The sequence below is a fragment of the Elgaria multicarinata genome, chromosome 3 (genome assembly GCF_023053635.1).
Source record: "Elgaria multicarinata webbii isolate HBS135686 ecotype San Diego chromosome 3, rElgMul1.1.pri, whole genome shotgun sequence".
In the NCBI taxonomy this organism is placed as follows: domain Eukaryota; kingdom Metazoa; phylum Chordata; class Lepidosauria; order Squamata; family Anguidae; genus Elgaria; species Elgaria multicarinata.
The window spans coordinates 116149447-116281221 of NC_086173.1; the positions used below are offsets into that span (position 1 = coordinate 116149447).

Genomic DNA, 131775 nt, shown 5'->3' on the forward strand with positions numbered 1-131775 from the left:
AATCCTGTTCAAGATAAGCAGCGGACAGAGCTAAAAAACTGGGCTTTTCTGTATTTGGTAATGTATTAAGGGAAATGATAGCCCAAGCTCTGCTTTGTGAGTTTTGAGCGCCCTCTGCTGATCACAATTAAACAACGCCTAAGAGAAACTGACATTATGCTTGCGGTTTTGCTTTTAGCCACTGCATCTGAACTTTGCGGCACTATTGGGAACCAAGGTAAAAATGATTTTGTGCTGTGTGACATCATGAGTCAGAATGGAAAGGTAGTTGTCATATACCTATCATGGGTCAAGATCTTGTTTTGTTCTTAGTACTGTAATGCTCCATGGGACCAGACCTGGTAGCCACCTCGTGATACCCATGCAGAGACTGAAAAATACACGAAAGCACCTTCTGCTTATGGTTCATCTATCAATATTAAAAAATATTTAAGCATTTGCTTTTTTTGTATTCCTTTCTCTAAGGAGCTCAGGGTGGCATACATGAGGTTATCCCATACTGTCCTCGCAACACCTATGTGAGGTATACCACGCTTAGAGTTGTTAATTGACCCAAGGTCTATCAGTGGCTGGAGGAGACATTTGAACTCATGTTCATGTCCAACATGCTCCACTACATCATCCCAGCTCTTCTTAGCTGTGTGATTTCCCTGCTCTTTGGGTTCTTTCTACTTTCTTGCCTCAACAGTAATGCATGAAAAAGACTGTCACAGCCTAGGCTCCTTGAAATATTTCCTTTTATTCCCAGCCTTTCATTCTCAGGCTTTCATTCTCAACGTTGCGTGATTGTCACTCTGTCCTTATACTATGAGCCAGTAAGGGAGGGGAGAAGGAGAGAGAGAGATCTGTGCTCCGTACAATTCATTTCTGTTGGGATTGTCAAGCCAGTTCCAGATGTCTTACAAGATTAAGTCTCTGGTTTTAAACTGGGTCAATTGATTCATGAGTGACATTTTTAATAAATTTACATAATACAGTCCCTTAATAAAGGCACTCTTTTAAGATCCATACTGAAGGTGGCACTTTCTTTAAAGTATGAGACAGATGGACATAGGCCCTTTCTACACCATAAGGGTGCAGAGGGACACAGGGGAGATAATCCCATATTTACCTGCTTCCAGGATTGTTGCCCTGCGACCAAATGGCCACGCGATGTCCCAGGCATCGCACCTGTCGCGGCCACCATTTTTTTAAAGAAGAAGAGCTGGAGTGCACTTGCGCTTCAGCAAAAAAAAGGTAAAAAAGAAAGAAGCCCGTACCCCGCTCCTGCCACCCCTGATTCCTCCCATCTCGGCTCCTTCCCTCTACTGACCCCCGCTACTCGCGGGGAGGAGGGAAGAAGCTGGGACGGGCACCCACACGTCCCATGATCTCGGGATGATACCGAGACCTCAGGAAGAATTGGGTTTTCCCAGGGATTGTTTATCCCATGCTCATCCCCCCTTGCCCCCAGGAATCCCTGTGCATCATTTGGACACAAAGGGACTCGGCCGTGACCAGCCCGGATTTTCGGGCTGGTGTAGAAACGGCCATAGAAATAAGTAAAAGCTCTGCATTAATTATAACAGAGATGCCTGCAGCCAACATCCAGCCTGCGTTATCACTTTCTCCATTTGCCCCCCATCCCCACCCTGCCATCCCTGGCAGGAGTGGAGGGACTGGAGTATGGCTCTCTTGAGCTACTTTTGGCCTGGCTAGCATCACTCCCCAAGTGATCCTACTGGGGAAACAGTGCTAGCAAAGCCAAGTGGAGCATGTGAGGGAAGTAATTTAATAAAGCGTTTTATCTCACTTTTCAGGCAAAGGGCTCCCAGAACAGTTTACATGAATCCATAATTAGAGAGTCTCTGCCATTAGGCTTACAATCCAAAAAGACGCTGTTTTATTCCAGAGGTCTGATATATTCTGGACCCAGTCAAAGTATATTCTTTGGATTACCAAGATGGAACTGGATCACTTGCGAAAGCAATGACAGTTTATTGATAGAAAATGGATGCAGAATAAAAACACAGAGAAAGCTCACACTTCTGCCCCTGAAGATCCTCACGCAGCTGGTAACTCCCAACGAGCTGGCATTTGCTGGTGCCCCAAATCAACTTCAAATAGAGATCATTCCTTGAACTCCAAGTTCTCCAGGTTGGTGTGCACAGAGGGTGGGAGAAGCAACCCTCTTCATCTCCCTAGCAAGATGAAAAAAAGTAAAGCAAACAGAGGAAATTAGGCAGCCGCTTAACTTGAGGACTATCAGCATCAGACAGCTAGCTATCTTGAGCACGTGGATTGGTGTCAGACCACTTTCCCCGTGCAAGAAGCCTACAGAATTGCCTGATATATCTGGGGCTACTCCAAGAAGCAAGAAAACTGCCCTTTAAACAGGCCTTTATACATTTCATAAACAGCATATAGGAAAACTGTCTAAGTTCAAGAACTGACCTGACTCTTCATCAGAGCTTCGGCTATTGGAAGGTATAGAAATCCAATAAATAAATAAATTAAATTATTTTGGTGTCAAACTCACTACAGACACAATACACAAAGAAAGGGATTGGGAGGAGGAAAAAAAGCACAATGGTAATGTTGGATACAGTTGCCCAGATGGATAGGAACATAGCTATTCTGGAACTAATTGTATTCAAGATTTGCATGGTATCTGTTGCCCTTCTGGGGCAGCCTGTTCCAGTTTTCTCTCTTCTCTTCTGCAGTTTCTCTCATTGGGCCCGTTCAGAAGACACCTTAAACCATGGCTTTAACCATGGTGGTTAAGCCAGAAAGCTAGGCTGTGTTCAGAAGACACCTTAAACCATGGCTTTAACCATAGTGAATAAGCCTTTTTTGTTTTATTCACCACGGTTAAAGATGTGGTTTAAGGTGTCATCTGAACACAGCCTAACTTCCTGGTTTAACCACTAAGGTTAAAACCATGGTTTAAGGTGTCTTCTGAATGGGGCCATTGAGTTCATCTTTCCCCCATCCCCTCAGAGCATGGTTCTTCCTCAGGAGCCCTTCCCGTGGCAGCTGGGGGAAGATGGAGGGGGAAGAGACCATCACGGTGAGCAAGATGATGGCAGCTGGCCAAGTCATGTCTGCTTCTTCCTCCATCTCTTCAGGGCAAGAGTTGCATGCTACCATGGCCTCCCTCTGCTGACGCTGGTCAGCTCCCCCACTGTGAAATGAGAGATTGCCCTAATGACCCTTGCAAGGATGCAGTGGCTTCCAGGGTCCTTTGTCATTTCCCAAGAGGAGGGGCAGCCAGCAGCCAAATGAGAAGCAGCACTTTGCATGCTGCATCCAAACCAGCTGTCATCATCTCACCCCCTGGGCTGGCTGGTCCAAAAGTAGCACTTATGGCGTTGCTGCTCTCTTGGCCACTGGGTACCCCTCCTCTTGAGAAAGGGGAGATGGTCCCACAGGCCGCTGCAACATCCCACTGAGAAAATGTGGAGGGGGCATTTGGAAGCTGTAGACAGACCAGAGCATGACAAACTGCCCCCCGCCCCCCATCCCCATTTTCCTTTTGGCACCATGAGAGCCAGATTCTTCTGACAGGTCAACAGGAGCTGATCTCTCTGGCTGAGCTGCTGGGTGGCAGGTTACAGTATCGGACTAAGACTAGAGAGGCCCAGGCTCAGATCGCCACTCAGCTGTAAAGCTCACTGGGTAACTTTGGGCTGGTCACTACCTCTCCACCTAGACTACCTCACAGGGTTATTGTGAGGTTGAAATGTGTGTGTGTGGGAGCAGAAGAGTCCTCTTGAGCTTCTTGAAGGAAGAGTGGATATAAATATAATAAATAAATGGAATAAATAAATGTCATCACTGTAAGGTCTATCCCTGCCTCTCAGACTGGGATCAAAAGTCTTTGTGTAGGGTATTTGTTCATAAGCGACACTGTTAACTTTGTTCTTGACAGAGGGAGATGACAAAGCTTCGCCTGTCCCCCACATGTTATTTGTAAAGAGATATTAGCTATAGCTATATGAACTAGAACTCAGGTCAAGAATGAAGCAGAGAGGCAGAGAAAACAAATTAGCTATGTATGCAGATGATGTTGCCCCTCATGCTACTAGAACCAGAGCTTTTCTACATGAGACTGTTAATTGGTTGTTAATCAGCTGTGTCTACTTTTGGTTCATCATAGATTTGTGATCCGAGCACTACATGGAGTTTCCTTTCTTGCTTTTGTGCTACATAACCTCTAGATGGCACTGTATTATGGCAGAATAGCACAAATACTCAAGAGGAAAATGCACTTTCTTTTGCTTTCACAATTAAATGTCACATTTCTCCTGCTCTAAAAAGAAACTCACCAAAAGTGCAGGCAATTCCCACAGTGACCAACCAGATGCCTGTTGAAAGGCCACAAGCAGGACATGAATGCAATAGCACCCTCCCAATCCTGTTCCCCAGCAACTAGTACTAAGTCAATTCCTGACAGAGTACATCCTCCAATACTGGAGGTAATATACAGGCATCATGATTAGTAACCACTGATGGCTTTATCCTGCCTGAACCCGGATAAGATAGCTTGCTTCAGTGGCCCATGCCTTAGTAGCTCCTGTTTGGATTACTGCAACGCATTGTACATGGGGTGGCCATTGAAAAGAGTTTGGAAACTTCAGTTTGTGCAGAATATGGCTGCAAGGATGCTAACTGGGTGTGGGCATTTTGAACATATTCTATCAGTACTGTGTCAGCTTCATTGACTCTCAGTCTGTTTCTGGGCCCAACTCAGAGTGCTGTTTTTGACCTTTTATGGTTCTTCAGGGCTTGGGTCCTCCTGACTGGAAGGACACCTCTTTCCACATGCATGTACACCGGAGCAGAGAACCTCTTTCAGCCTGATGGCTAAATTTCAGTTTTGGACCAGCTGTCGGGGGCCACATTCCAGTGGTGGGTGGGGCCAAGGGAAAGGGGTGGGGCCAAAATACCAGCATATTGTCACTTCAGGTTCGTACTGTGAGTAACAAAACATTTGGGGAGGCATTTCAGCCTTTTAGAATGGGGACAAACATGCACAAAAGCCAGTTGGGAGAAAGGGGCATGAGCATTTGGGGAACCTCAGAGAACCATATTGTTCTTCACCCCTGATCTGCACAGATCCTGAGGTCTTCATCTAAGGCTGTTCTTCATGTGCCCTTCCCAAGTAAAGTATGGTGGGTGGCTACGAGTGAAGGGCCTTTTCAGTTATGGCACCCTAGTTATAGAATGCCCTCCTCAGAAAGAGCCGCTTGGTGCCTACATTATGTCTTTTTAACTGGCATACTCCTATGTTCATGCAGCTTTCCATGGGTATAGCAGAGGCCTCAGGGGAAGATGTACCACGCTACCCACAACACTCCCCTCGACTGGTGAAGGGTCATTTCCACCCCATCGTAGCCCCCTTCCTCTATGCAGGTTAGTTAATTGCCTTTAATAAAACTGGTACCTGATAAACTGGCAGCAGCTTTTTAATTGACCAAGAGGGTTTCAATAGATTAATCTAACTCCTTGATCAACTAGGAGTGCAACCCTACATATGTCTACTCAGAAGTCAATCCTATTGAGGTCAACTGGGCCATCTTACAGGAGGTAAATAGATATAGAATTGCAGCATAAGGGTTAGATCTTATGTACATCTAGAAAGAAAAAAGTCCTACAACTCCCTTCAGCCAGCCACACTGGCTGGGCAATGAACAGGACTGCATCCTAAAGTGAGTAGTTCAACCCTACTTTGTCATTGCCACTGTAGGGTTATTGCAGTTTCCCCCAACCTGCTGCCCTCCAGATGTTTTTGACAATAACCCCGATTAGCTGCAACCAGCATGGCCAATGGTCAGGAATGCTGGGAATAGTAATCCCAAACATCTGGAGGGCACGAGGTTGCTATGAAATGAAGAATGAGGACACTTGAGATAAGGAAGGGTCCACTGGAGGCTGGTGGCTCCGAATTTGGTGGGGCTGTGAATCCGTTCCGGGCTGCAGTCAGAACTCTAAAGGAGCTATCCAAGGTGCTGGACTTAGTTTAGGACTAGGGTTCGGCACCTCGGATAGCTCCTTTAGAGGTCTTCCTGGTACTGACTGAAACCCAGAATAGACTCACAGCCTCACCAAAATCGGAGCCACCAGCCTCCACTGGAAAGGTCAGCCCTAGAGACGCGCCCCGAAGCGGGCCTACGAGAGACAGCCGTCGCGGGCGCGCTGGACGTTTCAGCAGGGCCGGGTCCAGCCTCGCTTCTTCCAGCAGGTGGCGCGGCAGTACCGCAGAACGGGAGGGGGCGTGCCTGCGTGCTGACGTCGTCGGGGCGGGTGACGTAGGCCCGGGGCAGGGGCGGAGCGTGCGGAGCGGTGTTTACATCAGGAGCCGGCGGCGGCGGCGTTTGCCTCGCGGGGGCCCCGTCCGACGCCGCGCCGGGCAGTTCCCTTTGCCCCCCGTCCCGCCTGCCTGGATCCTCACGCCCCAGCCGCGCCATGTACCGGGCCCTGTACGGCTTCCGCTCGGCCGAGCCCAGCTCTCTGGCCTTCGCCGCCGGCGAGACCTTCCTGCTGCTGGAGCGGAGCAACCAGCACTGGTGGCTGGTGACCCGGGCGGGCTCCGGGGAGACAGGCTACGTGCCGGCCTCGTACCTGCAGCGCCTACAGGTCAGGCACGGGGCAAAAGGCGGGCGAGGGGGGACCAGGAGGCAGCAACGGCGGGGGCAGCTGCCTCAAGGTGGACGCAAGTCCGGCCTCCTGTCCTGCTGTTGGTGGTCTGGGGTGGCCTTGCTAGGCATGTGCCCCTCCAGGAGTGCGAATGCTGCGTGCACACGTCTAGGGCCAAGGCCCGTGTCTGTGCTGCCATGTGACAGGAGGCGGTCACTCAGGGCTGCTCTGGGTCTGCTTCACGCATCCTTATCCTCCTTATGGTCATCCTTGGGGTTTTTTAAACCTGCGCAGAGAGCCGTTCTGCGTATGAAAGAGCACGAGACCAGCCTGTCAATAGCCACCTGTGATCGCTGCACGTGTTTTCATGAACGCACATGTGGTAGGGAGGGTAATATAGCTGGCCATGGCTACCCACTGGCTGTCACATGTGAGGTGCCTGTGGGAAGATTTCAGGCAGCTTCTTACACAGAAGCGCTTTTGACATGGGGGTGGGGGATGGCGTGAAGCGGCCCTATACTTGTTGGGTTGGATCCTGACTTAGACGTACTTCAAGCAAACCCATTGAAATTAATGGGATTTAAGTTCATCATGGTCTCATTGATTTCCTTATATCTGGTCTCATTGATTTCATTGGGTTTAATCAAAGTAAGGTTAAGCCTGGATCCAATCCACTATCATTAGAGGTGCTGGGTGCATGTTGGAAATGGTGTGTGCACCTTCTCAAAAGTTAGTGGCTACAATTTACACTTTGGTGTGCATCAAATGGCATGGGCCCGCATTGGGAAGAAGCACTATTTGTCCCATGGGTGCAGCCTGATAAAGGGCAACTTTCATTTACAGTGCAAGGTACAGATTTTCTGGTGTTTACACTTCTCTGTTGCAGATCTTTTGAGTTTTGTGGAGGTTTGTCCTTGTCTTGTCCCTCAGTGGCCATGTACTGCTCATAGGACACACTTTGCCCATATGTGCTTTCTTAAAGCTGTGTGCTTTCATTTGGGCTGGGTAAAATTTTTAAAATGGAATGAATATTTTGCAGAGAACACTGTACACCCTTATATTAGTAACTGCACTAGTGTGCAAGGAATAAGAGAGGAAAAGGGAGAGGGAGCATACTTTAGCCAATTCCAAGCATCAGTGTGTGAGGCGAAATTAATCAGAATGGCCTTGCTGGATGGCGATTGGTGTATAGGAATACAAAAGAAAAAGCTGTGGAGAATAGTTGATGGGATAGTGTTCCAGGTTAGGAGCGTCCTAAGACGCTTAGTCCATGCCAGCTTTTTGTCCCAGAAGTGTTCTCATATGTTCATTAGGTAGTAACTTTCATACGAGAAAGTTGAGCTCTAATATGAACAAGATCAAGGATAAATTGCAGACAATCCCTAGTATTCATTCTACATACAAACCATGAGAGAAAGCGAGCACTGCCTCCCCCATCTCTAGTGTCTCGTACTCCAGTGGCATGTTGTGCAGTGCACACCTGTTCTCCATGTGCAGGATATATAGCTCATTGGAGCTGAAGTGGATTGACATGGATGGAATGTGAAGGCATTTGTAGCATTGAGAGGCAAAAGGGAAGAAGCAGTTATTCCCAGAGGGTGTGTGTGTGTGTTGGATGTTAGGCATCACAAAGGGTGTAAAGCTTTACTTGCATTACTTGATTATGTTGCTATATACACTTGTGTGTATGCACGCACACAATCAGGCAGCGGTTTTGGAATCTGTCTCAGAAGCTGGTTTTCTGAATCTGCAGAGAAGAACGCAACTCAGTGAATGTAAGGGAGAGTAGCTTTGGTTGTTGCAAGCCTTCTATAACATGGAATATAATGGAGAGAGGCTAATAACAGGCCTGTCCAACTACTGATGAGGGGGCCAGACGGCTAAGCTTGAACAAATGTTGTAACAATAGTGGCAGTAATTATAGCCAAGTCAGACATGTTAGCAATTATGGAAAGTGAAAGAACAGATTGCTTCAGCCCAAATAGGAATCAGAGTGATGAGTGATAACACCCTCCGCTCCAGCGCGGGGGTGTATTTAGTGGAGAATTCCTAGGGAAAGCATAAACATTGAAACAAGAATTCACTTTAGAACAGACACAGTTTGGGCTAAAGTGTTTTGTTCTAATGCTTAAGACTTGAAATTGCGCCTGAAATAGCTGTATTCAGAAACCATGCTTTTGTGCTTAATTGTTATAAGTTATAGAATGAAGGGCCAAACTAGGTGTGATGTTTGTCACATAGTTTCCTCTTGTGTAGTTGATTGTTTTCCTTCCCCAAATAGCTCAGGGAGGGGGAGAAAGATTAGGGCTGTAGGGGAGTCCCATTGCTGTGGTCCTGATGGAAATTGCCTCCCCACACCCATTCCTGCATCTCCCATTCTCATTGCGAAGGAAGTTCCTGTTGGTGCCAATGGGAGCTCTCTTTCCATTCTGAGTAACAAGCAACAGTGGGGGCAAGGTGGGTGGGTGGATGGCGGCAATTCTGATTGGGACCATGGTGGAGGGCAAAAGGTTTAAAAAACCCAAAAAACTCCCCATGCCACGTACAGCTCTCTTGCTTGTACCAAAGCCTTCTGAGATATGGCTGGTGGGAGTGTGTAGAAGGGCCTTTTATGTGGCAGCACCCTGTCCCAAGAAGGTAGTTGCATCTTTATGTGGCAGCACCCTGCCCCAAGAAGGTAGTTGCATCTTTATGTGGCAGCACCCTGCCCCAAGAAGGTAGTTGCATCTTTTCCTTTACTGGTGTCTGACACTTGAAAACGTTTTAACCACAGCTTCTGTTTTGAGTTGTTATGTATTATTTATTGATGGTTTTCTAAGTGTTTCTGTATGCTGTTTGTAGTTTATTATTGTATTATTACTTTTAGCATGATGTAGACTGCCATTACATTTATTCTGGTTTTTTGGGTGTGTAAGGATTTGAGGTGCCTCTGTAAAGAGGGGAAAAGTGGGGCAAATTTATTTATATCACCCTAGAAAGATTGTAACCCTATGCATTAAATTCGGTAGAACTTGCTTCAGAATAAAGATTAGGCTTCACATGTGTTAAATGTGATAATACATTTAATGTCCAACATTTAGCGTGAACGTTCGCACACAAACTAGTAGCTTGGAGTTAAATTTAAAATATAGATTCCAGAGATGTGGGGTCCTTATGGAAATTGCATTATTGGCACTATCCTTGCTGTGGTGTATCTGTGTCAGAGGCCTCAGGCTTGGACCAAGATGCTGCTGGAACCTGCTCTTCAGGGCCTCAGCTGGTGCAACCGGTGATGATTGCTTTTGCCAACTCTGTTGCCACTGCACCTTTAATGGCTGGGGAGGGAGCCAGAAGAATAAAAATAAGCAAAAAAATCACCCTGGCCAGCTTATCTTGGAAGCAGTCATGCCAGATGAGGGTTGCAACATAGTCATGGATATTGTTGAAATTTTTCAGTCATGTATCTACAGCCGCCCCCAAATTAAATTCTGCTACAGTGGCAGGGCCACACTTGCCTGAACATTCGTTGAAAGTTGCATTTGCTGTAAAATATGTACTTGTTCTTATTTGTTTTATTTTTTACATTTTTTTATACTGCCCAATAGCTGAGGCTGTCTGGGCAGTTCACAACTGAAACCACAGGACACAGCAAATCAGAACATAATATAAAGCTTTAAATGTTTAAAAAATACCATGTAAAACCAAAATAAACCCTGCAGTAGTTACAGCCCAGGGGAAGCCTGTGGGAAAAGATGTGTTTTCAGGAGGCGTTTAAAGGATGCTACCTTTTCTACCTCCCAAATCCGCTTGAGGAAGGTTTTTCCAGATGGTGGGTGCCCACTGCTACAGAGAAGGCCCACCGTCAAGGGTCTTCATGGCAGCATTCCATTCATTTTGGAAAGACCAGCAAGGCACCTCTGAGGATCTTAAATGTAGTCTGGGTGTATATAAGGGAAGGCGTTTTGCTAGGTATCCTGGTCCCAAGTTGTTTAGGGCTTTATAGGATAATAACAGCTTGTACAAGACTCGATAGTTAACAGGCGGCCAGTGCAGTTCTTTTAACACAGGTTTTATGCAGTGCAGTTGGTAATGGGTTCTCCAGGCCACCGAAGCCACCTGGGCATCCAGCGACAAAGATGGATCCAGGAGCTCATCCAAACTACAAGCCTGCTCCTTCAGAGGAAAGTGCAACCCCATTCAGGACAGGCAAACCATAGAGCGAGATTTATTTTACTTACAACATTCATGAAAGGCTTATTTTGAGCTCCAGGATATCTTTCGAAATGTAGTATGGCTTTTTGTGAACACTTTCCGTAACTTTATAAATAATTGCACTTGGGAAAGGGGGGTTCAATAGGGAGGCACAAAGTTCCCTGGGGAGGCACTGACTCCATCTTATTCCTGCCTGTGCGTGCAATAAAAATAGCATTCCACCCACCCACCCCAAATTTTCTGATTCAGATTTCAGGATTAGAGCATCAGACTTGTGCTTAGCTGGTGTTTTCTCCTCCCCAGTTGTGTTTTGGGTCAATTTCTTGTGATCTTTTTGCCTGCAGACAGAATGTTATCATCCAGTGGACCATCTCTTAACACTTCCATTTTTAGATTGTAGCCATTGACTCTGCTGACTGGGGAGAATAGGAGTTGTAGTCCAACACAGCTGGAGGGAAGACTACTGTATTGCATTTTGAAAGGATTTGGGAGCCAGCATAGCAAATTCACATCTGATAAGTTCTGCTTTCAATGACCAGTTCTCTTTGATTTGAGCACTTTGCATAAGAGGTTATTTTATTATTTATCAAGCTCCAGAAAGCTAGCTGTTCTGGGTCACTGTATGCATGGCTTAATTCTATAGCAACTCACTGTTAATTAGCTTGCTGCTCTACTTGGTTAATTTAGTCCTCACCGTCTTCCTTACCATCTTGAAGACATTTCCTGCAAGAGTCCATTCTGTTAGGTACTTACATTGGAATTTAGTTGGCCTAATCATAATATCCTGTATTGCAGGATAATTAGCCACCGATTTCAAGGATATGCGAAGTTATCCATCCATTGATATTAAATCAAAACAACATGTCTTCGCTTGAAATTTCTTCAGTATAGCTAGGCCTCATGAGCCTGAGGCATTAATTGCTAGGTGGGAGTGTCCAGTCTGTTGCAACTTGAAACTATCTTGGTTTGCTGTTTCTGTAAATTCTCTCCAGCTTTATGTTCTGCATATATACAGCCACTCTGATCATATGTTAAGGGTAACAATTTAAAGCAGCAAACATTAAGATGGCTTTTTGGTTAATTTTTCCTTAGTTCAAAAGAATAGATTTTGGTTCTGCTGGGATTTCTTGAGTGGACATCTTAGCCAAAATCAAGGTTGGAGGTGGACTGTGTCTTCTTGTTGCACAAATGATAAATGTGGCAGACTTGAATCAATTAACATCTCTGCAGTAATGTACAAACTCGGAGTGGGCAGAAGGGAGATCTCCAGATGTTTGGGACTTCAACTCCTAGAAGTCCTTGTCACTGTAGCCCAGGCTCAAGAATGCTGTTGAGGTCCAACCCACCTGGAAAACTACTTTCTACCCTGATGCAAATGGTATAGATACATTACAATCTCTTGAAAGCCGAAAGAAACACTTCGTACTTCAGAAATCATACCAAGTAAAGAGTCTGCATAACAACGTTATAGAAGGAGTGCTTACTGCCATGCCAAGCTGCTCCCATTCTAAGCTCATCTGTTAATGCCCTTCTCTGTCTGAAGTGAAGTGGATGACAACTAGGGAGAAGGCTTCTTCGGTTTTAGCACCTCTGTTATGGAACACTGTCCCCTGGGAGACTTACCTGGCATCCAAGCATCTGCCTTTCAGGCATTAGGCAAACCCCCTTTTTTATTTGCTCTGGCTTTTAAATTACTTGTAAGTATTGTTGACTACCCTTTGATGCGTTGGTCTCATCTTTTATTTGCGGTTTTATGTTGATAGGTTTGTAATGTGTTTTAACCTTGCAAACTTCCCTATAATAGATTTTGAGGAAGGCAGCATAACAATGCATTTAAACAAACAAGAAATAGATGCATAAATAGAAATAAAATGCCTGATAGAATGAAAGTTGGAACTGCAGTTTGTTGCCTGGTTAGGTCATATTAAGTCTTTTGAAGGAACAATATGTTGACACTTGGGCCTAGGGTTGCTACCTAAATGGGTTCTTTTGGACGCCCTCCTATGCCTGTTTAGACAGAAATAAGTCCTGCAACTTCCAGCATCCCCCAGCCAATGCTTTTCAAAATCCTGGTTGTGTTTTTATATTGTATTTTATATTATGCTTTTATACTGTTAGTTTTACATTTTAAATGGTTTTTATGGTTTTATCTTTTGTAAACCGCCCAGGGAGCTTCAGCTATTAAGCGGTATAAAAATGCAATAAATAAATAAAATAATAAACAGGCATATAATTGCACCCTTAACTTTTAAAGTTTCAAAGAAGTATTTGCTAATTTAAGGAAACAGATGAGTCTGTAGCCACCCACAAATGAATCATAGAATCATAGAATAGCAGAGTTGGAAGGGGCCTACAAGGCCATCGAGTCCAACCCCCTGCTCAATGCAGGAATCCACCCTAAAGCATCCCTGACAGATGGTTGATTTGGGGAGGTGACTTGAAATAAATGTGGGACGGTTGAAGTGTGTTTCTGTTATGATTGTAGAGTAGTGTGCATTAGAATAGTTTCAAATGACTTCATAATGTAAGTGTGCATCTATTGTGACGTTGAAGTGTTTGCTCAGAGACGGCAGTAATAACGTTGGGAAATGAACCAAACCTTTTTTGGAAAGCCTGTGAGAGTTTGACCAAGGAAGTGGCTTAAGGGTTCAAGAGCTGTCTGTTCTTACACCTGTTCATTTAGTAAGAATATTGGTGCTACTTAGTGGCAAGACGCTAAGAGGTCATTTTTGTTGCCAGCGAGAACATTGCGTCTAATGATAAGTGACAGTGTGTTGAGACGACAGAGAGGATGTGTTTCCAGTGAGAGTCACTGTTGCAAAAAAATAACCCAGCAGCTACCTTCATTAATAATGCAGTCAGGTTCCAGGTAAACTCCACATGCTGTAAGAGCTACAGTCAAAGGACAAAAACCTCCTCCGTGATAGAACTTCCCAGTGGGAGCGATGGACTGAGATCACAGCAGGGCAATTGAAATAATGTCATTTAAAGTGGGATCCCCATCTTAAATTAAGGTATTACACCTGCTCGTGCCACCTGCACATTTCCTTTATAGCTGATCTACAATTTCCCAGTTACTACTTCACATCAATAGAAAAAAATACACACCAATTTCTATTAGGAAATCTATTTTCGCAAATGTATATCTTTGCATTTGCCAGACACTGGCTGCGTTTTACTCATCACATTGACTGATGGTGTGGAATTATGCGCAGTTCATAACATGAAAACTGGTTAAGATACTCCTACAGGTTTTCAGTAACTGGTGGTATGAAGAATGTTTGCTCTTGGGAACCCTCCCTGTGCTATGATACTTGTCATGCTCTGGTTATTTCTGGTATTGAATGATATGATCGAACAACTTGGTTTTGCTCTTTCTTTGCTTAATGACTGTATTTTTGTAACCTGTATAGATAAAGTAACATTATCAGACTATTTAGTGAAGATAAATAATATCTAGTTTCCTTATCCTAATTGTTTTATTGGTTCTTGCTCTTGAGAATTCTCCATGCTCCATGACTGGTCCAAAGCAGACAATATCTTAAATGCATCTTTGTGTTTGCATACCTTAATAATAATAATAATATTGAGCTTTTATATTGTATTTTATATTATGGTTTTATACTGTTGTTTTATACTTTGAATGTTTTTAATTTTTGTGAACCGCCCAGAGAGCTCCGGCTATTGGGCAGTAGAGAAATGTAATAAATAAATAAATAAATAAAATATTTATTACCCGCTTCTTCCTCGGGATCGAGGCAGGGAACAACACTAAATAAAATATAATACATATATAATACATAGATATTTTAGGTCTTTTTAAAAATAGAAGCCACTGCAAGGGGGGTGTATATATGAGTGTGGACTGGTGGATTTCCTCTGTACCATTTTCCATGATGTAAAGTCCCCCTGAAACTGCTACTTGTCCTGGAAGGGAAGCTAGCCTATGTGCTGTAGCAGCTTCTCTCTTGGGACAGATAGCAGCTTCAAAGGGGCAATTGTCATCAGAAATGCAATGCAGGAAAGGGTGAAATACTTCCTCCACCTGTGCTACAATCCCAATCTGGATCAGGGGCTCTCTTTAACCAACTTCAAGAGTTAACATGAGTGCTTCGCTGTTGTTGACGGCAGTAAAATATTTGCCATGTATATAAAGCCTTGAAATGGGTATGTAAACCCCATAAAGATCTGGAGAACCACCACTTACTCAGCTGGAGTGATACTGGCAGTGTTTAATGTAAGCAAGTCTTTAGTATCTGGAGAGTGTTAGCCAGGTTTTTGGATGCTGGATTTTAGATCGATGCTATTGGGGGGAACAATGGAGCTAACAGGTGCTACAGCTGAGAAGTATGAAGTGTATACCTGGCAGCAGCATCCAGTTAATTGCCCGGAGTTCTTGAGAGTGCACCAATAAATACTGCCAATAGCTTTAATACAAGGCAGATGTTGTGGTAGAGGAACCAGCCTAAGAACTTCACAGCTTCTGATTCAACGGGAGGGTGCCAGTTGCTGGAAGATCTCAATGTGCGAGAGTGCTACTTAAATAGGTTGCGAACAGCAGAAAACTGTGGAGGCTACAATGGAGGCTTTCATCTGAGGCAGAGAATAATTTATGGTAGAAGACTGAAGTTTTATATGAAGTAATAAAAAAAATCAATTTAAAAGCTTCCTTGGGAGAAAGGGATTTATTCTTTGTGTCAAGGAAGTGAAGAGTTGCTGAATAGGAAAGAATGCCCTGATGTAACAAACGAGGGGGGTCTTACAGTTAGGTTAAACAGTCCATATGTTATCTTAATAGTGAAACATGTAATCACTTAATGGGAATCTGGATTTGTGCCAAGTTTCAGCTTTTAGATTGCGATGCTGTTGGTTGAACCATGGCTACCCAGAATATCTGTTTGCAAAGGTGATAGTGGGAGCAATACTGTTGGGAAGAAGACAAGAAGTGGCATTCTTACCCATTCCTGCTGTTTGTAGGACTGTTGTCTCTTGAGATGTAAAGGAAGGTTCTCTATTCAATTCGGGGAAATGGCCAGTGAACTAGTCGTCTGTTTTGAAACTCTGTGATGTGTTGCATATGTGCAACCAGCCACATGGGTAGCCTGTCGCAGCAGAACTCCACGTGCGTTCGCATGAGTGGGCTCATTGCGCTGCTCAGATGGGTTTTCATCATGCCAAGGCAATTCCAGGAAAACAAGGTTTGCGTTGATGTAGTTAATCCATCTGGACCATGCAGGAGAACGTCTCTCAGAAATGGCTCACAATATGTAGCTCTGCCCATGCGATGGGTTTAGGGATGGTCAGTCATGTGGGTGGCTGCAAATGGGTGAATCAGGTCTGGGACATTTGAGCACTGTGGATTTTCTTTGCGGCAGGTCATTTCAAACCTTTCTTTCATGCCAGACTCTTGGAGCATTTCAGGCAGCTGAGCATAGAAAGGGTCTTTAAAAGACTAGTGCTTTGAGTGATCCTAAATAGCCTAGTTTTCAGAGGAGGTTGAGAAATGGGGAGAGGCCTTAAACTTGAGAAGGACTTAAAGGGGGAATGCTGTACTTTAAATCAGGGGGGAAATGTTATATGTTGAGGGAGCATAATGAGGGAGACTTCTTCAGAGTGGCAATTAAAATAGGTGGTTTTTTTTAAAGGAACTAGTGGAGCCAGATGGTTGAGAACTAGAAAACAGGGTTTGATGGTAAGGCCTGTAGGATAAGGGTAATGGATAGCAGAAGTAGTAGAGCAGCCTTGAGGAGGAGGATAGTTATAGGTCAACACATCTGGAGTGGCACCAGGTAGAAGAAGAGTGGAATAGCGTATGGGGATGTGAAACAGTTCTTCTGCTAGATCTTAAGAGCAGAAAACATTTGGAGCGGTTAGGGATGGAGAAAAATTTCAGACATTGCAGGAAGGAGGAGTGACATACTTCCCTAGTTCAGATATCCTCAAGCCTTCTGTACCACCACACCACACCCTGCTTCTACTTGTAATGGACTTAGCAGCAGCCCTCTCATCTCCTAGTTTTTCTCCCTTCTTTCTTACATTTTTAGAAATTTGCCAAGTTGTGGGGTGGGAAAGGGAAAACAGCAGTTGAAGCTAATACCAGTGAATGCTTCTATGCTGCTTCCTGCATGTCAGGGGTGCACAGATATGACAAGCACATCTTTTAGTCTGGGAGCCATGTGTCTAGGTTTGAAGATGGGGAAGGATTCCCCCTCTCTGTTGGATACATTTGGAGACACTCTGAAAGCAGTAAGACAAGCTGGAGGGGGTTCAGAGGAGAATAACAAGGAAACAAAGCCCTCTTCCCAGAGTGCAAGACACAGAATAATGGGCCCAAGTTAAAGGAACCTAGATTCTAGAGGCATTCAAGATGCAACTGGACAGCCATCTGTTAGGTATGCTTTAATGTAGATTCCTGCATTGAACAGGGGGTTGGACTCAATGACATTATAGGCCCCTTCCAACTCTACTATTCTATGATTCAGTGACTATGCGTCTTTAAAAATCTATTTTAAAGTGTTTTATTCTGTTTTTATTTTATCTTACCTTGTACACCGCTCCAAAATTTTCAATGGGGAGCAGTATATAAATATTGTAAATAAATAAATAAATATGCGCATCCCAATATCTCAGTAATAGGTGCTGCTTCAAGGAGAGTCCCTGACCGACTATTGCTTAGGAGAAGATCCCTCATGCTTGACTGAGCCTTGGAGACCTTTGGAAAGCAGCAAGACATTTCACTGCATTCTAAGCCCTTGTGCCACAGAGGTGAGCCCTTGCTTGCCTTCCCAGCTCAGAGCAAAGTGTGGACTCACCACTCGCAGCCATGCTGGGGCTGATAGATGATGTCAGACAAGACCCTTGTCCTCCCTCTGGTCACAGCAAGCACACCTTTGGGCTGGCTAAAAGGTCTGGACCCCTGATCCCAGCTCATGTTCTTAACCACAGTGCTATGTATATGTTTGTGTACTTTTCTTTGAGGAAAAAAGCATAGTGACAACTTCCTCCTTCCCAACTGGGGAACTGGTGGTTAACCTCTCTTTCCTGGTCAAGTGACTTATAGGGAAATTTGCCTACTTTCACAAGATTTTTGCTTCCCTATAACTTGCTTTTTCTATCCAACAATACCCAGCTCTTGATAACTTGGACAAAGCATATAGATCTAAAAAAAAAAGGGGGGGGGAGAAGAACCTGCTCTTGAGGGGTTTTTTGGGGGGGTGTTGTTTTCAGTGAGGAGATGGGTTTTGATTTTTTTCCTCTTGAACAGCAAGTCTTAATGGTGCTCATCTTGGTGTGATGTTGGCATAATGCTCCCAGTCTCTACCATAGTTAAGAGAGGAGGATTGTATCTACCAGAAGAATTCTACTTCTCTTTTCCTGATGTTGCTAATCCTGTTTAAGAGTTACATCTGCCCTGACCTTAACCATGGTTAAAGCTGTCTAGGGCTCCTCCTGTGACTAGGACTTGAAGCTTGTTTGCAAACAAGAAGGAACCTGCTTAGCATAAAGGTCAATGCAGATGTACACCCTAGGCTACAATCCTATACCACTTACCTGGGAGTAACCCATTTTGAATTCAATGGGACTGATTTCTGAGAAGATACATAGAGGATTTCACCGTGAAAGGCAGGTGGAAATTGAGATGAGAAGAGCAGGGTAGGGGAAAGGGAGAACACAGTTTGGGCTTTATACTGTTATACTGTTAGTTCTACCCTACCCTGTGCCTGTTTACCCTACCCAGTGCCTGTTTGCTTTCTCTTCTCCTTATTGTTTTATCATGGTTTTATTAGAATGTAAGCCTATGCGGCAGGGTCTTGCTATTTACTGTTTTACGCTGTACAGCACCATGTACATAGATGGTGCTATATAAATAAATAAATAAATAAATAAATAATAATAATAATAATAATAATAAGTTCCATGACTTGCTTCCAGTCTATTCATCGTGGCATGATTTTGGGGGTGTTACATTTTTCCATGGGCTAAAAAGGGAGGAGTTGTCACTCTTGCTTTTGATTGGATATTTTTTGCCGATCTGGGAATTTCATTTTTAATTGCTTGGGTTTACACTTTTGTGTGATTAATAATAGGTTATTTTAAGCCGTGCGCAATGGAGATAATACTCTTTCCTAGTGGAGTAGAGGATTTTTGTGACAAAGGAGGTACTGCTGCAATGCCTGTTCTGGAAAAGGAGCTGTTCCTCTTGGTTTATTAGTCTAATTTCAGGCCTTCTCTTTAGAGAAAATGAAGTCATTGCCCATGGATTATAACAGTGTTTGTAGCTTCTGCCTTGCTCTGATCTCCCTGCTTTAATTAAAGCCTTTGAGGACCAAACTCTGGCTCTGACAGCTCTATTATACTGGCAGTTAAAACCTTCATTGCTTTTTAGTGCTAAAGAGAGGGCACAGGGGGAAAAGAATCTTAGTGGCAGTACCTAAGGTCAATCAGGTAGGCAATGAACTCTCTTTGATCAGGTGAAGCTGAGTGAAAGCTCCATCCAATGAGTGTTTTATTGCACTCTTGTTACTGGACACTCACGGAGTTTGCTCAGGTCCCTCACATGACATCATCTGCCTCCCGCCCCTTCTGGCCTTCCTTGTGCAACAGAAAAAAATCCTTGTTAAGTCCAATGTATTTTTAAACACGGAATTGCTGCTCTCTCCTGCTGTGTGCAGGAGAAGCAGCGCCATTAGAGTAGCGGACTCAATGGGCCTCGTGCTCACTGGATACTTCCTTTTTTGAAAGAGGAAGTAACTGAGGAACAAAAACACGGGCAGAGAAGTGAAGGTAGAGAAGGTGTTAACCCCCGGTGTGATGGGGCTTTGAGACTCTTCCCCTTCAGGAAGCCAGGACCATGTCCCTTTCCTCCCTTCTGTCCTGCACATGCTCTTGGTGTGCTAACCTCACTCCTGTGCGTGGTTACTTAGCAGTAGCTTCCACTGTGTTCTGTAGATTTTCTCCCAGGTCGGAGTGCAGAGGTTTGTAGCCTCCATGTAGTAGTAAATACATTTGTGGAGCTTTCTTTTGTGAACGTCTTTATTCAATTCTACACAGCTCTCCCCATTTCCTATTTTGTGACTTATCACTGAAGTTTTGGTGCTACATTTTGTCCCTTGTTTCTTATTATGGAACTGCAGTAGCAGCAAACGGGTAATAACATCCTTGTTTGCCCAGCATTTTGCCATTTACAAAGCCTGACAATTCTCTTCGTCAAAAGCAGGTGGTTTTTCTATCAGTATAAAGCCTAGCACCAGGAATTTCCTTGGAAAGGGGTATCTGAATAACCTGTAGTGAAATTGCACGATGAATGGCTGAGTTATAGCAGTTCCGTAATTTTGCATTGAGGTGTGTGTGTGTCATTGTTCATGACCGGGTTTTGTAGCCCCCACCCCCACTGCTGCTCCAAAGCCATACCTTAAATTTTGGCTTTTGTCAGCTTAGATTATACCGTGCATTCAGGTATGTTGTAGGGGACTTTCTTCAATATGTTAATAAAAATCTATTGTGTACCTTTAAAATTTTAATAAACACATTTAATAAAAAGAGAATGGGAGCACATTGCACGGCACCTGTCTGTTTTGCAGACTGAAGCCCAGGTGGAGCCTGCTTCACAAAGGTAAAATGTCCAAAGCTGCATCCCATCCATCTTGTCAGCCACAGTGGTAGCTAATTGGGGGTGGGTGGGTGCGTGAGGGAGGCCCAAGATCCATCACCAGACAAATTTTGGGGTAGGGGAGCTGGATCCCTTGCCACTGGATGGAGCAAGCTGCAGCAGAAGGAGCCAACAATGTGTGTGTGTGTGTGACATGGGCTGCATCCAGTGTGTGTGTGTGTGTGTGTGTGTGTGTGAGAGAGAGAGAGAGAGAGAGAGAGAGAGGTTGCTTTGTGTTCAGGTATGAGAGATGGGAAGGAGGGTGAGTGAAGGTAGAAAGGAGGATTGGGTGCTGCATGTGTATATGATTGAGGTCACATTGGTTAAGTCATCCTGATCTCTATTCCCGAAATCTGTAAAATATGTACATGATTTCTGTGTGTGCACATGCACACACACACACACACACACACACACACATGCACACACATATTGTGACTTCAGTTATAGTCTCAGGCTTAGCTCATTCCTTGAACTATGAATGCCCTGTTGTGAAACAAATCATTGTACCTTGATTTGCTCTCTGTGATAATAGCAGCCTGCTTTCCAGGTTGTTGTAAGCCACTAACCTTACAACAACCCTGGAAGCTTGTAAGGCTAGATGTAAACATTTCCCCAGGATTCATAATTGCAGGTAGAGCCCCCACAGAGATAGGATGCTCTTTCTTTCATGTCGTCGCCCTCCATGCGTACAGGGTGACAGATGCAATGCTGAAGTGTGGTGGGGTTGGAGTCCTCCTCTCTTCATGTGTTCGTTCAACATGGGAGGAGGAACTCTTGAAAAGAGCTTCTGTCTCAGCTTTATCCCCTTCCCCCTTGGGGCAATGTGGGAGTAACAGAAGATGTTGCAGAATCGTATGCCTAGTGCAGTTGTTGACCCACTGACAAACTCTGGATATAATATAAACAGGGATTAACATGCGGGTAGTAAAATGGCCTACTTTTTACAAGGGTGATTAAAAGTGATTGTGGCACATTATAATGCAAACGCAGGGAAGGATCCAACCATCCGTGATTGTTATTTATGTTGCTCTAGCAGAAACCAATGCTTGCGCAACATCAATAGCACTTGCTAGCACAACAGGTTTCCTAGTGTGCGGTGTTGACATTGTGCTGTTGGTAGCAAGAGCCACTGATGTTGCACAATCGTTGGTTTTGCTAGCGCAACATAAATAGCACCATCGTCCAGACCCCGTTGGATCCATTCCACAAATGCTAACTATTATAGAGCTACAGTTGAGTTATATTTTGCCACCTCAGGGTGGGTTTATATAGTTCAGTTAATTTCCTTTAAAAAAAAAAAGCAACAAAATAAATTCTAGGGTTAAAAAACCTTTGGTTTAAGAGAAGATTTCAGTCAATTTACCCATGCGCCCCAAAAGTATAGGAATTACAAGTTAACACTCTTGCCTTAATTTCTATACCATGAAAGCAGTAAATGCTCTGTACAGTCTCCCATATTGAGCTTACTTGCAATCCCTTCCCCATCACCACAGTCCCACCCAAGATGGCCCCTGGTGGTTGCTATGTGCCAAAATGTAAAGAGATGGGAGATCCAGTCTAGGATCTGTCATCTCGTCTACTTTTGCTCTCTCCTGGTGTTTAAAATACAGTAGCTAGATCTACACTACTGCTTTATAGCAGTATTGAAGCGCACTGATAACTGGTGGGACAGTATTTAAGAACTGCTGCTAACAAATCTTGCTCTCCACTGCTCTACAATAATTTTAATAACTATGGGCTCACTGCAGCTTCATATCTGTATGCTTTAACCATTTCCAAGTATAGGAGAGCATTTACGCTTGCTCGCTTTAATGTGTTGCCATCAGCATTACTAGAAGGACGATTTAGTAAGATCCTGGTTAATGAACGGATATGTCCCTGTGGTTGTGGAGCAATAGAATCTGTTGAACATGTCATTTTGCATTGTAACATGTATGAGGAATGCAGAAAAAAGTTAATCTTTCCTTTATTAACAGCCTTCTCTGGATATAGCCCCACAACATTGGTATTAATCTGTTTATGGGATGTGTCCTCCCATATTACTGAAAGGGTCTCTAAGTTTCTCATGACCTCAATGCAAATTAGAAAAATAACATTGCAATCCTTCTGAGAGAAGCAACTCACCAAGCTGTATTTTGTTTTTATGTCACTTTTTATCTATCCGTTGTATGTTTTGGTGTTGATTTTGCTGGTCTGTGACTGTAATAAATAACAATGAATGAATGAAAAAAAAGATAACTGGTGGGGCACAGGCCACATTCCATATACTGCTTTCATAGTGTTATTTCCTGCTTTTTATTCCATATTCTTAATGATTTGACCAAGGTATAGATCTGGCCATTGTCTGTTTATTAACTTTATATCTCTCCTTTCCACTAAAAATAGTATTCAGGGTGGCTAACAATAATAAAATACAGATAAATACCAAATTATTAAAGCATACAAAGTTTAAAGCACAATTTAAACAATAAAAAAATAAACAGCAGCCTCCACTTAAAACCTAGTTCAGCAAACAAGGTGGCTTTTAAAGACAAAAGCTTGGCTGAATAAAAATGGCTTTGCCTGCCTTTCCTCACTGGTAGTTCTGTACAGCTGCCTCCAAACATGCTCCACCCTTGGAAATATCTAATATTAATAACATATTATATATAGCTAAAAGATGATTAGCTATAGCATTGGTCTCTAGTTACCAGAATGATAAAAACAATGCGTTGAACTGGAGATGAGTCTTTCAGAACTGACGTCCGTTTATCATATTTTATGTTTTTACCAGTAAATAGCTGACCTGGAAAGACGAAACAATTGATACAAGAAAATGTAATGATCTGTCTTTTTGGGAAGAGTAGCAACAGGAAATGTAGTAGCAACTGTAGGAAAGATGTTGACAGAAATTCTAACAGTTGGGATGGCATAGCTGAGAAACGAGATATGAACAGAGGAGCTAAAATATTCTAAGCCAGAATAGCTAAGGCTCCCTTTCTACCCCGCTTGTTCATACAAGAATAAACCTGGCATGCCATGAATTGAGAGTAAATACTCTGCCAACATGCAGTCTGTGAAATTCACACCCGCAGCATACTGTTGTAGATATATATAGGAATAACACTGTTGCTCTAATGAGATTGCAAAGATAAGTGATCATTTTTGTGTTCCAGAGTGCCTGCTGCAAGCAAAAGAGATTCTTCTAAATCGGGTGCAGAACCTTAGGCCCAGGGGCCAAACCTGGCCCGCTTTGGGTTCCGACCTGGCCCTCTAGGGGTTCACCAAAAGGCCACACACCCTCTTTTTGGCTCCGCTCCCTTTCCCCCAAACACCATGCAGATGGTGGTTTCCTGGCTTTGATGCAGTTTTGCCCCAGTCTAAATGGTTGAAATGCCTCTCCTAAGGCTTAGTAAGAACTTTAAGCTAAAATATGCTAGTATTTTTGCCCCTCCCTTTTGCCTTTGACCCCACCTCTTTTGCCTTTGGCCCTGGAATGCCCCCCAAGAGCCATTCAAATTGGTGGCCATCCCGACATTTTGTGGAAGTGAATTCCATAGTTTATGGGCTGTGTGAAGAAGGACTTCCTGTTATCTGTCCTGAATCTCCCACCAATCAGATTCATGGGATCACCCCTGTTGGATTCTAATATTATGGGAGAAGGAGAAAAATGTGGCCCAATCCACTTTCCGTCCACAATGGATTTTAGTGCCATGTTGTGGAACTTAATTCCATAAGTTATGCATGATGTAAATAATTTCTTTCTTTTGTCTGTCCTGAATCCACTGGCCAGTGGTTTTATTAGGTGCCCATGATTTCTAGTATTATGAAAGAGGTTTTAAGTTCACTTTACCCAGACCTTGCATAACTTTGGAGGCCTGCCATATTCTCCTGTGGCGCTGGTTTAGAATCCCTCTGTGTTCAATCCAAACATACCTTTCTCCTCTGAGATGGAGCTCAAGGTAAAAGAAAATGTTCTCTTTAAGTTTGTAGTATAAACTTGCTGTGCATGTGGCACTGATTGGTTTGCATGTCTTGATGTCACCAAGTTCCCCGACCTCGTGCTTGTAAAAGCATTGTGTTAATATGAGACTTTCTTTTCTTAAGGCAATGAGTGGATAACCATTACAAGCAATACTTTAAAAAAATTAAGCAGGTGGATTGCAAATAACTTGTGCAGAAGGGCAGGAATTACAGCAGAAACAGTAGTCGAGGGCCTGTGGTTCAGTATTAGAGCATCTACTTTGCATACAAAAGTTTCCAGGTTCTATTGCCGGCATGTCCAGGTAGGAAAGAAATTGGAGAGCTGCTGCCAGTCAGTGTCGACAGTGCTGGGCTAGATGGACCCATGGTCAGACCTAATGTTGCAGGTATGCAAGTCTTGTTCACACTGCAGAGGCAGGAGAAAGCCAGGCTCACCTGTGGCTAAGGGGCATGGTATGAATTCTTTATGATCTCTCTCTTCAACCGGAATGGTACAATACATGTTTTTGAATTTTGGGGTGCTACACATCTTTGGAAAGGGACCCCTCACCCCCCACACACACACTTGATAGAGCTCTCTTTCATGTTTGTCCAGACCACCTGGAAGATGTGTCCATACTAGCAGTCTGCTGTAACTGATTTCCTCCTAGGATTGCTGCTGGAAGTAGCTCTGTCCTGTAGATTTTCACTTTTATCAACGACAGTTTGGTATTCAGTGATTGCAAGAAGATCCTAGCAGTAGTTTCAAGCATCCAGAGAAATCTGTAAGGAAACAATGAAAAGGTTCCTGGTTAGAGAGAAAGTATTTGTAATTTCCAGTCAGAAATACCTCCCTCTCTCTCTCTCTCTCTCTCTCTGTGTGAGCAGTGAGTTTTCATGCTCCCTTACTCAAAGGACAGGAATATGGGATTACTGCTACTTTCCACTTGGCATTGGTGATAAAGCAAAGAGCATCATTTATTATTATTATTATTATTATTATTATTATTATTATTATTATTATTTATTGCATTTTTATACCGCCCAATAGCCGAAGCTCCCTGGGCGGTTCACAAAAACTTAAACAATTCAAAGTGTAAAACAAACAGTATAAAAACATGAGATAAAATACACATTAAAACAAATTAAAACATACCATACATGATTAAAACATCCTGAAAACATTCTAAAATTTCACTGGATAGGCCTGCCGGAATAGATCAGTCTTTATTGCTTTTTTAAATTCTAAAAGACTGTCAAGTTGACGAATCTCCTCCGGCAGGCCATTCCACAGTCTGGGAGCAGCAGAAGAGAAGGTCCTCTGGGTAACAGTTGTTAATCTAGTTTTTGCTAGCTGAAGTGGATTCTTCCCAGAGGACCTGAGTGTGCGGGGCGGATTGTACGGGAGAAGGCGATCCTGCAGGTAGCCTGGACTCAAACCATGTAGGGCTTTAAAGGTAATAACCAAAACTTTGTACTTCGCCCAGAAACTAATCGGCAGCCAGTGAAGAGATTTTAAAACTGGTGTAATGTGGTCACCCCTAGGTGTACCAGTGACCAGCCTGGCTGCGATATTTTGGACTAATTGAAGTTTCCGAACTAGGCACAGAGGTATCCCCATGTAGAGCGCATTACAGAAGTCAAGCCTCGAAGTTACCAGTGCGTGCACTACCGTCTTTAGGTCTTCCAACTCTAGGAAGGGGCGCAGCTGGCGTATCAGCCGAAGCTGATAGTAGGCCCTCCTGGCCGTCGCATCTATCTGGGCTGTCATTTGGAGCGACGGATCCAGAAGCACCCCCAAGCTGCGAACACAGTCTTTCAGGGGGAGTGTAACCCCATCCAGAACCGGTTGGCACACCTCCAAACCTAGGTTGTGGCCTTTGACAGCGAGCACCTCCGTCTTGTCTGGATTCAGCTTCAGTTTGTTTTTCCTCATCCAGCCCATTACCGCCTCCAAGCATTCATTCAGAGGAGACACACTATCCTTAGCTGACGCTGTTATTGAAGGCATAGAGAAATATATTTGGGTGTCATCAGCATACTGATAGCACCCCGCCCCATGCCTCCGGATGATCTCTCCCAGCGGTTTCATGTAAATATTAAATAGCATTGGGGAAAGGATGGCACCTTGCGGTACACCGCACAGCAGCTCCTTTTTTGAGGAGCAGCTATCCCCAAGCATCACCATCTGGAGCCTGCCCGAGAGGTAGGACCGGAACCACCGAAGGACAGTGCCTCCAATTCCCAATCCTCTCAGGCGATCCAGAAGGATACCATGGTCAATGGTATCAAAAGCCGCTGAGAGGTCCAAGAGTACCAGCAGGGACACACTCCCCCTGTCAATACTCAGGCGTAGATCATCCGCTAAGGCGACCATGGTGGTCTCAACTCCGTATCCTGCTCTAAAGCCAGTTTGAAATGGGTCTAGAAAATCTGTGTCATCCAAAACTGCTTGGAGTTGGTGAGCAACCGCCCTCTCGATCACCTTGCCCAGAAATGGAAGATTTGATACTGGTCGATAGTTATTAAGATCCAGAGGGTCCAGGGAGGGCTTTTTTAGAAGTGGCCGTACCACCGCTTCTTTTAAACATGATGGAAAACTCCCCTCCCTGAGAGATGTATTAATAATACATTGTAGTTGTAATCTAACCGCATCTCCTCCCTGGGCGACCAACCAAGAAGGACAGGGATCGAGAGGGCAAGTCGTCTTCCTCACTCTTCCAAGCAGCTTGTCCACGTCCTCGGTACTCACCAACTGAAACTGATCCAGTGTAATCCTGCTCGCGGAGTTGAGGCTGCAGAGGCAAAGCAAACCATTCAGAAGTATAGTTGTTTCACTGGTGAAGTTAATGTTAGAGTACTCCATTTATATTTGATAAGGTAAGTGTGAACATATTTAATCTTAAATTCTAGCTCTTCTAAAGGTTTTTTGAATTATGACAAGCAAGTCATTTAAGCTTCCTTTTTCCTTTTTTTTAAAAACAAAAATTCAATAATGCTTCTATTCCCTTATGAGTTTGTGAATTAATGTGTGCAAATCCATAACATGCTCAGTTGGAATGTAAAGCACGGAAGAGAAATGCAGTTGCCATTGGTGCTAAATGTAATGATTAACATTTACTGGCACGTTACCTTGCAGCAAAGATAAATAAGCTATACTAGAAAAGAAGCTCCCATGATGTGAGAAATAGGGGTGCCCCAAGGAGACACTGAGATGTAGTGTCCCCCTGATTCTGTTCATAGGATCTATCACACAATGCCCATTTGAAAAGTTACATTTATAGCTGTTATCCCGCCCCTTGAGACATCCAGCCAATCTGGTGGCAGGGGCGGAGCCAGCCTTCTGTATTTTCCCTACTTGCTTCCAAGTAGCCATACAGACTTGGCTACTTGGAAGCCATGGCTGATGTGAGATGAGCATACCTATCTCTTTTGCTACAGGAGAATACTTTGGGTCAAAGAACCATAGAATAGTAGAGTTGGAAGGGGCCTATAAGGCCATTGAGTCCAACCCCCTGCTCAGTGTAGGAATCCACCTTAAAGCATCCCTGACAGATGGCTGTCTAGCTGCCTCTTGAATGCCTCTAGCGTGGGAGAGCCCACAACCTCCCTAGGTAATTGGTTCCATTGTCATACTACTCTAACAGTCATGAAGTTTTTCCTGATGTCCAGCCGGAATCTGGCTTCCTGTAACTTGAGCCCATTATTCCGTGTCCTGTACTCTGGGATGATTGAGAGGAGATCCTGCTGCTTCCCAGCCTGGCTTGAGGAATCCCTGCAACTCCTGCTCTGGTGTTGTCCCTATCACAACTCTCAAAGCCTCTCTGGAAATAAGATTTTGCCATTGGTCATCAAAGCCACATGCAGTGGTACCTCAAAGATGCTTCAAGCAGTAGCTCTCCTTTCTTAAAAAGTATGCAGGCAATGCCATATTTACGTCAGCCTTGCCCAACCTGGTGCCCTCCAGGTATGTTGGACTGCAATTCTGAGCAGGACTGGCTAGGGGATACTGGGATTTGTAGTCCAACACAATTTTAGGGCACTGTTCTATGCCCTCTCTTGAGGCGTGAGACTCCGAAGATGCTTTTAAGCATGTGATCACTAGCACTTCCATGGCTTGCATAGTTACCATCTACATTTGTTAGGAGTTATTTGAGTTCCCTTCAATGCCTACTGTTGTACTTAGCTTCTCATTTCTTGCTCCATGGCAGGGTACGTGGTCCCTAGCATCACTCGTGCAAGGATTCCTGGTCTCTGGGCTTAGGGAGAAAAGCCCTCTACCTGAGGCTTAGGAAAGCAGCTTCCAGTCAGGGCAAATATTGCTGGCTAGATAGACTTAGTTACTGGGAAACTCCGCCTTTGTGGGCCATTATTGAGTTAAGAGAAGTTGCCCTTCTGCAGTTTGCAAAGTGAGGGAACTCTGGATAAATGCAAATGCCTTCTTAACCTCCAAACTTAGTCAAGCGACTCATGAGGGTAGCTTAAATTGGCCAATCTATAGCCTTAGTGGAAATACGGTCCAGTCCTAAAACATTCTCACCTCATGTTAACGTACTCCTTGTGGGCCAACTCTGTGTTGGCTGGGCAGGATGGGAGTTGTAATCAAACACATCCAGAGGGCACCAGGTTGAGAAAGGCTGGTCGAGGACAGTGCATAATATACTGTGTGCATTGCACGTTTTCGGCTTCATTGGGTAAACGTGTACATATGCAAGTTTGCATGCACTGGCGAAGAAGGATGTTTGGCAATAACAAGGACATTCGGCAAGTTCATTTGAATTGTATTTTCTTACCTGCAATTTTGGTCCCAAACTAAAAGGAAAATGTGTCTACGTGGAGTGTGCATGTGTACAGATAAGTAGTTTCTGAGCACCTTGTTGTACTTAAGCACTAGAGTTGAGATGTGGCTTGTGCTGAAAGCAGTGCTGAAACCTATGCCAGATTCCTGGGCTCTATGGAGGGTATTGGCAGTATACTTAATTATTGCATCTACTTAAGTAACCTCTGTGCAGGTTAAGTTGGAGAAAGGCTGTGCTCACAAGAGCAGTATCTTAAAAAATGATGGTATTGACTTGTTTATCTTTGGAAGAAGGAGGAAAGGGGCCCTGTAAAGATTTGGTGGAGGATGCAACTGCTAAACACAGCTTGGTAAGAAATGGAATGGTGGGAGTAACATAAAAGGTTTGGTCAGAAAGCTAGGCCCTATTTTCTTTTTTTAAAGAGCATTGATAAGTAGAAAACAGTTTTGGAAATGCAGTTATTTGTCATTGGCTATTCCTTGCTGATGGGAGATGGTACATGACAAGTATTTGAAATCTGTGGAAACACCCGACTCTGATGGTTAACGTTGTTAGTAGGGCTCTCTTTCTGTTATAAAATTTCATCTTTTATCTTCTGGTAGAATTTCAGTGTAAATGAAAAATAAACAGAATTTTTAATAACCCAGTGAAGGATTTAAGCTTCATTCCATCCCTAGCGAAGATTATGTATTCAGCTACTGAGCTGTCAAATCTGGGAACTAGTAAAATGATAAATTCCTGAAAGGGTTTTGAAAATGAAATACAAAATAGCCCCAGTGCACAACCATAGCATCACAAAGTCATCTCATAAAACCCTTAGTCTCTGGACATCAGAGAGACTGAAACATTGTGTAGTCAGCAGTAACCTAAATTCTGTAGTCACCAGGTTGTTAGGATCCATTTTATGCAAGATACTAAAAATGTAAATACATGTATTTAATCATGATTCCAGAGAGGCTTAGATAGCATCCTTTCTTCAATTGCAGTTGTGCAATTTGCTTTTCCACTGGATGCATTTTGAATAAATGGTTGCAAATGCCAAGCCGCCAATTTGGAGCCTCATTGATCCTAACACATTTCTATACCGAATCCACAGGCTTCCCTTTCTTGTGTATCAACAGGTTGTGTGTTTGTGAAGCATGTCAGTGCCAATGAAAACCTCTTTCGCTCTAGCTTATTGTACTGCAGTAAGAAAGTGCAGCCTCTTGCATGACCCCGTGTTAAACATCTTTTGATTCTCGGTGACTCTTGCTCACAGACAAATAAAGTAAATCTTCGTGTATTGCTAAGAGGGAAAGGAATTGGTCCTACTGGTAACAAACAAGATTCTTCCCTAAAGCAGTAATAATCAATACAGTGTTCCTCTTCTAATTCATTATATTGCTGCTAAAATAAAATTGGAGTACTTCATTGTAAGGCTGAGAGGAGACGTAAACACCACTGATGACAAATGTTGTTATTGTTTTCCCTAGATGCTGTTGCCAAGTGCCTGGTTGTTGTTTTTTGCTTTTGCTTTAGACTTGGGTGTACCTGTTTAATGGTTCTTTAGAGAGAGCTGCCAGTGATATGACACAGGCACACTCATTTTTCTCTCACTGTAAAAACAGGGTTTCGGGGTTTCGAAGCACTATAAAAATGTTTACCAGAGACGACACTGGGATGGCTGGGTGCACACCAGGAGCAACGATGCATGTTTGATATCACGTCCAGCTCTTGGGTGGGGGAGCTACTGTATTGTCTCTAGTCATACTGGGTTTGCTTGTTTTTCTTTCGACTGTTGTCTTCTTGTTCCAATGCAAACAATTCTTGTATGGGGCTGTGTGAGTGTGTGTGTGTATACGTACATACACAACACTTCCATTTCTGTCTTTAGAGCATAGTAGCATTGCTGGATCGGCTTGAGTGTGTGGATTTGTTAGAGCTCTGGTTCTCCATCTCGGGGTGTCTGCACTTCCAGGTAGTCCCAAATTGCTATATAACTTCAGCAGCCACTTCTGTATAAGGCACCACTGGGAACTGGTGTTGCCCCGAGCAGTTTCCCCTCAGTCCCAGATCATTTTGAACTCGGTTGCTTCAGTTTGCAGAACAGGAAAAATATATGTAGTCAGAAATCCCACATTAGTGCAACCAGGGCAGTCTGTCTTTCTCTTGACTGGCAAATGCTCTCATCTCTTTTCTCTCCCTCCCTCCCTGCTCCCCCTCCCTGCCATCCCATTATGGCTTGTAAAGTAATACCATTTGTGTATTCCATGAGTGCATAATAGTTTAGTACTGCAAAGGATTATATATTTTACTGGGGATTTATTTTAAAAGGGTGCATCTAAAAGGCAAGCAAATCCTATAGAATCATAGATTTGGAAGGGACCATAGACCACCAAATCCAACCCCCTGCTTAATGCAGGAATCCAGTTTAAAACAATCATGACAGATGGCTATCCAGACAGAGAGCCTACCACCTCCCTAGGTTCCATGGTTTGCCTGCTCTGACAGTTAGGAAGTTTTCCTTGATGTTCAACTGAAATCTGCCTTCCTGTAACTTAAGCCCATTGTTTTGTGTCCTACAGTTTTGGATGATAGCGAAAAGGTTGCAGCCCTCTTTTCAGTACCTGAAAAGTGCTATCCTATTCCCCTTCATACTTCTCACCTCAAAGCTATGCTTACCAAGTCCTTCAATCTTTCCTCATTGGACTTAAGTTTCTAGTCCCCTGATCATTTTCATTGCTCTTCTCTGAATTGCTTTCAATTTATCTGAATCCTTCTTAAAGTGTGATGTCTAGATTTGGACACGGTAGTCAAGGTGAGCTCTGAGCAGCACAAAATAGTAGAACTGTTGCTTCCTGTGATTTACACTTCTATTAGAAAGTGTATTGAGAAGTGTTACTTCTCAATAGAAGTACACTTCTATTGAGGCAACTTAAAATTGCATTTGCCTTTTTTGCAGCTACATCGCAGTGCTGGCACATATACAGCTTGTGATTGACTACAACTCCAAGATCCTTTTCACCCATACTATTGCCACGCCAGATATCCACCATCTTATACTACTGGAGCATTTAACTTCTCTTTCCTAAATGAAGAACTATGTTTTATTTCTGGGTGAGGGATACGCCAGTGTGTGGGTGCCACCACAGAAAAGACCCTCTTCCTGATTGTTGCCAGATGGGCATCTGCAGGATGTGTGGCACAACCAGGATGGTCTCTGATGATGATTGCATCAGTTGGCTAGATCTGTATGGGGAAAAGCATTTATCCAGGTATCCCAGTCCCAAGGTATCCCAGTCCCAAGTTGTTTAGGAATTTATAGGTTAATACTAAAACTGTCCCTGTAGCAAACTGGCAACCAGTACTGTTCTTTCAACAATCATGCTACAGTATATGATAGCTGCTAGGCACAACAGATAACAATCTCGCTACTGCATTCTGCAGTAGCTGCAGCTTCTGGACCATGCATAAGGGCAGCTTCACATAGAGCACATTACAGTAGTCAAGACGTTTGTGTCCAGTCTTAAGGACCAGTGCATGTTTCCACAGCATTTGGAAGACATTATTCCATAGCCCTGTCATTTCTAGGCTTAGTGGATATAAAGGTTAGTAAGCTACCAAATGGATAAGCCGGGAAGTTTTCCTGAGCTGTGTAGAATCAAAGATATTAGTCTAGATCGCTTTTTTTCTCAAGAAAGCATTGCTGATCATCAAAGTGCTGTTCTAAAGTAATGAGGTTTATCTCTGCCCCAGACTCAGGGATTTAAAAATAGGTTTTTAAAAACTGGAACCTTTTAATTTAATGTCAGCATTGATGTTCAGCTTTCACTGCCATTATTTTTTATGACAAGTGATGGCAGCCTTATCATAAATAGCCATGCTGTTGTTAGCAAAATGACATTGTGTGACTAGTAAGCAGCGGTCTGGAGAGAGATCCCTTTTCATTCCAAGTTAACTACTTCTTTGTGTGAATCGAACCTCAAAAGAGCAGGCGAAACATTGGTTACTAGAACTCAGGTGCAATGACCTCCTGGTCTTTTGTGAAACCACCCTTGTTCTGTTGTGCTGAATGTGCTGCCTTTTTATTTGGAGGCTGTGTCCTCCATTGCGGAGTGTGTGAAACAGTTTCGGCCATTTTACTTCTGCTAGTGTTATTATTCGTTAAATGTGGGCAAGTGAAATGTTGACATGGCTCATTTGATAGAACATGAATGAGCCTATTGGTAGTGCTGGGGAAAGCTCTTTGGGTTGAAATGGAAAGAAAAGGTGTGCTTTTTGAAGCTAGAGCACATATCTAGCGTGGTCGAAAGGAAAATACAGTTGGAGTTTGCTTTCTTGGAATTTGTGTATAAGACTGTATAATATTGATGCTGATCATCCTGCCTTAACACCAAGCCCTTACTACAAGTTGCCAACCCCTGCTTCAAAGGTTAAAATCAGCATTTTAGAGTGAGCTTAGAAACAAATAGGTAGCCACTGCAACTGATTTGAGATGGGTGTCACTAACACAGGATACCTCAATAATACAAATACTTAGGATTTCTGTAGCTCTATGCTTTCAAAGCTCTTCATGTACATGATCTTACAATCCTTACAACAGCCTTGTAAAGCAGATTAGCATTATAATCGCTTACTATTGATGGGAGAGAGGAGAACAATAGAGAGAATGGGTTAACTGAAGCTGTCTAATGGGTACATGGCAGACGAGATGACCATTAGCCGCGACACTACACCTGATTTCCATTTCTCTAACTTCCGTTCCCACATAAACCTACAGAGCAATTGGCTTCAGTTGATTCGAAGCAGCAAGTTGTTGGAAGGGAATTGCAACTCACCATCCCTCCAGGATTCACCTAAGGGAGCATCCCTTCCCGATGCTACTATTGAAACGGGAAACATGCTGCCTTCCACTAGGTACCTCTCTAAACGGCCTCATTGCCATTCACATTTCCAGGGGCAAACCCTTACGTGGCCTATATTTACCAGACGTAGCATCTTCCCATTCAACTTTCACCGGAAAAATGTTTGCCACAGTCTGCAAAAAGGGAAAAGAATGCCTAAAGCTTTTCTCAGTGCACAGGGGCCTCTGTTCACAACTGGGGTTGAATTAATTTTCAAGCATGTTGGTAAAGGACCGATGCAGGCAGATCACACATTTGCTGCATCCGGTCTTTGCAAAGAATAGGACTAACTGCAGAGGGAGGATATGCAGCCATTTGAGAACCATGGGGTTAAGGAAGGTGGACGGTAGAAATCAATAACGTAATAAGGAAAATGGATGGGGAGGAAGCTACTTTTCAATCTTTAAAAACACAAAAAAAACCACAGATGAGCCAGTTTAGCCCAGTTAATGAAATGAAGCACTTCCGTTGCAAACCTGAATTACTTCAGCTAGTTCCTGTGTCTGATCACTGCTTCTTTAAATTTGAGGGCTTATGTATGTGTTTCAAAAATCAAGAAATGAAGATTATCTCATACACACAGAGAGAGAGAGAGAGAGAGAGAGAGAGAGAACAAACTCACTTCTTCTCCCGCTACACGCATTCCAATCTCCCAAGGTCTTTCCTTTGATGTTCATCTCGGAAAATCCTTGCAAACATTAGCTGCTTAACCTAGCTGCTTGCGCTGTTTCTAAGGATTATGGTGCTGTTTATCTCTAATTACAAACACAGTGATATAAACACAATGGTACAATAAAGCTATCCCAAAGTGCTGCCCAAACTACTGCAACAAGGTTTACTGTTGCATTTGTTTCTGATTGGGAAATGGCTCCGTGTTGCACAGGGCTTCTTCTTGTGCTAAAACGTTCAGCCCTGATGTGAGTCCCAAGTGATAGTTGTGGCTGTAGATCTCTTTAATAGGTGATACATGTGACAGATGTCCAGCACTCCCTTCAGTTGCAGAGGGGCTTCTGCAGTGTATTGGTGTGTGGATCTATGTTGAAAGACTATCAAAAAAGATAGGAAGCTGCCTTGCAGTGAGTCAGACCATTGTGTAGCTCAGTGATGCCTGTACTGGCTGACCATGAGCTTTCAAATAAGAATCTTCCCCAGCCTTATGTGGAGATACCAGGGTCTGAATCTGGGACCTTCTGCATGCAACACATCAGCTGTGCTGTTGAGCTACAGCTCTCCCCCCTCCATGTATAACTTAGGCCGAATCTTTGCATGTGATGATAAAGTTATCAATGGCTACTGGTCACAATACCAAATATTGCCTCCAGTATCTCAGGCACAGTATGCCTCTCAATCTCACTTGCTGGGAAACACAAATGGGAGGATGCTATTGTGTTCATGTCTTGCTTGTGGGCTTTCCAGAAGCAACTGTTTGACCACTGTGGGAACAGAAGATTGGACTAGCCACACCTTTGGTCTGAACCAGCAGGGTGGTTGTTAGGTTCTTATGCTGGGCACAGGATAATCTGAGTGTTTTGGGAAATGCTAGATTAGGTTCTAGCCTCTGTATATTAACAAAACCCTATCCATAAGGAAAAAAAGTCATGCTCCATTCCAAATGATACTAAATTGACCAGAGAACTTTGGATATTGGGTGACATAGAAATTGAGTAAATAAAAAATGAATTATTATTTTTTGTTGTCACCTTGTGATCCAAGATTCACATGCTAATGAGCTGTAGTGGGCATCATTTTTAATATATTTCCAAGAAGAATATATTGGCAAGCCTTCTTCCTATAAATCGCCAGATATCTTTTGCCATATACAAGTTCCACAACATCCCATCCACCCACCAGGAAGTGGCTTTTTTTGTTGTCCCCTTCTGTGACCCAAGATTCACATCATAATGAGCTGTAGTGGGGATCATTTTGAATATATTTGCAAGAAGAATTTGTGTAGATATTTCTGTTGAGCAGTGATGGTCCAGAACTGACCTCATTTCAGGAAAGCAGCCCTGTGAATATAGCCTTATTTAATATAAGCAGGTCCTGTAGCAGCAGGGAGAGCCTTGTCCTCTAGATCAGAATACAAAATGTATTCAGAGAACATCTCAAGGTTTCTTTAAAGTTTGTGCTGATGCCTTTTAAATTTCACAATGACAGCTTTGTAGGAAGAAGTGCAGGCTGCTCTGTCAAGCCCTTGGGTTCTCTTCCGATTGCTGTTTAAAAGATCCTTGGGATTTGTGTCTCTAGTTTACTGTTCTCTTTGTACGATTTTTCTCACATCTGTCCAGGAAGAAAAAAAACGTAACTAGTGGCGCTTTCTTCCAAGTTTGTCCCCTGCGCATAAGAGAAGTGCCTTCCCCTCATTAGTGGCTTTATTAAAATACACACGGCTTTGCTTATGTAGCTTCTACCTGAAAGCTATATTTTGGTGTGTGTGTGTCCCCCTCCGTCATGAGGGAGGCACGGGTTCTAAGTCCACAGCTTCCCCACTGTGGCTTCATTGATTCCTTCATCTCCAGCCCTGGCCTTCTCTCCCCCTTTGCACCTGGCCATCTCAGCTGTTGACAGGAGGGCCCTGCAACTGCTGGCAGCTTTCCTTTAATAACAACTTGCTGATGTTGGCTATTGATCAAGCAGCCAGCGGAGCCTTCTGCACAAGGGAGCGAGGTCAGTTTATTCTTCCTCACTTTTCCTTTCCTGTCAAGTCAGTACAGGAACTCCCTTTAGAGCTATGAGTGCTTCAGAACTTATAGCTAATACAGGGCATCTGGGAAGTAGTGCTCTCTGCCTTGTATCTGCAAATCAGAAGGAATGTAACTGTCTTTCCACCCCCACCTTCAAAGAAAGGGATAATAACATACACTTTCCTGTGTAGTAATTATCCATTCACTGATTTGACATATAATGGGGTTTTTTTGTGGGGGTTGGGAGCAGATGAAGATGTAGTTGTCTTCCCATAACAGGAAATTATCAAGTTGGAAGTTTCCTTTGAGGTCATCTAGTCCAACCTCCTCTTAATTTACTTCTGGTTTGAATAAATTCCATTATAAAACACATACACAGGCACACACATACAATGAGCAGAACTTGCTGACTTTACTCTTCTCCATGCTTTCATGATGGCAGGAAGTTGAAAGTGTGTATTACCCTGCCATTTACATTAAGCTTTTCGTAAGTGGAAGATACTAGTTTTTTTTTTTTTTTTAATATAAGTTTCCTGGGAGGCTTCCTGTAAGATGAAATGAATGTTTGTATAGTAGATGTAACCAAATTTTCGTACTGGAATACCTATAATCTTAGTCATTTCTCAGAGCCTCAGCTTAATGAACCAGTCCAAATAAGATATGTACATTCTGCTGGAAATTGAATTCTCAGTTAAAATCTGATTTTACAGTCTTTTAAGTTTGCTCTTGGCAGAACAGGTCTGCTTGTTTTTGTCTAGGCTGTCACAGGAAAATCACCTCACTATAAATCAGGATGTCCCCTGCTAGGAAATATTTATTGTAATGCAAGCCTTTCTGAAACAGCTTTCTACATTTCCTTTGTTTACTATCCGTGGTAGTCAACAGCAGTGTAAAATGTCTGCCTGACTGAGGTGCTATGAATCCACACATCCAATAAGCTGGAAGCAGCATGAGTCCCCCCATATCAAGGCACCAGGAAGCCATCCAAAGCAATTTTGGGTGTTTTTAACCCAACTTACTGGAAACGTGATCTGTTCAGATGTCACTTTTTATCTAACACCATGTACTTTGTGTCGCCAGCTTGTTCAGCAGTGATTAGGGCTGCTTCCACTCTTCTTCACCTATATTTTATTGGAATGAATGTATTTTTCAGATAAGGAAAAGAACATAGATACAGTAATCCTGACTAGGTTGAGTTCTATTCTTCTGTTTTTTAGACTTAAGCTATTAATAGTGAACCTAAAGCTTGATAGCCAGGTTTGTTTGGGAAGGAGGGAAGGAATTGCTGCAAAGGTTAGGAAAAGTTTGTTTCCCCCCACAATAGTGTTGTTCTCAAGCTAAATTCGACCCATTTAGCACTCTGTAGCAGTTTGCTGCTAAATTTTGGCAGCAAATCATCAGGTTTTCTCTCTGGCACACCATGGGAGTGAAAATAGCCCTGGACTGCCTGAAAGTTACCCATCCCTGCTTTAGAATTATTCAAGCCACAAATGGAAGGGGGGATTTGTATATCGTGCCTTCTGTAGCTTCCGTGGGTATCTTTTGATTTAAGAGTAAAATACTAACCCTGTACCATGACTTGTGTATAATTAATTTTAAATTGGAAAGAAGTTCGTCACTTAGAGCAATCTGGCTTGTCTAAGGGAGGAGAATGTTGTGGCCACTTCTGGTCTCTGAGTAACAGCTTGTTTTGTTTGAATCCAGCTCTACCTCTCCTTTTCATCAAACCCAGGTAAGGCAGTGGCTGTTCTGAATCAGTGCCTGAGCACGGTAATGGACTGGATGAGGGTCAATAAACTGAGACTCAATCCAGACAAGACCGAGGTACTGTTAGCGGGTGGTTTGTCTGTCTGGCTAGGTGATGTTCACCCTGTTCTGGAGGGGGTTACACTCCCCCTAAAGGATCAGGTTCGTAGTTTGGGGGTGCTCTTGGATCCAGAACTGTCACTCGAGGCACAGGTGAACTCAGTAGCAAGGAGCACCTTTTATCAGCTTAGGCTGATATACCAGCTGCACCCTTATCTGGACAGAGATAGCCTGCTCTGATAACCTCTCGTCTGGATTACTGCATTGTGTTATACGTGGGGCTGCCTTTGAAAATAGTCCAGAAACTTCAGCTAGTATACAACAGGGGAGCACGTTTGCCAACAGGGACTGGCTAACGAGACCACATCATGGCAGTCCTTTTCCAGCTTCACTGGCTGCCAGTCCAGGTTCGGGCTGGATTCGAAGTGTTGGTATTAACATTCAAAAGCCTAACAGACTTAGGGTCAGGTTACCTGAAGGAACACCTCCTCCCATATGTACCTGCCTGGACTGTAAGATCATCCTCAGGGTCCTTCTGCATGAGGCCCTGCCAAAGGAAGTGAGGCAGGTGGCCACCAGGAGGACAGTCTTCTCTGCTGTGGCACCCTGGCTGTGGAATGAGCTCCCTAGAGAGGTTTGCCTGGCAACTACATTATACTCTTATAGACACCAGGTGAAGACCTTTTTTCCCCCCTCAGTATTTTAACAGTTTATCAATTTAATTTTTAACTTTGCTGTTTTAAATTTGTATTTTAAATCTGTATTAATTTCTGCATTGCTGCTTGGTTTTATCCTGGTTGTGCTTTTATATTGTATTTTGTACTATGTTTTTATACTGTTGTTTGTTTTATATTCTGAATGGTTTTCATGGTTTTAATTTTTGTGAACCGCCCTGAGAACTTCAGCTATTGGGCTGTTTAAAAATGCAGTTAAATAAATAAATCTTCTCTGTTGAAATAAATTTTTAGAAACCATGTACATAATGTAGGCAGCATATCAGACTTTTAAGGTTGACTTACACTACATTCTTCCACAGAATCGTCTTCCCAGTACATGTGATCACATGGACAAAAGTTAGTGTGAAGTAGGTTGAAACACGGGGAACCTGCACTAGCTACTGAGATTATGGCTACAACAAAAAGTGCAGCTACAACCATGGACATGGTTGCCGGTTCTCTAGGTGTACAAGCAGGTCCGCGCCAACCTTTTCCCATGCGGTTATATGGTCATCTATTTGGCTTCATAGATGAATTCAGCAGCTTGAACTGTCCTTTTTGTCTCAACAATCTATGCAATAACCCTGGCCCTGGGACAGCATGACACTTAAAGGTTTTGTTTCCTAACCATGATTTAGTGCTGTCTCGGAATGCCTAAACTAGATGGGAATACATGATTTAGGGCAGGTGGGCATTAAACATGATGAAGCATTAACTCTGCAGTAGCAAACTGTAATTCAGGTAACTTCGTTACCTCTCCATGTGGTCTGATGCTGCCCTCGCTCTGGCATCTTTTGGGTAAGAAAGTGGTACCCAGTGGCAAGCATGATTTCTGCTGTTGTCAGGACCATGCCAAAAAAAGCATGTGTGGGTGTTTCATGTAACCTAGGGTGGCCATATGGAAAGGAGGACCAGGCTCCAGTATCTTTAACAGTTGTATAGAGAAGGGAATTTCAGCAGGTGTCATTTGTATGCATGCAGCACCTGGTCAAATTCCCTCTTCATCACAACAGTTAAAGCTGTTGAGGCTGTACTAGAGTGACCAGATACAAAATAGGGCAGGTCTCCTGCAGCTTTAACTTATGTGATGAAGAGGGAATTTCACCAGGTGCTGTGTGCTGAAATTCTCTTTTCTATGCAACTGTTAGTCATAGGAGCCTGGTCCTCCTTTCCATATGGTCACCCTAACCTATGCTTCCTGCTGTCGAGCTGCATTCTTCCCTAAAGAACTTCGAGCTCACCTCTGATTTTAACTAGGCTTAAGACCGAAAACCATTAACTATCGTTAAGCATCACGTCTGCATAGGACCACAGTGGCAAAAAACCCATGCACAACATCCTGGTGTGTACTGTTTGTCTCCATCAGCAAGCACAGTAAGAGGAGTCAAACTATTCTTGACACTTGCATGTGGTACATGAGCTACTGCAAGTGAACCAAATTCTTAACCTGAATGTAGAAAGTGTCTTGCTTCTAATTCAGCATGTGACCTTTGGAATGAAACTGTTTTAAGTCTGCGTTGCTTTCCCCTAAATTGGGAGAGACAAGGAAGGAGTAGAATATTATGGCGCTTAATCTAACCTTCCCAAAGGAAAAGAAAAGCTTGGTTTGAAAAGCACATTTTTCAGGGGCTTGTCATAGCTGTAATAGGCCCATTGCCTTAAATATGTAAATTGCACATACAGCGCATGCCTGCAGTCCATCTTTGGTGTTGTCAGCGCACCCCTATAAGATCCCATTTGTCTAGAAGAACGGTTTTCTGAAAGGTATGATTATTCTAGACTGCTGAACAAGTTCTCCTATGTGACTGGCATTTAAACAACCATGGTGTTGGCTAGAATGACACTTAGAGAAGTACTCTGCAGGAGTGATGTGTGTGTGTAAGTGTATCGAAGGGAGGGAGAAAATGGAAAAGAGAAAAGTGGTGGGGGGATGGGGTATAGAAAAGGATCGTGGCTGCCGTCATCTGTTTTTCTGAGCAGTACAAAAGCTTGAATCGGCTACGGTCAGGATCTTTCTGAGCAATGACTGCAGATGGAAAGAGAAATTTTATAGGGAAAGGGCAAAGACAGCTCCTTTGTAAAAATTCTGGCAAGCCGTTTGAACACTTGCATATATGTTCTGTAACTGAGTTTGTTTATTTATTTTTTTAAAAAAGGAGGTGTGAAAATAATCTGTCCTTTGAGCAGTTTAGAAATGAGCAGTTTCTTCTCTGTGTTGGTCTAAATCACAGACACAAGCGAGTGGGGTGGAGCTTTAAACTTCTTACTTGTATTATTTGCGGACTCTGTCCAGTGAAGGAAAAGTGTGGAGGCCCCTGGAAATCCGTGACTAAATGTCCTGCCTGCTCACGTTACTAGCAGAGAAATTAGAAACCTCTGTGTTTTGATTCAGTTCTATAACTTTGCCTCTGCTAGACTGTAAAGAAGGCACCTTTGCACAATCAGTGTGTGATGGTGATTCAGGCCTCTTTAGGAGTCTGCATTAACCTCTCCCAACCTGGTGTCTCCATATGTGTTGGACTACATCTCCCAGCATCTCCTAGCTGGGGGATGCTGGGAGTTTTAGTCCAACACATCCGAAAGTCTAGTCTACACAAAGCAGTGACTACATGAATGCCATTTCCTATTTGTGGGCTTCCCACTGGCAGCTCATTGGCCATTCTGTGAACTGAATGCTGGACTAGATGCACGCTTGGTCTGAAACAACATGGCTCAGGGGTCAAATCACTGCCCCATATTATGCCTACAGTGGGGTGAACTATTTCAACCAGTCTCTCTTTGACTTATGTAATACGTATATGAAATGCGAAATGCTTAGACTTCTTCCGCTTGAGGCATGCTCTGTATCCCTTGATGCTTTAACCTTCCATGTGTATTTCCGTCTCTCTGCCCACATTCACGAATTCCATCCCTTGTGCGAAAACCTCAATATTCTCCCTCCAGGTTTCTTTGGTGGTTGTTTTGGTGGGAGCAAGGAAATTGTACTGTTGAAGTATCTACAGGAAACTACTATTTTCTAGAGTTGCTTTCATGGAATGTTGCTTTCCTAGTAGATGTGTAAGGGCAGTTAAATAATCTTAGAAATCATAGGTGTTTGTTGTGCAAACACCTGCCTAAGTACATACCTAAGAACAGCCCTGTTGAATCAGACTATGGTTTCAACACCAATCCAGGCATAATGGTTTGCAATTTCCCTCCCTCAACTGTCACATGGCAGCAGCCATTCCAGCAGGCTGCAGCCGAGGGAGAGATGGAAAGCAGGTTCCACTCCATTGCCTTTGCTGAGAAATTAGCTGTTCTCCTCCTTCTAGTCCACCTGGACCTTGGGTGTCATCAGGTGAGCGTTTTATTGCATGCTTATTACTGGGCACTCATGGATTTTCACGTGTCCTATTCACGATATCTGCATCCTGCACGCCTCCTGCCCCTTCTAGCCTTTCTTGCGTGCCAAAAAAAAAAAAAAAGACCCCAGTAAATCTGAATTATTTTTGGGATGGAACTTGCTGTTATCTCCTGCTATGTGCAGGAGAAGCAGCGTGATCAAAATGCCTCCCAAATCTTAGGCTGTGCCCTGATGCTTTTCAATTGAGGCAACTACTCAAAATAATTAGAAACGAGACAGCAATCCCGTGGGTGTCAATTGAAAGCGCCCCCTGCATCCCTACGATCAGGGCGATCCCATTCCTTCCAACACTGAAAAAACAATTAAAAACCCATTTTGAAAGCAAATTTAAAGGTATGGGCAAAGTGAGCAAAATGGTTTGCACCATCCCCTTCCCCCCTAACCCCGATTTTAGACCACCCCCAATTCAGAAATCAATTTAAGTATAGATAATTTGCAGTTTGGGAAGAAAAAGGTTTTTTCCATATTCATGATCTCTTTATACAAGGAAAAATCATATCAATGCAACAATTAGAGGCAAAACTGAGCCCACTCTCTTGTACCTGGCATGCAAATAGTCTCTTCTGCAAATACTCTATATCAATTCCATAACATTCCACGCTCGCTTACTATATTTGAGAAAGCTAGCCTGATTTATTCTAGAAAGGTTAAAGGGGGAGCTTCTAATATATATCACATGATGTTGAATTGTCAATGCCCAGATAAGGGAGGGTTAAAAATTATTTGGGAACATGATCTGAACACCAGTTTCACTGAAGGTGAATGGCAAAGCTTATGGCAATCAACACCATATAAAACAATATTGGCAAAAATTAAAGAGCTCACTCTGAAAATCACTCACAGGTGGTATATCACCATATTAGTGGTAATATATCCCCACTCTGTTTGGCGCCGTTGCTCAGTTCCTGGCACTTATATTCATCTTTGGTGGGAATGTCAACAGGTCAAAACTTTTTAGTCAAGGGTTTTCCAAACCATTACAAACATTATTCATGTTGAAGTAGAAACTGATCCAGCACTGGCTCTACTTTCTATTTTTAGGAATGGCAATATAAACATTATTCCCAAAGACTTGGTCACCCACTTGCTGGTTGCAGCCAGATGGGAAATTGCCCAATTCTGGAAAAGCGACAGACCTCTTGACCATCAACGCTGGTTTAATAAGATTTGGAAACTAGCTTTAAATGATAAGTTGACTCAACATAGCAGGTTAGCAAGAGGAGAAATAATATCAGACACATTTGTGGAAAACTGGTTGGACTTTTTCTCATTTATTAATATGAATCCTGGTGAACCTAGACCTCCAATGACTCAGGAATCCTTTTGGTCAGAGGTTCTAACTTAACCTGCATCTTTTTCTGTACCAGAAAGTATAGATTTGTTTAAGATTTCTATATTTACTAAGTGCCACCTTTGCAGTAGTCCCAATGCTTTAAGACCTGCATGCTTTTTTTTAAGATGGTGGAAGCTTTGAGACCTAACTTGTTGCTTCTAATGGTGTAGCAGTGGTATTTTTGTGAATGTCGATAACTTACATTTGATTTTTATGTATTTTAAATGCTGTATAAATTACTTAATTTGTGAGAGAAGGGGGAGTACTTTACCATTACACGTTAATGTGATCTTTGTGGTTTCGAAGGCCCTGTGAGCATGTGAGTGGCATAGCATTGCACTATAAACATGAGAAAAGCACATCTTATGCGCGGAGAATCTTTCATTATGTATTAAAAGGGAAATTATGTAGTGACTGACTCACAGGATTAAGGGAGATGGGGAGGGCGAAAGGAAACCCAGATGAGATTAGACTGGACACAGATGCTCTGAATGTCTTAATTGTTCACTTTTAGCTGACATCAGTGAGTTGCTGTCAAAGAAATAAAACACACGTGCCTTGTTCTGTTGAGAGGTTTGCACAGTTTGATACTGGTGTTCTTGGAGCAGGAGAAGCATCTCATTATAGACTAAAAGAGTAGTTCATAGTAGCACAAGAAGCATTGACTCAGGTGAGAAATGCTATTTTAATTAAACTTTTTTTTAAAAAAAAACATCCACATATAGTTTTCCTAAGATAACTGCTTCCAAATATGAGAAGGAACACTTACTGGTTGGCTACTGTTGTCATAGAAGAGAGTGTCTCTTCCTCACACCCAATGAATACTAGAGTCATATGTATTTATGTGCTCTCTACCCACTGCTAATACACCATGCTAATGGTCTTAATTGCATGAATGAATTGGGAGGAGGGGATGGCAGATCCTACAATTTGGGTGGGAGATTGGACCATGTGTCATTTGGTTCCATCCCACTCTGAATGGAAATGATTGCTTTGCTGGCTGGACATTCCCTGCAAATGGGATTCAATTAGTTCCTGCTTAGATTTTTAACCACACAGGATCTCTCTAAATCTGATGCTGGGGGTTATATTATGAGATAATGAAATGGAGAGGAGGAAGATTATGCATGCCACCTTGGATTCCTTAAGGAAGACAAAAAGGTAGGACAGCAACGAGAAAGAGGACCTTTTCAGTGGTGACCCCCCAATGATCTCCCCAACAAGGCCCGCATAGCACCAACTTTTGTTATCTTTTTGGCACCAGGTCAAGACTTTCCTCTTTTCCCAGGTATTTAGCATCATATATTGAGTTTTTAATCGATCCCAAATCTATTTTTAGGTTTGGCTGGTAGCCCAAAGTTGTTTTTAGATGTATGTTGTCTCTTTGTATGCTGTCTTTTTATATATAAATTTGTTTTTTAAATTTTGCATATCAATTTTTAATGTTTTAATCTTTTGTAAACCGCCCATTGAGTTTAGGCTGCGGGGCGGCATAGAAACATAAATACTGCTGCTGCTACTACTACTACTACTACTAATAATAATAATATAACAATAACAACAAAAACACATCTGGAGGGCACCAGGTTGAGGAAGGCTGTTCCTTCCGTAGGGGATGCTGAGAGGTCTTCCTCACAAAGTAGTATGAAAACAACAAGGTAGCTTGCCTTAGAGGAGTTGGGTTTGATATTTTAATGAACACACAGTGTTGTTCTAATGTGATTCAGAATCTCTCTTCCTTCTTCTCCATCTTCTCTTGATCTTGTGTTTGTTATAAGATAACACTATGATTTGAAAATGTTAAAACTTCACCTTGATCTAAAAGACCAGGTAACAGTAGCACAGAAGCTAAATTTCAGACGCCTAGGGTTTTAATTCCCTTTATCATGCTTGAAAAACACAATTATGTACCATTCACAGGAAATTACACCTTTGGCATAATAATTTTTAATGCATACATAATGTACAGTGCTTTATTGGAAGTTCTATTCCATTGCAAGGGCATCAGTGATCCCAGCTCCTTGGGGAGCAGGTGCCTTCTGCTACGATACAAGAATCCCACCCAAGGCTAATTGAGACGTGTCCTTATAAGGTTTCAAGCATTCTTTGGCTGGGCAGGAGAGTGACGCCCGAAAAGATCAAAGGTGGTCATCAGATTTTAGCATTTATTCCAAGCTTGCTGAAGAGTTGCAGCTTTGGTGTTGTCACTAAGCTCTGTTCGAGGCTTCTGTGTGAATGCCAATAAACGACTCTCTTATTAAACTAGGTCGGCCATGTGGCATATTCTGGGCTCAGCTGTGTAAATTGGATATTAGGCTTCTAGCACTGGAAGAATCTTGTATCATTGCTCCAACTTTGAGAGCTTCCCCAACTGCTGTATCAGGGCAGCGGTAGGTCATGGTGGTGGTGCTGCTGCTGCACTGGCCTTGAGGTGGAGCAAAAGAGAGAGAGAGAAAGAAAGAGTGCATGATGGAGAAGCTGCTGGCCTGCTAGCACAATCTTGTGCTGTTGTAGCTAGAGTGGGTGACAGGACAGGGCTTCCTGGCTTCAGTCCAACCATTGGCTGCAGATCAGGACCCTTTTGGCTAACTGCCAATTAGAGTAGCTATGCTTGAGCATGCTGGGAGTTGTAGGAAAATTCTCTGTCTAAACATGGATAGGATTCCGCCCTTAAACATTTACTGGTTTGTGGGGAACCGCAGTCCTGAGGGGTTAAATCTGGTCCCTCACGGTTCCAGTCCAGTCCTGTGGGGATTCCACAGTTGGCCATGCCCCCATCCCCTTTTGCCCGACTGATGGTTTGGGGGTTTCCCAGCTTTTGTGCAGTCTTAAACCCCCCCTTCTAAAAGGTTGAAATGTCTCTCCCAAGGCTTAGTTACTGGCAGAAAGAGCTTAAAACATCAATATGCTGGTATTTTTTGTATTTTTGGCCCCACCCACCACTGGATTATGGCCCCTGAGAATTTTTCCAAAAATGAATTTGGCCCTGGGATTGAAAGGGAGAATCCTTTGTTTACAGGAAGATCATAAATGAATTTAACCATGTTTTTGAGTGGCAAGATTTTCTCTTTCTTGGCTTCACCTCACCATAATACTTCCCCATTTTCCCACCACTCATTCTTCTTCTTAGTTACCGCTAACAGTAGCATGTTACAATTAGCTTGAGCGTTTCCGTTCTCAGTAACTCAAATCTTGAGGGTCATAGTAGGCCATGGCTGGAAGATACAATGAACTTCAATGACGACATGTCTGCAGTTTAACAAAGGAGACTGGAGCTGGCAATCATTGGAATTCATTTGTTCCAATGTAAGCATGCTAGATTTCTGGTTCAAATAATATTTTGATCAATTTGAGAGCTACGATTTGTCATAAAAAGATTAGACCAGAATCTTTGTCGAAGGGTTTTCTTGGGGAACAGTTGGTACAATACAATAAAGATACCAGCCAGAATCTGGGTTGTTTCAGCAACAAAATAAAGATAGCATGAGGGGAAATTGTGAAAGGGATAGGTGTTTCAGGTACCTGGATGTGTGTACATTCAGTGCTAGTGCCTAGGGGCATGTCTACACCAGCCCTATATCCTGGGATTGTTCCTGTACATCCAAATGCCACACAGGGGATCCCGGGAGCAGGCAGGGACGATCGCTCCATTTTCCTGGGATAACCCTTAGATGTAGAAAGGGCCTAGGTTTTTTTGATGGGAGGGGTGGATAGCCTTCAACTATCCAATAGGCAAACAAAGACAGCAGAAGGAAAGAAACTTAAAATTGCCACAACATGCAGCGGAGGGTGGAAGAGTCACTGTAGCAATTTGAATATGAAATTGATCTGAAGAGCTGCTTTGCGCCTCTGAAGTTTTGCCATTGATCTTCATGTAATGAATGGCTGGGACTCCAGGGCCCAGGATGGGTGAGTGGAGCTGTGATGTATCCTCCGCTGCTTTCAAACAAATGTTTTTCTACTCTGCTAATAAATCTTGCACAGACAGAATCTATTTTGTGTGTGTGTGTATGTATATTAAAGAAACCACACTTTTTGTGTTTATTTTTACAGAATCCTTTGTCAAATATCTATAAAAATAGAAAGGGGAAATCGATTTCTGTTATAAATGTATGCTGTGGTTGTGTGTGTACTAAAGCAATGAGAAGGTTTCAAAGGTTTTGCTGTCTAGAAAACAGTACTAAGATGGCTCCATTTGTCAATTTCATACTGCCATTATAAACTTTGATGGGAAGATGAAAGTGAAGGTGCTTAACACCTAGTATGTTGTATTCCTTAGGTGCTGGAGCAAGATGTGGTTCTGCAGTCGATTGACAGAGCTATTGAGGCCATTCATAATGTGGCTATGAAGAATGGAGGAAAATACAACTTGGAACAGAGGGATGTCCTCCAGTAAGTAGAGCAAGCAAGACTATTCAAGACGGTATGGATAATGAAAACACATTAGCTGAATTCAAATTAGTTTAGGGCCTGCAGTTGCCATTCAGGGCCAAACTTAAGCTGTGCCCCTCTGTCACTTTTCTTTATTCTCTCTTCCTTGTAGTATCCAGTACAAACAATGATTCAGTTCACACAATTAAAAAAAATGCACAGTTCATTAACTATGGCTTTTTTGTGGAGCATGTGAGTGTCCTGGCTCCCAACCAGTTGGTGCAGTAAACAACCCACGGACGTCCAGTTGTTTTCGATACAATCTGAACCCAGAACTCCAGGTTGTTGAGGAAAGAGCAACCCAGAGTTATAACTCAAGAACAAACTCTGCTGAAATTTCTTTTTGTCCAGTCTGTGACATTTGGGTTAGTAAGGAATCTCCTTCTAAGTCATATTGGCCTCTTTGAAAATTTTAGAAAGATGGATTAAAAATACTGAAAATGAGTGATAGATAGATACTGGTTAGTGATCTTGGCCTTCCCTATAATGCATAGCATATCTCATTTGTTTGGTCTGAATGGATTTGGTGAATTAGATGACACTCCTTGCTCTCAATGTAAATCTGCTTGGGGTGCTTCCTGACCATTCCTGTTTTCCACATTCAGAACACAATGTAGTTCATAGGCTACTTTATTAGGGACTAGATTTTAGGTTATTCCTGGGTTCCTTCCAACCATAGATGTAAATATAATGCAAATTAAGGTGATCATGCACCAAAGCATTCTGTCTCATTCTGAATTACTTTGTGGGATTGGGGGGTATAATGAGGTGTATGTTGTGTAAATATAGGAGAGCAAAGAAGTAGAAAGTGCTGGGCATCCAGGAGTAAGAGGAGAGATTTGTAAGCAGGTTTATTCATCATTAAACTGTCTAGAAACTATTCACTTACATACTTTATTGAAATGAGAAGGGGCTGTGGGTCTCAGTGCTTCATATTAAAGTTCCATGGAAGAAGATAAAGCCACGGTAGTCCCATTAGCCATAGTAGTCTCATGGTAACATCATTAGGAATTCTGGGCAACTATCAACGTTTCAAAGATTTCTATAATCTTGGAGTCAGTGGAGGGAGCTGTCTTAAAACATGGTACCGAAACCTTAAAGTGTTTTTATATTATATTGCCAGAAAGTTGATCCATCATCGGAAGGAAACGGTTTCCCGCAAAAGTCACTCATCATCCACTCAAGGGATGACTCCATCTTCCAGCGATCACCATCTGGACCTCTCCAGGCAACCCAATGGTGTCTGCAGGACTGGGTATGAGCGACACCACAGCTTGCCTAACACAGACCCCCAAGAGGATGAAAGTGGTGTTTATCAGGTAGCATCTTTAGCATATTTAAACCTTTGTCTTAACAAAGTCTGTTCTGCTTGAACTAGTCATGGTTAACATTTGCCTTTATAGGGAGATAATTTTCACTTCTTAACATTTAATGTTTTGTTGTTGGGTACAGATGCTGATCCTGAAGAAAGGGAGAGAATAAGTAAATATCTTGGGATTTTTTAATTATTATTTTTTGACTGGTCAGGTATTTAGAAGTTTTGTAAACTCACAAACTCCATGGATTTTTATTGGGCATGGATGTTAGAAGGAAAAATGTTCCATACCACTAGGGATGAGGCAGACGTTCGTTTTTACCTAATTCACACTTCCAAAACAGATACATAGAATCATAGAATAGCAGAGTTGGAAGGGGCCTACAAGGCCATCGAGTCCAACCCCCTGCTCAATGCAGGAATCCACCCTAAAGCATCTCCGACAGATGCTTGTCCAGCTGCCTCTTGAAGGCCTCTAGTGTGGGAGAGCCCACAACCTCCCTAGGTAACTGATTCCATTGTCACACTGCTCTAACAGTCAGGAAGTTTTTCCTGATGTCCAGCTGGAATCTGGCTTCCTTTAACTTGAGCCCATTATTCCGTGTCCTGCACTCTGGGAAGATCGAGAAGAGATCCTGGCCCTCCTCTGTGTGACAACCTTTTAAGTATTTGAAGAGTGCTATCATGTCTTCCCTCAATCTTCTCTTCTCCAGGCTAAACATGCCCAGTTCTTTCAGTCTCTCTTCATAGGGCTTTGTAACTGAACTGAAGCACAGTCGTACTGCCCTGAAAGGCGACTAAGAAATGTTTTAAATTTTTTTAAAAATTATACTTCAATACTAGCAGAACTCTGAATTTTGCAATAAAGTTCTCCAGTCAAAAAATGCATACAAATAATATGTATAGATTAGGCAAAATTGCCTGCAAAAATGTGTATAATATTGAAAACAATGTACAAAAACCCATTAGGCAAAACTGCATACATAAGGAGAAATATGCATGAAAATGCATACGAATAAATGCATATGAATTATGGATGCATGCAGTCCTTAAAAGAAATCTCAGACTGATGTGGAAACAGGAATAAATGAACTTAAACGCGGAAAAATGAGAAACCCTAAAGAACAGATCTGTCCATTCCTGCATATCACCTTCTGGCTCCCTCCCTGTTGGAGTATTCTATTTTGAGAATGGAGGTAGTGAGCACACGTGAGTGGATGAATGAAGTGGCAGCTTCAAACGTGATGTTACGTTGCCTCTGTTTAGGATCGCTTGTTATATTAGACCTGGCTGTGGTGTTCCGGAGTTTCATTTTGAAAGCTTTTGGGTATCCCCAAGAGGAGGCCAGTCTAAGAGAGATTTGTGAGAGCTAATTAAGGTATTCAACAGTCTCATGGCATGCTTTTAAAGAGATGAATATTCTTCTGGGAAGAAGCAGGAAAAATGTATGTGGGACAGTGCAGTTTATTGTCTTGCCTCGCTTCCTCCATCTCCCAAACCCTTGTTAAATATGGGGAAGACTGTTAGATCTGCTTCTTACTAGGATAACTACGGAGGCTTCCTATTCCCTAGCTTAATGCATGATGCAAATACAGCTCGGCTGCTTTTTTCTGCTAATGATAAGCCCAGGAAGAAAGTTTAGGAAATGTGACTTCTTAGCAGAGATTGGTCTACATTTTAAAAGGATTCCAAGGTTTCTCTGATGCCCAAGCATGTCTTTGAATTAGTAGATTGAGTTCTGAACTGGATAGTATAGTGGTGGAATTATTGATGCAGAATAGTATGGGTTGGAAGGACATCCCTTCCCTAAAAGGGGATTGGGTGTGCCTTTTTTCTTGTTTTTTCTTTTTTCAAAAGAAGGCAAGCTGTTTGTTTTAATGATTTTTGTGACATTAGTGTTGACTGGCACTAAAGAGGTCTGTTAATAGAACAGAGAATGTTACCTGCCATAATTCCTTTCTTGAACTATTTATATCCACACCCAAGGCAAATTCATTAAACATCCTTTCGAAGGAGCAGGAAAAACTTGTGATGCCTCTCTACATACAGGAGGATGAGCAATGGAAAACCTCTCCCCATCTACATTCTTCATCATGACCCTCTAGTATCAGTGAAACTCTAGCAAAGCATAAATAAATGCCTGGACGGATGAGAAGGAAGTTTCCTTTACCCACTCTGTGGAGGATTTATGGCCAATCTCTTTTGAGTGCATTCTGGACAGAATGTGGTTTGCACTGTGATAAGCAGATGATGAACTTCGAATCACTGAAGAGGTTACTTTTGTAACCTTTGCACATCCAAACTGAAGAATGCACATCTGCCAGCTGTCCTGACTTTTAAGGCAGATTTTCGTTCCTTTCTTGGCTTTAACCTTTCGGTTAGCATCAACCTTGCTATTCTTTCCTGTTTTTAATTAAGGCAAACAAGTAATGGCTCCTGTGGAAAACATTGCAAGGGGCAGCAAACCGCCATCACTACCAAAGTGATCTTAGGAAGGGGGCTATGGAGTTTGGCAGGCGTGCATCACAGGGCACACATACTCTGAGGCCAGTGTTCATCCCACATATACTTTGGGTAGCTTAGTAGTGGATCCCCTCTTTCTGCTCAAAGAGGAGCATTGTGAAATGGCCATGGAAAAAGCATTGTGCTCTGAAACCCTAAATTAGGGACATTTCTGGAAATTTTGGCAAGTTTGGATTGTCCGTAGGTTTTACACAAGTATCCCTGGCCAGCAGGTGTGTGATAAACTTGAAACAACCAGAATTAATTTAAGGCTATGATTGATGGTGTGGTCTCATATATGAATCCTGCTGGGGTGGCAAAAGGAGAGGGAGGAAATTCTTCAGCTGTTTCTGTCCTACATTCCTTTTATTATTTTGTTGGTGCTTCTTTTAGCAAGCATCAGCAGCATGAAATTGACCTGATTCTTGGCAATTTCACAGGCTCTCACTTCTGGTCAGTGTCCAGAGAAACAGCAGAGAACAAAATAGTTTAAAACAGGGTTATTTTTGTCCTTCTATGAAGCAAGCAATAGCAGAGAAAACTCAAGCTGACTCCAAAACTGAGAGTATAATATTATATATTATGTGGGGAAAGTGGAGTTCTCAGACTTGGCTTTGCCTCGTAATGCTAATTGGAGGTGGGCAGCATTTACATGGGGGAATTTGGTAGGGTGTGTGTGTGTTGCTAACCTTTCTTTCAACCATTGGTCAGTGTTTCACCCCCCAGGTTATTTCCCCTTGTTCTTTTTCCCTAGATGGACTCTGAAACTAAAAGAAGCTCAGCTGTTAGTGAAAATGTCCTGTGGGAGAATTTGCAGGGGAAAATCAACTGAAAGGATTCAGTCCCCCCCCCCCCCGCCCCATTCAGGCTAACTGGCCTGCATGTATTTGAGAAATATCTATTAGCTGGTGTAATATGCACTTAAAGCAGGGGTGGGCAACTTGTGGCCCTCCAGATGTTTTGGCCTATAATTCCCATCAGCCTTATCCAAGATAGTCACTGGTGAAGGATCATGAAGAGTTGTAGCTCAAAACATCTGGAGGGCTACAATTTGCCCACCCCTGACTAAAAGTGATGGCCTGACATGCACTCGCATCCTCTGTCACAATAGCAAAGGCATCACTTCAGAACATCTTATCTGCATTGCACTCTGTTTTAAAATGGATTTCCTGAGCAACCACTCAAGGTACAGATTTTAATCTTCTTTGTAAATAAAGCACAAGGAGGGGTCAAATCGAGAAGCATCATGGGAAGCAGTGAAGTATCGAAGGCCTTTCCTTCCAGCCTCCCCTTAAGTCAGCTAACTGGGGATGTGAAGAACTCAGCCCCACTGCTCTGGGTCACTTCGAGCAGTTTGAGGCGCCTGTAACATTTACAGGATGTCAAGTCATTAAGATTAAGTTAGGCTCGGCCAGGTGTATTTACAGAAGCTCCCCGGGAAAATGGAAAGGGCGTTTTGCCAGTCATTTGAATAGTCGTCCTCTGTGTCCTGACTCCCAGCTGTGATATCTTTTTAGACTGCAGACTGTTAATTTCTAAATGAACAAATAAGTTCATTGTTGCCTTACTTTCCATTTGGATCCTGAGTAAGCACCACCACTTTCAAATAGTCACAGTTTGCTTAAAATGCAAGTAAAGACTGAATCACAGAAAATAACTTTCAGTTTCATTGAAGCCTCCTTTTTTAAGCACTTGTCTGACAATTCTGGGCTTGGGATAAAGTTGTTTTTTATTGAGTTTTCAAAATAAAATACAGTAAAAAAAGAAAAAGCAATAATGAAACACATTGATACTAATTCAAAATCCCTCCCTGTTCCATCCCCCTGCTTAGTCCATTCCAAAGTTTTTCTTCTTACATCTTTCATTTCCTTTTTCTTTTCCAGGGTATTAATCTGTTATTTATTTCTATTCTTTTCATGAGTCCCACATACTTCTGTAAACTTCTGCCAAAGTTATTCTGTTCGATTCTGTTTTCATATAGTCTATGTATTTTTGTCAGTCCATCCTGAAAGTATCTCTTTTCTTTATTCCTCTATGTACTCGTAACTTCTATGTCATTATTATTATTGCTATATCCCAAATTTTCTTTTTCCACAGAGATACTGTCAACATCCGAGCTGTCTTCCAGTTACTTGCTATTAATTGCTTTGTGGCTGTCAACAAAAAACCAATTAGTACTTTTTATTTTATCTTTCTGTTTTCTTTAACATACATATTCAGTAAAGCTAACTCTGGTGTTTTGCAAATCTCTTCATCGGTAATTTTCCCTATTGCTTGGGAAATCTTACCCCAAAACTTCCTAACCTTTTTACATTCCCACCACATATGAATTTGGGTCCCATTGTTTTCACATCCTTTCTAATGCAGAGGTGACAAATTCTTAATGATTTTTGCCAACCTCACAGGTGTCAGATACTACTTCTGAACTAATTTTAGCGCACCTTATTTTATTCTTGTGGATATTGTTTGAAAGGGGAATTTCTCAAAGATTTCCCCCCATTCTCCATCCTCTATCTCCTCTTCAATGTCTCTTTCCCATATCGGTTTTATTGTTACATTTTCCCTGATCTCCTGCTTTATTATGATTCTGTATATTTGTGTTATTATTTGGGCTTGGGATAAAGAATTTTGGTGGAAGACAGCGAGAGGGAATGGAGATGAGCGCGTAGGCCTCATGCTTCAGCAAGGCACAGGATGTAGTCAATTAAAATCTGATCTTTCCTTTTAAAAATACAAACCTTTATAGTTTTGGAAGCAAGTTTCAGATTGTGATAGCTGAAAGGACAAAGAAGGACCATGTAAAATGCACAAATTTATTGTAGCAATTTCCAACTCTACACACCATAATTTTAACTTTAACATCTGAATGTTAAATTTTCTGCATAAATACATTATGTGATAAGTAGGAGAGCCAATGTGGTGTAGTGGTTAGAGTGGTGGTCTCAAGAGACCCAGGTTCTATTCCCCACTCAGCCATGAAGCTCACTGGATGACTGTGGGCCAATCGCTAACTCTCAGCCTAACCTACCTCACAAGGTTCTTGTGAGGATAAAATGGAGAGGAGGAGGACCATGTAAGTCACCTTTAGTTTCTTGCAATAGGAAAAAAGGCAGGATATAAACATAATAATAGTAAAATAAATGAATAAATGTGTCACATTAAATGCCCGTGTTTCTTTTAGTTTACATTTCTGGCCTACACATTATTATGTTTATATAAAATACTCAGTAAACTAGTCATGGAGCTGCCGTGTCCATGAAAAGGATGTGTAAATCTCTTTTCTCCAAAATATGTTGTAAATACACAGCTATAATAGATATGCCAAATGACTATGGCTATTTGAGATTCATTGGTGGGGCTGGGGGTGGAGGGGTGGGAACGACACACATATACACACCTCCAAAAACGTTTTCCTAACATAGTACTTGGAGCTCAACAATTAGGTTGGCCTGTGTACATCTAAAGATCTGAACTCATTTTTCAAATGAATGCAGTTGCAGATCCTGTAAAAGCAACATCTTCTCTTACCACTTAAATTTATCAGCATAGCCTTTAAACCCGCATCCTTTACTAATGTAGATTACACTGCCTGAGGCTGTTTCAACATATGATGCTTAATACGTTGTTTTCATTTTCCCCATCTGTACTGGGATGAAAAATCTACATTGAGTAGAGTGTTCCTTTTGACTTCCACTTTCCGTCGGTCTCACTCAAAGTCACACATTACTCATTCCAAACTGAAATGTGTGCTTCGCATTCATGCCGTGTCCCCTTCCTAACCCCATAGTGAGACTGCTGCAATTTAAATTCTCTTCTTCTGCAGTAGTATAAAAGAAGCCAGGTTTGATTAAGTTAAATCCTGTTTATGTAGATAAAGTCCAAGACTAACGTTTGGAAGCAAAATGAAGCAACCCTAGCACAATGGTACAATAAAACTAAATTTCTCACAGAGTAGAAAATACCTCCATTATCTAAATATTGCATCCTATGAATGAACTGCATTGGTCATTCCTTTTGTAAATGTTGTCTTGAATTGCCAGTGTGGTGTAGTGCTAAGGTGTTGAACTGGGAGTCAGGAGATCCAGGTTCTAGTCCCCACTCGGCCATGGAAACCCACTCGGTGACTTTGGGCCAGTCACAGACTCTCAGCCCAACCTACCTCACAGGGTTGTTGTTGTGAGGATAAAATGGAGAGGAGGAGGATTATGTACGCCGCCCTGGGTTCCTTGGAGCAAAAAAGGCGGAATATAAATGTAATAAATAATAAAATAAATATATATTTTTCTAAGAGCTCTCTCTCTCACTACCTAGTATACATGGTAACTTCCTATCATTGGGGAATATTGTAGGGCCCCTCACTAGTCCCATAAGATAAGATGCAAAGCAACTAAGCCTCTGAAGGAGGAACAGAGGGATCCAGAGATGAGTGCAGAAGATGGGGGACCCTGAAGGAGAGATCTTTCTCAAGGATCTAAGCAAGAGGATGCAGGATGTATTGGCTATGTATGTCACTCCATATGTAGTTGGACTGGACTTCCAATCCCTCATCAATGGTTGTGCTGGATAGGGCTGATGGAAGTTGCATTCCACCAACATCTGGAGTTCCTCACGTTCCCCTCTGCTGGTATAAAGGGTTATTTAAAGCAGAGAGGAGTAAGGAAAGGTGGGATCTGCATCCAGGATCTGAGGAGAAGATTGGCCAAATGGAGAGAAGAGAGAGGCAGGTTGAGGCATGGAGACTTGCATAGGGGAGGAAGAAGCGAGGGATCTTGGGACAAAGAGTGGGATTCTTGGTGGAGAAATTCAGAGAAATTCCAGAAGGAGAACAAGGCCAAGGTGAAAGAGATTAAGTGCAGGATCATGCAGAGGTTTGGGGGATGCAGACATTGGAAGGCCTAAGACGGGGGAAGCAGGCAGTGTTACAAAGCTCAGGGTGGCATTAACCATTAGGCCACAAATGCATCTCTGGCTGAATTACAAAATATGCTGCAGGTGATCTTGTTTCCATGCTCCCAAGAGGCGGGAAGTGGAGCGTTAACGATGCAGGCCTGCAACCCCGGTCCAGTGACAGAGGCATCTGCCTAGTCGAGCCCCTGCCCTACTGCACCCCCTTCTCTTCCTCTCACAGATCAAACCATGCAATCAGTATTCCAACTTCTGTTTGCTCACAGGAGAAGTGCGTGGCTTTGGAAGTATACTAGTGATGGGGAACTTAAGCACGGCGCAGCGGCTGAAGCTTTGCCTATCAGGAGTGTCTGCAGGGAGTGAATGGCATTGTAAATGGCCTTGCCTAGCCTGAGATTCCCCCAGCCTTAGTAAAAATTGCTCTGAGTGCATCAATGTGAAGAAAACCTACACGCTTCATGTCTTTGTCTTTATCCCTTCGCGAGTATAATTTGTTGCATGGATCACTCCAAATGCATCTAATATGCACATGGCTTGCTGCCTCTGTGGAGGGGCTGAGAGCAACACACAGTGTACGTGTTTGACAGGTCTGTGCAACACAAGCGCAGCGCACTGCTGAACATAGCAATTAAACACACAGCTTTCCTTGTCATCGAGAGGGAGGAAAGCGACGTGTTCAGAGGGTTCTTCTTTGCTCTTGGAGGGAGCTGATTATAATTAACAATCCTGTGCTCTGGAGACAACTGAAAGGGATGGAAAGAGCTATATTGGGACAAATTTCCACACACCTAGAGGAGAAAAAGTTTTCTGACGTGTCTTTCTTGTTTGCTGTGGCTGTCTTTGATTGTTCTGAAATGTTCTCTTCTAGATCCCGCCACAGCCCCGCCGTGCTGCTCCTGTAACTCCCCCACCACCGGAAAAACACAAGAACGTGCAGACGGCTGCCTCTATTAAAAGTAAGGGAACGTGTATGCTAAATATTTGCTTCGTGATATATATATATATATATATATATATATATATATATATATATATATATATTACCACAAAGTATGCATGAAACAAAGTGTTTTCCTATTGTTCTAAGGCAAGGGTGGGAAACCTCAGGCCCCTGGGCCAAATCCATCCCCCTGAGGTTCCTCAGATGGCTCTGCCTCCTTTTCTTGATCACGCCCCCTTTCCCCCTGACTGCTGATCATTTGGTGGCTTTCCAGCTTTTGCACATTTTCCCCCCATTCTAGGGACACAATCCCATTTTAAGGATGGAATTGGAGACTGCTGACTATTCTGTGCTGGGCGCACAAGAGGAGATCCTCTCCTCTGTGCTCCAGCCACCCTGCAATTTTGCCTAGATGGACAATTTTGACCGTCTGGGCATGGCGTTCGGGAGGTGAAGGGAAGGGGCCTGGAGTCCCAATAGGAAGCTCTGTAAAGCATCCACGGTCTCCTCCCCAAGACTACCCCTCTTTTCTGACCTCTGCACTCAGTTTCTGAGCACGGAGATGTTGCTGGCATGGTGGGAACCATGCTGGCTATGAGGGTGGGTGTGGGGAATGCACTTTCTTGGAACCGTGGTCAGAGTCCAGGCTCCAACTGCAGTTCCCAGAAACCAAGCTATCCTATGGACAGGATAGCTTGGGTCCAGTGGCCATAGGATCACACCCTAAAAGGTTGAAATGGCTCTCCTAAGGTTTAGTTACTGGCTGCAAGAGCTTTTAAGCTCAAAAATGCTGTTAAATTTTGCTCTTTCGCCTTTGGCGATGCTCAACAGTGGAAAGTGACCTCCAAGAGCTTCTCCGAAATTTAATTCAGCCCTTGCGCTGAAAGAGGTTCCCCACTCCTATTTTAAGTTCTTCCATCATGAGTTTCGTTAGCTGAGAACTGAGGTCTGCTTCCATATGCAAGTCTTTGTTGCTGTTAAGTCGCAGGGGTGTCAGAGCAAACCATTCTTGTGATCAAGGTTGTCAATACGGGAAGGCTTGCCTGCCTTACCAGGCATGGTTATTTTAGAAAACGCAGGAATTATTTGGCGCACCCGTGTCTACTTTGTGGGTTGGCAAGGGCATGCTGAATATTGCTGGCATCCTCTTCCGTCCTGTAATCATTTGTAGACAGGCATGTGCCTATGTCTCCCACCTTAAGGAATTTTAGTTAGGGATATAAGTTGGAAGAAGCACTCCAGAAAAGAAAAAATGGTCTGATGACCATCATCCCTGATGTTTCCGTTTCAATCAATTTCTGATGAGCCAAACCTTGAAATTGGCCATGCTAAGTCTTTCCCAAATGGACTGTAAGTCCTTGCAAGATTTGGGAAAAGAGCACATTTCTGTGTGCCCTGAGTCACCTTGGCTAAGGAGCATAGGTTGAAATGTGTCTTGCTTTTCCTTGGGAGTATCACAGTCAAGCAGGATGCGCATTCCAGCTTTTTCCTGGATGGGATGTGATAACTCCATAGATCACCAGGGGGAGCCCACTAATAATGCAATGATGGAGGGCTCAATTAAGATGGAGCTTTCTGGGAACAGTCCATCTTGCTCTTTTGTTCAGCTCTGAACATTGCAGAAACGGTGCTCTGGGGAGCCCTTCTCTTTCAGCTTCTACCAAGAGGGTGTGTCAGTTAACACAAGTGCTGGCAGTCAGTTGCCATGTTATTAAAACCTGGACTCCCAAGTGTTGCTGACACAAAGCAAAGAATTCTCAGGTGCTGTGGTCTTGCTTGAATTGCTTCCCTATCGGAACTGCTTTCTTCAGAAAGGCCCAGTGCAGACATAAATCATAACCATGGTTAATGCAACTCACCATGTGTTTCTTTAGCCCTAGTTAAGATGACAAATGTTGACCTTACATAGTGTGGAAGGAGACACAGGCAACACCCACTTGTCACCTTGCAAGCAGAGAGGCTGAGAGGTGGGGAATGGGCCTTAACCATAACTTCCATACCCACTTTGAGTCCACAGTTTCACATCTTGGTTTGCAGCCAATCCTTAACTGTGATTTATGCACTGTAACGACAACCCAGAGTACGGATCAAGTATGAATTGTCAATGAATCGTGGGGTTGTTGTTGAATCATGGGTTGTCATTCGTAGCCCTGAACTATGGTTTAACTATGTGTTGTTAACCATGAATAACCCAGAGTTCACAACCCAACAACAAACTATGGGTTCTCTTCCTAGATTGTGGTTAAATCATAGTGCAGGGTTCAGCCATAACAAAAAAACACAATTCAATGACAACCCATACTAACCTATACTCTGAGTTACGTGTGAACCTGGCTGTAATATTTAACTATGTTTAGGCTTCCTTGCAAATAAGTACCCTAAAGTTACCATTCCACAACCATTTTTATTAGCCAGCCTGCTTGCACATAAATGGATTAATCCCCCCCCTCACATACACATGCATATTGCTATTAACTATTATTATTATTATTATTATTATTATTTATTTATATAGCACCATCGATGTACATGGTGCTGTACAGATAACACAGTAAATAGCAAGACCCTGCCGCATAGGCTTACAATCTAGTAAAGTTGTAGTAAACAATAAGAAGGGAAAGAGAATGCAAACAGGCACAGGGAAGTGTAAACAGGCACCGGGAAGGGTGAAGCTAACAGTATAGAGTCAGAACAAACTCAAAGTTTAAAAGCTATAGGGAAAAGAAAAGTTTTTAGCTGTGTTTTAAAAGCTGTGATTGAGTTGGTAGTTCTCAGGTGTTCTGGAAGAGCATTCCAGGCATGAGGGGCAGCAGAGGAAAATGGACGAAGCCGAGCAAGGGAAGTAGAGACCCTTGGGCAGGCAAGAAGCATGGCATCAGAGGAGCGAAGAGCACGAGCGGGGCAATAGTGTGAGATGAGAGAGGAGAGATAGGCAGGAGCTAGACCGTGAAGAGCTTTGAAGGTCAACAGGAGAAGTTTATATTGGATTCTGGAATGAATTGGGAGCCAATGAAGAGATTTCAGAAGCGGAGTGACATGGTCAGAGCGGCGGGCCAGGAAGATGATCTTAGCGGCAGAGTGGTGGACAGAGACCAGCGGACTGATGTGAGACGAGGGGAGGCCAGAGAGGAGGAGGTTGCAGTAGTCCAACCGAGAGATAACCAGTGCGTGAACGAGAGTCTTGGCAGAAGAGACAGACAAAAATGGTCGAATCCTGGCAATATTATACAGGAAGAAACGACAAGATTTAGCTACTGCCTCGATATGAGGAATAAAGGAGAGCGAGGAATCAAATATAAAGCCAAGGCTACGAGTTTCCTTGACCGGAGTAAGCGTGACATCGTTGACAGTAAGAGAGAATGAGAGGTGAGGAGAAGGTTTAGGAGGGAAAACAAGCAGTTCAGTTTTTGCCATGTTAAGCTTCAAGCGACGATGAAGCAGCCAAGCTGAGATATCTGAAAGACATGCCGAGATACGATCGTGAACATCAGGAGAAAGTTCCGGAGATGAGAGGTATAGTTGTGTGTCATCGGCATACAGGTGATATTGGAGGCCATGAGATTGAATAAGTTTACCCAAGGGCAGCATGTATAGAGAAAACAGCAGCGGGCCAAGCACCGAGCCTTGCGGAACCCCTACTGAAAGGGGAAAGGAGGAGGACGAGCTGCCGTTAGCCGACACGCTGAAAGAGCGACCCTCTAGATAGGAGGCGAACCAGTTATAGACAGAGCCACAGAGTCCAAGGTCATGGAGGGAATCTAAGAGAAGATCGTGATCAACCGTGTCAAAGGCTGCAGTTAGATCAAGGAGAATAAGGACGGAATAATGGCCCTTAGACTTGGCAGTGAGAAGATCATTGGTGATCTTGGTAAGGGCTGTTTCAGTGGAATGCAGAGGACGGAATCCAGATTGAAAGGGATCCAGAGCAGAGTTACTAGAGAGAAAGTCAAGACAGCGAGAGTAGACCACACGTTCCAGAATCTTTGAGACAAGGGGCAACAGAGAGACAGGTCGGTAGTTAGACAGAGAAAGTCGATCAAGAGTGGGTTTTTTGAGAATGGGAGAGACAGTAGCATGTTTAAAAGCAGAGGGAAATGAGCCAGAGGACAGGGAAGAATTAATGATGTGAAGCAAGGACGGGAGGATAGCGGGGATAAGATTAATAAAGACGCGAGAGGGAATTGGATCACGGGAACAAGTGGAAGGCTTCGACGAGCGCAGTATTTTAGACAGTTCATCAGCTGAGACTGAGGGGAACGCCGAGAGAGTTGCAGGAGGAACTGACAGGTGAGGCACAGGAGCTGGGAGCGGAGCAGAGCTGGCCAGATCGGAGCGAATAGTTTGGATTTTAGCATTGAAGAAAGAGGCAAAGTCATTGGCAGACAGAGAGGCGGGGAGAGATGGTGGATTAGGTTTCAGGAGAGAATTGAAGGACTTGAAGAGCTGCTGAGGGTGTCTAGCATTTGACTGGATCAGCGTTGAGTAGTGCTGCTGTTTGGCCAGTGAAATGGCAGAAGAGAAGGAGGAGAGAACAAATTTGTAGTGGACAAAGTCCGCCAAGTCCCTGGTCTTACGCCACAGGCGTTCGGCTGCCCGGGAGCAAGAGCGAAGGTAGCGGAGGAAAGAGGTGAGCCACGGTTGGGGTTGAGAGGGGCGAATTATCCGAGTTGTAGATGGAGCAAGATTATCAAGAGTTGAAGACAATGTGGAGTTAAAGGAGGAGACGGCTGAGTCCAAGGAGACGGCTGTGAAGACAGAAGGAAGAGAGGAGGCTAGAGACTGAGAGAAAGCCTCATAGTTGATAGAATGCAGGTCACGACAAGGGCGTGAAGCAGGACGTGAAGGAGGGGGATTGTGAGTAATATTGAAAGAGACTAGATGATGATCTGACAGAGGAAAGTCAACAGTAGAAAAGTCCAGGACAGAGCAGTTCCGGGTGAGGACAAGATCCAGACAGTGTCCAAGGGAATGTGTGGGTGCTTCAGAGCAGAGCTTGAGATCGTAAGAGGAAGATAAGGAGCGAAATCGTAGAGCTGCAGCATCGTGAGGGTCATCCACATGGATATTGAAGTCACCCAAGATCAGAGTAGGAGAGTTGTCAGAGAGGAGAAAGGACAGCCATGAGTCCAGATCAGAGAGAAATTTAGAGGATGAGCCAGGGGGGCGGTAGAGAACTGCAACCCGCAGTCGCAGCGGAGCGAAGAGTCTCACCACATGTGCCTCAAAGGAGGAGAAACAGTGTGAAGGTGGAATTGGAAGAGGCTGGAACTGGCACAAACTCGATAATAAAAGACCCACACCACCACCTCGACCCTCTGGGCGACTCGAGTGAGAGAAAGAGAGTCCTCCATGAGAGAGGGCAGCTGAGGTGGCGGTATCATGGGCAGGGAGCCAGGTTTCAGTTAGAGCAAGGAGGTGAAGGGGTCTGGAGAAAAACAAGTCCTGGATGACAGGGGCCTTGGAAGCAATAGAGCGACAGTTCCATAATGAACACGAGAAAGGCAGCTGGGAAGGGGGGAGGCACCGAATAGGAACTAAGTTGGGAGAGATGAAATTGGAGCGAGCCATAGGGACAGGTATGGGGAGAAAGGAATTAAAGGAAGAAATGAGGAGAGAGAAGGCAGGTAGGCAGGGAAGTAAGATAGGCGTGGGACGGGATTAACCAGAGCTGGTCTGGTCAAGAGCAGTAGCAGCAAGCAAGAAGGTAGGCACAGAGAAGTGCAGACAGATAGGGTGGGTTAAGGTAGTTGCATTGCCAGAGTAATAGCCCGACAGTGCAGGAGAACATGTCCTGAGCCGAGGTAGTGCAGACTGGTCCGGGGTTGGGGTTCTTCCTCTGAGGTGTTGTGTTTTAATCTCGTATCCTTAAAACTGAGGGGTGGGGAACTATTTGGGAATTAGAGCATTAAGACAGGAATCCTATTCATAATACGTACTTTGGGATAAATTCCATTGAACTCAGTGGGACTTGCTTCCAAGTAAAACATGTACAGGCTCAGGCTGGAATTTTCATGGTAGAGCACTGTAGTTGAAGTTGGGCATCCATATTCTCATGGCCAGCTTTGTTGACCCAATCCTGAAACCTACACTCATTAGTCATAAACGGCCCGACAACACATCTAGGAACAAGCACATGGGAGTCAACTGCTTCCAGAAAGCTTCTCTTTTTAGTTTGTTTTCTCTTCAGAGATAAATGGCTGTGAATACAAAGAAGGATAGAAGGAGCTGCTAACCTTCCAGATTCCAAATGATGCGTCCCTGGGGCATGGTGGAGAAAGTAAACAGAAGATAAGCCCACAGTACTAGGCCAAGCACAGATAAAGAAGCTGACTCAGACAATTACTGGGTCTCGGCTAGGCATGAAAGATAATACAAAAACAGCCCCACTGTTTGTAAAACTGAACAGGAGCCTTCAGGTGTGAAAATCAAAGTACTGGATTACGCACAGGTACCGAGAGGTCATTGAACTCTAGACTGCAGTTGGTTTCTTTTCTTTTAAAGGTTAGAGTCATGCTGGAGATGAGCTGCAAAGTTGACATGCTGCATCAGCCCTGGTCTCCTGGGGGAATTTTATACTCACCCAAGGTGACCAAGCAAATGGTAATTTGAAAGCTAGGTTTAAGGAAAACAAACCATTGTTAAAGCATCATGTCTTTGGAGAGAAGAAACAGAGTCGTTGTAGAGAGCTCCATAAGGGAAGCCATGCATTACTTCAGTCCTCTTGTGTGTAGCAAAGAGATCAGTAGCATAGAGGTTTCCAGGTTCCCTTTAACTATTTCTTTTTTCTTTTTGGTGGTAAAGGCAAGTTTCTGGGGCTCAGCTACTGTGAGCTTTGTGTGCCTTGTGCTAGATGATTCATGAGCAATTAGAGAAAAAATGCTTTGGAAATGGGAACTAAATCTTTTCCCTTTGGGCTCCTAAGAAGACTGGTGACTAAAGTGAGGGTGATAAAGTTAATCAAGTATTAGAATCAGTATTGTTGCCATTTGAATGTACGGCTTCTTTTCTTCTGCAGATAAGGCTCTCAAGTTGTTTATCTGTGTCACTATTTACCATACATAATCTGCCTTGTCTTAACAGCGAAAGACTGGCTGAGAGGGATCTGTAGTGTCCTATTTTTGGGGGGAAGATAAGGAATAAAACTCAGGGAAGGCAACACAGGCAGAATCTTAAGTAAGGCAGCCCAGCAGTTAGACTGTGAATGCAAATAAACTCTGCTTACCTTGAGTATTTGGTTCAGGTAGGTATGATTTTACTGAAGCAAAATAGCATGGCAAGGAGAGAAACAATGTGCCACAAGCTCGCTGAACAGAATGGCTTGTGTGAGTCTGATTCATTAATTGGTGATTTATTGGACACAAGCTGCTTCCATTATCTTTAGAGGAGAAGGCAACTGATTAATACCACTACTTTAACAATTCCGGCCATGGAAATTTAGATATTTGGAGCTAATTGCGGTTTAATGCAATGCTAGAGAGCAGAGATGAATGGGGATTGTGGCATATTGGCAGGCAAGGCTCCCTCGTAAGGAACAAGGAGCTGAGAAGGTTGGAGACAGTTGTTCCCCATGATTATTTATTTATTTATTTATTTATTACATTTATATGCCACCCCATAGCCGAAGGTCTCTGGGCGGTTTACAAAGATTAAAAGACTCAGTATTAAAAATCAATATACAAAATTTAAAAACATAAAAACAACTAACATTTAAAACTGTTTTTAAACACACAGCCAGACCAACCAATGCTAGTTCTTTGTGATCACACAAAGATCTTCCAAGACATACTCTCTTCTTCGAAGGAAGATTTTAGGAAACGTCATTAACTTTCAAAGCTCATCTGTGCATCGATCAAGTTTAGAGACCTCTCCGTGTCTTAAAATGCATGAATAGGCTCCACAGTTCACTGTGTAATCACAGATTATGGAATGAATGAGCGTCCCAGATGATGCTCTCATTAAGTTAATGCAAAATCTCACTTAGACATAGGAGAAGATACTGGTTTGGGACCGCTCCATACTATTGCTGGGCATGCTCCCTCCATCTCAATTGTGAATGGACTCAGCGAACTAAAACAAATGCATTTGTTTTCCAAATTAACTGGAGAAATAATCTTATTTTTGAGCCAGTTCAAAGTTTGAGCCCCATTGCCCTACTGATGACAGCATTGAGAGTGCATTAAGGCCTAGTCACTTTAGCCCCAGCCTTCAACCCAGTGCTGTTCCCTTCCCTCAAAACATGCCTGCATTGCTGCCACCACAGGAGGGAGGCTGGTTCTAGAGCTTCTCTTATGCCTAAACTCACTGCCAGAGCAGTGTTTCAAGCACCAGGTCCCATGGGAAATGTAACTTCCAGGACTCTCAAATTGTTAAGTAGCTCTCTTGGGAATAATGGAGGCTTTTGAGCCAATGGTCACCCACATCATTACTCCCATTCCCAAATAGGAGGAAGCAGTAGGGAGGAAATGGGTTTCTAAGGGGCTTTGAAGGTCCAAACTGGGAGAGTTTGATTATTGACCCTAATAAAACTGGTAAATTTAGCACCATTGTTGTTAAAAACTAAGCAACATTCCGAAATTCCCCAGAGGAGGAAGATGTTTGAACGAAACCGATTGTCCCCCAAGAATGATCTCTGGCTCTGGATGATCTCTACCATATGCTGCTTTGGCACATCAAAGTAACTGCAGTGAGAAAAAGGGGACACTTGAGGAACAGCCAATTTGCTTCTCTTTTACTTTCACATTATTCAAAAATAATAGCTGTACGCTTAAAATGAAAAAAAAATATTGCTTAATCCTTTGGGGAAAACATCCTTTCCAACCCCGAGTTAATATTATTCTATCAAAAGAGTGAGATCTTTGAAGAAAATTCATCTCTGTAGAACAGCCTTTTCTCTCTTGCTGTAAAGAGGTTAGTGCTCAGGAATGCTCCAGAGGCAGTTAATACAATTTTGCTTTCAGATAAGCGAACCAGGAGGGTAGTTAAACTACTTTAGGAACAATGCACAGGGAGCTTCTTAATGGACTCCGCTGCCCCAACTGGGTCCCCCTCCTCCTTTCCCTTTGAAGCTGTTGCTGAGACATTTTAATTGTTCCCTTTCAGGTGCGGTTGGAATCCCCTCTGGGTCGGTTTCTAGCGCCTCGTCTGTAAGCACAACTTCACTGGATACCTTGTACACGGGTTCGACCGAGTCGGGTCTCCCAACTGCTTCTCCCAGCCCTAGCAACACTCCTCCCCCTGTTCCCAGCAGAAGTGCCCATACGATGGTGTCACGCAGCTTAGATGTCAGCCCTGTACTGCCAAGGAAGCACGGGAGTGCAAGCAAGTCTCCCCAGTCCAAAAGGGCTGCCCCACCACCTCCCGCGCAGACGGAGGCTTCAGATGCCAATGGTGAGACGCGCATGCAAGCCAAGGAGGTTGCGCCAGTTGCTCCTGCAGGGTTAGGAGACGTCGACTCTCCTTGCCTGGAAGATAAGAAGTCCGCTGATTTGGAGGACGTGGAAGAGGAGTCTCCAGGCCTAGTAGTATCCATGCCAAAGACCATAGGTGCCGAGTTGATTGAGCTTGTCCGCAGGAACACAAATCTCAGTTATGAGCTCTCCCGGGTTGCCATAGGTGTGGTGATTGGCCACATTCAAACGTCCGTTCCTGCCACTAATAGCATCATGGAGCAGATTCTCATCTCACTGGTGGAAAGCAAGGTAAGGCGGAAATGCTCAGTTTTGTCTCTGTGATGTGTGTGTGTGTGTTACAGTTTCCTTTAATTAGGAAATGCTCTAAAGCTTGAGGAAAAAATCAAAAGCTCAGATAAATAAGCTTGCCATTCACATAGGATGGCAAGGCAACAAGTCAGAGAGGGGCATGGTGAGCATGGATAACGTAGATCTTTGTATGGTAGGAGTTCTGCTGGGTCTCCTCCGTCTTTCAATAACCATTTCAAGAGAAAAGAAGCAAATGTTCAGATGACATCAGACTACTAGCACAGAGAAGGTTCAAGTGATCGCAGTTAGCAACATTGGCACTTGTACATTTTACAATAAATGCTGGAGGGGGGGTTGTAGTTGAAGGGACATGAGCTAAAAAAACATTTTTTGTGGTTTACTTGTTGATGAACTCTTAGTTTTTAGAAGGCATGGCTGGGAGAAGGAGGAAGAGATAACGGAATGAGAGCTGAAGTGCTTTCAGTGACTTGTGTTGACATGGTTAATTGTCTCTCACACCTCTGAGGATGAGGCAAGTTCGCTATAGTGTATTTGTCATCCCTAAAATGGAACTGCCAAGGAGGCAATCCTAATTCCTTTTTCATCCAATGGTTTTGTTCATAGTTAGTTTCCAAATCCCTTTTCAACTCATGATGCATCATCTTCAGGCCACTGAATCCCGCTGTGTTACATTCACATTGAGTAATCTGTGCATTTATAATGGCCACTAAAAGAAGAGTCAGTCAAGTTAACTGGCTTTAGGTATGAAAAAACCAATGCAGCTTCTTTCTGTTATACACTAGTGGTAAAGAGAGAGCTTCCAACCCACTCCCTAATATGAAACCTTATTGCTGCTGGCAAGATTACACCAAAGTGTCCAGAGAAGTATTCAGATATAGAAAGCTGTTGTTTGTTCAAAATTCAGATCAAATCTTAATCCAGTTAGCTGTCCATAGTGAATAAAATCACTATAACCAATAGCAGAATTTCATATTTCTGAGACCATGTGACCTGCAGGGTAATTGCTTTTTCAACTTGATAAAGGTGCTGTATCAACCCTCAGCCTAGATTTCAGCAAAAACCTCTATCCAATTCATGCTGCAGCCGTTGCTCTCCCCCATTCTCCCCACCACCACCAACAACAACCCGTCTACAATTTGGCTTAAACCATGCGTTTCTGATCTGTGTCCTGTGGCTTGGACCCAAACTAAGCAGCTAAAATACTTTGAGCTGACCATATCCTGATAAAACAGGTTTCCACTACCAAAACTAATTTGTAATTTGAAGGCTGAGATGTGTGAAACCTGTGTACTAACTCCTCATGTGAAGTTAAAGTTAAAACGTCCAACTTTTCTTGTGACTCTGGCCCAATTCAGGAAAATAGCTCTGTGACTCCCCCCGCCCCCGGTTTGAAAGTCTGTGGAAAAAAATGAACATTTGTATCTTCACCAAGGCTCATGTTGATGGAAAGGATCAGCAAGCCATCATCCAGTTCTGCTGGTCCAAGGCACAATCTACCTCAGACAGTCTAGCCAACCTAATCCAGACCATAGTTTGATCCAAACAAGTGCAAAGAGGCTGTACCATGCTAAGGTGCGTGCAGGATAGGTAACTCAAGGTGATCCAGCAAGTTAACCAAGTTAACATCTTTACTTAACAGCAATATTTTACCTCAGCCGCAACTTTAGAAGTAAAGTACTTCGCTTCAGTGTTCTCCATACGATTAATCCAGTGGGGTGTAAGCCTAGTTGGCCCCCTGTTTGAGACTGAGTTGGTAGTGTAAGTCAGTGCAGAAGTAAATTACGTTACTGATGGAGTAAAGAACTGCTGTTTGAGAGCATAAGCGTGAACAAACCCTGTGCTATCCAGGGGTAGGCAAATCATTTGGTCATCTGAGGAGGCATGAGCAGCCTCTCCATCATGATAAAAGGAGTCAAAGGTCAATACCTGGTACTGGGCACCTGTACTTAAAAAGACAAAGATGTTTTTTTCTGACTACACATGTTGGGAAGCCATAATTGGTTGGTGCTGCCTAGTTTACGTGCTGTATACATATGGACCAAAAAACTGTTCATGTATTGAAGGTCTTAAATCAGCAGTTTGCCCGGTGCAGTAGCTTAACATTTCTTATAGAGCCACTATGGTAGAACTTATCAAATAATGTGCCAAATGAGATCCTTTCTGGACTTGCCCACATTAGCAGGCTAGGACATATGGATGAATGCATGATTGCCACATTTAAATCAAATGTGCAGGAGCACACAGCTGTTTGCTCACCACATAGGCAGTTCACAGAGTTCAGCCTGCCCGTCATGATAAGGAACTATGTTAAGTCGCCCAATGGGGCAATGTGTCAAAAGAAGATTTAGAGAAGAAAATGGAAGCCCAAAGCCTGTGGGAAAGGTAGCTTGGTCTTATTCTATTGGCGTCCCTGTGGAATGCTGGTCCAACTGAAATTAGGTATGCATGTCTGCTACTTTGTTTTCTTTTCAGGCAAGCATTTCCTTGCCAATAACTAAATCTCAGCCACTGTTTTATTGATGTTCCTGTTTTAGTTTTGTTTTTGTTTTTTTAATTGTATTTTAATTTTTTGTGCACTGATTCAATATCTTTTGATGCAGAGCAGTTTATAAAATCTGTAATAAATAAATAATAATTAAAATCTTTTTAAGTAGTCTCTCCTATGTTAGAGAGAACCTGCATTACCTTTGGCTAGTTCTTCTTCGTGGTCTCTATGCATCACACATATGGGCTTTGCGCCTGCGCAGAGACCAGACCGGAACCTACTATAGCTGAGTGGAACGTTTTTGGCGGGAACCCCTCCCCCACGCTACCGCGCATGTCCATTGGGTTCCCGCCCTTACCTCAGTTCTTCGTCGTCCGCCATCGTGCATAGACCAGCTTAACCGAACCTCTAGCGTTTTCTAGTTAACTTACTCATTTCTTTCTTCAATCTCTTCATTCTTCATTCTCTTCCTAATTCTTCTTTCTTTTCTATATAAAAAAAAAAAAAAAAATTTAATTGTAGATAGTTTTCTCTCAGCGACTTCGGTCGCCTGAGGCCCGTATGGCAACGAAAGCCCCGTTTAGGAAGTGTGTACGGTGTGGAGCGAAACTTCCTCCAACGGACGGGCACTCCCTTTGTCTCGTTTGTTTGGGAGAAGGACACGTGGTGGAAGCCTGCCACCACTGTATGTCGTTCACAAAACAAACTAGGAAGCATAGAGCCGACAGACTTCGCTCTATATTGTGGGAGAAAGCTCTCAAGGCTACTGAGGCTCCCAGTATGGAAAAAACGGCAGTTGGTAAGTCCGTTACTGAAAAAACGGCAATCCGTAAGTCCGTTACCGACAAACCAGCAGACCGCAGCACTGAGGTGCAAGCCAGAGTTCATAGGGCACAGATACCCCTCACACCTGGCCGGTCTTTGACGAGTTCTATGGCAAAGAAGATTTCAAAGAAAGCCAGAACTCCTCAGCCTTCTTCTGAGCTGGAGAAGAAGAAGAAGAAGAAGAAAAAGAGGGACGCTGAGAGATCCACCCTAGCGTCTCCTCGAGCGCCTGAGGCGGTTAGGAGTCATTCTACTCCTCCCATTGCTCCGATCGCTTCGATGTCGAGGCCTCCCTCGGCATCGAGATCTCAGTCGGTGCCGATGGCCACGGTACCGACGCGCTCGCTCAGTCTTTCGGAGGGCGAAATAAGAGATTCTGCGTCAGCGGCTTCTTTTCAACAGCCTACAAGGCCTCAGACTTTGCAGGGATTGATCCCAATTCAACCGTCGCCAAGACTTACACCTCGCCGTGAATGGGATGGAGCTTCCAGATACTCCGATCCTCACGTGGGATACGAAGACTATGAATGGGAGCGATACCGTCCACAGCACTACCTTCCGGATCGAGAGAGTCCCCGGGAAGGTTACTACGCGCAACCGCCACCTATGACAAGGATGTGCCGATTGCCATTACCTGCATCGCCTGACCATCAGGCATCAAGGGTGTCTACTCCTCGACACCGTATGCAACCTTCGGCATCGACCGAGGCAGTTCCCACGGTACCAACAGACCAACTTCAGTTACAAGTGGTTACTATGTCTTCTCCTGAGCAAGACTACCCGTCAGACTCGGAATCGAGGGTGTCTGCAACTCCAACGATGCCCTCGCCGGAGGATGAGGTTCACGAGAACGACCCTTCCTCTCCGTCGGACGATATGGTCAGGTTCTCTGACCATATGCTTAGGATGTCACAGGCGTTAGGACTAGATATCCATCAAACGGATGAATCGGTTGTGGATCCCATTTATGATGTGTTCCAAGCTACTACCAATCAAAGACTGGCTATCCCCATTCCACATGCATTAAAGCAAACTGCCCAAGAGTCTTGGAAGACACCTGCTGTGACTCAGGCTACATCTAAAAGATTAGAGACTCTTTATCGAGTCCAGGAGGAAGGCGCAAAATTTTTGGTTCAACATCCAAAGCCTAACTCCATAGTGGTTGAGTCAGCCCAAGGACAATCTCAAAAGGCTCATTCGGCACCGGTGGATAGGGAAGGGAGGAAATTAGACCAGACTGGCAGAAGGATTTATTCCTCTTCTTCCCTAGGCATTAGAGCGTCATCATACGAAGCGACGATGGCGAGGTACCAGCTTTTCTTATGGGAAAAGATGGGTTCATTATGCGAACACCTCCCGGAGGACAAGAAGGAACTGGCGAGGGTATTTCAAAATGAGGCTTCAGCCATCGCCAGGCAGCAGTTATCCACGGCTCGACACCAAGTGGACTGCCATTCGAAGTCCATGATGGGCGCAATATCTCTAAGGAGACACGCGTGGCTCAGATCGGCTAATCTGAGCCATGAGACCAAGTGGAGGATAGAAAGTATGCCATTCGATGGCGAGGGACTTTTTCATTCTAACACCGATGAAACACTGGATTCCATCTACAAAGCCAGAACAACGGCTAAAAAGATGGGATTCACTGCTCCTCCACCTCAGTACAAGCCAAAGAGATGGATGAGACCGTTAATGCAACAGCACCAGCAATACCGGCCTCAGTACCAGCCTCAACTTCGGCAGCAGCAACAGCAGTTGCAAAGGAAGAGGCCATACCAGGGCCGATATCAACAAGACAAGAGGCAACCTGACTTTTCTAAAAAGCAGCGTGTTTGACTCTTCGGCCCCAGATCCACCCCCTTTTGCGAACCGCCTAGCACCCCGTTACCATCTATGGGAGTCAATTACAACAGACTCCTGGGTGCTCACTATCATCAACTCGGGCTATGCCATCAAGCTCGATGCCCTTCCTCCTTTTTCCGGCGTGAAAGTAACGATTCCATCCTCTCCTCTGCTGCTCGAGGTACAGACCTTGCTATCGAAAGGAGCCATCTCTCCTGTACCGGCAAAGGAACTCAATCAAGGATTTTTCTCTCGTTACTTCACGGTCCCGAAAAAAGATGGAGGTCTTCGACCGATCATGGACTTAAGACAACTGAACAAGTTCATCACCCCGAGGAAGTTCCGTATGACAACGGTTACTTCAATTCTGCAGCTTCTACAGAAAGGAGTTTGGTTTGCAGTGGTGGATCTGAAGGATGCGTACTTCCACATTTCCATCAGGAAGTCGCATCAAGCTTACCTTCGGTTTTCGATCGGAGCGTCCCAGTACCAGTTCACCGTTCTTCCGTTCGGATTGGCCACGGCGCCGAGGGTCTTCACGAAGGTTATGGCGGTGGTATGCGCCCACCTAAGGCAGAAAGGCATTTACGTGTATCCGTACCTGGACGATTGGCTTCTCGTAGCGGACAGCAGCGAGGCGCTCCAGTCGGATATACTAACCACCCTCAACCTGTTGGACTCGTTGGGGCTGTGGGTCAACCACGAAAAGTCCATTTTGACCCCACAGCAGAGGTTGGACTTCATAGGAGTAACCCTATCCTCTCGAGACGGAAGAGCATACTTACCTTCAACCAGGGCGAACACTTTGCAGCAGTTAGCCATCGACATCGAGAGCCGGCGGAAAGTATCGGCTTGGACAGTCCAGAGACTATTAGGCCTGATGGCAGCCACTACGGCAGTCATCAGGTTTGCAAGACTCAGAATGAGGGTATTGCAGGCCTGGTTTTTAAGAACTTTCGATCTCAGGCTCAATGCTCGACGAACTTACCTTTCGTTACCGAAGCAAGTCAGGGCATCGCTGAAATGGTGGTTCTCGATGTCGACTCTTCTCGAAGGCGTTCCATTCCAACAACAGGCGCCTTCGGTAACGATCACGACGGATGCATCCTTAGAAGGATGGGGAGCTCATTGCAACTCCCTTACTGCTCAAGGTCGTTGGCCTCGATCCCAGAGAGAACAGCACATCAATCACCTCGAACTCATGGCTGTAGAAAATGCAATAAGAGCATTTGCACAGTTGATCGAGGGCAAGAATGTCTTGATCGCGACGGACAATACTACCGTGGTGGCATACATCAACAGGCAGGGTGGAACAAGATCACACCCTCTGAACCGGTCTGCACTCAGGATATGGAACTGGTGCATAAAGAGAAGGACTTACCTGACGGCGATCCATGTAGCCGGCAAGGACAACGTTATTGCGGACTCCCTCAGCAGGTCCTTCCCTGTCGACCACGAGTGGGAACTCGACGCCGAGGTGCGGGAAAGCCTTTTTCTATACTGGGGCCACCCTTCTGTCGATGTCTTCGCTACCGAAGACAACGCAATTTGCGCCAAGTATTGCAGCAGGGCAGGAAGAGGAAAGCACTCTCTAGGAGACGCCTTCACAACGACTTGGAGAAGAAATCTCCTGTACATGTTTCCTCCCTTCCCACTATTGACAAGGGTGCTAGCCAAGATCCAGAGGGACAACTCCAACTGCATCCTGATCACGCCGTGGTGGCCTCGACAGACGTGGTTCTCTCACGCTCTTCGGTTATCGAAGGGGAATTACATCAGGCTCCCGTCGACACCGAAGCTCCTGTCTCGACACCAGGGCAAGGTTCGACACGCAGATCTGTCGACCCTCAAGTTGACTGCATGGAGGATAGCAACCACTTCTCTTCTGGGATCAGAGTTTTGACTGTGGACCACATTATATTAGCAGCACTAAAGCCTTCCACAAGAAAGGCTTATGCGGCAAAGTGGCAAAGATTTCAGAACTTTGCTTCAAAAGATGGTCAAATACCAGAATCTTGCCATTTGTCTTTCATCCTCAATTATTTATTGACACTCTTCCAGCAAGGACTTAAGCTCGCATCCATCAGGTTTCACCTTGCTGCGATTACATCTTTTCACCGGGGTATAGATGGTTTTACACCTTTTACCCATCCAACAACCAAGAAATTTTTGAAAGGTCTGAAGAACACGATACCGACTGTGAAGAGTATCGTGCCGCCATGGAGCCTGTCAGTTGTGCTGCAAGCTCTGACACGCAAACCCTTCGAGCCTATGGTGTCGACAGACCTTAGGCTACTTACTTTAAAGACTGTCTTTCTAGTAGCCATTACATCGGCAAGACGGGCAAGTGAGCTTAAAGCTCTTAGGATAGATGTTCCATACACTATCTTTCATAAGGACAAGGTTGTGCTACGCACAGATCCAGCCTTCCTACCTAAGGTAGTGTCTACTTTTCATCTGTCCCAGCATATTACTTTGCCTGCTTTCTTCCCTAATCCAACTACACCTCTTGAGTCTTCCTTGCACACTCTTGATGTAAGAAGGGCTCTTGCTTTTTACAAAGACAGAACAGAGACTTTAAGGAAAACAAAGCAATTGTTTATTTGTTATGGTGAGCCTTCTAAGGGACTCCCTGTCTCTTGCCAGCGGTTGTCACGCTGGATAGTGGAGACAATAGAATTGGCCTACTCTATTTCTAAATTAGAGTTAGTGAAACCTGTGACGGCTCATTCCACCAGAGCTGTTTCAACATCGGTGGCCTTCACCAGAGGTGTTCCCTTGGCAGACGTCTGTAGAGCCGCAACGTGGTCCACTCCATCCACGTTTGTCAAGCACTACAGTTTGGACACCCGTGCGAGGCAGGACTGCTCATTTGGGAGGACAGTGCTTTCAGAGATCTTCAGATGATGCACCAACCCACCTCCAAAGGTATGTCAGCTTGCTACTTGCCCATATGTGTGATGCATAGAGACCACGAAGAAGAAATGCAGGTTGCTTACCTGTAACTGTAGTTCTTCGAGTGGTCATCTATGCATTCACACAACCCACCCACCATCCCCACTTGGTGGTGTGAGACTTAAAAATAACACTGTTATATTATGGAATGTACTTTATTTTATTACACTCATGTTTATGGGGGCACGATGTCGGACTCCTGTAAACTGAGGTAAGGGCGGGAACCCAATGGACATGCGCGGTAGCGTGGGGGAGGGGTTCCCGCCAAAAACGTTCCACTCAGCTATAGTAGGTTCCGGTCTGGTCTCTGCGCAGGCGCAAAGCCCATATGTGTGAATGCATAGATGACCACTCGAAGAACTACAGTTACAGGTAAGCAACCTGCATTTTCACCCCATCCCTGTCTCATTTAAGGATACACGTAACTTAAGAGACATACACTCTCCCTTTTTGAAAATCCTTCCACTACAGAGTACACGTTCTAGGATATCCTGGCAGACTATGTGCGACATCAGAGGTATTTGGTATATTTCTTTTCCCTTGATCCTTGTATTGCATGAACAGAGCAGCAAGGCAGACCTGAATGAAAAATACCACAAGCAATTCGTCCTTCAAAAGAGCACACTGGGAATAAGTTTGTGGTAATGGATTCTAAAATTGATTTAGTAAAGTAGTGCTTTGACTTTTAATTTAAAGTAGGAGGACAGAAGAAAGGATACAACTAATTAAAGAATCTAATATAAAGCTTGAAAAAGGGGTGAGAGATTTAGTAGAGAACAGAAGGAAGCTTTAATCAATGATGATGATATCTTATTCTAGTCGAGGGGGGGATCTTAGAAAAGGTTTCAGCTCTTTTTTTCCCCCAAACCTCATTTTGCCCAGAGAGGGCAGAGTTACAAGTTGTTGTGGTCTCTCAGAAGATATTCTAGGACTGCACAAGTTTGTTAAAAGATCCTCTAGACACTGTTTTACTAAAAAATTCACTGAGGACCATTTTAGCTCCCTTCCCCAAGACACCCTGTTGCCTATGCAAAAAAATCTTTGATGGGGAGGATCCTGAAGATGGGGACTCAGGCATAGCCAGAACAGTGCGGGAGCCACATTCCCAAGAGGCACCTCTGTGATGCAACCACATGGGATCACCTCGTGGCAAAGTAGCTACGTTTGCCTCATATGTGCAATATCTCTACCTCCCCCCTTTAAAGCAGTCTTGTAAAGCTTAGATAGAGCTTTAGAACTGTCTTGTAAAGTTCAGACGTTTACCAAGCTCTTGTGAGCACACTTAGGATGGTACGTGTCTGTGTTCACCACATCTGGATATTATATCAATGTGCAGAGGCAGGATGGAAGGCTGCCTAAGGGTTGCAGTATTTGCGGAAAGTGTGAATAGACTTTGAGATACTGGCCTCTCCTTATTGTTTGTCTTGACTCAAAGCCCCCCTGCTGAGATGCGAGACAATAAAGAGGTCTGCTGTGTAATCCACAAAGCTTTATTCAGCAAATAAACATCTCTTCACACCTGAAGGGAGTGAGAATGCTAGGAGCTTTCTTCTAAGCTTAGTTAGGCTAAACTAAGCTAGGCGGTTGCTCTTTCAACTAAAAGGGAGATTTTGCCATGCAGTTTAGGAGCTACTTTAGCTCAGGGAGGGGCTCTTTGGAGAAGTTTTTGGCGAGTGGCTAGCTTGGCAAACCCTCAACTCCTTCCACTTGACTCTGTGGTGGACTCTGGGATTTGTCAACTCCGAAGTGCCCTCCCACTCCAGAGACTGGGGGAGTTCCCAGAGACCAGGGGAGGATGGACTCTGAGTCATTAGCATTCTCTTCAATAAGTTCCTGGGAAGATTCCTCCTTGACCCCTGAAGTCTTGGAGGATATCCTCCCCCGCTTCCTGTCTTGTCTGGTAAATTTCTAGTCCTGCTTCTTCTGAGTCTGTCTGATTGATCTCCTGAAACCCCTTCCTCCACCCTAGGGAGAACAAGCCTGATCCTAACATTGTTTCATGTTAGTCCTTTTGCTTGCTTTCCCTTTCTCCATTTACTAGTCATTTGGAGTGTTATATCTGGCAAGCAGAGTAATAGTAATTACTCCTCCATACTCTCCCTGGAGATCCATTGCTTCCAAGGTCTTTGTGCTTTTCTGATGCTCAGAAGAGCTTGCTTCCTCTCCAGGCTGGCATAGGTGGCAGGACTAGGCCTTGAAATTCAGTTGACTGGAGTTCTTTGCTGTTTTGTGAAGTTGGGAAGTCACTTGCTGCAAGCAGCTAGCTTCAGTTCTGTGACATGTTAGTATGAAAGTTGCATGAAATATCTGTATTTAGAAAGACAGCTTTAATTTGCTTTTTCCACACAACTTTTAGATTTATGTGGTATCAGTTGGGTTGAGTTGAAAGTTACTACAGAATTTGCTTTTCTTGTGGGGGCCCATGCCCAATTCTTCTAATATGGGGACTTCATTTTAGAATGCTACTAGATGTTGCCTTCTGCGACAGTGAGGGAGCCAAACACAGACTAAATGAAGAACCACATGAAGAGGCACCCCTTACAAGGATTTAGGCTACCATCACTGGCTATGCGGATGTGCCTTGTCCTTAATTACGGGTTGCATTCAGTGAGGGATATTTCCTGCCCAATAAATCTGTGGGAAATGCTTGATTGATTGGCCTACAGATGGCAGGAATATCTGATAGGAAAGTTGGGTCAGTGTAATTAATCCATTAGTAGAAGCCAAGAAAGCCTTCTTCCTATCTGACATTGCTGAACATCCGTAAGCGGTGCACTTGCCTCTGTTGCTGCGTAAAAGAGGACTTCTCGATAACAGGATTATAACTCCAGAAAGGGGGGGGGGGGACACATCCAGTAATTACTACATACTCAGCCAAGGAGCTGATCTTGCTCCTAAATGAAACACTAAGTTTTCAAAGGGACTACCCTAGAGAGTGGCTCGATAAATTGAATTAAGTGTCTGTCTCACTCTGCACTGTTAATCTGGGTTGGGGTCTCCTGGGGTGTGCTATTGAAATGATGGTCCCTTCTCTTACATTAATTGTTGGGTAGTACAAGGTTTATCATGTACTCATCAGCATAGCGCAACGTACAGTGTGTGTGTGTGTGTGTGTGTGTGTGTGTGTACATGTGCGTTCAAAGGGTATTTATTTATTTAATTAAATTAAATTAAAACACAATTTAATCCGCAACAATAATATGGGCCTAAGCCTCTTCCAACAGTAGGCCAGCATAACATGCCAAAGGCCTGCCTGAATGAAAACTTGTTTGCCTGCAGTCAGAAGGACACCAAAGAGGGAGCAACCTGGCCTCCCTCGGCAGGGAATTCTGGAGCCTGGGCACTGCGGCTGAGAACGCCCCGGTCTCGCATCCTCACCAAATATGCCTCAACTGGCTGTGGGATGAAGAGAAGAGCACCTACGCAAAGAAAACTAAAAGGATGATTGTCATTGTTTCTCTGGAGAAGCTAGCAAGGAAGGATCGAAGCAGAGCAGCTGTTGGCAGAATGCAGCCAAGTTTGCACACCAGAATTGGCATTCCATCTGTTAGTAGTGAGGCGAGAGAAGAGAAGTTCCCAAAATAATCACATTCCCGTCAATAGAAAAGGCATGATTGGATGTTTCCCGCATATAATTTTGCCCTCCAAATGCAGAGCGACAAACACAAATGAGCTCAAGGCAGATCTTTCACATATTGCATGATCTGGTCATTTAAGTTGTCTGATGCCTTCCGGAAGCCTAGTCTGGTTCCTGGAACCAACCTTATAGGGTGGCTGTACAACTGAAATAGCTGCCAGTTGCTTAATAAGAGCAGATCCTGACCCAGACTGTGTGAGTGAAAGAGACGGTGTTAGTGCTGAAATCGCATTAAGTCAGCACATGATACGTCAAGAAGTTAGCCGGATTAGAGAGCTTTGCTAATAGATTGATCTCATTCAAGTCCATTAGCAGCTTGGTGTGTGAGATGGAAAACCAGGGGAACGGAAGGGAGTAGATTTGAGTGTTTTGCAGTGAAAAGGAGCCTGGAAGTAATTGCAAAAAAAGAAAACAGTAGACTCTTTCCCCCCAACATTTTGTAGTCACAATTTTATTTCAGTTTTTTTAATCCCTTGCTGGCCTTGTGTTTCTATGTTCATGTGCATTAATGCTAGCAGCAGATCTTATAAAGAGCTGCTAGTGCAGACACAGTCTAGGTGCATGCTGATAAGTGAGACCTCGATGGATCAATTTTTGAAAAGTTAAGGAAGGTACAAAAAAGTGCCTAGCTCTCTCTTAATGCGTCTCGCAGCTTTTGTCCATGGCCTGTGCACTTATGGCAACATTGCCCAACCTAGTGCCCTCTGGGTGTTTTGAATTTCAAACCCCATCAGCCCCAGCCAGCAATGATGGTAGTTATAGTCTAAAACATCTAGTTATAGTCTAAAGCACCAGGTTGGGGAAAGGTAGGCTAGGATCAAGAACTCTGGGAGAGACGACTCATAAGTTGTATGAAAAAGTATAATTTATTAATAAAGCCCAACATTTCATCTGATTTAACCTTTTTTTTTTTTGTCTGACCCTTTTTAAAATAGTAGGCTGATTTATTATTATTATTATTATTATTATTATTATTATTATTATTATTTTATTCCTATGGATGGATACCTTTCAAATAACCTTTTAAAATGTTGCATTCTTGAAAAATAGTTACATGAATGTGCATGATTTTATCTTTTGTAATGCTTTTGAAGAAGAGTTGCCTTGAAATGTGTTGAGCATCATTAATTAATAATACTTTTTCAGTGCCTCTTGGAGGTCGTCCTACTTCTCCTGTTTGAGCGCCTTTCCTTCCTGGGAACTCTAGCATTTCAGCAGAGACCCTGAGAGAAAATACTTTTCTCCTGGAACCCCCCCTCCCCCCCTCCACGGTTATAGCAAGAAAGTAGGTGTGCAGGCTGTGTGGTCTTCTACACAATTCTCACAGTTGTCTCTATCACTGGGGGACCAGCATGAGCTGGAGTTTCGGATGCTCTTTCATATACTTTTGATAAATGTATTTGGAAAGGCAACAGTAAATCAAGCTTCACTTGATATTTGGCAAATAGCAGCAAACAGCAGAGCGGGGAGGTCTGAAATGTGCGTAAATGTTGGGACAGAATGTGAGCAAGAAGCTCTCTTGTGATTCTGCAGTAAAACCCCAGTATGTATAGGTTGTGGAGTGTCTTTTGTATTGGTTTTTCTACAAGCCTGTGCAAAAGACATACACTTAGAATGAAAGAATTATGGGCCCAGGAATTTGTTTTGAGTCCTGGAACTGAACAGAACGCGCAGTCCTTTCACACAAAAATCTACTCCTGATGACCCCAGGCTTTCTTCATTTTAGCGGTATAATTGACATCCCTGTGTAGAGGTGAGCCGTTTTGATGCTGTTACTGTTAAACAATTGGGAGGTGGAAATCCTTGCAGGTCTGCTGCAAATCACCCTGAGTTCTGCTTTCTGCCCACCCTTGTATAAACAAAGCAGTTAAAGGATCACCTTTTATGTCAGGGATGGGGACCTGGAGTCCTAATCCAGCCCTCCTGGCTTCCCCAAAGGGCCACACCTCTTTCTCTGGTCACGCCCCCTTCCCCCACCAATCATGTGAAGGTTTCCTGCCCATTGTGCAGGCTGGGGGGTGGAGTTTGGGGAGTTGTAGTCCAAGTGGTCAATGCCTCCCTTCGCCAAGGAAGGGTCCCAGCCTGTTTGAAGGAGGCAGTGGTAAGACCCACACTGAAAAAGCCCTCCTTGGCCCCCACTGTATTGGATAACTACCGGCCAGTCTCCAACATCCCATTTTTGGGCAAGGTATTGGAGCGTGTGGTGGCCTCCCAACTCCAGGGATTCCTGGATGAGACGGATTATCTAGATCCATTTCAATCTGGCTTCAGGCCTAGTTATGGGACAGAAACAGCTTTGTTCGCCTTGGTGGATGATCTTCGCCGGGAACTGGACAGGGGGAGTGTGTCCCTGCTGGTTCTGCTGGACCTCTCAGCAGCGTTCGATACCATCGACCATGGTATCTTTCTGGGCCGCCTTGCTGGGATGGGTCTTGGAGGCACTGTTTTACAGTGGCTCCATTCCTTCCTGGATGGACGGACCCAGAAGGTGGTACTGGGGGACTCCTGTTCGACTCCTTGGCCATTGGCCTGTGGAGTCCCTCAGGGCTCTGTTTTGTCCCCCATGCTATTTAACATATACATGAAACCGTTGGGAGAGGTTATCCGGAGTTGTGGGGTGCGGTGCCACCAGTATGCTGATGACACCCAACTCTACTACTCCTTTCCACCCAATTCCAAGGAAGCGGTTTCTGTGCTAAACCGGTGTTTGTTGGCAATAATGGATTGGATGAGGGTGAACAAATTGAAGCTTAATCCAGATAAGACAGAGGTGCTCCTGGTCCGTCGAAAGGCAGATCAGGGAATAGGGATTCAGCTTGTGTTGGATGGGGTTACACTCCCCCTGAAGACGCAGGTCCGCAGCTTGGGTGTACTTCTGGATTCAGCCCTGAGCCTGGATGCCCAGGTTTCGGCGGTGGCCAGGAGTGCATTTGCACAGTTAAAGCTAGTGCGCCAGCTGCGCCCGTTCCTAGAGATGTTGGACCTGGCCAGGGTGACACATGCCTTAGTTACATCCCGATTGGATTACTGTAATGCGCTCTACGTGGGGCTGCCTTTGAAGAGTGTTCGGAAACTCCAGCTGGTTCAAAGAGCTGCAGCCAGATTGTTGACCGGGGCTGGTTACAGGGAGCACACAACTCCCCTGTTAAAACAGATCCACTGGCTTCCAGTCTGTTTCCGGGCACAATTCAAAGTGCTGGTTATGACCTATAAAGCTCTATATGGTTCAGGTCCAGGTTATTTGAAAGAACGTATTCTCCCTTATGAGCCTGCCCGTGCTTTGAGATCTTCTGGAGAAGCCCTTCTTTCAGTCCCTCCTTCTTCACAGGCACGCTTGGTGGGAACATGGGAGAGGGCCTTCTCGGTGGCTGCTCCGGTGCTCTGGAACTCTCTTCCTGGGGAAGCTAGGCTGGCTCCCTCCTTGATGGGCTTTCGGAAGCAGGCTAAAACTTTTTTGTTCAAGCAGGCCTTTGGAGAATAATCCAGCCCTCCATGTATGTTAATGTCTTATAATTTTGTTGTGTATTTTTTTTAATTGTTTATGGTTTTGTTTCCCTCCCCCCCCCATGTATATTTTAAACTTTGTAAGGCCGCCTTGAGGCCCAGCATTGGGCAAAAGGCGGGATACAAATAAATATAATAATAATATAATAATAAATAACATATCTGGAGGGCACCAGGTTGGGTAAGGCTGGTATAGATATAACAGACCTTCCATTCATGATGCTCATTTCAAATGAATTTGGGTGAGTGCAGTGAGTGGGGATGGGGTGGGGGAGTTCTTACTGTCTCTAACTCAAAAAGGGCGCAAGGGCACTTCCGTATCTTCCTAGCTGGGCCGCTGGAGCTATGACGTCTTTTGCAAGCACAGATTAGTCATTCTGGTGTTTCATGTCTCCCAAGAAAACAAAAATGGAGAAGTGGATTCCAGTGCATCCTTAGCCAGAAGAGAGTAACAATGCCTCTAACACCCCCGCTGCAAATGCGAATTAATTTGTTTAATCAGGTTAATGACATAGCTAGGCAGGTGCAAAAACCCAACCATTCCTCCTTCCTTACAGGTGTGCTTGTGTCCAATGAACTGTGCCGTGTTGGTGCTTCAGCTCCCCGGGATGTGCACATCTTTGAGGAATACGATTTCCTGTGTACTGAATGAATTGTCTAATTGCTAACACTGTTTGCCTTCAGTTTCCCAGGACACCTGAGTAGAGCAGGCATTTCAGTTTTCAGATGCTTATGATGCTGTTCTCATAAGTGACACTAACTCCATTCAGCCTCTAGTGGCCATTCAGAGCTCAATGTGCTGTAGTGGTGACTTACAGCATAATATTAGGTTCGATCCAACCTTAGTCATGCGTAGATGGGACAGGTTAGTCATAGAATTATAGAATAGCAGAGTTGGAAGGGGCCTATAAGGCCATCGAGTCCAACCCTCTGCTCAATGCAGGAATCCCTGACAGATGGTTGTCCAGCTGCCTCTTGAAGGCCTCTAGTGTGGGAGAGCCCACAACCTCACCAGGCAACTGATTCCATTGTCGTACTGCTCTAACAGTCAGGAAGTTTTTCCTGATGTCCAGCCGGAATCTGGCTTCCTTTAACTTGAGCCCGTTATTCCGTGTCCTGCACTCTGGGAGGATCGAGAAGAGATCCTGGCCTTCCTCTGTGTGACAACCTTTCAAGTATTTGAAGAGTGCTATCATGTCTCCCCTCAATCTTCTCTTCTCCAGGCTAAGCATGCCCAGTTCTTTCAGTCTCTCTTCATAGGGCTTTGTTTCCAGACCCCTGATCATCCTGGTAGCCCTCCTCTGAACACGCTCCAGCTTGTCTGCGTCCTTTTTGAATCGTGGAGCCCAGAACTGGATGCAATACTCTAGATGAGGCCTAACCAGGGCCGAATAGAGAGGAACCAGTACCTCACGTGATTTGGAAGCTATACTTCTATTAATGCAGCCCAAAATAGCATTTGCCTTTCTTGCAGCCATATCGCACTGTTGGCTCATATTCAGCTTGCAATCTACCACAATTCCAAGATCCTTCTCATTTGTAGTATTGCTGAACCAAGTATCCCCCATCTTGTAACTGTGCCTTTGGTTTCTATTTCCTAAATGTAGAACTTGGCATTTATCCCTATTAAATTCCATTCTGTTGTTTTCAGCCCAGCACTCCAGCCTATCAAGATCACTTTGAAGTTTGTTTCTGTCTTCCAGGGTATTAGCTATCCCACCCAATTTTGTGTCATCTGCAAATTTGATCAGCGTTTACTGCACCTCCTCGTCCAAATCATTAATAAAAATGTTGAAGAGCACTGGGCCCAGGACTGAGCCCTGCGGCACCCCACTCGTTGCCTCTCCCCAGTTTGAAAAGGTTCCATTGATAAGTACTCTTTGAGTCCGATTCTGTAGCCAACTGTTGATCCACCTAATAGTTGTTCCATCTAGCCCACTTTTAGCTAGTTTGTTAATCAGAATATCATGGGGCACTTTGTCAAAAGCTTTGCTGAAGTCAAGATATATGACGTCCACAGCATTCATGACTAACTCAGTCCTGTTGATTGTGGCTTCGATGATCAGAAACCCCTGAACTCAAGGGTTTCCAGTCATCCATTGCAGTGCAGGAAGGGTGGCCTCCTCTTGCCCTGTGTTGTTCACTAGATGTTTTTTTTTTTGCCCATCTAGTGACAGTCTCCTGCCCTGCATTTTTTGCTAGATGGACTTTTTTGCCTAGCGACAGCACTTCAGAAGGAGAGGGACAAATATTCTGTTTCAGACAAATATTCTGTTCCTACAGTACAACATATTAAAGGCTCTCCTTTTGGGTTTACCTACCTTCTGAGAGCATATGAACAACAAAGTTGCCATATTGTGCCAGGTCATGGGTTTACTTAGCTCAGTAGTTCTCTTTAAAAGGCCAACTAGAGCACTATAGTAGGTGAATTACAGATGAGACGAGATAGGTGATTACCATCTGCATCTGATAATGAGGTACAAAGGCTTACGTAGTCTGGGGCCTGGGTTGCCCCATAGACCACCTTTTTCAGTACAAAACTATGTGCTCCCTTGGGTCATCTTCACTCAGAGGTGTGGAGGTCAGGGCCTTCTCAGTGGCAACATTCAGGCTACAAAACTCTCTGCACAGAGGCTCTTCTTGCCCCTTCTCTATTAGTTCTTAGATTCCAGATGGGCCCCATTTTATTTCAGATGGCGTTTGGGATCTATTGAATTCATGAATGAATAATTAGTGGTGCTTGTTTTAATTTGTTGTAAGATGTTTTGAGGTTCCATTTGGGTCAAAAACCAGGATAGAAATGTCTTAAATCATAAATATCAAAATCAAATACTGTCTGAACATTTGAAGATCCATTCCTGGCTACCATGGCTAATAGCCCATGATAAACCCATCCACCATGAATTTGTTTAATCTGTTTTAAAGCCACTTGGGCTGAAATCTGATATACACTTACCTGGGAGTAAGTTTCATTGAACTAAGTGGAACTTACTTTTGAGTAGTTTATGTATAGGATTGCACTGTAAGGTGCAGCAGTCAGGTCAAGATTTTAGAGACCCCACATAATGAGAAATCTACAAGTTGCTCAAAAAAAAAAAGTTGATGAACTGTATTTGCGTGCAGTGTACAACATTACAAATTAGGCACTGTAAAAGCTTTTGGCTACTTGAAGGTGAATTAAAGTTGAATACTAGAGCTTTTGCAATAATTGCTTACTGTTAAAGGGAGGCATTATTTTTGTTCTTGCAGGATCTGTGTTCTGGGCTGCCTTCTGGACAGATCTGTCATGATGAACAGAGGCTGAAGGTGATATTTGCAGATTTGGCCCGTCATAAAGATGACGCCCAGCAACGCAGTTGGGCCCTCTACGAAGATGAAAATGTCATTTGCTGTTATTTGGAGGAACTGCTTCGTATCCTGGTAACTTCCTGCTCTGGCTTTGGCAGGCTTGGAGTTTTCGTTAAGATTACTTGCTCAGTGTTTTGTGTAGTGGAAATATAAAACCAATAGCTTAATGTATAACTTGTGGGGTGGGTGCAATGGAAATTGAATGAATGCTATAGATTCGTTTCTGCTGTGCATGTGGTGTAATAACCCAGTCGTGATCCATTCCCACTCTAGAGCCCTGCACTATTAATACATTATGACATGGATGTGAATTGAAATATGAAATTGCCTAGCATTGTTTGTTTTGAGAGTGAAATTTAGAAGCACTTTAGTAAGGACTTTGCAGGTAGGAATTTTCATTAAGAGACCAACACTTTCAGAAGATGTATCTATTAGCAAACTGGGGAAAAGCCTTCCACAACAACTGTATCTCTCATATGTGGTATGTGAAGACTATTGTGGGGAGAGACACAGGGTTTCCCTCCCCCAATTTCCCCACCCCCACCCAGAAGGCTTGAAATGAAAAACATGGACGTTTGCCTGGGGGTGGGCAACCTCTTATGAGCTATTTTTACTTCCAGAATGATGAGTAATATACTTGTTAGTATTGTTTTACAACACTACTTTAACAGTTGATTTGCGCTGCTGCAAACCTTTGATTCAGACTCCAAAGATAGTGATGATAGTGATGATACTGCATTTGACAGGATTCCTAAACAATCAACACTCTAAAGACTTGATGTTGGATGTTGTAGAATACAAAGCATCCTCAGGGTTTGATCCAATCCAAGAGTCTTGAGTTTAAAGAACTATCCATATGTATTGCTTCTGCTTAATTACGCTATAGTGTTGTTTCTGAGGTTTTTTAAAAAAAATTAAAAAATGTTAGTACTTTCTGTTTTCTCATGATAACGCTGAGGTTCATATACTGGCCAGGATCCAAAGCGCTATGTTAGCAGTGTCTAAGAGCTTGAGCATGTCTCATGGAATTTTCTACTTTTGAATAGTAGACACCTTCTCCCCGCCACCCCCACGTCACATTACAAATTGCAAAGAAGCTTGCTATAAATTATGGCAAGCCTCTTTGCAATTTGTAATGTGTTCAAGAGGGAGGGAAAGCCCAAATTTGCTTTTGGCCAGTAGTTGAGCAGTTCTTTAGAGAATTCCTGCTGTAGGGCAGCAATATAAATGTAGTTAATAATAATAAATAATTCAGACTACCCATTCTAAGCCCAAATAATAACATCTTCCTTATCTTTACTACAGCATTTATACTTTTTATTTCCAACTTTTATTCCTATTTTCTCAACTAGTAAAAACTAGAGGTAGTAGCTTGAAGCTGCATCTGGGTGTCTTAAAACTGTTGCTTCAATATATTTAAGATTGATTCTCTCATTTCATAAGTATACAAACAGTACTATCAGTTAGATATTATCTGTTTAGTTATGCATCATGCACTTCACATTTTTAAAATATTTTTTTATTGATTTTTCAAATTTAACAATATATTAAATAATTTAACAACGTGAACAATTTGCATTCTTATAGAAGTAGTTTTAAGTTTGAGAAGAAATATCATGTGTTTATTCCCCCCCCCCCCAAATGCATGTCTATCTGGGGGAAATGCTCTCCCCCCCCCCCCCCCCAATCATGGTGTCAAACTTTCTGGAAATGTTACATCTCTGTTGCTATGAGAGATAGCCATGAGCAGTACCACACTGCAAAAAAATGTGTTGGTTCCACAAAATGTGAGATGGAACAGATTAAATTTTATCTCCAATTATCCTGCAATTTTTGGCAAATTTAAACACTTACCTAAAAATAAACCTGAGCATTAAGTACGCTGTGCATACCAAATCAATTAACCTGTTTAATTGGCTAATTGCATATAAACTTCCACTTGATGACAGATAAAAATAATTTTGTGTCTGCTTTTGTAAGTAAAGATGTGATTCTGTTCTTGTGATTTAAACTTGCATGTTATAAATACTTAAAAACAAGTGGTAAAAAATAAGAAATGTACTAGTTATTCCAAATTGCTGGAAAGGAGCTGGCTCCCACCCTAAATGGAATATTGTTATCCCTTAGGGGCTGTCTACATGCAGGGAAAGACCCACAGTGACTGTGGATCTGTGCCCCATCGGTTAAACAACACAGGCATAGGTTTGCAGCCATCTCTGGGCTTCCCCACGATGTTGCATTTTTAAAAAGTCTGGGATTTACCCCAACTTTTTCAAAAGGTGTGATGTTGCTGTGTAATGTTGTTCTGTGACCAACCCAGGGGTGGAGCCTGGCAGAAGGTGACCACCGATTGGTCGCCTTCCACTAGGAAGGGGGGGGCAGCTCCGGGACCCAGATGGCCGCCCAGAAACCTCGCGCTCCCTCCTTGGCATCAGGAGATGGAAAGCATGGCGCTGAGGAGGGAGGTGGCACAAAGCCAGTGCCATGAACACAGCCCCTTAATCTAACCTGCCTCAGGTGGGCAGTGTTAGAATAAAGCGGATAAGAATAGTAAAGATGATTTAACATTTTTTTCCAGTACACTCCAAGCGAGTAATACTGTTTATCTTTCATATGGCCCATGCTAATTTTAGATCCAATATTTTAAACAAGATGGCTATTTTTTTTAGATGTTTTGTTGTTGTGAGGCTGGCTGTGTAGTAGTCTGAAACAAGTTTTCCATTAACCGTTTATGGCTTTGTTTAACCTTTCAAGGGCTTATGTATGTAGTTTTCAGAAATTATATATGTATGTTGTTTGATCTATACATCGGTAAAACATGTATTTTTTTGCTCAGATGCTTGCTTTGATGCAGATGTATTTTCAGTGCTATTGGTTTATGTTTTGGAAATGGAAAGACCAGGATTTGGGATAGGTCTGTAGCTGTCTTCCTTGGTTACTGTCAAAGAAACAATCTTTTCTCGATATGCCAGAAAACTGATTTTTTCATCCTTGTTTCCAGACAGATGCAGATCCTGAAGTTTGCAAGAAGATGTGCCGGAAGAATGACTTTGAATCGGTTTTGTCCCTTGTTACATACTATCAGATGGTACGAGACTGCATTCAGTATTCTTTGTTCTAGAGCAGCAGAGCGTTGGGGCACATACATTTTTATTAAATCCTAAATCACTTTAATGCAACTCTTGTTCACATATGAAATCTGTTGGTTGAGAACGTTTTTAGACCAGAGTAAGTGAATAGGGGAGTACAAGAGTAAGAGACAGTGGCCATCAAGACCCTCTTCTCCCTGCTCCCCTCGACTTCTGCAGCATTTCATATTGTAGGAATATTTCCAAGCGGTGTCTCTAGCCAGTGAAATCAGTAGCCAGTGTGAAGGCAGCGCTATTCTGCAATACGATCAAGTGGCAAAAAGGTAGAAGCAGGGGAAGAAATGGGGAATCTGAGCTGGCCCAGTAAAACCAGAGAGCATAAGGTGTAAACGAATCCAATGAGATACACCACTGATTTCCACAATTTATTTTGGATTGACTACCTCCAGAAATGAGCGGGTGAAAACTTCTATCTGGGTCACAGACACGTTCTTCCATAGTAGAAATAAGGAATAAGTGAGTCCCTGCTACGAGTTTGAAAGATAAAGCTATCTGCCGTGTTCTGAAAAAGCTGCACTAAGGAATAGAGGTAGCAGCTTTGCTGTCTTCGGGAGGAAGGATTTCCAAGAATGCCCTGGGAATGTAGGCGGGCTGTTCCTGCGCTTCTCTTAATTGAGGCACATCTGTGCATTGGTAAACAGCGTTGAGTTGGAAATTAGGTTATGAAGAGACTTCCTTGGGACAAAGGAAGGAAATCGAGTATGCAAAGGAACATGTGGGAGTTTGCCTTTGGTGCCTACAAAAATACTACTATCCCCTTTTGAGGATGTGATGCTGCTATAGCAGTCTGGGCTAGATAACTACTCTCCTTAGTCTCTCCTCATGTCCGGTACCATAGCTGCCACAAGGGCTTCCTTTTGTTTCAACATTTCTTTATTAAGAATCCAGAGAATAGAATGCAGTCGAAGCTGGCAGTGTGAATGATAGACAACAGCAATTTTCAATTAATGGTTCTATCCTTAACCACATTCAGGAGTGAAGCAAAATAGGTATAAGGAGAAATTTAAGAATAAAAATATAACAGCAATATTACACATTTTAATACAATATCTAATATATAATATTAGATAGCAGTCAATGTCACTATATTGGCACTATGTATTGCATGGAAAGCATTGGACTGCTAGTTCATTGTTTTTTAAAATATTCTTTTAACACATTGGGCCTGTTCAAACAACACGCTGAGCCATGGTTAGGCCGCTAACCCCTTTTCAGCAGATGGTTAGTTTGTGTGTGTGTGTGTGTGTGTTTAAACCATGGTTATATAGCCACCATGGTTAGGAGTGGTTCACATGACACGCTAAGTCGTAATGTTTAGCTCAAAATGCTTAACCACTATGGCTTAGTATGTCATCTGAACAGGGTTGCTGTATGATATATTAGTTACTGTATTAAAATGCATAACATTGCTTTTATATTTATATTCTTCCAATTTTCCTTATGCCGGTTTTGCTTCAGTGTGAAAGTGTCAACCTACTTGCATGTGCAAGAATAGAAATGGTTTGTAGATGCATCACTCTGAGGGATCTGTTCCCTGTCAGTATGAACTAGAAGGCTTCTTTTGAGGAATGCTCTTGCATTCCTCAAAAGAAGATCCACCCAGAGTGCAGGACACGGAATGACGGGCTCAAGTTAAAGGAAGCCAGATTCCAGCTGGACATCAGGAAAAACTTCCTGACTGTTAGAGCAGTATGACAATGGAATCAGTTACCTAGGGAGGTTGTGGGCTCTCCCACACTAGAGGCATTCAAGAGGCAGCTGGACAACCATCTGTCAGGGATGCTTTAGGGTGGATTCCTGCATTGAGCAGGGGGTTGGACTCGATGGCCTTGTAGGCCCCTTCCAACTCTGCTATTCTATGATTCTATGATCCTCTCATCCCAAATAACGTCTTGCTAGTGTACTCCTTTTGCTGTTACCTTCTGTTGTGTGACTTGTGTTACAACAAATCAGCATAAACTCACTGGAAGATGATGATAAAAGGAAATTGTTCAGAGGAGGGCAACCAGGATGATCAAGGGTCTGGAAACAAAGCCCTATGAAGAGAGACTGAAAGAACTGGGCATGTTTAGCCTGGAGAAGAGAAGATTGAGGGGAGACATGATAGCACTCTTCAAATACTTAAAAGGTTGTCACACAGAGGAGGGCCAGGATCTCTTCTCGATCCTCCCAGAGTGCAGGACACGGAATAACAGGCTCAAGTTAAAGGAAGCCAGATTCCAGCTGGACATCAGGAAAAACTTCCTGACTGTTAGAGCAGTACGACAATGGAATCAGTTACCTAGGCAGGTTGTGGGCTCTCCCACACTAGAGGCCTTCAAGAGGCAGCTGGACGACCATCTGTCAAGGATGCTTTAGGGTGGATTCCTGCATTGAGCAGGGGATTGGACTCGATGGCCTTGTAGGCCCCTTCCAACTCTGCTGTTCTATGATTCTGTGATTCTATGAAATGCATAAAGCAGGAAAGAAGTATCCAGCACTGTGTTGCAGTAATGGACGGAGGGAAACTTTCTGTGGAAAAATTTCCAGTGCTTCATTTTTCCGTGGAAATGTTTCCGTTTCGTAAGTTCATTCATAAAAATGAATGAATGCCAATTCAGGTCGCACACACATACACCAGTTGCGGAAGTACTACTATTGCCCAGGTCAGCTACAGTGAGATGTCCTCTGAAGTATTTTGCTTTACATCTAGGTATCAAAATACTTTGAATGATTCTGGCACACAGATCATAAGTAATCGCTGAGGGAAATGGTGTGCTTCCGTAAATCACCTACTATCTCCAGCTGATGACAGTTTAGCAGCAAAGAGATATTTTGACAGTTTTCAGGTATTGAATATTATATCAGAAAGAAAAGGAAGAACAGTTGATTATGGAGAATAGGACAAGAAGAAGCAATGCTAAAATATTGGTATCACCATGTCTTGTATTCTAAAAGGCTGATTCCCATGCGGGTTCGCTCGCTTGAAACTACTATGATCAACACAGTTTTTATATGCTTTGCTGCTTTAACTAAATCTTCGGCTTTTCAAATTAACGTTACCTGTATCAAAAACAAATGATAATATTTGCAGTTGCCTGTGTTCTTTTCACTTAAAATACTTCCTCCTTTTTAGGAGCACAGAGTCCCATTACGGCTGCTGCTTCTGAAGTGTTTTGGAGCAATGTGCAACTTGGATGCTGCTATTATCTCTGCTCTGGTGAATTCTGTCTTGCCCATGGAGCTGGCACGGGACATGCAGACTCACACGCAAGGTGGGGCATGCTTATTTAATGGGTTTTGCTGCATCTCTGAAAGACCTCAAATTCTTTTTGCTGCTTGTCATGGATATGTCAAGGGATTGTGAGCTTTTTAAGGGTTGGCATTCAAAGTTGTTGCTGCAAGAATGAGAGTGGAAGTCAGTATCATCGAGTACTATTTGGTGGAACGCCAAAATACAAATTTAACTAATCAATAAATAACAGTAAATATTTGGACCATGGACTCATCTTTTGTTGCAAGAATCTCTGAGACAGATGGTAAGAAAAAGAATTTAAGATTTGCTACCAAGTCAAAGCAAATCAGTGTCAAGGCTGGAATTTGAATGGGAAGAGAGGTGAAATAGATCTGGAAGTATACCTGAACCCTTGATTAGTTAAGAACATCAGAAGAGCCATGTGGGATCAGACCAAAGATTCATCTAGTCCAGCATTCTGTTCACACAGTGGCCACCCAGCCACCCATGGGAAACCCACAAGCAGGATATGAGGGCAATAGTACCTTCCCAGTCATATTCCCTAGCAACTGGTATACATAGGCATACTGTCTCTGGTACTGGAGTTAGCACATAGCCATCAGGACTAGTAGCCGCCGTTGATAGCTTTCTCTACCCACAAAGTTCCTTGGATGTTGCTACATTCTTGGGAGGCCTGTTGTAAGCTGAGGGTGTAGCCCAGGGTTGCCAGAGATGACCCAACAGTTCTGTTTGGCTGTAATCTGATACTCGCTTCCCTGGGAGTAGCTCACATTGAACTCGATGGGGCTTTCTTCCAAGTAGTCATGTTTAGGATTGCAATGTTCACAAGTTTGGGTTTGGGCTAGCATTTTGTAAGCATCTCCTGAATTCCTGATTGGGTAAGGTACTGGTGTAAGGGCTTAGACCAGCCCGCCGGATCTGTTTGACTGCAACTCCCATTAGTATGGCTAGGAACCATGGGAGTTGCATTCTAACACATCTGGAAGGTATCTCGTTGGGGAAGGCTGCCTTCTGGGTTTACTTATTTAGGTTTAAAGAATCATTTGAGTAGTTGCTTATCTCCAGTTGACCAGCTAAACTCTGCAAGTCTGAGCATTTGGAGCAAGTCCTGTGAATTTGGCCCCAGGGGTGTTCGTTTCAAGCTGTGGTTGAATTTTGTTTTTTAATGCCAAGTTCAGTTTCAGGCTTTTGGGTTGACCTGGGTTTCTTGAAATGCATGAGTCCTAGAGAAATTGTAAGTGCCTAAGGGTGAAATCCTGTGCATGTTTAGATAGGGGGGAAAGTTCTACAGCTCCCATTGTGGCTGGCTGGGGAATAATAGGAATTGTATGACTTTTTTTGGTCAGTGCATTCACAGGATTGCGCCCTAAAAAGATGAAAGCTAGGGTGAGTTTAGGAACTGTCCATGAAAACTTTTGAGGAATCAAACCTTGCCGATAATTTTATAAGGGGAATGTATATTTATCTAAGGGGGTGAGGGTAGTACTTTGTGCTTTGATGGAGATAGGAGGAAAGGGTGAAATGATTAATGTGGCTGTGGTTTAGAAAAATGGGGATTTCTCAGGTCTGGCCAATTTAAAAAAAGGGGGGCAGGATTTTGGTGTAGGGTAGCCAAAGGTCGTGCCAGATCCGGTTCTCTGGGGTGACCTCATGTGGGACTTCAACTTTGAAGGCATGTTTCTGAAGCAGAAAAGGATTGGAAGTGAAGTGCCTTCATTAGGCAGATAATTTTTTATTAAATAGGTTTAGGAGAGCTCGCCAGTTCTGCTCTTCGATATATAAAATATGCAGCAGCCTGAATAAATTAACTCTGCAGTTTGTTTGTTTTTGTTGCCAATTGCTGATTTAGGTCTCTTGGCTTTCTAACACTTCTCTGGCTTTGACGGGCAACGCGTGCGTATCTTGGAGAAAGAAGCCCATGGCGTTTTTCTAGCAGGTTGCATCTGCAGTCCTTCCAGCACTGGCATTCTGCTGCTGAACATGTGTTTGTTGGCAATTAAGGAAGAAATGGAATGGCTGGGCAAATTCGTTGTACTCATATTAGTCATGGTTTCCGTTATTTCCATCTAGTACACTGGCACAAAAGAGGATTAAAAAATCTTATTTTAAATAAATGAAATCAAAACCAGATTTTAACTGCACATTTATTTTAGTTAACAAAAACTAAAGGTTCTTGTTAAACCTGAAAAAATAACCTGACTTAATCTGAAACCTGAATTATACAAGCATACACGTTAAAATCTATACTCATAACCTGTGAAAACTGAATCCATGACTCTCTGTCAAATTTATGTAGGCATAATCTCTTTTTCTATATAAAAGAATGACCCAGGGCAAAAATGTGGCTTTTGAAGCCAGGCGTTATAAATGAAGCATTATTATTGCTCGGTGTCTTGATATGTGTAAAGAGAGAGCCAAGCAGAAATCTTTAATTCCACAATTGCTTCCCTTTATGTCTCTAAACTAATATAAATTCTGTAGAGCAAAGGGCATATAGGCTAGATAGTTTTGGATTAAGCTATGGTAGTAGCATAAAGGTTGTGTTTAGCTGCAATTGCAAACCAATATATTTTTAATTATAGCAACAAATTAGTATGCATTCTTCTTCAGGAAGTATATGAATTAGAAAATTGGAAACATGATTGAAATCAGTGATTTAAATTGCCCCTTTTTCTTGGTAATTTAAATCACTTTGATTTAAATCAATCCACCCTGACTAGTGACACTGTTGTGGGTCCTCAGCATGTAAACTATTGCTTAGCTTTTCTCTCTCTCTCTCTCTCTCTCTCTCTCTCTCTCTCTCTCCCCCTCTCTCCCACCACCTCTTTATATATATATATATATATTCATTGAATGCATCATCTGGATACTGACTCTTTACAGCCGATATTGTAAATGTTCGAGTTGAGAATTGGCCCAGGAAACCAATACATGGTTTTACATCTGTAGTGTAGTTGTCCACTAGATTTGTTCAAATTAGTTTGAATTATCTGAAATAATTAAAAAACCTTTTTTTTAAAAAAAGATTTAAAATATAATTAGATGTAATGGAAAGATGTTGAAGCACATTTCCTGCATCAAACCGCTCTTCCATATTAGGGCAAGGCCTTTGAGAAGTTAGCTGTACATTTAAGGTATCCTCCTCTATATAGATCTGAGCTATTGGTCTAAAGTGAGGTTTGCGGTCAGATGGTCATTCCAAGGCTGCTGCTAAAGGATTTGATAGTATGGTCACCTTAATCCAGAGTTTAAGGGTTCTTTTTCATACTCATAGCAAATACTCATAGCAAATGTTGAAAACGAGTCCTGCATGTCATAAAAATAGTCTTTTATTAGCCTCTGTTTTATTTTATTTATATTTTTCTGGAAATGGCAAAGGGTGGAAAACCATGTTGGGATATAGGGTGGCATACCAGGATTTGGCAACTGGTATTAGCCAAGAGGCTCACTCATCACAGTAGATGAATCGTTCATGAAATATCATTTCTGCGGTTTTCATTCTTGACCTTTTAAAATAAAAACAACCAATTGCATAGCAGTTGTTCCAGAGAGGTGTAATGCCTTTCCCAACCTGGTTCCCTCTGGATGTTTTACACTTCAGTTCTCAGAAGACCCGGGCAGCATGGTGAATAGAATGGAATGATGGGCATTGTAGTCTCTTATTGCTTTTTCTCCCCTAAGAAGACATGGATGCATATTTACCAAATGGGCACAGTGTAGTTGTGGCCATGAGTGGCACTTCTATGTAAAATGCAAAGAGATCTGTCTAATCGGCCCACCTAGCTGCTTTCTTTTGTTCTTTAAGAACAAAACTTCTGGAGGGAAACCTTCCAGGAGAAAACATCATTTTGGGGTTGTCCCTGGGTGCTTGGGAACTGGATTTATAGGTGTGGTGTGGTGTAGTGGCTAAAGTGTTGGACTGGGAGTCGGGAGATCTGGGTTCTAGTCCCCACTCAGCCATGGAAACCCACTGGGTGACTTTGGGCTAGTCACAGACTCTCAGCCCAACCTACCTCACAGGGTTGTTGTTGTTAGGATAGCATGGAGAGGAGGAGGAGGGTTATGTACACTGCCATGGGTTCCTTGGAGGAAAAAAGGCTGGATATAAATGCAATAATAAATAAAAATAAATAAATACAAATTCATATGGCAGTAAAGATGGCCTTTCCCCATGGAAGCAGCAAGTTATGAGAGAGAGCATTAATTAAAGCCAAGAGAAGTCCAGGCTAGGCTAGACGACAGGAATGTTCTATGCTTGACCACAAGCAACTCTAAGCCCTGCTGAGTTGCAAGAGGATGGGAGGGAATATTGAGCAGTAGGTTATCTGTATGCAGATGAACAAGATTGACCTTCCCTTGAATTAAAAAAATAACTGGCAGCCGCACATAGCACAAACGACGTAGGAAAACAAAGTGTGCAGTTGAGCGGCTTGAGCTGGTGGACTCCAGAGTGCTACTACACTCTGTAGTGCACTTTTCCTCTGCCCTGCTTGCCATGCAGAGACAGTCTTCTATGCACACGCACTTTGAGTTTTGTTATGCTTACATACGCAAGAGCTTTCTTTTTAGCACAGCAGTTTATTGACCGTCTGCAGTGTCTGAAGTGTTAGTGTTTTTATCTTTGGCATGCAAAAGTCTCCATAGGCTGCCTTGTTCTGTAGTTAAGATGGTAATACTTGAAGATGGGGTTGTTCACTTGAGCAGGAAGCTTGTCCCTATTTCATAATTAATCCTAGCTTTCTGCCATCCAGCAACAACCTTTCCATCACTGATTTATAAGTTTGTCTCCAGGCAAATGTGTTTATGCTATATTCAATGCTTCTCTCAAAGGGATTGCTTTTTTCATCCATCACTTGGATATTCAGAGTTTATCTGGATGTTCTTTTAAGCCTCTACAGCAGACGTTCTCACCAGGTGTTCTCCAGATGTTTTGGGTGACAACTCCCAGCATTCCTGACTATTGGCCATGCTGGTTGGGGCCTGATGGAAGCAGAAGTACAAAATATCTGGAGGGCACCAGGTTGAGGAAGGCTTCTCAGGATTGCCTGTCAGGCAGCCAGAGGAGGTTTCTGGTGGCTCCTTTGCCTCCCTTTCCCTCCCTCCGCCCCCCCAGCCTACCCCACAAGAGCTGTGTGTTAGTACCTGCATAACTTCACCCTCCAGTTTAGCTCACAGAAAATGTGCAGATCAGCTTCTCCTTTTGGTTGTGCTGAGCTTCTCCTTGATGATCTCACAATACAAAACTCCATCCCTTTGGAATCCACATCTGCTTTCCAGTTGGCATTAACTATTGTGTACTTGCACTATACCAGCCAGTGTGGTGTAGTGGCTAAAGTGTTGGACTGGGAGTCGGGAGATCCGGGTTCTAGTCCCCACTCAGCCCAACCCACCTCACAGGGTGGTTGTTGTTAGGATAAAATGGAGAGGAGGAGGATTATGTACGCTGCCTTGGGTTTCTTGGAGGAAAAAAGGCAGGATATAAATGCAATAATAAATAAATAAATTTATTATTACTTATTATCCTGCTTTTTGATTCTTGGCAATTCCAAAATGCAATACAACAAGTTTCTGGAAGAGGGAAACATAAGCTTAGATTATGAATGTAACACACTTTCATTTGTCTGATTCATCTTCTGGAAAGGGATGTCTGCCCCTTGTCACATTTACTTCCAGTTTGAGCCTCCCCCTCCCTCTCTCAAGAGAATCAATCTTCTTGCATATACACTATTGCTCATGTGTTAGCAGTGGCAGACTTTGACAGGCACGTGTTTTCTCGACAGCGAGAAAGTACCTGGTGCATAAGCACCTTGGTTCGTGTCATTCGGCAGTTCGTTTGGAATAGCAGCTCAAAAGGAAACAGGACTGTAATCACTGAAGATGATGGAGAAGTGGCAAGGGGTGGTATTTTCTTTGCCACCCCTTTCATTGCAGGCTTTCTCTCTCTTTCTAGGGGCCATTTAGTCACATTGGGCTTGGATTATTATTTTTCTGCTGCTGTCACAGAACTGTAAACAGAATCTCTCATGAAAAATGACCTTGAGTGTTGAGGTGATAGAAGCTTATTTTGGTGCCAGGAACTTGGGAATCGAGGCTGATCCATCTTCTGATAGACTGCAGAGTATCTAATCCTTTTTGCGGATGGCAGAGACCAGAGCAGTCCATGCCAGCTCTCAGGCAACTAGGGATTGTTGTCAAGCCAAAAGCACGCATTCTGTCGGCTCCTGCCTGATGTTAAAGAGGAACACTGGAGGCTAAAACTCTCTGCATGGATTCTGGATGCTTTTGATGAAATAATACTCCCCCCATGTGTCAACGCAGGCACCTTGGCTGCTGTCCAGCTTTTGGGGGTAGATGCATTTGCCCCCAGAGAGTCTGTCATGCTTGTGGCCTGTTAATCTTTTCAACATGGTGTTTTTTCATATATTTTTAAGGCAGCTTATTATAGGACACAGCAAGGCAGAATTAACTAGAACAATTCTGTTACAATCCACTCTATAATCACCTGCCCCAAGTTACTGTGGAATATACACACAACTCTGCTGTCAGTTCTGCTTTCTTGAGCCTCAATCTTCCCATCCTTCCAAAGTCATAATCTTCCTTTGCTGCATTTATGGTCCAGAGGATTGGCTTTGTGGTTAAGTTCAAACAATGTCGAAGTGAACTCAAAACTGTGGGAAATGCAGTTTTCAGGCACCTCTGCCCTTCATAAGCTGGCCACAGCAGTGTGTATATTGTTGGGCATCAGCAGAGTCCCCTTAGTGAATTCCACTACTGTATCTTCAAAATGAATGGGGTTGATTGTTCTATTGTTGTTTTTTAAATGCTTCCTATAACTATTGGTAACCCCTCATTTTTTCCTCTGTTGTCCATGGTACAAAGAGAATCTGTTGCATCTCAGAGATGCCTGCTAAAAACACACCATTTAGCCAGGACTGAAAGGAAAATAACTAGGCACGTGGAACGTATCTTGTGACTTGGTAGTTAATGAATTTAATACTCAGGGAATAATTACATTTGCTTACAGGCTGCATGCCTTTTCAAGATCTAGCATTCCAGATGGATTTCTTCCACATCTTTAATTGCCCTTGTTCATCCTTTCCCTCTTCAGCAAGTAATGGCTTACTGGATAAAACATTTTAACCCAGCAGCAGCCTACAAACAATTTGCTCAGTATATTTTGTTCCTGAGTTGTCTAATATTGAAAGCAACATGCCTGAAAACTTAGAGCCGAGAAGAGTGGCCTCTTTTAGTCTGGGAGGGAGGGATTCCTCACAGCCAAGCTGTTTGGTGCCAGGAGCCCAGCTTGATCCATTGTTGCTAAGCTCACGCAGCTTAATCAGGGAAGCTGAGACTCCTTAAGAAGAGCCCTGCTGGATCAGACCAAGGGTCCATCTAGTCCAGCACTCCGTTCACACTGGGGCCAACTGGATGCCCATGGGAAACCCACAATCAGGACTTGAGGCAACAACACCTGACAATCCATGTTCTCCAGCAACTGATTTACATAAGCTTGTCGCCTCTGCTAGTGGAGGTAGCACATAGCCATCAGGACTAGTAGCCATCTTACAAAAAAGTGTGTCTGTCCACACAGAGAATAGTATTTCATAGAATCATAGAATAGTAGAGTTGGAAGGGGCCTACAAGGCCATCGAGTCCGACCCCCTGCTCAATGCAGGAATCTACCCTAAAGCATCCCTGACAGATGGCTGTCCGGCTGCCTCTTGAATGCCTCTAGTGTGGGAGAGCCCACAACCTCCCTAGATAATTGGTTCCATTGTTGTACTGCTCTAAAAGTCATGAAGTTTTTCCTGATGTCCAGCCGGAATCTGGCTTCCTGTAACTTGAGCCCATTATTCCATGTCCTGCATGTCCTGCACTCTGGGAGGATCGAGAAGAGATCCTGGCCCTCCTCTGTGTGACAACCTTTCAAGTATTTGAAGAGTGCCATCATGTCTCCCTTCAATTCTCTCTTCTCCAGGCTAAACATGCCCAGTTCTTTCAGTCTCTCCTCATAGGGCTTTGTTTCCAGACCCCTGATCATCCTCATTGCCCTCCTCTGAACATGCTCCAGCTTGTCTACATCCTTCTTGAAGTGTGGTGCCCAGAACTGGATGCAGTACTCAAGAGTCTCAGCTTCCCTAAGTTTTCAGGCATGTTGCTTATTCAATCTCATGGCCTCCAATATCATCTGTACGCCGATGATACACAACTATATCTGTCATCTCCGGAACTTTCTCCTGATGTTCACGATCGTATCTCGGCATGTCTTTCAGATATCTCAGCTTGGCTGCTTCATCGTCGCTTGAAGCTTAACATGGCAAAGACTGAATTGCTTGTTTTTCCTCCTAAACCTTCTCCTCATCTCTCATTCTCTCTTACTGTCAATGATGTTACGCTTACTCCGGTCAAGGAAGCTCGTAGCCTTGGCTTTATCTTCGACTCCTCGCTCTCCTTTATTCCTCATATTGAGGCAGTAGCTAAATCTTGTCGATTTTTCCTGTATAATATTGCCAGGATTCGATCATTTTTGTCTGTCTCTTCTGCCAAGACGCTTGTTCATGCACTGGTTATTTCACGGTTGGACTACTGCAACCTTCTTCTCTCTGGCCTTCCTTCTTCTCACATCAGTCCGTTGGTTTCTGTTCACCACTCTGCCGCAAAGATCATCTTCTTGGCTCGCCGCTCCGACCATGTTACTCCGCTTCTGAAATCTCTTCATTGGCTTCCAATTCACTTCAGAATCCAATATAAACTTCTCCTGTTAACCTTCAAAGCTTTTCACGGTCTAGCTCCTTCCTATCTCTCCTCTCTCATCTCACACTATTGCCCCACTCGTGCTCTTCGCTCCTCTGATGCCATGTTTCTCGCCTGCCCAAGGGCCTCTACTTCCCTTGCTCGGCTTCGTCCATTTTCGTCTGCTTCCCCTTACGCCTGGAACGCTCTTCCAGAACATTTGAGAACTACAAGTTCAACCACAGCTTTTAAAGCTCAACTAAAAACTTTTCTTTTTCCTAAAGCTTTTAAAACTTGATGTTGTGCAGACTTCTACTGTTACTTTCTACTGTTAGTTTTTCCCTACCCAGTGCCTGCTTACCCTACCCTGTACCTGTTTGCATTCTCTTCCCCTCCTTATTGTTTTACTATGATTTTATTAGATTGTAAGCCTATGCGACAGGGTCTTGCTATTTACTGTTTTACTCTGTACAGCACCATGTACATTGATGGTGCTATATAAATAAATAATAATAATAATAATAATAATAATAAGATGAGGCCTAACCAGTGCTGAATAGAGGGGAACCAGTACCTCGTGTGATTTGGAAGCTATAGTTCTATTAATGCAGCCCAAAATAGCATTTGTTTTTTTTGCAGCTGCATCACACTGTTGGCTCATATTCAGCTTGTGATCTGCAACAAGCATCACTCTTCTTTTTGTTTGTGTTGTGGTGGTTTTTATTGTTTAAAACCAATCCTAAATATGTATTTTTAATTTGTAAGCCATGTTATGTTTTATCATAGAAAGATGGGGTAGAAATGCTGAAATAATGCACATTGTCAGAACATTTATCCTCTTCCCCACCGCTGGCCTGTTTCTGTACCTCCCTTCAAGCTCTTTGGTGCTTTCCCAAGCAGCTGGACACACAATATCCATCAGCTGGCAGAATCTGGAACACGCCTTAAGGGGTTTCCCTCTGATAATGCATCCACCTATACAAAAGCAAAGGGGAAGGGTGCATCTGAATCACGGGAGCCCTCTGCCCTGTACTGGAGCTTCAGGGTAACCTGGGCCCAATCCTGTCGCAGATTGTAATGTTCATCTGCTTCCATGGCAGGGGGAGCCAAGGAAGGGGGAACGGTTGTGTCAGGTCAGAGCTTTGGCCCGCCTAGGAAATAAAAGGAGGTGCTGGAAGAGAAATGGACAAATCCACGCTTCTGAGGCCAAGTACTTCTCAGCTAATCATCTCGTAAAATACATAACCCGAGTGCTAGCCCATATAGAAATGGCCTAACTTTTATTGGGTTGTTCATCCCTGCATATAACATCTAGGCTTTGTAAATCCCTCCATGCTTTAATTATCTGTTGTAAATAGTACAGAGTGTGTTACATTATGACCATATGCCCCTGTCACGTGGCTTTTCATATATAAAACCCCTGTTGGAACATGCCAACTAATTAAGATTCAGGAAAGGCAGTGGCTGTGATTCTGCAGAGCGTTCATGTATAGACGCTGCCGGTGGAAATTTTGCTGTACTAGCAGGCTGTGGGACAGATTGATGCATGAGATACAAATGTGCACTGGAAAGGAAGGGAAAATGCACACCTGGAATGTTTCCGAATCTCAGATGACTCGTAACCAAACTTAGCCATGCTGATCTATGGAAAAGAAATATGTTCTACAGGAAAGTCAGTAATCGAAATCTGAAATATTATTTAAAGAGAAAAGCTTTTTTTCATCAAAAAATATTTTTTATTATTAGCTTGCTTTTCTTGCCATTTGGAACTAAAAAAAAGCACCAAAAAAACCCAAATCAATCAGAACAGAATAAAACTATTTATTTATTTGTATATAGTAAAATCTCTAAGCAGTTTACATAATTTTTTTTAAAAAAAAGCACAGTTAAAATACATATCAACTTTCAACAACAAATGTAAAGTTAAAAGAAGGAAAGAGAGTAAAACAGCAGCACCTGAATGATCAATTATAACATGACAGCAATCAGAAAAATTAGCAAAGAAATACTTGGCCCTCTCATCAGCAGATAATAATAATAATAATAATAATAATAATAATAATAATAATAATTCAATCCCTGTAAGCTCAGCCCCTGTGAGAAAGCATATAATGACGGGGCTATTCGGGCCATGTTACTGAATGGGCTCCTCTTACATGTAGAGACTTGCACTACAAGACACATGTTCATCATTAGTTTGTCTTTGGCAAAGAGCTGAGCCTCAAACGATCCACACACACGCACAAGGCTTCAAAACCAACGGGGAATATATTTATTAAAGAAGCACAAATTAAAATATACAGTTATTACTTTTGAGGAAAGCAAAATGTGATAGAGCAGTTGCATATACATACAGAGTAAACCATTAAAAGGCTGCAACAAGAACCTGTATTGTTGAGACAGTACCTTTAGCACCACAACTGAAATGATCCTGCTCCTTGCTCCCACCGGTCGCATTTCAGTCTGTAAGGAGACGCTGAGCAGGACCTTGGACGTTGAACAGAGTGCAAAGGAAAGGGAAAATGCCGTCCTTAAGGTACCCAGACCTCAAGCTGTTCAAGGCTTTAGATTTGCACCTTGATTTGGGACTAGAAATAGATATGCAACCAGCCCAGTTACGCAGCTATGCAACCAGTCCAGTTAATCTCTGCCCAGCCAGCAAGCTGCTGCCCAAATAGTTCTCCTGTATTTGCAATTAGACTAATGTGTGGTGTAAAATGGTTTGTAAACTTCAATATACTGACCTACCTGTCCAGACAACCCCAGGCAACCTCCTGGGCAATGGCATTCTGAACTAACTGAAGACTTTAGGTGCTTTGGAAGGTTAGCTCTATGTCAATTGTGTTACAGTAGGTCAGTCTGAATGATGCAAAAGCATGTGTGACCACAGCCAGGTATAAGGGTGTAACTGACTTAACACAGCATATGCTGGTGTGAAGCACTCCTAGTCATTTTCACTGCCTTAATCTGGCCCTGCTTTTCCAAATTTTTATCCGAAATATAAAAATTTAAAAATGTTCAAAACAACTTTCAATCAAACTTGAACAACGTTCAACGTTTCAGATCCGGAGATCCTTTGTCAGTTGCTGTACAATGAAATAAATTACTTTTAGAAGTAATTATAAACTTAAAACCTTCTAGATATTTTTTACAAAACCGCAGTGGTGTTCATTCTGTCTCCATCAGCAGATTTAGCACAGCATATGCTGGTGCAAAGCACTCTTAGTCATTTTCACTGCCTTAATCTGGCCCTGCTTTTCCATACTCAGTAGTAATTTACTCCTATAAGTCATTTCCTTAGACAGTAGTAGCCTGGAACATAGGGAATGATCTAATAAGCCTGTGCTCACAAAGAAATGTCTGTAACAGAACTGGGGATTCTGAACAATTCTCTTTAAATTGCTATACGTGATGAATATTTTGACAAGGTTTCCTTGTGGTTGGTGGTGTCACATATAGAGATAAAGATATGTGCTCAAGAGCTGACATAGGCAGGAAGTCCAAATGTACTTAACAGTTATATTCAGAACTGTTGCACTTACTGTAAAAACCACTTCCCAATCATTGGTGGGTTATTTCAATGTCACAGAAATTTGCCCAAGAGAAAGGGCCGGTAGGCCAAATTCCACTGTGGACATAGGACTGCTCTTTCCTGTAGGTAGTTGTTCAAGACACTTGCCACAGCTACATCATGTGACAGTGTACTATGTTGATGTTATAACTAAACCAGTGGGTTTCTTTTTTATTCCAGACCATCAGAAGATGTGCTACTCTGCCTTGGTGCTGGCTATGATATTCTGTATGGGAGAACCGCTGCCATATCATCACTATGGTGAGAATAATCTCCAGGAAGAACAAGTAGATGGCAAGATACCAGTGCGTAGGAGATTTCCACAATCTCTTCACCTATAATTAAGAAGAGACAGCTTGATGAGAGACTGGTCTCTTCAGTGTGGGAAATGGGTACTCAGAATGCTTATGGGTGGAGAACTGGAAGGAGTCCAGACAAGTGATATTTTGCCTATTGTTCTCTTCTGAAAAGACGGCTGAATTCAACTTCCCTGAGACCAGCCGGGTCATCTGCTGGAGTATTGCCAGATCCCTTACTAGCAGTGAGATTGCTCTAGATCTTCCTTCAATTACCTCCATAGTCTACCAGAATCCCAGTCCTAGCAACAACTACATTCCATTATAAAGCCGTTTAAAAGCAAAGATTTTGCAAGCCAGAGGTTTCTGTTTCAAGTTCTGCATGTAGGATTTGGAAATTTCTAGAACAGGATGTCCAATAGCAGTGGATCCCTGTGTTGCTTGTATTTTGATTGTTTTACATTGCATCTGAAATGCTCTGAAATATGCCATCAAGGGAATCGTGGTTATGGGGTGGCATAGAAGTGCCATAAATGAAACAACAAAATCCTAATTTAGCATTAGTCTTAAAAGCAGCTGTTCATTTATTGTATGTTATAGATATCCAAAGATCACAATTGATTCCGAGTCCCTTTGGACAAGACAGAAGGCAGGCGAGTAATTAAGCAGAGGGCAACATTCCAATCAGAAACCTGTGGTCTCTAGGGTCAGACTAGACACAGCAATACAAGATCTGTGAACAGATTTTCTCTGTGTTTTTCAAAGCTGAAAGCAATCATGAAGTCACAGTAGTTGGAAAGGAAGAGCCAACCCATCTTCCCCAGCACAGTTTACCTGATGCAGATTGCTTTGCCCTACCAAAGGCAAATGGCAGCTTTGGGAGAGCAATTTTTCATTGTAGAAATGGTGCAAGGTGAAAAAGTTGAACCACCCTCCCACAGTGCGGTGGCCCAGATCCAAATCCCCCCAATGGCTGGTATTACCTTGGAGAGGGGGGGGGGAGATTAAAAAAAAAAAGAATTTATAAACCACCCTTCATCCTTACAAATATCATGGAATGTGCAATAAATAGTTATATAAACAGAAAATACAATTCAAAAGATGAAATATAATAATTGAGAGGTAGCTAACATAAATCAAAACTTCTGAATTTAAAATGTACAGGCAAACAATAGTTTTAATCTGGTGCCGGAAGGATTGCAATGCTGGCGCCAGGCGTATCTCTAAAAGGAAATCCAGACATAATGGATTTCCTGTTGTATCATCTAGTTTGACCCTCAGTTACTGAACTTTGTGCATTTCGCAAAGATTTTGCATCTATTAATATGGATGCAGTGTGATCCATTTAATACACATCAAGTACAAAACTCCTGGCTCTAGCCAACTGGGTATTTTAACCTTGAGTGGAGACTATATTGCTGTCTGACTTGCAGCGCAAACCTACACGTGTTTATTCAGAAATAAGTCTTGACTGTTTTCAGTGGGGCTTACGCCCTAATAAGTATGTTTAGGATGGCCATCTGAACTAGATTTCTCACACTCCAAATAACAATTAACATGACCGTAAATGGTCTGACCATTACCACAGACCCAAATGTACACAAAAGATCCTCCAAAGATGTCTTGAAACTCTTTGATATTATCATACTAATGTGCAGCTCTGAAGTTGCCTCTCTTTAAAAAAAATGCTTGCTGTGCCGATGTAGTTCTCTATATAGAATCCCCAGTTTAACTTCTGGTAATCTAGTGGAGAATGGTTTGCACTGGCTTAATTAGACTTGACTCAATGGCCCCATTCAGAAGACACCTTAAACCATGGCTTTAACCTCAGTGGTTAAGCCAGAAAGCTGAGCTGTGTTCAGAAGACACCTTAAACCACGGCTTTAACCATGGTGAATAAAGCAAAAGGCCTTATTCACTGTGGTTAAAGGCATGTTTAAGGTGTCTTCTGAACATGGCCTGGCTTTCTGGCTTAACCACCATGGTTAAAGCTATGGTTTAAGGCCTGGTTTTGAACGGGCCCAAAATTAGCTCAAGCTCAGGAAGCTGTACAATGACAAAATACATTAAGAGCAACCAAAAGTCTGAATTTTTTAGGGCATTGTTCCTGCTGCTGCTGCTGTTCTGTTTACTTTTGTGGGGGAGGGAATCTGTGTTTCTTTTCTTTGGTGTGAACCTAACAATTATGTTCTTCAGGTGGTCGTATTTGCATGGGATTTAGAGCTTTCCTAATAGATACATCAAACAATAATTAGCGGCTAATGGTTAGGATTAATTTCTACTAGACAAACAATTGCAGGGTAGGAAAATAAATCTAATCCAGCCCATGACGCTCTTTTGCAGAGGATTGCTTACAGGTGTACCGATAAGGTTCAAGGAAAAGTCTGCTGCTCAGCCCACACTATAGGTTTGGTGGCTGCCCTGGAACTGCGAATGCAGATATCTGCTGAATACCAGCAAAGCAACAGGGAAAGAGATCAGTCTGTGGAGTGGGGTGGGGGTGGGGTGATAGCTTTCTTCACCTTCCCTCTCCCTGAGTTCTTTCCCTCTCAACATGTCAGATATGGGGCTGGAAGAGAAAATCAGCCCTCCTAGGCCTGCCGTTTCTCCTACAAACTGTGCATTCCCCACCCCACCCCCACTTTGCAGCTGTTCAGTAGAGACCCCAGTTCATCGTCATTATTTTATTGTATATTATTTATTTATTGTCGTAACAATGTTCTCTGGGCAGATGACAAATGGTTAAAAGGATAAAATACAACACGAATAGTTAAAAGAATACACTACCATACAATACAAAAATACTAATAGCACAGGATATATAAGAACAACCATAAAATCTAAAATAAAAAAGGTTCTCTGTTAGACCCAAGCCTGCAACTAAACTAAACTACAGACAAGATGCTAACCAGATCTGCAAAATCAGTGGCTACACTTAAGCTTCCTTTTTCTCCTCACGCTGGAGATTAATCCAGTCCACTGAGGAGAAAAACTACCATTTCTAAAAAATGCTTTTTCTTTTGCACAGAGCACCTCAATTCCCAGTTTGTCCAGTTCCTATTCGATGTGATTGAAGACGGGTTGCCCTCCGATACCACAGAACAGCTGCCTGACCTGTTCATTAATGTTCTTCTGGCATTTAATCTTCACATTCCAGGTCAGTAACGCTGCTTCCCCTGACTGAGGCGATAACCAAGATTTGCAATCGGCTGCAGACGTTCTGTCACTGTACCATGTTACGTTGCAAACGGCCTGATGCATGGTTGGGGGTGGGCAAAATGCAGGTTGGAATAGGGCACTTGTCCCACTCTGGAGCTGAAAGGGATGGGGTGGGTGGGAATTCTATGGAGCAGGTTCACTGCTGAAAGCATGAGGCCAGTGGGCATTGAGGGAGGCTTAAGCTCATTGCAGGCCTTCCCACCAACTCACACTTTTTGTGCCTCTGGGTCCTCAGGCGAAGAGAGGTGGTGGTTCTTCCCTCTTGGGAAGAACCCCCTATGGAACTTCACACGAATGTCCTCTATGCTGGCCCTGGGCTGTGGCCACAGATCAAGGGAAAGTGACTCTTGGGAAGAGGAAACCGTTGTGTTTGTTTTTCTCCTCGTGATGTAGTTGAAAGTTGTCCAAGGTTTTAAGGAGCCTCTAGTCCAGCCTTCCCCAACCTGGTCTCCCCCAGACATGTTGGGCCACGCCTCTCATCATTCCCATTGGACATGCTGGCTGGGAATTATGGGAGTTGCAGTCCATCACATCTGGAAGGTACCAGATTGGGGGAAGCTGATCTAAGAAAAATGTTCCCAAGCATCTTTAAGAACTTAAGAAAAGCCCTCCTGAATCAAGCCAGAGGCCCATCGGGCCCAGCCTCTGGGGCCAATGCACAAGCAGGATATGAGGGGCAATAGCCCTCTCCCGTTGTTGTTCCACAGCAGCTGATATTCAGAGACATGTTGCATCTGATCCTATAGATAGCATTATAGTCATCATGGCTAGTAGCCCTTGATAGCCTTATCTTCCACGAATTTGACTACTCCCCCTTTAACGCCATCTGAATTGATGGCCATCATCATCATCATCATCACAGCTTGTGATAACTAATTCCATTCCGACCGCATTTCGATGATAGGAATAATTTCACCCTCTTCTCCGTGGGATGGTTCGTTCCGCACCAGAAGCTCTCCAGCTTCTGCCAGCTTTTCCCCAGGGCTAAAGTGTGCATGTGAGAATTTGCACTTTTGGCGTTGTTCCAACCCTTTGTTTTTAGAAGAGATGTAGAAGCTCAAAGTTGGGATTCTGGGAGAAAATTCAGCCTGACACCAACTAACCCTTTGTAGTAGAACTGGCTTCTGCTTTATGGGTTGGTGGAAGTGGGCTTCCATAGGAACATGGGAAGTTGCCTTAGACTGAGTCAGACCCTTGGTCCATTTAGCCCAGTGTTGTTGGCACTGACTGGCAGCAGCTCTCCAGGGTTTCAGGCAGGAGTCTTTCCTAGCCCTACCTGCCGGTCGAACCTGGAACCTTCTGCATGCCAACCATTGAACCACGGCCCTGCCCCTCTAACCCCCTGAAAATACTACACAGAGTCAAGAGACCCTGCTGAATGGTGTGAGCTGTGCAGTGGGATGAAGGGAGGGACCCCAAAAATTGGGTAGAGGGACTTTCTGTGCAACACACCCTTCTTCTCATGGAAGGCTGATCCTGGTTCCAATGCTATATACGATTTCAGGACACTGGCGTTGTGTTAAAGTGCCTGGTCTGCATGGGTTAAAATTTTCAAGAACCTCTTCTTCATGGGAGAGGACACTTCCCTGGGCCCTTATCAGTACAGTTCTGCACTTAACCAGGCGTCTTCCTCCTTCCAGTGATTGGCAGATCTTCTGCTTATCCCTCTTTGCGCCTTGTGAATCTCATTAGATGTAGAAGTATCGGAGGTCACGTCTTATCAAGGTATTCTGCTGGGCAGCACTTTCTCCTGGAAGACTTGATCCCCTCCTCATTCTTGCTAGGCTGAGCCTTTTGGGGAAGCAGCTTAACTTATTCTTGCTGATGGTGATTGCAAACATTTTCCTTTCTCTCTCTTTGTATAGTGGGCAGTCATAAGCAGGTCAAAACACAGTGTGGTGTCAGGCCTCCTCTTGTTAATCCTGAATGCCTTGTCAAGATCTCGTGCTACCACGTTTTCAGGGTCTTCTCTTAATTGCTTGCTGCTTTTAGATATGATGCTATTCCACCTTGCTTCATAAGGGGAGCTGGATAAAACCGCTACAAACACATCCATGCCAGATAGTTAAGGAAGAGCATACTATATCTGGTGTTTCTTTTTACTCTCAAAATTAATCACACAGAGGGTGATTATGTTAATTTTCTCTGCCCTTTCATTCATTATCTTTTTCTTCTTACGCACTGTGCTGGCTAGCTTCAGTAATTACATAGTTGCATCTGACGGGCAGTGCAGTTCTGGGAATTATTCTTGCCCACCTGGGGTACGGTGGGATACAGGCACTTCTCCTAGTCAAGAACTCATTAAATGATGCTCAGACTCTTCATTGCACTGCACTTAAAAAAAAAATCTACATCTTTCAAGCCGTCGGAATCTATGCTTCTAATGCAGAAAAAGCCTACTTCTTAACAAGCTATTTAATACTTGTGTGTTGGCTTCTTCAGTATGAGCCTTCCTGTAATGCTTACAGACTTCCCAATACGGACAGGGTCTCTTGCAGCCTTCCCCAACCTGGTGTTCTCCAGATGTGTTGGACTGCAACTCCCAGTAGCCGTGCTGAAATTATGGGAGTTTCAGTCCAACATATCTGGAGGGCACCAGGTTGGTGAAGGTGGGTTTACTTTGTTCCCATGAAATGTTGTCACTTTTCTATAATCTCACTCCCACTGACTGTGCCAAAGGCACCGACCAGCGTTAGATGTGGCAAGCAAAGATTTGATCACAATGTTTAATGAGAGCCGTGCAAAGGTGGGGTGGGCAGAGATGCCCCTTAAAAGGACTTGCTGGAGACTTGGGGAATTGTGGAATGCAAGCAGGGCACCCCTCAAGTATCAGCTCGACACTTGAAGCCCTGGGGATCACCTTGCTAAGTGGGTGATCGTGACCCCTTCCCTCCACCTGTCATTGTCAGCGGCTGTCAAATCAGCCTTCATGCAGTCTCCTCTTGACCATTACTGTGTATGTTTCATACTGGAGTTCCTTCCCTTTGACAGCTGAAACATAAAAGGCAACAGAAAAGGCAAAGCTCTATATTTCTGATGGCTGCAAGTGCACACCCAGCCAATGGTATGGAGCAGGACTGCGAATGGGCCACCGCTGTGCAGCATTGGCTGAGCATGTCTCTGGCTTCTTCCCATTCCCCACTGTGGTGTAGGGTAGGCAAGCTCTGTTTTCGGCATAGTCGTATGAATAATCTTCACTTCTTCGTTAAGCAGCTAGTGTTTGTTGCCTTGGAGAGCAGGGGAGCCTCACAGCTTGTCTCTTCAGGTGGATTTTGACAGCATAAGCCCTGGTGAATATTGCTGTGAGCCCCTGTTCTAAAATGGCACCCCCAGCCCAAGATGATGCAGAAATGCCAAAGTGCATATCGCTTAAACTGTCACGGTTTGGTCTGTGACCCTTGACCAGATCTGAGCATGAGCTTAACGGATTCTAACATTTGGCAATAAGTAATTGCAAGAGTAGACATTTCATGTGTCAAAATAACAAAACAAAAAAACATATTCCCTCCCCCCCACACACAGCCATGCTATGTTTATATTGTACAGTTATAAAGAAAAGCTAATACAAAATAATTTCAGATTATAATATAAAGAATCTTTTAAAAATAATGGAGGATGCAAACACCCTAGTTTCTCAGTGCATATAAATTGAAAACACAGTACTTCTGATGTGCTTTACAACTGAGTTGACATCGCCACAATCCTGTACGATAGGGTTTGGCCACTTTGCAGATGATGAACTAAGGTTGCTTGAGCCCAGTCAGTCTGTGGCTAAGGTCAGATTTGCATCCAGGTTTAGGGAGCGCTCTTTGCTAAGCAACATTGCGCGTATCTCTTCTTGCCACCCTTTCCTCACTTTGTCATCGATTTGTGTTGAAACTGAACCCGTTATGAGACGGGCAGCCGCCTCTAATAAAGCCTCTCTTATTTCTTAGTTCCTGAGCATAATGTGATCATGGTTACGTTGAGCAAGCACTCCAACGTCAAAACCTTCACAGAAAAGCTGCTTCTTCTCCTGAACCGCGGAGGTGAGTGTGTCTGCGGTTTTACTACTACTAATGGCAGAGGATATCTGAGAAGCGGTGTCCTGCCAGTACTGCGGAGAGGCAATAATTGGCAGATGGACTCTAAGCGCCAGTGAAGTTTTTTGCCTTCATGGTAGGGAGACTGACCTGCTGAAATGCAGATAATTGGCCGGCTAGTGGCACAATGGCATAGTCCTACCTGATCCTAGGAGTTGTATTCAAGACGTCAAGAATTAGACTCAGCAACATTTGGGCCATGGCTCCCCAAGCATACAGCTAAGAGAGTCATGTCCTTGGATCTGTTGTCAGTAAACTGAATTTTTAATAGATGTCCGTAGCGGCTTGGATAGTTGCGAAGCAGGATAAAATAAATATTTAGTGCAATGGGACTTGGAAATCTGCTTAGCCAGGAACACAGGTCTTGAATAAAGGATCTAGCAGATAATCCTCCCCTCCTTTTTAAAAAGGAGGCTTCTAGCCTCGGTGGTAGTTCTAACAAACCCAATGGAGTACCACCATTGTTCTAGATTTTGCTTTCTGCTTTGGTCTTCCCTCCTTTATAAGACTGGTTTTGTCACTGGTTTTCAGTCCAAACAAATTTGACTCTTTTTTCATTTTAAAGAAGTCTGGCTTCTTGTGACCAAGCCGGCGTGGGGTTCCCTGCTGCCCAATGGCTCCTGATGGGCTTCTCCTGCAAGCAGGAGTGGCTAACAAATCACAGGCCTGTGGTTTATTTATCATGATGTGCGAACTGGGAAGCCATGGTTCTTGGCTCATGGACAAGCATGCTGGCAATTTTGTCAAGGGGACTGGGACTTTTGCCCATTCTACAGTGAAACTCTGAACTCTAGAATATGTGTAGGGTGACGTGTCTCAACACCAGGCTTCCTTCACTTAACGCGCGCCAGAGACCCCCAGAGTCTAGCTCCATAGGAATCCTAGGTTCCCCCCTTTCTTCAACCTCTGGATTATTTTGCCAGCCCTGAGCATCATGTTAAACCTGCTGTATATGTAGACCCTATTATAAAGCACTTCACTGAAAATCTGGAGAGTTCTTTTCCCATACAGCCTAATGGCAACGCATTCCACCTCTGCTTGCCTAACCAAGCATTGTACTGGCTGAAGCCTTTCAGAGCATGAGGGCCCCGCTTTCTCATGTGTGTAGTGTGTGTGTGTGTGTGTGTGTGTGTTTTCTTTCCCCTCTGCCCTTTAGTTTGTCGATTTGCTGTTAAATAACTTCCCGTGTTTGATGCTTGTGGTTTTTGATTACTGGGATAAGCTCTTTTCGGGGCTGAAAATTGTTTTCTTAGCACAACACAGGCTGAGAACTGCTTTTAACTTTTGTACTGCTCTGCTTGGCCTTCGTCCAAAGCTTTTAACGCTTTCATTGCCCAAATGCCTACTATTTTATTTTTTATCACACTTGTATCCCACCTTTTTCTCCCTTTGCAAGGAACCCAAGGTGGCTTACATGATCTTCCTCCTCTCCGTTTTATCCTCACAACAACCCTGTGAGGTAGGTTAGGCTGAGAGTCAGCGATTGGTCCAAAGTCACCCAGTGAACTTCATGGCTGAGTGGGAACTAGAACCTGGATCTCCCAAATCCTACTCCAGTGCTGTAACCACTGCCTCATACTGGCTCTCCCACTTTTATTAAAACTCAGCCTTATCTAGCATCAGGCCTTATGCAAGCTGAGCCTTCCTACAGATCTCTCTCTCCTTCGCCTATAGAAAAGATGGTCACTGTCCTGTAGAACAGGGGTGGGCAGAAAGTAGCTCTCCTGAGGTTTGGGACTTCAATTCCCAGAAGCCCTTGCCAACATGGCCAATGGTCAGGAATGCTGGGAGTTGTAGTCAAAGACGTCTGGAGATCTGCCTTTTCCCCACTCATGCTCTAGAAAACCCCATAGGAATTGTATCTATATTTCTTCATGGCGAGAACATCAGCGAATTGGGCTGTTGAACCACTGGGTGTATTTCTTAGGGGCGAATTAGACTTACAGATGCATGAACCACATATCAGAATGTAGCTCATGCCAATTTCTTTAAAGTGGGAGACGATTGACGGATTTAAAGTGTAGAACTGGGTGGGTGAAGGTACTGAGCACTTTGCCCATCCAGGCTTTCTCCCCACATTTCAGTGGGCCAGCTCACCCCTGCGCTGTGGATGCAGTGTAAGCGACCACACAGAGGCACACCTGAGTTAGCCAGAGAGTGGGCTCACAGCTCTATGAAAAAATCTACACAGGGCTTGACACAGATGTTTACAAGCATGTGAAGTTTCTATTTTTACATTCATGCGTCACATTTTTAGGTGTGCATTTCAAATACTATTAATTGTGTGCAATTAAGATTCGTTAGATATACTCATAGAAGTTGATACTTTATCCTGCCTCTTTCCTTGGAGGGGACTGGGCAGGATGCAGAATCTTTAGCCAGATCTCCCAACTGGACTCTCTGACTGATGCAGGCTCATGGATGGAGGCAGCGAGTGTTCATTTTTCACTCATTTGGGGATTCCTGTGACAGCAGCCTCCAGTTCAGCAAAGATGGGAAATGGAGAGGGGGGCACAGTCCTGTCTATGCTCCCCAGTTTCATGCTGTAGGGCGGTCTGCCCCCCACCCTGGAACCCTCCAGATGTTTTAGATTCAACTCCCGGCGTGCATGGCCAGTGTCCGGAAAGCACAAAACATCTGGCGGACACCAGACTGAGGAAGGCTGCTGAAGGGGGAAGCAGTCTCTTCGTTTGCACTTGGTGAAACAAAAGGTCTCAATATGGGAGGAGGTCATAGGAGTAAAGGAGGGAAACTTTGGCAGGGTCGCGTCTCTCCCGTCAGAGTACTCTGATTGAAGGACCCCCCACCCACCAGCTGAAAATGCCTCTTCTGCACAACTGTTGCACTTGAGTAATTTTAAAGGACCCTGGGAGTCCTATCCCATATTGATTCAGGAACCCAGCCGTGAACCCGCGGTCATTGTGGCTGCACATGCCTAGGCCAATAAGCCCCCTGTTTCGCTCTGCCAAATGGTTCCTCTTTGGAACAGCTTTCCTAGATCTGGACCACAAGCCCCGAAGGGGGGCATTTCCAACCGCATGCGTGTGTCATTAAAGCGCCTGCGTGCTCCCGAGAAAATGCTCCTGCTTTTGACGACTTGAACAAGGGCTACCGTAGTGCACATGTGCACCTCGTATGAAATCACTGCCTTCAGGCAAAGTGAGCTGTGGCTGTGTATGACGCCTCCCCCCCCCCCCCGCCCCATCCTTCCTTCTCTCTAACCTGCAACCAGACGATCCGGTGTGCATCTTCAAGCATCAGCCCCAGCCGCCGCACTCCGTGTTGAAATTCCTGCAAGATGTCTTTGCCAGCAAGGACACCGCCAACATCTTCTACCACACGGACATGATGGTCATGATTGACATAATTGTGAGGCAGATTGCGGACCTCTCTCCTGGAGAAAAGGTACTGGCGGGAAGGAAGGAAGGAAGTGCTAGACTCCTCTTTCGAAAGTTTGCAAAAGAGGGAGGGCTTAACGTGAGTGAAGAGGTGGAGGTCCTTGCCAGGCCAGCCATAGCGATCCCTGCCCTGCCTCTAGAGCCTGCATTGCCTCTCAGAGCCAAGTCAAGGCAGTGCTGTTGAGCTACGGAGCCCTAATTTGCTTTGGGTCACAATGGCTGGTGCTGCCGTTGAAATCACTTCACCCCTGAATGGTGTGGTGTGGTTCAAGGCTCTCCGTTGTGGAACTGCTTTTTCTAGTGATTTGCCGAAAGCCTGCCTGTTTTCCTCCAGCAACAGTTGGGATTTGTTTGGTGGGATTATACATGCGGAGCTTGGAGAAGTGTTTTTGACCTGCCTAGTTGCAGAGAAAGCCTGTTCTGAATGCTCTTACCCTTCTCAGATTTTTCAGGCTGAGCCAGATTAATAAATGTGTATGACTGGCAGCTTCTTTTGGGGAGCACAGCCCAAGGCGTTGGGCCTGTGGTAGGTCAAGGTTGGGTATTATAGCTCTGTCTCTTCTGGACCCTCACAGTGAGCCCGAAGCCTAGATTAGAACATAAGAAGCGCCGTGCTGGATCAGACCAAGGGTCCATCTAGCCCAGCACTCGGTTCACACAGTGGCCGACCAGCCATAGGCCAGGGATGAACAAGCAGGACATGGTGCAACAGCACTCTCCCACCCGTGTTCCCCAGCAACTGGTGCACGCAGGCTTATTGCCTCAAATACTGGAGATAACAGACAACCATCAGGGCTAGTAGCCATTGACAGCCTTTGCCTCCAGGAATTTATCCAACCCCCTTTTAAAGCCATCCAAATTGGTGGCCATCACTACATCTTGTGGTAGTGAGTTCCATAATTTAACTATGCGCTGTCCCATCTCCTTTCTTCAGAGCAGCCTTCCCCAACCTGGTGCCTTCCAGATGTTTTGGACTTCAGTTCTGATTAGCCTCAGCCAGCAACATCTGGAGGGCACCAAGATGAGGAAGCTACTTTACAGTACAAAAAAAAAGAGACTGTGTGGACATTCTGCTCAGAGAGAGGTGTGCTTGGAAGGGAAAAGTCCTTTTAGTTCTGGGATGCTTTTTACTGAGCACAGAGTCCAGGTGAGAAGCCTTTCAAAGCCCTTCAGCTGATCCAGTGGGCTGGCTGAATGGCTTTCCAAAATGACTCTGAAAGACAAGTCTCCTGGAGGCCAGTGGGAAGGGCTGTTCAGGAGTCCCTCCTCCAAGTCTACTCTGGCTGTAATTGTTCGTGTCGGAGTCTGGCACTGGACAAGCAGTGGTTATTTTCTAACTTGGGTGTCACCAGCTTGTCTCGTTTCTAAACCTTTTCCCATGCATTCTGCCTCTACAGCTGCGAATGGAGTACTTGTCTCTGATGCATGCTCTCATGCGGTCTACGGCGTACCTGCAGCATAAGCACCGTTTCATGGACTTGCAAGGGACTTTGCAGCGCATTATGGTGGAAGAAGAGGAGAGCCCCCAGTGCCAGATGGACAAAATGATCATCCAGGAGATCTATAAAGAGTTTCCAGAAATATGCCCTGGAGCCAGCTAACTGGCCCAGGGAGAGAAGGATTTGGAATAATAATAAAAAAAAGATGCCTCTTGTGGATGTATCCTTCCCATCCCTTTCCAATACTGCTCATGCCTTGCTGTCCCTTCAAGTGAGTACCTAAAGTTTAAGAGGAGTGCGAAAAGGCCCTACGGAAGACGCTTCAGCATTGACGCAAGCCCATGCGAAGAGCATTCAGGATGGTCTGCTTTTTGACAGGGCGGGGGAGGCAGAACTGTTACCGGCAAGCGGGTGGCACTCTGGTGCCGATGGCATGCTTTGACAAGAGTAGGCGCATATTTATTCCCGTCCTAGTGACCTTTGTGCTAAAAGAGGACAGCGGGCCTTGTGATCTTTGTGCTTGTCCCTAGGGTACCTAAGCAAGAGGTCTCTGCCGTAAACATCCATGCGCACATGTGTTTCTTGTCCTGCAGCTACACAGTGAATTAGGCCAGTGTTAGGAACAAGCTTTTGTAACTCCTTGTGTGGTACCTCTAGCAAATGTGGGCGGGGGGGGGGACACATGCTACAGGCCTCACAAGGCCGCCGCTTGCTACTCTTAAACAATGTGCCTCGTGAGCCCTTCCCAACCCAGTTCTTGTGAACTGGGCGAGAGCAGCCGAGCCCCTCTTCCGTCTCGAAGACCTCCTCTAAGCCAGCACCTGCTTCTCTTTCACAGCTTGATGTAGTGGTGTTTACACTTGGACGTCTTGCACACGGCACTAGCAGGGGCGTGACGATCGTCCAGGCAGCAGGGAGGTCCTTCAAAAGGCCTTGCCGCTTCGGCTCGCTGCTCAGGTGTGTCCTCTTTGAAAGCTATTGCTTGTCTCCTGCGATGTGCTAGTCCTCGTTGCCTCTGGCGCTGCACACGCGAGGCCGCTGTATCTGTAGATGGCGACGCACGGTGCTCTCTTTCCGCCTGGGGGTGTTTCTTGCCTTGAGCTTAGTTGCAGTCGGTTCTGCCTAGCGTTACCTTTTCATGTCCCGAAGGCTGCCTCAGCCCGACGTCTGCTAGCTCTGCTCCTTAATATGCACAAGTTGGGAGAGCTCCCTTTCCTTTATCTAATTCCTCCAGGTCTCCAGCAAAATGGATTTCCTAGCTTTTCCTGTTTAGATCTTTCCGACAGGCTCACATACCAATACGGGTCTGTAATATCTTAATAAACCTGCACGCTGCCAAAGCTCTTTGCAGTTGGGTAAACAAGAGCTTTGCAACCTTCGGTGTCAAAGTGGCTGGAATTTAAACTGGAAATATTTGGATAACGTCTCAACCTAATGTGTACCCAATGAATTTGAATCTGTTTCTTGGGCCCAGGCAGCTGCTTGATGCAGCGTCCGTGCAGGGAGCCTCTGGCACTGGCCGTCAGCCCCGAGCACGCCAGCGAGGTGATAATTGGGAGTCGCTGTCCGAGATGAGTGGAAAGCCCTATTTTTAAACCAAGTGTTTAAAAGCCAATCATTGTGAGCATTGAAAGGGATTTGTATTTTCATAGAATCCAATAAAGGTAGTCAATGGAGAAACGTGTTTTTCATTTTTGTTTTTCATTTGATAGTATTTGCGAGTTTGGTGACTGTTGCAGGGGATTGTGAGTAAGCTTTGCAAAGGGTAAGATTCCCCTGCAAGAATGCCAGATTGCAAATGGAGACCGTTCACATGTGTCACTTAGGCTTTGCTTTATGACCTGGTGTTCTTTATGACCAGGTGTTCTTAAGTGGAAGCTGCATGAAGCCCAATGGCTTCAAACCCTGCCTTCTCTCTGTTCTCCCTTGCCTGCTCCTTCCCCCCACAAGGTAAGGTCAACCACACAGCTAAAACAGGCATCTGGGGCACAGTCCAAGAGGTGCCTAACCATGCAAGAAGCAGCACACGAACCCGGGCCCTGACAGTGCTTCTGGCCTGGCCAACCCCCCACATGAATGGAGGCCGTGCACAAGGATTCTCTGCTGGGATGTAGATTTTCTTTTGGGCAGAGACACCTCTGCCCTTCCCAGAGGACCAAAAAGCCTTGAGTCTATCTGAGTCTCTCCTCCTTCCTCTCCCTACCCTAGGGCATATGAACAAAATGGTGGAAAGCTAGCTGTCCTCCTGGGTAGGATTTGGGGATCTGATGGAGGGGCAGCATGAGATTTCAACCGGACCTGGGCAAAAATGGGCTGCACAGCCAGAAGTGGGCAAGAAATCCTTTAGTTCACACTTTGGAACAATGAATTCGTCTATGCTTGACTTCACATAGATAAATGCCCCATCAGATGACTCCAGCATTTCCCCCCCAAAAAATAATCCATCCAACCTGCCTGATGTGTGGATTGCGTCTTCTACATTTATATGGTGTGATCATGTGTTAAACAATGGAGCTAGAAACAGTGCAGAAAAAGCAACCCAAATGGTCACAGGGTGGAGCAACTCCCCTCTGAGGCATGGGGGTAGAGGTGGGGCATGATAAAGGCGTATACAATTAGGCCTGGTGTGGAGAAAGCGGGTAGGGCAATGTTTTTCTCCCTCTCTTGTAGTACTAGAAGCTGGGGTCATCCAATGAAATTGATCATCCAATGGTGAGAGATTCAAGACGGATAAAAGGGAAGTAGTTCTTCACACAGCACATAGTTAAAGCTATTGGATTTGCTACCGCAAGATGTGACGGCTGCCAAGTTGGATGGTTTTTAAAAGGAGATCAGACAAATTTATGGAGGATAAAGCTATCAGTGGCTTCTATATCCAGTGCCAAAGGTAGTGCGCCTCGGAATAGCTGGGGAACGTGACCAGGAGTGTGCTTTTGCCCTTAGGTCCTGCTTATAGGCTTCCCATAGGCCTCTAGGAACAGAAAGCTGAACTAGATAGGCCTTCGGTCTGATCCATTATGGCTGCTCTTGGTCATACAACTGCCACTGGGAAGGGGTGGGAGGGCAGAGAAGCAAAGAAGCCTTATCAGCAGAATGAATGGTGTGAACAACTTATCCAGATCTCACTAACTCATGTGTCTAAACGTGGCAGGGAATGCCACTGACAAATGTTCTCTTTTCAGCATACTCAGATGACTAAAGGGAGGGAATTGGCTACTCCCAGCAGATGCTTCATGCCACCGAATTTGTTTCTTTGATTTCACCCTCATTGCAGTCTTAACCTAAGCCCAGGTAGAGAAAGGCTTACGTAGTTTTCTTTGGGCTGACAGGTTTTCCATCTGAGCAAGAATCCTATCATGCAATTGGTGTCACTGCAAGGTCTTTGCAAATGGGAATGCATTAGACTAGCTTTCCCTCTGTAAACTCATTAACAAACCGCACTCATCCCTGTTCCGTTTCTCCTAGTACAAACGACAGGTGCATACAACATACTGGAGTTTTCAAATGATCTATATTAATCACACGTATACACACAGTTAATGTCTGTGAGGATTGGTTTTGTCTGGCTTTTTCTTTCCTTGCATCCCAATGGTGAGTGGTGGAGGCGGCTGGCATCAGGGGAAGCACCTTGAGGCTCTGCTGCCCTGTCTGTTCACTTGATTGTCTTTAAATGATTCAATTGCAACTGCTCCGTGGCTCATGGAGCTATGATGGTTTTCGTAGTCCTTTGCCAGTGCCATCAGTGGCACAATGAGGTCAAGTAAACTTTGGGCATCTTTTGCTGGTTGTTTGCTTCAAGCACCCTTTTCTGTTTGGCCTTTTGTGAGGTTAATTCAGCTGCTCGCTGCCCTTCTCTGGTCACGGTATCACATGTTCATAAGAACATAAGAAATACCCTGCTGGATCAGACCGAGGGTCCATCTCGTCCAGCACTCTGTTCACACAGTGGCCAACCAGCCGTCGACCAGGGACCAACAAAGCAGGACATGGTGCAACAGCATTCTCCCACCCATGTTCCCCAGCAACTGGTGCACACAGACTTACACAGCACACAACCATCAGGGCGAGTAGCCATTGATAGCCTTCTCCAAGCCTGGTCAGGCGCTCCCTATGGCATCCTTGGCTCTAGGGGAAGTCAGAGATGGTTGTAGACAAGTCTCATTTTGATTTCTCCACAGCCAACCACTCTGAATCAATGTTCTTCCCACGTGAAACGGAGCACCGAATGCAAGGCTGTCGGACCTCTTTCTGCCCGAGGGCCAAATTTCCATTTCAGAAAAGCTCTCAGAGGCTGTATTCCAGCAGTGAAGGCAAAGCGGGTGGTTCTACAATCCCCAAATCAACAGCTTCTTTTAGCTTAAAGCCCTTTGGCCAGTAACTACACTGTAGAAGAGGCATTCCAACCATCTTGAAGGTGAAAAAACACTGCAGAATTTGGGAAACCATGAAACAACAGGAGGATGAGTAGGAGAGAATTGGTTGTGGGGCCATCGGAAGGGGACACAGCCCTCTGGGGAAACTCAGAGGGCCAGATTGGAGACCCAGGTGGGGGGTGAATGAGTGGGTCAGGAATCCATTGATACTTAATCTATGGTATGCTGCAACTACCTTTCCACATTTAATGACAGGAAGATGAAAAGAAACCAGGGATACATTACATGCACAAATACATGTGTGTAGCTCAATGGCCATTTTAAAAGCCTTCTTCGAGAGGGGAGCTGTCAGGTGAAGAATTGGCCTGCCATTTCTCAGTTCCACATTGCCCCTCCCCCCGCTCAAGTGCCTCTTTTCTCCACCCACCACCATTGGGGTTCAACATTTGAAACTATATGGGGGGGAGCAATATACCTCTTAGAGGGCCACACGAACAGGGAAATGGGAGGAGGCTTGTGCCTCCCCTCCCAGCTCTCTTCAAGGAAAGCCCTATGAGGAGAGACTGAAAGAATGGGGCATGTTTAGCCTTGAGATGAGAAAGCTGAGGGGAGATATGATAGCAAGTACTTGAAAGGTTGTCGCACAGAGGAGAACCACAATCTCTTCTCGATCATCCCAGAGTGTACGACACGGAATAATGGGCTCAAGTTACAGGTTCCGGCTGGACATCAGGAAAAACTTCCTCACTGTTAGAGTAGTACGACAATGGAACCAATTACCTAGGGAGATCGTGGGCTCTCCTACACTAGAGGCAGCTGGACAGCCATCTGTCAGGGATGTTTTAAGGTGGATTACCGCATGGAGCAGAGGGAGTTGGACTCGATGGCCTTATAGGCCCCTTCCAACTCTACTATTCTATGATTCTCAAGTTTCCCCCTTCCTGATGTGGTTTTCTGGACTAAATAGTTCTCCGCCCTTCCCCATTTCGTCTGGAGCAAACATTATACATATTTGGGTGTAACTCGCCAGGTGGTCTGCCAAACACCTTGGGAGATGTGGAATCTGTGAGATACATGATTGAGACTAGATGTGGGACATATGGAATGCTTGCACACACCTGACGACGGAGAATGCTTGTCAGCTTGGTGGCGTTACCTCCTTTCACACAAGCCAGGATGCTAGATCAGAAAAGACCATTTGCAACTTAAAGATGGCTGCATCACTGCTGACATAAGAATGTTTTAAATGTTAAATTAATTAATTAAATTAATTAAATGGTGCCTAAGTAGTGCAGCACATTGCTGTTTCTGTCTCAGCTCCATTCCCCACCCGTGAACAAATTCTGTGAGGTTCAGTGGGTATAAGAAAAGTGCTGGCTCAGACTAATGACCTCTCTGGTTCAGTATGTTGCCTGGCAGGAACCAAATCCCGACCCTTGTGGGACCTCTTTTAGAACTGCCAGAGTAGTATTAATTGAGCGCTTCCTTGTTTTCTGTTCATGTCAAATCTGCTGGGTTTTATGATCAATCTGTACATAAGTTTTATGTTGAAACTCACCAGGAGATGCCCCTGACTCCCCATGAATTTTGTCTGATACAGTTGTAACATTTCAAGCCTTTAAATATCTGCATGCTTGGCCAAATCCTTCTATTTAAGAAAAGCAATGTATAATACTGACAGCTGCTACATCCCCAACCCGACCTATAAACACGCACAGTCCCTCTCTCTTTTTCAGCATTGACAATAGGTGCAGAATCCGCGATGCTTGTCTGCCAATCTCTCCTCTTCCATGGCAGTGAAATAACTTCAATAAATTTGAGAAGGAACTAATATCTCCGAGGTGCCCGATAAGGGCCTTTCCAGGATATTGTACAAGGAAGATGAATAGCTTTTGCAAAGCCTTACTTCTATTGTGATAAGCACTATTATGTAATAACGTTGTCCTATAAACTGAAGGAGACATCTTGTCAGAGGGTTTGATTGGAATGGAGCAGGCCTGGCATTTAATGAGATGCCCTTGACCCCTGTGCCTGCCCAAATGTCTTTCCTAAAACAGGATACCTGAAAACGACATGCTACAAGCAGCACCCAAGTAAAGGTATAGATAGTGTGTGGGCCCATTCAGAAGACACCTTCAACCATGGCTTTAACCATGGTGAACAAGGCCTTTTGCTTTATTCACCATGGTTAAAGCTGTGGTTTAAGGTGTCTTCCCAGCTTTCTTGCGTAATCACTGTGGTTAAAGCCATGGTTTACGGTGTCTTCTGAACAGGGCTGGTGTGTGTTTCACCTGCCGTATGGATGTGAAACTTCACCATTCTTCTATATTCTTGTTTCCCTTTTCACATTGCAGTAGAGGTGCTTTTTATATCTGGGGCAAGGTGGTGGTGGGAATAAACGTGGACAAAGTTGTTCCTATGTTATATATAGGGGTGTGTCTTGTGAGAGCTTTGGAATAAATTGCTGTCTAGATTTGGCAGGCAATGAAAGATCAAAACTGAGTTGTATGCATCTGATCTGGCAACGATAATTGTGCAGGAGAGGAGTGGTGGATGGGGAGAGATGTGTAGATGTGTGTGTAATTTTCAAATGACTTTCCTAACAAACCCTACGGAATGCCACCTCCTCAGATCTGAAATTTTGCAAGTGAGCAAGGTGCCTTTGCTCACGACTTTGTGGCGGAATGGAGCAATGCCGTATCTCTAGCTGCCACAATCCTGGTTCCACCGGGAATTACTGGCTTTCCCTTTATTCCCCTAAGGTATTTAGGGTGTATTTTAATTCACTTTGCCTTTTAGGAAAGAAGCATTGGTTCTTCCGTGTTTCGAAAACTGAGTGTGGGCAGGATGAGTGGGCAGCTAAATAAAAGCCATATCCTCTGCACAATCCTCTGATGACAAAAACAGGTGAATTTTAAACCAATTTTTAAAATGTAAATAGTGTGTGTGTGCGCGCGTGTTTTTTAAAAAAACCATTCCATTATTGTAAATGTCTCTTTATAAAAAGAAATTAAGTCGTTTAAAATGTGAGTCTAATGCGAACATGTTAAAAGTAAAGCCGACACACAGTCTTTTAAAGCTGAATTCATGCACCTTTATTGAACACAAGGACTGGATGCTGCTCAGTGCAGACTGGTGGCTCTGATGTTAGTGGGGCGGTGAATCCACTCCAGATTTCAGTCACAACCAGTCAGAACTCTAAAGGAGCTATGTAAGGTTGGATAGCTTCTTTAGAGTTCTGACTAATTCTGGCTGAAATCTGGAGGGGATTCACCGCTCCACTAACATTGGAGCCACCAGCCTCTACTTTAATATGAAGAAAATGTGCTTAGTGAGGTCAACATTATAAATATGGCACAACAGGCCATGTAGTATACCCCCCCCCCCCCGGTCTACCATGAGCTTGATACTGGGGACCAGAAACTAGCAAGCCACCATAGCTATTAGGATCCATCCAGTGCTGTCTCTAGATTTCATAGAAACATAGAATACTAGAGTTGGAAGGGGCCTATAAAGCTATCAAGTCCAACCCCCTGCTCAATGCAGGAATCCACATTAAAACATACCAGACAGATGGATGGATGGATGCATCGTGAATGCCTCTAGGGTGGGAGAGCCCACAACCTCCGTAGGTGATTGGTTCCATTGTCATACCGCTCTAACAGTCAGGAAGTATTGGCCCTTGGCCAAGACCCCTCAATGAGCCCTCTCCCTCAGAAAATCTACCTTCTCGTTGCCATTGTCACCAGCTGCTGTTACTCCTGATCTTCTTTCTCATTGTTGCTACTGCTTGATTGACAGGCAGAGAGCCAATCAGCAGGCAGGGAGTTGCATCTGCTCCGCCTTCTTCTTGCCACCATTGTTGCCTGTGCGAGAGCAAGAGGAAGTGAGTGAGCAGGTTGCCACAGCGACAAGGAGGAGCAACTCCAGGGGGCTCCTTCAGTGGGCCCCAACCTGGGTGTGGGCCCCTGGCAGACGCCCAACCATGCCTGCCCTGGAACCACCCCTGGTTTCAAGACACCCCAACCTGGATCATCCACTGAGTGCACCAAGATGCCCTCCTAACTCAAATCTCAGATTATGAAGATTTGACTTGATTCATCAAGAAATGGATATGAATGTTTTACATTCCATTTAATGGGTTTGTGGGAATCGATCTGCCCAATAAATCCCAGCTCTTGTTTAAAGAAAGCACTTGAGAGTTAACCTTCAAGTAAATGGACTTGCTCGGTCTCCTTGCTATATGTACACATGGAAGCAAACATCAAATATTTTGTCTCTAAATAGACGGAACATGATAGCGTGAAAGCAATCAGGCACCTCTCCATTGTGCCCAGGTCTAGCTCCAGCTGAGAGCCCCCTCCCTCCTGCTACCAACTGTCACTACTGAGGCCATCAGAGAAGGAAAGGAAGTAGCAGTCAGACATCCCCCCATCGTTCCTTGATCTATATGAGGTTATTAGAGTGAGAGGGAAAGGAAGCAGCTGGTGAACTTTGCAACTAAGAATCTAGTGCCTGAATTTGCTTCTTTTTTCCTCCTCCCTTCCAATCCCCTTTCCTTTTGTGTCTCCCCCCCCCCTTTTTTTAGATTGTAAGCCTTTAGGCAGGGACTGTCTAAAGAAATGCTTTTGTAAGCCACTTTGAGAGCCTTTTTTGCCTAAAGGGTGGAATAAAAGTGCTACATAAATAAAATATGTGTTGTAAGAACAGAAGTTCTGTATTGCCCTCATGAGTAGTATAAAGCTCTTATTTGCCATTCAGCATGCTTAAATGGTTATAGGTCACATTTGGTCAGGAAAAATCTGAAGCACAAATAAGAGCCTTGTTTTAAATTAAGGAATAAAATCACCTTTATCTTAATCAGCAGATATTCGTGATACCCTGCATCTTTGTACTAGGAGAATAAATACACAAAGATTTGTAACTGGCTTCCTTCCAGCTTTCCCCCACATTTTGACAGTATGTTTAATGATTCCCTATACAAAGAAATGAAATGTTGTGAAGGAAATCTGCCCCAGTTACAGTTTTGCTAACTCCATCTCACCCGTCTGAAGTCACTAATCCTGTTAACACATTCAGTAGACTGCAAACTCTCTAGAGAACAGCATGGTAAGAAGGAAGAAGAATTGAGCTACCGGGTACTGATCAGCTGGGACTAAACATGTTACTTAGCCAGAGGCAGATCTAATTGTGGGGCTAGAATGGCATTGCACCACCCCTGTGACCCCAGCCCCACGCCTGCCTGTATTAGTTTTAGGTGGTTGTTTTTCAAAAATAATTGCTGCACTACTGCTGTCTTCCTATTGCTGCAGCCCGCTTCTGTTGCACTGCCATGTCATTTGCAAGACTGTGCATGCATACATTCTGCTGTGCATGCTCAGAGCCATACGCCACATGGGAAAGGCTTTTCAAGGCTGCCCGACAGTGGGGCGCACTCCCATGCCGCACAGCAATTTTCTGCTTGCTATTTCTCCGTTTGCTTTGAAGAGCCAGCACAGTACAGCGCCATCCCAGTATGTAAACTTATTTAAGTAGGGTGGGAGAGGTATGTGTGGTGTTAACCCACAATTGATTACATTGTATGTGTCTGAATTAACATGTCTGGTAAGTAGTAGGGTGACCAGGGCTCCTGTATCTTTGATGGCTGCACAGAAAAGGGAATTTCAGTAGGTGTCATTTGTATAAATGGAGAACCTGGTGAAATTCCCTCTTCATCACAACAGCTGCAGGAGCTATACTAGAGTGACCAGATTTAAAAGAGGGCGGGGCACCTGCAGCTTTAACTGTTGTGATGAAGAGGGAATTTCACCAGGTTCCCCTTATATACAAATGACACCTGCTGAAATTCCCTTTTCAATACAACTGTTAAAGATACAGGGGCCCTGTCCTCCTTTTCATATGGTCACCCTATTAGTAAGTAGGGAATGTTAGAATTGAGTGGGTGTGGTTTATGATGGTTAGAGTATATTTAGAGCAGATCCTGTATTAAACTTGTTTCCCTCATAGCTAGTGGGAAAGTCCTAATTAACCCTCCCTCAGTTTTTCAAGTGGTGGTGCTTGGCCTGAGAAGAGTTTATGCAATGGGCCTAGTGTAAGGGTTTGTTACGTTGCAGTATGTATTTCATTGGTGAGTCTAGTTTCTAATGTTTTTGTGAGAACAGAAAAATCATAAACTGGCTTGCAGGTGATTTGTGTGATTGCAGGGGGGAGGGGAATCATGGGCTGGCTTATAATGCATGTGTCCAATGTTATGTCCTTAAAAATAAAATTAAAAACTGTGCCAGATGGATGGGCAACTTTTACATCTTTAAAAGCTCTTCTGCACAATGTTGGCTCCACCTCTGCTGACCTACTTTCAGTCTGACTGGCCATGAGCCAACACTGCCCTTAGCCCAAAATCCTTAGCCCAGTGGTGTTACTTCTCATGCTCCTGGATTTATGTCTGTGAATTCAGTATCTTACCCTACCATCTTTTGAAAATGTGGCCTTCAGTTGCCTCAAAGGGAAACTTATTATGAGGCTTCAGGAACAGGTACTGTGAGCCCTGTGGCCTTGCAGAAGGACAAAACAAAGGCAACTTCAAGTCAAATATAACTATACTGATGGCCGGTTTGCAAATGGAGCAAAGCCTCGGTTAGTGATGGCCACTTGCCTCCATTTCTATAGGCGGTTGTCTAGGAACTGCCAGCTGGGATAATGGCCATAGGACTGATTGCTCTTTCCATTCCAGACTTTTTACATTCAGCAACATGCTTTCCCCTTTGCTTGAAATGTCCTGCAAATGCTAGGTGATGGGTGAGCCACAGATAAATACCCATTACTTCCAGGTTATGCACCAATTCGCTGAAAGAGCTAGGAAAAGAACCCTGATCAAAACTTCCTTTTCTAAAAAGGCTGATGGTGTCTAGCTGTGTATTAGCTTAACTGTACAACCCATTTGGGCCTTTTAGCCAGCAAACTTGCAATCGAGCTGGCTTCGTCTCTTTTCGAACTCAATTGGACTAAACTGCCGTGAGTATGGCAAGCGTTTTGATGCCCAGATGCACTAAGCATGGGCAATGAAGAGCAATAAGGGTGGATTGCCAAGGTTTCAAGGTGGGTTTCAGGGTCTGGATAAGACCTTGAAAATTATGGGCAACCTTGATGTGATGTCACCAGCACTCCCATCAACTTGAATCGATCCATACTGGACTATCTATTTGCATAAGGGAGAGGCCCACCCAATGTGATCCCACAACTGTGGGGATTTGCAGCATGCTGCAAGTTCAGAATGAATGCTCTGAATCACAGCCTGGGCCTCAGCTTATGGGGGGGGGGGAATGCTCCCCTGCTTACCTCTGTGCCATTTTGGCTTTTGTTTCCAAGGGATACATGTGGGCCAAAGCACATCACGATGCTGACAGCTCCAATGTCAGTGGGGCGGTGAATCCGCTCCGGATTTCAGTCACAACTCTAAAGGAGCTATCCAAGGTGCTGGACCCAATCCTTTAAAAAGGGTCAGCAATTTGGATAGCTCCTTTAGAGTTTGGCTGGTTCTGACTAAAACCCCAAGTGGGTTTACAGCCCCACCAAAAAGAGAGCCACCAGCCTCCACTAGATGTGGGTTTGTTTGTTTTTAGAAATGTGAGTTTCCTGCTTTCCTGCACAAGACCCAGCCCTTGACTTGAACCTCTTCTGCAGGGTTTTATTTAAGGCCCCCGTTGGGCAATGGTAGCTGCACCTTCACAGCCCTGCTGGTTTCTTCCTTTGCTCCTCCATTGGCTTTCCAGTTTCCACCTGTCCCTCTGTACAGAATCAACCCTTTCTTGTGTGTCTATCTTCTAAAGCCTTTCCTGGTTGTAATATAGCATCCCCCCACGCCCCCAATCCTCGCAGTTTCAGTCACGCGACACACGCCCTTTCCTTTCATTAAGAACTTCCCCGATGGTACTTCCTTTCTGAAACCTAATGCTGAACATTAATAAGGCTGTAAACCCCTGTTATTCCTAAGCCTATTAGAGGCTTCAGTGGATTATAGCATGATATTAGCATTATCTCTATCAGTTGGTGGCAAAAGTTGTGAGGTTGATGTCGTTGTCTGCCCCCACTACTGAAAGAGCAGTTTTACTTCCCTTTCCTCCAGTTATAAACTTGGGGTGATTCTGCTGTGCCCCATTTCCCTGCCTCAAATGCAAAGATAATTTTTTGCTTCCAGAAAGAGAGAGAGAGAGAGAATGAGTGACAGCATCAAATTAAATCAATAGCGCTGCATACATGTAAATGAGACCACATATGGAGGACAAGCTAAGTGGCTGCAGTTGGATTCCCAGCATTCTGTAAACACCATTCACACAAATTCAGAAGTGGGAAGGCTCTGCTTGTGACACCCTTGATAAGGACAGGGTCTTCTCGGTGGTTGTGCCCCAGCTATGGAGCTCTCTCCCAATGGAGATCCGGTTGTCTCCTATGCTGTTGTCAATTTTTTAATTATTTCATGTCATTGCATAAATATTATGTCATTGCATGGCTTGGGACCACAATACCTGATGGAACGCCTCTCCCGACATGACCTACCCGTACACTGTGCTCAACATCTAAGGTCCTCCTCCGAGTGCCTACTCCGAGGGAAGCTCGGAGGATGGCAACAAGGGAGAGGGCCTTTTCGGTGGTGGCCCCCCAACTGTGGAATGATCTCCTCAATGAGGCTTGCCTGGCACCAACATTGTTATCTTTTCTGCACCAGGTCAAGACTTTTCTCTTCTCCCAGGCATTTTAACAGCATTTAACAACATTAAGTTTGTTTTTAATGGACCCCAGAATTGTTGTTTTTAAATGGATACTGTTGTTTTTATACTGTTTTTATGTTTTTTAAATTTTGTATACTTTTAATGTTTACCATTTTTAATTGTAAACCGCCCAGAGAGCTTCGGCTGTGGAGCGGTATATAAATGTAATAAACTAAATAAATAAATAAATAAATAAATTACATTTATATCTCACCTTCTTTCCTCTCAGGGACTTATGGCATAAATAAAATCTTCCTCCTTTCTATTTTATCCTCACAATAACTACCCTGTGAGGTAGGTTGGGCTGAGAATCTGTGACTGGCCCAAAGTCACCCAGTGAGCTTCCTTGGCCAAATGGGGCCTAGAACCCGGATCTCCTGACTTCTCTGTCCACTACACCACACTGGCTCAAGGTGTCACTTGAAACAAGATTTATTTATGCAAAGGTTTGGTCATATAGACAATTGTGATTCTGATTATCTTGTCTCTGTTGCTGATGGTGTGAACCTTAAAAACATGTATGTTTTTAGAATTATGATTTTAACCGTGTTAATTTCTCTCATATTTTGACCAATTTCTTTCAATTTGAAAGAAAACAGCTTTTGAAAAGAAATTCAAAGAAGAAGAAAATTTTGAAGAACTCCTCATGGGCTGGGTTTGAGGTTCATGTGCTTAGCTTACTTAGGAGGTGGCCAAGGTGAGCACAGGTGTCCTATCTTTCATTGTACAATCATTTCTCCAGCAGCTTGGAGAATGTGGGTAGGGGGACATTTTTCTGCCTTCTTCATAATACTTGAACCTGGGATCATCCCATGAAGCTGACTGATGGGAGAAGGAAATACACAGTGCATAGTTAAACTATGGAATTTACTACCACAAGATGTAGTGATGGCCACCAATTTGGATAGCTTTAAAAGCGGAGTAGACAAATTCCTGGAGGAGAAGACTATCCATGGCTACTAGTCCTGATGGCTATGTGCTACCTCCAGTATCCAAGGCAGCCCCAGCAGAAAACATGATGGGGAATTCTGGGTGAAAACACTCTAAATCAGCTCTCATCACAGGCCCTGTGTATCTACA

General features: G+C 43.9%; 1 protein-coding gene across 1 annotated transcript; it reads left to right on the forward strand.

Moving 5' to 3' along the window:
• The first annotated feature begins 6429 nt into the window (after positions 1–6429).
• Positions 6430–119237, forward strand: NCKIPSD (NCK interacting protein with SH3 domain). The gene is made up of 13 exons (XM_063121358.1): positions 6430–6618; positions 48307–48419; positions 49582–49777; positions 58049–58136; positions 67220–67818; positions 86337–86507; positions 89437–89523; positions 92700–92838; positions 105304–105384; positions 108448–108576; positions 112574–112666; positions 115953–116125; positions 117516–119237. The coding sequence occupies exons 1-13, from the start codon at positions 6448–6450 to the stop codon at positions 117717–117719; spliced, it is 2244 nt and encodes a 747-aa protein (XP_062977428.1). The 5' UTR covers positions 6430–6447; the 3' UTR covers positions 117720–119237.
• Positions 119238–131775: the final 12538 nt, after the last annotated feature.

Excerpts from the sequence above, each read along its gene's own strand:
- NCKIPSD (XM_063121358.1), top strand. The coding sequence starts at position 6,448 with ATGTACCGGGCCCTGTACGGCTTCCGCTCGGCCGAGCCCAGCTCTCTG. Across the intron at positions 108,577-112,573 it reads ATTTAATCTTCACATTCCAG|TTCCTGAGCATAATGTGATC; the intron begins GTCAGTAACGCT and ends CTTATTTCTTAG. Across the intron at positions 112,667-115,952 it reads TCTTCTCCTGAACCGCGGAG|ACGATCCGGTGTGCATCTTC; the intron begins GTGAGTGTGTCT and ends ACCTGCAACCAG.